Here is a 121,896-nt window from a genome sequence, read left to right as displayed (position 1 = left end):
CTTTAATTTCTGAGGAATTCTACAGTAAATCTGGCTGAAACCTGGCACACAGGTACAGTAGGTGTCCCAGAGGGGGGATGTGTTGAAAGTTGGACATCAACTACTCAGGATGATTTTTAATGAATTTTTGAAAATTGACATAATTCTATTGTATTGACTGTATTGAATTGAATATAAGTTTCCTTTAATTTCTGAGGAATTCTACAGTAAATCTGGATGAAAATTGGCACACAGGTACAGTAGGTGTCCCAGAGGAGGGATGTGTTGAAAGTTGTACATCAACTACTCAGGATGATTTTTAATGAATTTTGGAAAATTGACATAATTCTATTGTATTGGTCGACTGCATTGGATACAAGTACCCTTTAATTTCTGAGGAATTCTACAGTAAATCTGGCTGAAACCTGGCACACAGGTACAGTAGGTGTCCCAGAGGGGGGATGTGTTGAAAGTTGGACATCAACTACTCAGGATGATTTTTAATGAATTTTTGAAAATTGACATAATTCTATTGTATTGACTGTATTGAATTGAATATAAGTTTCCTTTAATTTCTGAGGAATTCTACAGTAAATCTGGATGAAAATTGGCACACAGGTACAGTAGGTGTCCCAGAGGAGGGATGTGTTGAAAGTTGTACATCAACTACTCAGGATGATTTTTAATGAATTTCTGAAAATTGACATAATTCTATTGTATTGGCCGACTGCATTGGATACAAGTACCCTTTAATTTCTGAGGAATTCTACAGTAAATCTGGCTGAAACCTGGCACACAGGTACAGTAGGTGTCCCAGAGGGGGGATGTGTTGAAAGTTGTACATCAACTACTCAGGATGATTTTTCATGAATTTTTGAAAATTGACATAATTCTACTGTATTGGCCGACTGCATTGGATACAAGTACCCATTAATTTCTGAGGAATTCTACAGTAAATCTGGCTGAAACCTGGCACACAGGTACAGTAGGTGTCCCAGAGGGGGGATGTGTTGAAAGTTGTACATCAACTACTCAGGATGATTTTTAATGAATTTTTGAAAATTGACATAATTCTATTGTATTGACTGTATTGAATTGAATATAAGTTTCCTTTAATTTCTGAGGAATTCTACAGTAAATCTGGATGAAAATTGGCACACAGGTACAGTAGGTGTCCCAGAGGAGGGATGTGTTGAAAGTTGTACATCAACTACTCAGGATGATTTTTAATGAATTTCTGAAAATTGACATAATTCTACTGTATTGGCCGACTGCATTGGATACAAGTACCCTTTAATTTCTGAGGAATTCTACAGTAAATCTGGCTGAAACCTGGCACACAGGTACAGTAGGTGTCCCAGAGGGGGGATGTGTTGAAAGTTGTACATCAACTACTCAGGATGATTTTTAATGAATTTTGGAAAATTGACATAATTCTATTGTATTGACTGTATTGAATTGAATATAAGTTTCCTTTAATTTCTGAGGAATTCTACAGTAAATCTGGATGAAAATTGGCACACAGGTACAGTAGGTGTCCCAGAGGAGGGATGTGTTGAAAGTTGTACATCAACTACTCAGGATGATTTTTAATGAATTTTGGAAAATTGACATAATTCTATTGTATTGACTGTATTGAATTGAATATAAGTTTCCTTTAATTTCTGAGGAATTCTACAGTAAATCTGGATGAAAATTGGCACACAGGTACAGTAGGTGTCCCAGAGGAGGGATGTGTTGAAAGTTGTACATCAACTACTCAGGATGATTTTTAATGAATTTTGGAAAATTGACATAATTCTATTGTATTGACTGTATTGAATTGAATATAAGTTTCCTTTAATTTCTGAGGAATTCTACAGTAAATCTGGATGAAAATTGGCACACAGGTACAGTAGGTGTCCCAGAGGAGGGATGTGTTGAAAGTTGTACATCAACTACTCAGGATGATTTTTAATGAATTTCTGAAAATTGACATAATTCTATTGTATTGGCCGACTGCATTGGATACAAGTACCCTTTAATTTCTGAGGAATTCTACAGTAAATCTGGCTGAAACCTGGCACACAGGTACAGTAGGTGTCCTAGAGGAGGGATGTGTTGAAAGTTGTACATCAACTACTCAGGATGATTTTTAATGAATTTTGGAAAATTGACATAATTCTATTGTATTGACTGTATTGAATTGAATATAAGTTTCCTTTAATTTCTGAGGAATTCTACAGTAAATCTGGATGAAAATTGGCACACAGGTACAGTAGGTGTCCCAGAGGAGGGATGTGTTGAAAGTTGTACATCAACTACTCAGGATGATTTTTAATGAATTTCTGAAAATTGACATAATTCTACTGTATTGGCCGACTGCATTGGATACAAGTACCCTTTAATTTCTGAGGAATTCTACAGTAAATCTGGCTGAAACCTGGCACACAGGTACAGTAGGTGTCCCAGAGGAGGGATGTGTTGAAAGTTGTACATCAACTACTCAGGATGATTTTTAATGAATTTTGGAAAATTGACACAATTGTAGTGCATTGGCTGTATTAGATTGAATATAAGTTTCCTTTAATTTCTGAGGAATTCTACAGTAAATCTGGATGAAACTTGGCACACAGGTACAGTAGGTGTCCCAGAGGGGGGATGTGTTGAAAGTTGTACATCAACTACTCAGGATGATTTTTAATGAATTTTGGAAAATTGACATAATTCTATTGTATTGACTGTATTGAATTGAATATAAGTTTCCTTTAATTTCTGAGGAATTCTACAGTAAATCTGGATGAAAATTGGCACACAGGTACAGTAGGTGTCCCAGAGGAGGGATGTGTTGAAAGTTGTACATCAACTATTCAGGATGACTTTTAATGAATTTTTGAAATAAACATAATTGTAGTGCATTGACTGTATTGCACTGAATATGAGTTTACTGTGATTTCTGAGTAATATTACAGTAAATCTGGGTAAAAACTGGCCCAGAGGTAAAGTAGGTGTCCGAGAAGAGGATTGTGTTGAAAGCTTGGCATCAACTTTTAAGAATGATTTTTAATGAATTTTTGAATATGCAACCAGACTGTCACGATGGCTGTATTGGGCTGTTCCATTGTAATTTGTGTGCGCGCGTGCGTGTGACTGTTCACGCGCGTGCATGTGTGCGCGAGTCTAGGCTTTCAATCAGGATATAAAGCGAAAAGGCGCTACCGTAAAGACTGGTGTAAAAGCGCAAGGAAATTTATGCGGCGGATAGGAGGCGGCTGGCTTGACCGCGGCTCACAAATGACGGCTCACTTTACCGCAGTCGGTAGTTTCAGGCTATAATGAAATTTTATTCAAACTGCATTCACGCCTACGAAACGGGCGTTTACGCAACAGTGTTTGACGGTAATTTCCCACAAATAAATATAGGAGTGTGTTTTATATAGCCACGGGTAAGGAAGAGTAAGGAAGCAGACGTGTTTCCACCCCCAACATCCTTTAAAGGAAAACGGAAAACCGGGGCTTTGGCTCAACTCCACATTAACCTTGTTTGTATAGGTTGTGAATTATGAATGTGTTTGACTAATTTATCTTCACCAGAGCTTTATATGTATATGAATAATATTTGTTCCTCTGCGTTTGCGCAGGTTACAAACAGCGTCCTGTAGGTTCACTTGCTGACGTTTATGATAATGTCAAAGTCCACAGTTGTTGGTAGGAGGCTGGTACACGGGCATCGGGTTTGCTGTTTCACAAACAAAGAGGCATTATTTCACCGCTCTCTCTCTCTCTCTCTCACACACACACACACATAGACATATACAGGCACAGGCACCGGGGCTGATTCACTTGTTTAGCCTCCTGTCACGGCACAAAGAAGGGACCGATAAGACGCACTGCATGGTTAAAATGCTCGGGAGATCTCTGATGAACGTCGGACTGCGCGTGAAGTGTCAGCAGCTTAAAGGGATCCAGAGAGTGACAGCGGGACTAAACCCTGCCAACTATGGGGACACCCTCCGCCGCGAGGCAGCCTCCACCAGCACCGTCATGGGTGTCAACAAAATGAAAACTATGGATGATTTAGGCGGACCGAGTTTCATGACTACCTTGTATTGGCTTTTTATAAAGGGATATTTCCAAACGACGCAACAAATGCAAGTAAGTTGGAAAAGAAGGTGAAAACAGAGTTTTCCTTCTGGACTAAGGGTTCAGTCCGCGCCCTTGAACTACAGTGCACCATCCCCTGGAGCTGCTAGAGCGATCAGTGTATCCTGATGACCCCACTGTGGTATTTATTCACGCACAGTTTGGGGTTTAGAATTGAATCTTGGTTTAATAAGCGCTTAATAACAACGATTAAAATCATCTTTAACAAATCCTGTAATACAAATAAACGAATAAAAAGAAATCTATATTAGTTTTCCTTTGAGAGACAGTCACAGTCTTAGGAGAGTTTTCCACAGTAGAGGATAAGTAAGAGATATTTTTTTTATAATGAGGATACTCTAAGCAAAGATAAGTATGCACTGATATGTCATGATATTTTCTAATTCCAACAGGAAACTGTTGGTCTCCTTAAACATCATTTACCTCCTGATAACTCTGAACATGCAACTAACCTATTAACTCCCATTATTTGCTCAAAGATCGAGCACAGCAAGATATACGGCCCCCTGTGGAAGTCCAAATACGGCCCTTTGGTCGTGGTGAATGTGGCCAGTGCCGACCTGATAGAACAGGTGCTGAGGCAGGAGGGTAAACACCCAATCCGGACAGACATGCCCCACTGGAGGAACTACAGAGAGCTCAGGAACCAGGCCCATGGACCCCTGACTGAGTGAGTGAAACCATCACAGATCCACCACATCTGTGTCCTGAATCCACACTGCACTGTAACTCTGAGCAGGCTGACAGCATGTTGTTTGTTTTGTTTCCGCTGATGAAATCTGTCTGATTAAGCTGCAATAACATGTGATGTAGCAACTGCAGATCATTTCTTTTCTACAAACAAACAAACACGATACATTGATTTTTTTGTTGTGTCAGTTGCTATGCGAAAAAACTTTGTCCAGTGCCAAACTTTGCTAGGTGTTCAGGTTCTTTAAGATGGGAGCAAATACGTGGACTTTGAATGCAATGTTATGAACAAAAAAGAAAAAAAATCCATAATATAATCCAGTCAATATAAAATATGTAGGTATATATATATATATAGATATATATATATATAGATGTAGATAGATAGATATAGGTGTATATAGGAGTGCAATGCCTTTAAAAGTATGGATTGACAATTTTTGATATGTGACCTAAGACAGAGGTTACTGTTACTGTTCTTCCTCTTCATAGAGGTTGTGGTTGTTGATTACGCACCTCTCTCCTCTTGATTTTGCCTTGAAACAGTTCTAACAAATTGGAAACTAGAGAAAAACAAGTAATTTCCCCATGGGGATCAATAAAAGTATCCATTATTATGAAACTATAATTTAACATAATTTAATCTCACCTCATTTCAGTTCATACCTTCTGTATGAAATAACTTTGTGGTTAGTATTTGTGATGCATACTTGTTGCTGACAGGGAACATTGGCAGCGTGCAGGGATTCAGTCCAGGCCTGCAGCTCAGGTTTTTTTTTTTTTTTTTTTTTAGTGTTAGAGACTGAGACCAATATAGACGTCGTCAGTTTCATATAAAATCTAAAGTATTGAAAGGAAGGGCCTGTGGACCACAATGTTCTTGCAGAATAACATACACTTTCTCAGCTCCTCATTTATTCTTGTCCGACTTGTTTTAGCAGCACTTATCAGTGTTGAAAGTTAAGACCCTGGAGCAGTACTAACAGGCTTTCAGACACTATTAGACAACCCGGAACTACTCAGGGTACACTCGTTCATGTGCATTTGGATATGTTTAAAGATCTCAAACACCCACTTGTGTTTCCAGAGATTTGCCCATCTGCTATGGATATTTCATTTTGAACAGTTTGAAGCACTTTGGAAACAATAACACTTGTTATTAGTATTAATTCCTTGTTGACTTTGGTCTTTGGATGGGATTTGTTGATAAAGAAGGGAAATATGTAGACTCTTACTAGCCTTGCCTGTAAAGTGAGTCCATTTAAATGTAAGCAAGAATAAGCCAAATACAAATCTATACTTATAGATTGATATTATCATAAAATTATTTTTCAAAGAAGTAATTTTCAATGACTTGCTCTCTGGAGCCTGATTCCCTTGTTTTTATATTGGTTTTTAGGATGGGGGCCAAATGGCAGCGGATTCGCAGCATCTTGAATCCACGAATGCTGAAACCCAAGCACGTCTCCTCCTATGCCAACACCATCAATGAGGTGGTGACAGATTTTATCTGCAGAGTGAACTGGCTGAGGGAGACCAGTGGACAGGGAGTCGTGGTCAATGACCTGACTGCAGAGCTCTACAAATTTGCTTTTGAAGGTTAGCAGAAAACAAAACAAATAAATGAAATGTTGTTAATTAATCAGCTTTAGAAACTCATGCAGTCCATCTCATTTAGATGCTTGGAAACAAGAAGAAAACAGAGGAATATGCTGTGTAATTGTTCTTGTCCTTGATTTTTTCAAACCTGCAGACCTCATTTTCTGTGTGTCATTCAGTAAGCCAACAGCTGCTTTTTCTTTTGGCCTTGACCGCTGATTAGACACGATAATGTGGTCATATAATGCGACACGGTCACTTTGACTGCGATTGTTTTTAAGTGTTACAGTCCGGTCTCAATCATAAATCTAAAATCCGACAGCAGCACCGTCCAAATGAAATCCATCTTCCAAGATGACACGTTCCTGCTTAGAATGTTGGTGGTGTTAAATTTATCTTATGCTAGCAGATCTTTACACTAAGGTACACTGGCTGCTGGCTGTAGCCTCATAAACAGAATGTGATTTCTTCCATTTCACAGCACATTACATTTAAAGGTGCGCTATGTGAAGCTTGCGTCACATGAACTGACCACATATAAAAGATCGCAGTAGCATCTCGGTGACAAAAGCGAAGGGTGGTTTCCCTCAGATGTCTCGTCTGTGACCTCAGTAAACAATGAGGTCACAGGTCGTTGGCTCCGTGTCAGGTCTAGTGAAGTGGAAAAATTCAACCGGAGTCCAAGAATAAACACAGGGAAATACTAGAGATGCATCACAAGCTCTAAACAAAATGACTTAAGGATAACATACATAAGGAACAAAGACAACCTGAGGGAATAAATACAACAGAGGTGAAAACACAATCAGCAAACTAAGAATCAAGTGGCAGGTCCAAGAAATGAGCGCTCACACTCAGTTTTACTGAATACAGCCGAGTTTAATTATGCTTGCCATCAGAGTCAGAAAGGAGGCTAAAGCAGGGTTTGCTTTGCTGAGTGACTGACGAGTGGCTAATGGTCAATGGGCCTCATTCACAAATATTAGCGTGGAAACATTTTTAATTGGTGCAAAAAATGAGTTTTGCATGCAAATTTACTGTAGCATTTATAAAATACGAGTATCAGTCTATTTTGTTCTCACCACCGTGCATATGCTAGTAAATCAGAATCATTCGGGACCAGCTCACAATATCCATACACGGAGATGATTTATCTGAATTTCAGCAGTGGGATAACATCTCCACACCCCTTCTGGTTGTCTGTCTATACATGACCACCCCCGGCACTACAAGTTGTTTGTACCTGTTTTCGTGCCCCACCCTCCCTCCCTTTTAAATCCATTCACCATTCATTAGTACGTGGGGATCTGCCCGGCCCAGGAGCCTCGGCCAGTCCCCTCTGAGACCTTCCCCACACTGCAGCCTCAATTCATACTCAAGCCATCTGCCATTATCTGCTAGAAATGCAGTCAAACCTAAAATGAGGATGTGGTCCAAGCTAGTGAATTGCATTTTATCAGTGCCTCCAGTAATCTATATAAAGAAACACATTTGCTGCCAGGTGAAGTAGAAAACGTGGTGACTGAGATGAGGTGGAAGCCAGATAAGGTGCAGCTTTCTAAAGTGTTTCCACAGGAGTGACCATCTTTCAGTCATTTCAGCTGAGACAAGAAAAATGTGGAATCAAAGTTGATATGAAAAGATTGGCAAACAACAAGAAAGGAAGGAAGAAAACAGGTGGAGGACAAGGATCATGTGACCTGTCAGCCCCAGATGAGAGAACAATAAAAGCCAGATTATCCAGCATTCATGGGATAGTGCCAAAAACCTATTCAGCAATGACAGAAGTCATTTGTAATGAAAGATAAGAACATTTAAGATACAATAAGATGAGATAAGGGACAGTGGAATATGTTTAAATGGAAAAAGGTTAAATATATAAATGTTTTCTTTATATTTATTTATTTTTATTGCATTTCTGAGCGTTTACCATATTGTGAAAACTGTAAATAATGACCAAAATTTGATAGCAGAATAATATTAATAATTAGTAGCAGCAGCAGCAGCAGTAGTAGCAGTAGTAGTGTTAATTGTAAATACTTGTGTTTATATTCCTAAGTAAGACAGGCTGTCGTTTCATGGTCAGAGGGACTGTACAGAAAAATTCAGGTATGAAATATGAACAAATCTGTGTGCGAAACATTTATACACACAATTAATGTGCAGACATGCGCGTATGCATCAGGAAATGAGGCTCAAATAAGTTCATCAGTCTATCAGGTTTATCATGTTTTTTCTTTTAACTAAATAAAAAGCTGGTGAAAAGTATGTGTAAGAAAACAAATAGAAAAACCACAAACAAAACAAAATTTTTTCCAAGGAAAGCAAATAATGAATGACAAGATGCCGAGATCAGCAGCTCCAAAGGTCACAGAACAGGGATCAGCGAGAGCGACCCTGGACACATTTCAGTGGTCTGTGCTGTTTGCAGGAAGGTTTTTCTATTGTATGCATGTGCTGTCAAATTGATGTTGTTTTGTCAAGTTGCACTGAGCTCTTTTGACAAACTATCGTTTTGTTTTTAAACACAGGAATATGCTCAGTGCTTTTTGAAACCCGTATGGGCTGCATGAGTGAGGTGATCCCCGAGAAAACCCAAAAGTTCATTGTCTCCGTGGGGGAAATGTTCCATCTCTCCCAAGTCGTCATCCTCTTCCCACAGTTCCTCTGGCCCTACCTGCAGTCCTGGAAAAGGTTTGTCGCAGCCTGGGATCATCTCTTCAAAGTTGGTGAGCAACATTAATTTTTAACGAGTAAATAAAAGTGTGGTGTGTTGGTAAATTCACTGCTGAATATTTATCCGCTTTCTGCCATTATGTGATTTCTAAAACCACTTTGAAACATGTTTTCTGTTTTAGTGCAAAAAAACCAAACACCTTTCAGGCTTTTCGTTAAATATTCACGATTTAAAATTGAAAAGACTTTTCTAGTTGTCAGAAATCTGTAGGATTTAATTCATGGAAACATTACCTACTCCCGATTCCATACTGGTTGTGGATCACCAAGGTTAGTTCAGTTCAGGGTTCATGGACATTTTCAAGTAGCACTATCAGCTAATTTCAAGGTCAGCACACACAACACACACAAAGAGACAAAGTCCACCCTACATGTGGCTTTTCACACAATCAGTGTGCTAACAAGATCCCTAACTGTGTCTCTCTTTCCCCATCTAGTGGGCAAACATGTCTTCTCACAGTCTTTTTCTTTTAATTTCACATGAGATAAGATGATGTTGTCTCTCGTAGCTGAAGAACTGGTGAATAAGAAAATTGAGGAGATCCAGGAGAATGTCCACCTGGACAAAGACGTGGAGGGAGCGTATCTCACACACCTCCTGCTCAGTGAACAGATGAACAGCACAGAGATCCTGGGCAGCATCACTGAACTCCTCCTGGCAGGAGTAGACACAGTGAGTACTAACTACACCGCTCCGTCATTCCCAATTCCCAAAATAAATTTGTTTGCATTAAAGTGTCTCCCATTATTCGTTTAGGCTTCCAGGTTTCCATCTTCCCAGAGCCACTTAATAAGAAACAAAAAAAAATGTTAGTTTTCCTTTATATAAAAACAACCCACTGCCACTCACCCTAGATAGAGACGCAGTTATTGGGAAACAGTTTTACTTCTTCTATTCTACTTCTAATTTCTGTTTCTACTATTGCTGACAGTGGAGCTGCTAACATGTTGGTTAATTTAAGTTTCTTTTTCTCTCTTTTCAGTTCCACCTTTTTTCTTTTTGCTTTTGTTTGTTCCTCTTTATTAAACACTTCTTTCACATTAACTCTGTTCTACAAGGTGCACGAGTGCACAGGGAAGGTAGGGGAGGGGCCAGCGATGTGACCAGAATTGATTGGGCATTGTATTGTCAGTAATGAAAATGAACAAATAGGCTGCTGTGCACAATGCACGGTGCACAGCAGCCCTTCAAGCCAGCCTGTATAGTTATATTGACAAAGAAAAAGAAAACTATACTGACCTAATTGTGGCGGCCCATCAGGCAGATTACCAGTCCAACTTTGGAGTATAGCTCTCAGCTACAAGTTAAGAGATAATTTTTGAACATATTAAAAGTCTTCTTAAAGTCAAAGAATGCATATAAAAACAAGAAGTTGAAGTTGACTTAGAAAACCAGTTGTGCTTTTCCACACGGAGGCTGATTTTCTCTAAATAGACTCTACTATATAGAATGATGCCTTAATTCAGCATACAGTTTATAGACTACTCACTGGGCTGATTCCTCTGTAACTACTGGTTTTGCCACACACTGTGCAATGCTGTCATGTCAATCTGTCTTGTCTACGGATTTACTCAAAGCAGCATTTCATCCACTTAAATATGAAATAGCTTTGTCCTGGATTGGAAATCTTCAGTAATATAAATGAGGTGTTCTTGTCTCAGATGCTGCAGATGAGTAATCGTCATGTAAAAACATGAAAGGTATGCCATTCCTTAATCAATGCAGTGAAGTTTTCTGGAAGATATTTCTCAACCCAAAGATCAACCTCCCTGAAAGTCAAACACAAATGGAACATGTCGAAACATTACATAAAACAGAACATTACACTCTGTGTTTCTCTGATTTGCAGACCTCCAACACTATCTCCTGGTCTCTGTACCATTTGGCGAGGGAGCCCGAGATCCAAGAACAGCTGTACCAGGAAGTGATAAGCGTTTGCCCTGGGGACAAGGTGCCAAACAGTGATGACATAGCTCAGATGCCGTACCTGAAGGCCATCATCAGAGAGACACTGCGGTAGGAGGGGAATCTTTTTATTAATAAGATAATAACCAAGGTGAAATGAAACACTTATCTGCTCCTAAACATGGAAGTTAAAGAAATAAAACCACTTAAAAGAATACTTCACCATTTATAGACTTACATGTTTGTAAGGGGTGAGATAGCAAAGAGTTGCATTTACTGAACAAATGGAAACTGTGTTGATGCCTTTCTGCGTTTTGTGGTCGCCAGCCTGTATCCAGTTGTGCCAGGAAACGCCCGCGTCACTGTTGAAAATGAGATTGTGGTGGGGAATCATCTCTTCCCAAAAAAGGTAAGATGCACGTTAAGCACACCTGGCCTCTTACTAGTAAATAAATGCAGTCTTGTCTATACAGCGCCATCTGAAATCAGTTGGGGTTGTTGGGGTTCAGTCATAGCACAATAGCAAACGTCATGGGTTTCCTCTCTTAGACGCTGTTCCACCTGTGCCACTACGCCGTGTCCTATGATGAGAATATTTTCCCCAACCCTCACACCTTCCTGCCGGAGCGCTGGCTCCGAGGAGGGGAGGATAAGTCCAAGCAGCACCCGTTCGGGTCAGTACCATTTGGTTTTGGGATCCGGGCATGTCTAGGTCGGCGGGTGGCTGAACTTGAGATGTATCTCCTCCTCTCCAGGGTAAGAACATCTGTTCCTAATGCTAATGATGCTCCGTGCTTGCTTATAAAGAAGCAACTTTTGCCAACACAGCAGTGTACTTTGGCTTTGAGTTGAGCATGCAAAGCTACTGTGTCAAGTCTTGCCCAGGCAGCAGAGTGGATAGTGATAAAAGCTACTAGATTATACATCTAATCCAAAAACAGTTTGCATGTTTTGACAAACTGTAACTTGCACTTTAAGTTCTTAAAATATAACTTTAAGTGCAAAATTGGAAAAGGTAATGGATAAGGTTTGGAAGGAGTGCTGTGAATTAATACTTTGCTTTATGTGAGTTGCTGAACAAGTTATTATAAAAACTCAACAGTAGCTTGATGCTTACAACTTTAAAGACTTAGAAGCTAAGGTCAGGTTATTATTCCACTGCATATTATGTTAAAGGATCCATACAACTTTATAACTCTAAGACTGCAAGACTGAAATATGCAAACAAACAGGGTCAAAACATTGTGCCGTTGCTTTTTTAAATTTCCTGGAAATCGGTTGTTCTTCAGCTTCATTCAGGGAGCAGTATTAACCTAAAGTAACTTCTCGGCCCATTCAAAGCTGTTTACTCTTTTGTCGGCCTGGGCATGCACATGAATACAAACCACTCATCAGGCTCTTTGACCTGAGTCATCCAAAATACACAGTAGTCAATTGGCAAGCAGCTGGTAATCAGTGAGTTTAAAATTTCTGCTCACATAAATAAATGTCAATTCCATGTTTTTCTTTTTAAAGAGTACTCTTTCTTTTTTGTGTGTTTGAAGTTGATAAAGCACTATGAGGTGAAGCCTGATCCTGCTGGAAAACCAGTGAAGCCAATCACCAGAACTCTGCTTTGCCCTGCTACACCAATCAACCTACAGTTTCTGGGCAGACAAGTTAAGCAGGCGGAGCCAAGAGCAAAGTTAGCGGGTTCTCCGTGAGCTGTTTTTCTATTCAAAGTCTTCATTTCACTAACCACTTGTTTATGTGGAGTTTTATTTCATGAAAACTGGATTTATGTTGTACAGTATATAATGGAGACACACATACATCTTCCTCCACTGCTTACCAATTTAACAAGATAAACTGGATCACATTCAAACATACCTGCCTGGCCACCCTCTACATTGACATCTTCACCCTTCTGCACTCCTTCATGACTGAAGAATTGTAAAATATTACTATTAGTATTACTATAGTTAGATAAATATCTACTATATTATAAAAAAAACGATATACTATTGGCTGAAAATGACAAGCAGTGGAGGAATTTTTCAAACCATTTCATTGGGAAAAGGAAGCAATAAAACACTATGGAAACACCTTATTAAAGAAAAAACTGTATTAGTGGAAAATTGTGCATAAAGTATAAAAACTGTGATAATTATTCTGAAGAAAATTATTTCTCATCAACGTTAAATTGATTAAAATTACTGCTATATATGTTTAAGGGTGACCTAATTTTAAATGCTTTATATTGTGTTTAATGTCCAGCTCCATTCACAAAATATCTTAATTATGAGTTTGTAGTAGCTGTCCAGTGAGGAAGCTGTTCATGACCACAGAAACAAAAGTCTACGTCTTTATTTTGCACATTTAGCATTCAGCAAAAGCAGAATTAAAAGGATTGAGCAACGTGTGACATGGTTAACTGTCAATATCTATAGGGTGATTTCAAATATGAATGAAAAAAGAATGTGGAGTGTTGGCAAAACAGCTGGTTAAACATTTAGACATTCTCATAGATGCTAATCTGAAAGTGCTGGCTGACCCTGCACCTGGTCAACTTGCCTGTTTTTATTAGACTGGACATGTTCAGAGAAATCGTCACAGCTTTCCTTGTTAATGTACTAAAGAAGTTATTAAAAGCTTTTTCATGCTCTTCTTTACATCACATATGTTAACCAAGGGTGTTTAGCAAGAGGGAACTTCTCTGTTATGATGCTAAATCTCTGAAGCTGGTTTGCTTGGTAATGCAGACCATAACTGATCTCAGAGCAGTAAAAGCTGAGCTAGCGGCAGCTTGCCTGTCACGCTAGTCTGCCATCGGTTTACTGGCAGACCAGTGGTTTGTCCACAATGCACATGTGCAAACCACAAGAAAAAAGGTTTCTGGCCTCTCAGCTTGCCCAGCTTTAGTCATTGGTAACAGGAGATGGACACACCCTCAGGGACTGACAAAGCTGTGGTCTCCTAGGAGACTGAAATAAGCACATCTTTCAGTGACAATGTTACCAGTGGTCACAAGATGGCAGTAACGTAAAGCCACACATCAAGTGAAAGAGAAGGAGCTTTATAGCAGTGCTGTCTGAGGTGAAAGGAGACAAATCACTTTACTTTGGTGTGTTTTACTTTTTGTGTATGTTCAGACTTGACAACACACTCACAAATACACACACACACAAGCAGTATGTAATCTTGCTTTAATTAAGGAACATGTCTGTCAATGCAAGTGAAGGACTTTGAATGCACATGCAGTACTTGTGTGTGGATGTGGAGGTTTGGTGTGAGTTCATTTATGTAGAAATTGGGGACCTATATCAGCTCACACACCAGTTGATTTGGGACTACTGTCCCCAGTTAGATTTGAGGCACATAAAATATTTGTATTTAGGGTGGGGTTTTTCTGTGTTGCATTGTGTATGTGTGTGTGGTAGTTCTGAATGTTAATGTGCATGGTTATCTGTCTCTCTGTGTTAGCCAGAGTTGCATAAACGGAAGGAAATTAATAGGTGGATATCCCATCAATGATCATGTCTGAAAATAGATCTATACTGCACAGGTTTTTAAAGGCATTTTAACATAAAGTAAACTTTCTTCAGGAAATCTATCATTTTAAGTTTAAATTTTGGTTTTATTGCTGATTGTTGGAAAGTTTTAATGTTTACTATTAGTAGTATATACTGTCGTAGACCAATGCTGCCCTCTTGTGGTCTGTTTTGTCCTTGAAAACATTTTTCATTCACGCCTTACTCATTTTCTTTCTTTGCAGAGACAATAGATTTTTTTTAAGCTTCTTTAATGTGTCACTGTCCAGACATAGCTTTTATAGTCACAATAAAATGATCAGGTGGCCAGTGAGCAAGAAAATGTTTAGCTGTGTTCTGGTGACTTGTTTGAACAGCCATGTGATTGTTATTACCACTTCTATTAGCTGTTCGAAAAATGTTAATCCTACACTTACAAGTCATGACCCTCAAAGTGATTAATAAATCCCTACATGTCAAAAGGTTGTGATTGTTTGGATTCTTTTATAATCTGTTTAATGCTGTATGTTCAACTAGAAAAAAGTCTCTTTTCCCCAGAGAGCTTTGTGGGCCATAACACCTGTAAGGTGCTCAGATCCTGTGGGCTGCAAGCCCAAGAAGAAGAAAAAGAAGAAGACAAATCCTTTTATTGTTAATATGTGCGTAACGAAATTTTGTTCGGTAGCTATTGGCACAGAAGAGAACTCCCTTTTACATACATAAATATACTGTTCATACATATGCAGATACACTATAAGACAAGTGAAACCACACTATCCATGTGTGCAGGTGTGCAGAAATAATATGTGCAAAAAGTCACAGAATTGGATTGCACAGCTCTGGGGAATGAAGCTGTCTCTCAGGCTGGTGGTACGTTTTCATGTTCCTATACAACTTTCCTGAAGGAAGCACGTCTGGCCCTGTTTTTGGGATCTGTCTAGCGTACACCGAGTCCAGATGTGGAAGTGGATTTCCCACAATCCCTTGTGGTGTTTTCATCACCCAGGCCAAGGGTCATACTAAGACAGATGATACTTTCTTTTGTGGCTCTGTAGAAGTTCATGAGCAGCTGAGAAGAGAGTTTGTTCCGTTTTAGCTTCCTGAGGAAGAAGAGCCTTTGCTGGGCACATCACACCCAGAAACTTGATGTTGTCCACACGCTCTACTGCCTCTCCGTGTATGAGGAGAGGACCGTGTTTTGTCTTGCCGGACCGCCTGCAATCCACAATGACCTCCTTGGTGTTGCTGCTGTTAAGCACAAGGTTGTTGTCTAAGCACCACTGTGTCAGTTATTGGACACTCCTCCACTTTGGTCTGAATTGTGCAAAGGACATTGTTTGCACAAATCAGAAATCTTTTGGTTCGTTCAGATTCAGCTTTGGAAAAAGAAGCCATGTTGCCATGTCCTTTTTAAAGAGAAAAGGCTTTCTTCTGGCAACCCAACGAAACAACACCATTCTTTTTAAGACGATATTTCAGTTAGAAAAAACACTGTTTTACAACAGTTATTTTTTTGCCCGAATCTTGGCACCGGTAACTTGTTACCTTAGATACTTCTAAACTTCTGGCTACTACACTGGTTGTCATTAAGCCAGGCTGACAAAAAGTCAGAGCTCTTTTGAGCCAACAATCCCTTTAACGTTAACTAGTAATGACTTCATGAACTTCTTCACAAATAAAATTTTTATCATTAGAGAAAAAATTACCAAAAATCATCCCACAGATGTAATATTATCTACAGCTACTCTTAGTACCATTGATGTTAAGTTAGACTCTTTTTCTCCAATTGATCTTTCTGAGTTAACTTCAATAATTACTTCCTCCAAACCATCAACGTGTCTTTTAGACCCCATTCCTACAAAACTGCTCAAAGAAGTCCTGGCATTAATTAATTCTTCGATCTTAAATATGATCAACCTATCTCTAATGATCGGCTATGTACCACAGGCTTGAAGGCCTAGCTGTAGTTAAACCTTTACTCAAAAAGCATCTCTAGACCCAGCAGTCTTAGCTAATTATAGGCCAATCTCCAACCTTCCTTTCATATCAAAAATCCTTGAAAGAGTAGTTGTCAAACAGCTAACAGATCATCTGCAGAGGAATGGTTTATTTGAAGAGTTTCAGTCAGGTTTCAGAGCTCATCACAGCACAGAAACAGCTTTAGTGAAGGTTACAAATGATCTTCTTATGGCCTCTGACAGTGGACTCATCTCTGTGCTTGTCCTGCTAGACCTTAGTGCAGCATTCGATACTGTCGACCATAATATCCTATTAGAGCGATTAGAGCATGCTGTAGGTATTACAGGTACTGCACTGCAGTGGTTTGTATCATATCTATCTAATAGACTCCAATTTGTTCATGTAAATGGAGAGTCCTCTTCACACACTGAGGTTAATTATGGAGTTCCACAGGGTTCAGTGCTAGGACCAATTCTGTTTACATTATACATGCTTCCCTTAGGCAGTATCATTAGAAGACATAGCATACATTTTCACTGCTATGCAGATGACACCCAGCTCTATCTGTCCATGAAGCCAGATAACACACACCAATTAGTTAAACTACAGGAATGTCTTAAAGACATAAAGACCTGGAAGGCCGCTAACTTTCTGCTTCTTAATTCAGATAAAACTGAGGTTATTGTACTCGGCCCTGAAAAGCTTAGAAATATGGTATCTAACCAGATTCTTACTCTGGATGGCATTACCTTGGCCTCCAGTAACGCTGTGAGGAACCTTGGAGTCATTTTTGACCAGGACATGTCCTTCAATGCACATATTAAACAAATATGTAAGACTGCGTTCTTCCATTTGCGCAACATCTCTAAAATTAGAAATATCCTGTCTCAGAGTGACGCTGAAAAACTAGTTCATGCATTTATTACTTCCAGGCTGGACGACTGTAATTCATTATTATCAGGATGTCCAAAAAACTCACTGAAAAGCCTTCAGCTAATCCAAAATGCTGCAGCAAGAGTACTGACAGGGACTAGAAAGAGAGAGCAGATTTCTCCTGTTTTGGCTTCCCTTCATTGGCTTCCTGTTAAATCCAGAATTGAATTCAAAATCCTGCTCCTCACATACAAGGTCTTAAATAATCAGGCCCCATCTTATCTTAACCCTTGTATGGTGTTCGGGTCTGTGACACCCGTTTTCAGTTTCTTTCAAAAGAAAAATTAAACAATTAATTATTTTTTCAACCTGAAATTCATTGGCTTTGGCTTATTTTCTGTGAAGAACATAAATCTGAACTAATTTTCAATGACCTCATACTGTACCTCCCCCCACGCATTTACATTACATACAAGGTGTTCGGGTCCACTGGACCCAGGTCTAATAAAAGTGTTGAAAGTGTAGGTCCTGTGTTCCCACACTCTGTCCTCCTCCTTTCTGGTGCTGCTGATAGTGTTTTCTTCCCCTCCTGCTCCCACACAAAGTTGCAACATTGTTGAAAATTCAACTATCAACACCGTCTGCTCTGACATCTCACACATTTTACCCTCTTTCTTGAGGGATCCAAATTTTATTTTCTCATACCCTGTCCCACCTGCAAATTAGGGGCATAATACTACAAATAAGACTTTGCCAGTGTGGTTCTTTATCACAACTGATCAAGATGGCAAAATATTATCTGCTGCGAGGGCCATCCAATTGATTTTGGAAGAGAGAGGAGCTTCAGATGATGATGTTGACAAAGAGGTTTCAGAATATTTCACATTTCTGAAAATTCAGAGTCTGACAGTGACTTTAAAGAAGAGGATGAGGTTGAGCACCATTTAGTAACAAAACGAAGACGAGTACCCCATCTGCAGCCAGCTCCAGGACCAGAACAAGCCCACCAGACAGCAAGTGAAGAAATAAGGATGTCAATAACTGGTGAAATCGAATGGTCTTCTTGCCCAAGAAATGAGCCACCCTGCAGAGCTGTTACTGTGATAAGCCAGGGCCAACACGGCTGACAGGTACTCATGTGCAGGACATCAAGTCTTCATTTGAGCTTTTCATCCCAGATTCCATCCAGAAAATTATTCTGGATTGCAGTAATCTAGAAGGAAGGTGTGTTTTTGGAGAGAGGTGGAAGGAGATGGACCAAATTTATCTAACAACCCCAAAGGCCTACTTTGGGGTTTTTATCCTTGCAGGAGTTTTCAGGTCCAAAGGGGAATCCACAGAATCCCTGTGGGATGCAGAAACCTTTCCGTGCATCAGTGTCTCTGGAAAACTTCAACAAAATTTCCAGGATTATCCGTTTTGATAACCGAGACGACAGACCAGCTCGACGGCAGAGAGACAAGCTAGCTGCCATCAGGACAGTGTGGGATAAGTGTGTGCACCGCCTCCCCCTGTTTTACAACCCTGGGCCTAATGTCACCATTGATGAGCAGCTGATCCCATTTAGTTGTGAAACATGTTGCTTCACGTGTAAATGTGTTGTGTCTTTACACTCACTCCACTTGATTATAACGTATTTATGTTTTTTATAACATTTTATAAAAAAAAATAAATAAATAAAAAAAAACGAGAAGCACATTGATTCATAAATGTGAGCTAATAAAGGTAAAGGGAAAAAATTAACCATGTTTGCTGTTCATATGGCTTGTAATTGGGATGAAGTGAACATCTGTTGAGTAATTTAACATAAAATTGTTTGATAGTGTTAATTTGGAAAGCCAAAAGTCTAGCGGGTCCACCAGACCCATGAACACTGGCTGAGTAACAAAAATATGAACACCACACAAGGGTTAATGACCTTGTAGTACCATATCACCCTATTAGAGCACTTCGCTCTCGCTCTGCAGGCCTACTTGTTGTTCCTAGAGTATTTAAAAGTAGAATGGGAGGCAGAGCCTTCAGTTTTCAGGCCCCTCTTCTGTGGAACCAGCTTCCAGTTTGGATTCGGGAGACAGACACTATCTCTACTTTTAAGATTAGGCTTCAAACTTTCCTTTTTGCTAAAGCATATAGTTAGGGCTGGACCAGGTGACCCTGAATCCTCCCTTAGTTATGCTGCAATAGACGTAGGCTGCCGGGGGATTCCCATGATGCATTGAGTTTTTCCTTTCCAGTCACCTTTCTCACTCACTATGTATTAACAGACCTCTCTGCATTGAATCATATCTGTTATTAACCTCTGTCTCTCTTCCACAGCATGTCTTTTATCCTGTCTTCCTTCTCTCTCCCCAACCGGTCGCAGCAGATGGCCCCGCCCCTCCCTGAGCCTGGTTCTGCCGGAGGTTTCTTCCTGTTAAAAGGGAGTTTTTCCTTCCCACTGTCGCCAAAGTGCTTGCTCATAGGGGGTCATATGATTGTTGGGTTTTTCTCTGTATCTATGAAGCGCCTTGAGGCGACTTATGTTGTGATTTGGCGCTATATAAATAAAATTGAATTGAATTGAATTGAATTAATGCCAGCACAGTGTTGGCCAGTGGTGGTTTTGGACTGATGTTCAAACAGCCGGAGATGACATCTACTGTTTCCTTAAGTCTCATCTCTCAAGGTTTGGCATGTTGCATGGGATGTTATACCAGTGGTTCTCAAACCTCTTCTGGTATGCTCCATTTCAGAAGAATATTAATAGAAAATATTAATAGAAAATCCAAATAAACATTTGTTTAAAGTAAGTATATAATACATATATGGCATCATAAAGCTCTTATTCATTTATTTCCTCCCTCTCCGAAAAATAATTCTGGTCAACTTTATGTTTTATGGTTTTTCTCCTGGTTATCTGTGCCCCACCCATGATTTCAGGCTAATTTGTCTGTTATGTTGTTTGCAGTTTTTGACCAGTGTTATAAATGGTGGATCCAGGCAAAGTAATGTAAAAATAATAATTTTTAAAAAAGAAGAAAAAAACTTTTGGAATGAGTAAAGCATATCCTACTTGAAAGTAATCGAAATTGGCTTTGTATGTAACACACTTTCAGTAATTTCGAACAATGGCACTGCAAAGATTTTAACAGTTATTTCTGTATCTGTGAGTTTTAAAATCATGTGTGTTTTCTAAAAGTCCAAGCACATTTTTTAAGTATTAATTTCTATGTAGATCTATGTACATTTCCAATGTAGAGGCCCTAAATGGGCATTCTTAAAGTCAGCAAAGAGGCACAGAAAAGAAGACCAGACACCAGCGAGAGAGGATAAGAAAGACAGACGCAACAACATTGTCATCCCCTATGTAGCCGGTGTATCAGAAAAACTCAGGAGTTTTCTCCAAGCATGACATCCCGGTGTATTTCAGACCCAGCAACACGCTCATACACAAACTGGTTCACCCGAAAGACAAAACGCCAAAACACAGACTTAACAATGTGGTGTATGCTGTACAGTGCAGCGAGGAATGCCCAGACCTCTACATTGGAGAGACCAAACAGCCACTTCACAAGCGCATGGCACAACACAGAAGAGCCACCTCCACAGGACAAGACTCAGCAGTCCATCTGCATCTTAAGGATAAAGGTCACACTTTCGAGGATGCCAGTGTTCACATTTTGGACAGAGAGGACAGATGGTTTGAAAGAGGAGTGAAAGAAGCATCTATGTCCACTGTGAGCGACCATCTTTGAACAGAGGCGGGGGTTTACGACACCAACTCTCTGCCATCTATAATCCAGTTTTGAGATCCCTTCCCAGACGCCTTAACGCCCACTCACATCCTGGGCCATCTGACCTCAGGAATTCGCATGATAAGGTGGGGCCAGGTTTCACAATGAACACACCCGAAACTCTGGCTGATTGGGACCCACGCCCAGTTTCCCACCTTGGCTCAGGCGATTAGAGGATCATCAGGGGGTCCTTTTGTCCCTCTGTGGGGGGAAACTCCCACTAGGTTTATATCTGGGACTCTCCACCATTTGACCTTAGAACTGAAGAAGCTTCTTGGATGAGAGATGAAACGTCTTCAAGTAACTTAAAGAAGTCCAGACGCTTTTCTTTGCAAGCTCCTTTGACTATATATGTGTAAACGACGCATGTCCCCACAATATGAGTTATTCAAGTACACACACACACACACACACACACACACACACACACACACACCTTTGTGGGGATATGATCGTGGATGAAACAACAACTGTAATTCCTTTGACATCATGCATTCTCTAGACTTATAGGTTTACCTTTACTATGATTGAATGTCTAAGCCTAACCCTAAAACCCATCCCTCAAACAGCAACCAACTAACACGTGTACTTGGGACACACGTCCACCACCACCGCTGATATTACTCAGGGTGAATAAAAAAGAAATAAATGATGCACTCGAAGTCATCCAACCAGAGATATGCGCTTTGACCCGCACATCCATCCCACAGTCAGGTCTGCGGCTGAGTGCAACAACGACTCTATTGTACCAGTAGATCCCGCTTGCGGACCTCCCCCCCCCCCCCCCCCCCCCCAAAAAAAAAAAAAAAATCGAGTGAAAGGCGTTGTAAATATACGCATATATAAACACTCATCTGCTACCTCCTTTTTAATATTTCACAAAAGACCGAAGTACGGAGGCTCGCTGCTTTTCCTGAGGTGACAAGTCCAGTGTTCTGTGGTGGAATATTAACTTTGAGTGTGCTTTAAGAGTGTAAGTGTTTTTGCATCTGTGCCTTCAGAGAGCGGAACGGAGTGGGACGGACTTGGATGACAGTGCTGCCGTAAAGATCCCAAACTCTCTCATCTAAAACGACAACATGGGAAAGGTAAACGTGCTGTTTTGTGATGTTTTGCGGATCATGCGCTGAGTTGCTCGGTTAGTTTTGTTGTGCATCTCTGATTTTTACCACGCAAAGATGCGTAGTAAAAGAAAAGAAAACAAAAAAAGAAAAACAAGAAAAGTTGTACGCGGGTTGGAACGCGTGCAAATTCCACGTCTGTGGAAATAAAACACGCAAAGATGTGTTGTTGACGTGTATGCGAAGCATGCAGAAGTGGGCTAAGGAGACAGAGGGAAGTCTGCTTTGAGACCAAGCTCTCACTGAAGCTCTATGCTAAATTATTATTGGTAAGATGATGCAACAGGCACCCCCTCCCCTCTAAAAGTAAACCCACACTAACTGCTGCTTGGAGAAAGCTGGTGCCACATGTGGCCTGAGCGATTATGTTTTTGGAGGTAGCAAATCCAATAAAGGATCATTTTTAATATGCTTACTGTACAGATTTGTTTAATCTCCAGGGGTATCATGCAGAAAATGGACAATATCTACCACGCTTTGATTTTCCTCAGTTGTAGAAAACTGTTGATACAGCGAGGTAAAATTATATATCAGAGGCAAATTGAATGGACATGTTTTCATGCTTTGATTAATTGAAATTAAATGACACCAAAACTGACATGGGGATGGGAGTAAATGTGTTCGCTGAACATTTGGTAAACAAACCCTTAAATTAAGTCTTAGCAATTAAAAAAAAAGAAACATTACCAAGTAGGGAGGCACAAGTCTAACTACTCCTAGTAAGTGTTTATCTGCTTGTATACACTGGAGTGACTGTGACTCACTGACTGCCTAAAGCTCACTGAATGAGGCCATGGACCTATGATGATGATGATGTTGATGATGATTAAAACACTGACCTCATATTAATTACATCCAGCTCCAGATCAGTGAGCACATCATTACCAGTAAAATTCTACAGAAGCCTCCATTTTTAGCAGCCGGTTGTGCAAAGTGTTTTACTGCTTGTAGACAGTTTGTATAGAGCTGTAAGTACATGAATCATATACCTTTACATACCAGGGCTACAGCTGATGTGAATGATACGACCTGACAGATGGCATAAATTGTCAAAGTGCACTAAAGCAACAGCATAAAGTTGCAGATCATTGTTAATCAAAACATCCCACGCGGTGTTTAGTTGAATACTAAACATCCACTCCACAAAAATCCACTCAGAACTCAAGCGATGGATATTTTTCTTCATTTTAACTGAGCCTGGTCTCATTAAAGCTTTAAACCTATAAAACTTCTATTTCTGCGTAATGATTAACTTCAGTATCTTGTGAGATTGACTAACAGGAAGAATCTATCAGCTACATTCCTCTCTTTTCATGTCAGAGTATTCTCTGTCAGAGAATAAAACTATTCACTGAACCTGCCAGTTATTGTTTATATTTGACGAAGGTGGGGGAAAAAGATTAGATAGTGGATTCTGGATGTGCTTTACTTCAGTGTGATTGTTTGGAGAAAATGTGTACTCTTTAAAAAGTGCTGAACTTTGTTCTGTTAATACATTTTGCTTCTTTTAGAAATTTTTTGGGACCAATTACCCAGTCAGCATCTGCTTCATAGTGGTGAATGAATTCTGCGAACGCTTCTCCTACTATGGCATGAAAGGTATGCAAATAAATGCCTGGGCAATGTTACAGTGCAAATCTATATAAAGCCTAAATAAAAGCAAGGTTTTCTAGATTCACAGAGTACTTTTAGCTTGCTACATTACAGATTATGAGTATTATTGGGGCAATATAATAGAGAGGCAACAAATAAGATCTCTCTTGTTCCCTCACACGACCTCACTTATCTCCACAAGTGACAGATTTACTCCAGCCGGATCACACACAAACACACATGTAAATACACCACGCAATTTCCTGCAGTTTTAAGCTGATGCACTGTGTCCACAGTTTCAGCTACTGAAATTTCTCCTCAATCCGAGTGAACTTAAGACTCGGGGGTTTTATTTAATTATACTGTCTCGAAAATGTGAGAGAATATTAAAAAAATAGACCCCAAATATCGTATTTATTTCAGTCATTAGTAAAAATACCAACGGTATTAATTTTACTAATGAATAAAAGAAGAGAGATCGCATCAGAGAGGTAAGTGGTTTGAAAATAATGGATTACTGATATTCTGTAACCATCAGAATAACCAAGTTGTTTTGGATTTATTCTGGTGGCCTCTACAGTAATTTAAGAGCTACAAGCTAGCACAACTGCAGTCTGACTGGAAATGCCATCTGCTGACGGAGATCAAGAGATGTAGTTGAGTGCTCGGGAAAAGCTAGGACGTCTGTTTTGAATGAAGATGTTGCTTAGTTAACAGTGTGAGTTTTGCAGCACACAAGGTTCATCTTGAACTTTCCCAAGCGACTCTCGTGTCTGTTATGGCTTATTTATTAGGAAAATGTCCCACAGCTTTTTGGTTTTAGGTTAAAATGCCTTAGCTTACCTGAATGACAAACTCAAACCCAGAATGTTTACTTGTGGATCGTCTAAGCTTAAATGTAAGCACAGTGGGTGTCACCGATTACATTATTTAATGTGATGGTTTAACCAGCTTAAAAAAAAATCTTATAACGGAATATAATCGTGTGGTATTGTTGAATTCATGAACTGCGGAGGATTCGCTGAAAGGATTCTGAGTGCAATAATACTTTTAGAATATGACAGTTCATGTTGAAGGCTTACGATGTATTGTGGTGTTTAGGTGTGGGCTTGGGCTTCTCCATCCTGTGAGCTGATTCACAGCTTATGCTTGCTCGTGTGTGTGTGTGTGTGATCACAGCATTGCTGACACTCTATTTCCTCACCTACCTGAAATGGGACAAGGACCTCTCCACTGCTGTCTACCATGCTTTCAGCGGCCTCTGCTACTTCACACCCATACTGGGAGCTTTCATTGCTGACTCCTGGCTCGGAAAATACAAGTGAGTCTCTCAGCTGTAAATGCACTAAAGTGTGGATTCAAGCAAATAACAAAAATACATTGTGCAAACTGTGTTCATGTTATGTGGATACTTTCTAAGCTTCTGCCACTGGAAAAAACAAACATTTGTTGCCATCGATAAGTCAAAGATTTGGGTTTTTATCTCAAAACGTCTCACTTCATAGCTCGAAATCTTGACTTATAGCTAGCAAAAAATGTATTTTTCAGTGGTGGAAACAGGCACATTTTATGCGTGTGCAGTATTTCATCATCTCCTTTTGAGCTGCTAGCTTTGCCTGACGTTGCCTGCTACTGGAGATGAATCATTCTGAGCACACATAGAGATTTTGAAGAAGGCCTGAATGCCCTGTACATAATCACAGCTTGCTCCCCACAGGACCATCATCTACCTGTCCATTGTATATGTGATCGGCCATGTGGTCAAGTCGGTTGGAGCCATTCCCACCGTGGGAAGCACCGAATTGCACATGTGAGTTGTCATGAGCTAATTCTGTCACTCTGCACAATCACAGCCCAGCACTGTTAGAAGAGGATGAGGTAAGGAGGTGTAATAATTAATAATCCTTATTGCACTGAAGGAATTTGAGCATTGATTTCAAAAGTTTTGAATCAGGATAAAATTATTTTTTTGGTCCATGAACGTCATGTCATTGATAAACTGATGCCCATCACAGTTCCCAATGCCATACAGTTTCCCATAATTTTCACTCAGCGATTCTTTGAGTGCCATTCATCCAATCTCTTCTTTCTTTTCAGCACTGTACTGTCATTAATATACACTGTGTTGTAGTTTGAATCAGCAGTTTGTTTGTGTTTTGTGTCCGTGTGTCCTACAGTGCTCTGTCCATGTCAGGTCTGATACTCATAGCTTTGGGCACCGGAGGGATCAAACCCTGCGTGGCGGCGTTCGGAGGTGACCAGTTTGACGAGGAACATGTAAGCCTTCTTTAGTTTGTGGAAGTATTTGTATTATTTTTATTGGTACACCAAGGAAACAAGGTTATCAGAAACCAATCCCAGCTATCTGATAACTTTTATATAATGCCTTTTTTTGAGGCGCGGCTTAGTGATAACTACCTGCCCATCATCAAACATTAGGTACTGAGCCACACATACTTCTCAGAAGTTATCTGTGGCATGTAGGAATTGGCAGTTGCTCGCTAACTGCTTTGTTACTGTGTAAAAATAATACTTTAAACTGCAGTGCTAGATTTACTCGGTGTTATTGGTGTCCAAACAGTGTTTAGGACATATCCGAAAACTCCTCTGAGGGCTTATATACTCTTTAACACAACAGTGGTCATGTGGAGTTGTTGTAGCAATGTTAAACTCAGTAAGTGATTATGTTTTTGATCCCTTCTAGACCACAGAGAGGCAGAAGTTCTTCTCTATTTTCTACATGTCAATCAATGCTGGCAGCTTCCTGTCGACTATTATTACACCCATATTGAGAGGTGAGCACATAGTCGTAGTTTTACATGTTACATTATATCCAGTGAGGTCCACTGTGTTAATAACACACACCACTCCTGCAGGTGACGTGAAGTGTTTTGGTGGAGACTGTTATGCTTTGGCCTTTGGGGTTCCTGCAGCCCTGATGGTTGTGGCTTTAGGTGAGTTTCCACCTCAACATTTACAGAGTTTTCTCCAAGTGCTTTTCAAATAGAGCAAGGGATTTTTCAACATAGCATTTCTAACTTGACAGTTTTCTTTGGGAAGCATACATTATTTCTGTTGGTGCACAATAACAGAATTATTTCAGGGAAAAAAAATACAAAACACGGTCAGCTCCCTGAAAAACGGACCTTTTTATTTGAGCCATAGCACAAACCTCTGCTGTGGCAAGAAAATCTTGTAAAATCAAGTCCCTACATTGTCCACAGTTTTTTTTTAGCCCTTTCTGCTGTTTTTGAAATGCTTTAATCAACTTTTTCAACTCAGTATTTAGGCATGAAAATAGTGCCACTAATAGGGACTGAACTCACATGTTGTCCTTCTTCGATTAGAATCTTCAGTTCCATGTTTTTAGCAACATGTTGCTAAATGCAGTAAGTGTGCTTATGATATCCGATGCTGCAAACGTTGACCTATTTTCAAACCTGCCAGTCGCATTTCGAGATCTGAGCTTTATTCCAGGCTGTGATCAGCATGCTGAGCTTGCGTTTTCACGAGCCGGCCTTACACTTGATCAAGACCCATCCACATTTGTCCTGACAGTCAGTTGTCTCTGCCTCTCGGTCCCCGTCACCCCTGATCCTTATGGGATTCATGCTTAACTGAACCCTCGCTTTGAAAACAAACTGTGATTTAATTCTTGAGAGGTCACAGACAGATCGCAGTGAGGGTGAAGCAGAGGAGGAGCTTTAGTGCTAAAAGCCTGAAGCACGTTTACAACATGGTAGGTTTTATTACCCCAAAGCCTTCATTAGCAGCTGTGAGAGGACAAACCATCCTTAAATAGGTACTCAGTATTATTTTGGTTGTTCTGACATCAAGGCAATCACTCGCTGTGATCTTCACTCAAACAAGTCCAGTCTGACTCTTCATTTATCGCACACAGTTGTCTTCATTGCTGGCAGCAGTCTGTACAAGAGAACTCCTCCCCAGGGAAACGTCCTTTGGGAAGTCTGCAATTGCATCGGGGTGAGTAATCCCATACTTCTCCCTCGATTTATCTGAGAGCTGAAGTGCAAGCACATTGATTTACTGCTTTTTACTGCCAAGAATCATTAAGAAAGATATGAATTTCACACTTCGGGGTTTCTGTCTCTGTTGTGCACACTCCATTTTCATTCCAATTATTTACCTTTGGCCTACAGTTTGCACTTAAAAATCGTTGGAACAAATCAAAACATGACCCACCGAAAAAGCACTGGTTGGACTGGGCTGAGGAGAAGTACTCGGTAACGTCAGCGAACTCCTTCTATTAATTCAGTGATGCTTAGAAGTTTTTTAAAAGTCATCTAACCAGTGTGTGTTTGTTTGCGCGCGCGTGTGTTTTATTTTACAGATGCGTCTGATTCAGGAGATAAAGATGGTTTTGCGAGTTCTGGTGCTCTACATCCCCCTCCCAATGTTCTGGGCTCTCTTTGATCAGCAGGTAAGACAAAATAATAAATAATAATAAACTTAACTTGTAAAACAGAGTTACTTTTACATAATGCAATAACAAGTCATAATCCAAAATCAAAAAGACAACTACACACAAATAAAATAACCGAAAACAGAAGACATTAAACCTTAACAGTGTGAATATTATGACAGGTAAGATAAATAAATACATTTATAAGAATGAATGAATTTATTTACCGATTTAAAAGTAGTTGCTGGAGAAATCCACAGCTCTAACACAAACTGTCCTTCTGTAATGAGCATGCAGGAACAGATAAAATGTGTCTGAGGTGCGAGTAAATCTGTGATGTAGGTGTTGTGAACCACTTTTGCGGCCCCGAATGCAAGACTCAGGACACAGGAAATAAAGTCAAAAATCATCTTTTAATGCTGCAAGTTCAATGAAATAAACAGAATCCAAAATATTACAGAATAGGACAATAAAATCTAAATGCCAGATATGTGAACAATGCAATTAAGGACAAGAGGAGTCTGAGACAACATATAAACAAGACAGTAAGGGGAGAGGGAACAGGTGGGGAAATAGCCAAAACTTTCAAAGTGAAGTAAAACTAAATACATGTTTCTGTGCCTGTGAAGGCAACTGTTGGTACCTACAATAATATAGATGAAACCCCAACAACCAGACGAACAAAGCACTTGGCAACAGTGGGAAGGAAAAACTCCCTTTTAACAGGAAGAGACCTCCGGCTGAATCAGTTTCAGAGAGGCGCAGGCGTGTGGAGCTGAGGGGAGTGAGACACAAGGCTAGACACAGAGTATTGAAATAAAAAAAGGAAGTCACTAAACAAGTAACCACTATCAAGACAGGCTTATCAAGACACAAAAGGATACGTCGAAGGCTAGATTACGCAAGAGATCAGAATATAAAACAGTACTACATACCAACACACCTTCAATGACATTACTAAAAGCTTAAAAACTACAGTCCAAAAATGCAAAACCTTGGGTTTAAAACCCAGAACCATGACAGTAGGTAGCAGCAAGACCATGGAAGACTTTAAAACAGGGGTGGAGAACTCCACGTCTCAAGTGCCGGTGTCCTGCAGGTTTTAGATCTCACCCTGGGTCAACACACCGGAATCACATGATTAGTTCATTACCAGGCCTCTGGAGAACATCAAGACATGTTGATGTCATTTAGGCATTTAAATCAGCTGTGATGAATCAGGTAGCCAGTGAATCGTAGTGAGGCTGGCAGTGATGCAGTGTTTTGTTTTTGATTTTGTTAGTCTGAACTCATGTGTTTTGAATGAGATTGAGAGGGAAGAGTGACTTTTGGTTGGGAAAAAGACATATGAACCTTCACAATGAGCTGCTCTCCATTATGTATCCAAACCCCATACTTTATACACCATGCACTAAAGTTAAATGCCCAATGAAAATAAGCTCTAGGAATGTGATTAGCACATCAGTTCAATTCGGTTTTATTTATATATCGACGAATCACAACAACAGTCGCCTGCATTGTAAGGTAAAGACCCTACAATAATAAAAAGAAACCTCCCACCAATAAGACGACTCCCTGTGAAGGAGCACTTGGTGACAGTGGGAAGGAAAAACTCCCTGTTAACAGGAAGAACCCTCTGGCTCAGGGAGACTATCTACCGTGACCGGTTGGGGATGAGGGGAAGAAGACAGGACAAAAAAACACACTGTGGAAGAGAGCCAATCATTAATAATAACTTATGATTAAATATTCTTAAGTATTATTTAAATTGTGTTCCACTGTTGTACTCAGGCCTTTATTTCCAGTTTAAGCAACATTTACAGTCACAGCTTTTACTTACTTTTTAATCAAAAAGAAAAACTTGCCTCAGTTCCCTTCCTACTTGGACAGACTGCATTCTGTGTCAGCACAAGATCAAGGTCTTGTGGCGAAACTTTCTTGCAAAATCCCATAAGTGTCTGTTATGTTCTCCTCTGACCAACAGTCAACACAACCATCTGATTATAGAAAAACCTCAAAGCCACATTCAACATTCCTGTTTCTCCTTCCTCCTGTATCCGTTTCTTCCTGTAATTCGACTGATTTAAAACTGATTTCTTAGAGGACATGTCAGAAATACACTATCCCTTTATTATTATTATTATTGTCCCTTCCAGGGAAAATGAGGAAATCCCATCTGCTGTGCCTTAAACAAATTTGACAGTAACAGATGTCTTTTCTTTATTGCAGGGTTCCCGCTGGACACTTCAAGCCACGAGGATGAACCTGGCTTTTGTAAGACCTTACTTACGTGAAGTAATGGTGTCAAGATGTTAAAAAGCTGATGCTGTATTTTCACATTGTTATCAGTGGGCTGGTTTAGATTAGCATCTGATATCACAAACAGTCTTTAGAAGAGAGCTTTTCTTTGTTAGGGTGTTGCTGCAATTTATCATTTTATTCTAGTAAATAACATTGTTTATGGCTTGTTATCAAGTCAAAAAATCATCAACTCATCAAGTTTAGATTTATAAAGATAAAGTTTAAGTGTCTCTCCTGTCTTTGTCTTCTTTTATTATAGGGAAACTCCTTCGCTATTAAGCCTGACCAAATGCAGGTATGTGCAGCTTATTTGGCTCTTGCTGGGATGCAAATTGTGCGCAGTCTCTGCTAATCTAAAAAAGCAATAATGAACGGCAGAAAGTCCAGAGAAAAGCAGAAAATGATTGTGATGGATGCAGATTTCTTAGCATATACTTGTAACAGTACTGATATATGTGTATGTATATGACCCAAAGTAGTTTTCCAGTGGTTTAGCAAGCGAACACACTGTGTTTCAATGCTAATTTTTACCTTTGGAAATGGGTTAAGTTAAATTTACTGTATATTGCAAGGATTCAGTATTTTATTTATCACTGGGTAAATTGTAAACTGCTGACAACTGAAAAACATGCTTTTCTGGCTGATCAGCATATTTGAATTTCAGTAAGAATGATAGATATTTTAATGTATTGTGGCTTTTTAAAAACATTTCATGGTGCTCTATGCAGTCCCCTGAAAAACTAAGTACACCCTTACAGTTTCTATAGATATTAAGAGGGTAAACAGCAGCCAGGTGCTGCTAATCAAATGCACTTAATTCATCATGAACAAGTGTGAACACTTCTATGGAAGCAGAGGTGTTGGCAGTTTGCTGCTCTGGAGCTCTGTTAACACAATACCACAGCCTTCCCAGGAGTGGAAAATTCAAGAGCTACATTTCCGACTCTGTTTGCATGGAGTCTGTTAGCATGCTAGTTAGCATGCTAGATGCTAAAGTTCATCACAGTGCTGGCTTGTTTGTAAGGGTGGCCAGGAAAATGGCAACATGACTTAGGTTTGCAAAGTTGCATCTGGAGAAAACTCAAGAACAATGGAGCAATGTCCTTTGGATAGTGGAAGTAATGCATAGCTCCATGTTTGGTGAAGATTTAAAAAAGGGACAAACACTTCATTCGAACTATGTTGATGGTGGGGTGATGATTTTGGCTTGTTTTCCAGCCACAGGACTTGGACACCTTGCAGTCACTGAGTCAGCCATGAACTCCTGTGTATACCAAAGTATTCCAGAGTGAAATATGAGGCCATCACCCTAACAGCTAAAGCTTTGCCCAAAATGGCCCATGTAACAGCACAATGACCCCAAGCACAGCAGAATGACTGAAAAAGAAAAGAATCAATGTGTTGAAATGGTCCCGTCAACCCGATTGAAATGACTGTGGTGGAACCTTAAATGAGAGTTGTGCAAAAAATAATGCCCACACAAACCTCAATAAATGGAAACAACACTGTAAAGAAGAGTCCTCCAAAATTCACCCACAATGTTGTGTTAATGATGAGAGGCTGATAAAGTACAGAAAACCATTACTAAAGGTGGTTCTGCATACTACTGAATCATGGGGTGGACTTAGCTTTTCTCAGGACTTCATAGAGAGCTGTAAAAACTTTATTTTCACATGAATGTATGTGATTAGTGTCTCCTCCTCTTTTTTGTTTGTGGCAGTTTATCATGTCATAGTTACAGTCACAGTTTTTTCCTGCTAAGAAAAGCAGTAAAAGATGGTGACATGTTAATCTGCACTTGACCATTGGTCATGGCCTTCATTGCAGCCTTTATGGTCACTGGATAAATGCCAGACTCAATTTTTTTCTATTTATTTATTTAAAAGGGACAACACCGTTTGACATATTTCCAATACAGAGCACGAAATTGATGTGCTGCATTTAGAGTTTATAGCTCGTCCCTTATCCACTGAACTGGATTTCTATCCATTAGTTTCAGAATTTGGTTGTATAAAGGTGTCAGATGCTTAAATATAGTCGGTGGTGCTTAGGCAATATGAAAAATTAGAAAATATCATCGAATGGATAAATAAACGAGCTGCTGAAATGAGCGTGTGGTGTTGAAGTTCATAGTCAAAATTTATGGTTGAAAGTGATTGTAGTTTTCATTGCTAAAACATTAGTAGTTTAAACTACAAACTAGTTGCAGCCACACTGTCATTACAGTCAAAAATAAACCAAAGCCATCAGGAAAAATTAAAATGTTTCTTTTTATCTCCAGTGTCAGCAGGCACTGTGGATGTCATGAGTGAGGCTTACCATGTGAGCCTTGCATTGCAGCTTCACTTATGCCAGTAAAGAGCATTACACAACTTGACTATAAAGTGTTAATGGTTACCGTGTTTTTAAGCTTTACGATTTAAAGACTAAGCATAAAAAAGAGCTTCATGATGTTCTGATATAAACAACCCGAGACTCTCTCCCTCGTAGTCTCTGTTAGGTTTCAAAGCCAGTGTGCTTGAATACAGCACCATAATTGATGGAGTGTCCTGCACAGCTGTTATATATTTCTAATGCAGAACCTACCAGCTAATCTAAGGCACAGATTTTAAACATCCAGTGAAAAGAAGCATCTCTCAAGTCCCCTCACTAATGAAGACCAATGTTTGACTAGGCTGTGATGAGGCTATTTTCATGAAAACACTTTTATGGTTCTTCTTCACTGCCATCTCTTTACAAGCAATACCGAATCAGGATCTCTCTCTTTATTGACGCAACATTTATGATTTTATGGACTCTACAGAGCTTTTATAGAGTCGTTAAAAGACTAATTTTCCTCCCCCTTGTTGTCTAGATGTTGAATGCTCTGCTGATTCTTGTCTTTGTGCCTATCTTTGACCTCATCATATATCCGCTCGTTAGACTCTGCGGACTCAAGATCACGTGAGTAGTGGATTTATTTGGCTTTGTTTTGTACTGCCACCTTTATTTCATTCAGGATCATCTTGTAATCTCGTAAAATGGAAAAAATGAAGCATGTGATTCCACATATATTTCCCAGGATTATGCCTTATAAAAGAAAGTTAACGATTGAGGGAAGTGTCTGTAAACACAAAGCTGGTATTCATTTACAAATGAATGTTTAATGAATGTTAAACATTTACTTTTAAACCCGACTCCAAAGTACTTCTCACAGTATAAATATGAATTTCCATACTTGTTTCTCAGGTAGGGAAATTCACAGGGTCCAGAGAGTGTTAGTCAAAGCCATCTTTATTCATTCGACACGCATCACACCACAACTTCTCGACCCTCTCCAAACCCTGATTCCTCGTGTTTTAACATGGGGAATTGAGGATGCCACGCAGGTGCATCCGCCCTCCCTGCACGGCACCGCACACCACGCCCCACCACATTACGTTTTTGGTCGCATTAGCATGCATGTGTGTAATCATTCTACTTGTGTGCACGATAGCTCATAAAGTTCTGAATGATTTCTGATAAATCTTTGTAAGCGTATAGAGTGAGGTCATATTAACAATTCATTAAAATTTGACTTATATCGACCAACGTCTTCAAGGTCAACTATTAGTTAAAAACTGACATAAAACCTTATAACCTGTAAGTATAAAGAGACGGTGGTTCTAGTGAAATGTGTAATGTCGACATATAGAAAGTACTGCAAAAGGATTTAAAATATCAAGTAACATTTGACCTCTGGCCTCTCCTTCAAGATTATTAGGTTGATTTGAAAAAAACATAATAACGCTGTATAGAGCAATTTAAAACTGTGTTTCTTACTGCCATCCAGCCTATCCAAGCTGCCATAGGCCATCGTTTGTACTAACAACATATAGGCATATATATAACTGTTCCCACAAAGTTGGCAGCATTAAACTGTCCAAAATGTCTCAGTATGCTGAGGCATTAAGAGTTCCCTTTACTGGAACTAAGGGGTGAAGCCAAGCTGCTGAAAAACAACCCCACACCATAGTCCTCCCTCCTTGGAGTCAGACAAGCACTGTTCTCCTGGTAAGAGCCAAACTCAGAGTCGTCCATCGGATTGCCAGACGGAGAAGTGTGATTCGTGATTCGAGATCACGTCTCCACTGCTCCAAAGTCCAGTGGCGGCATGCTTTACACCAATGCATCCAATCCGATATTTTTTTGTCGTGCAAAGCTGAGAAAGAAATTCAAGCTCACACATCAGTAAAAGCATTTTGCATGATCCATATACAGACACAAGAAAATAGAAATGCTTGGCAAAAACAGGATAATGTGAACATTTTAGGCTTCCCAAAGTTTCCCAAATCATATTCTTAGTGGACCAATTTTCTTTTTAGGAGATCCTGACTTTCTGGAGTTTGCACCCAAGTGACGTAACGCTTCTGAGAGTATCCCAACAATCAGATGATCCCCAATGAGCAAGGAGTTGGTGACAATAGGAAACAAGAACTCCCTTTTAACATTAGGACCAGACTTAGGGATGCACAGCCATAACAAGGAAATAATGCGACAGAAAGTTTGTCAGGGAGGACACTGGTGTGGAAATAACCCTTCTGATAAAATGATAAAGCCACGCTTTCAGAATATTTTAAAAAGCAGTGAAAAACAGGTAAAGGTATTAACTGTTGGGCACCAACTCTCTCTGTTTTCAGACCTCTGAGGAAAATGGCCATGGGAATGGTGTTTGCAGCCCTGGCCTTCGGAGCAGCCACTCTGGTGGAGGTGAACGTTGTGGTACGTATGAGCAGCAATCATAGTGATTGCATCTTGCTACAGAAAAGCACTCACACTCGGCAAAACCCTTACTGCTCATGTTTCCAGGAAAACCTGAATGTGTACAGTTCAGATGTATAATCATAATGGTAGCTTGCAGTTTTAAAGTTTGGATGCCAAAACTTAACAGTATCTTTTTGCTGATATTAAGTACATTTGCTGTTTCTAGCATGCCCACCTGAATCTTATACTTTAACTGTTTTGTTGTTGATTTTATCTCATAGTGATTGTCTGACTGGTCAAAAAGTGTTTTTGCTGATATTTTTCCATCACTGTGCTCTGATTTGCTTTTCTCTCTAATAGAAAACTGTGGTGAATCCTGCACCTGCAGGGAAGTGTCTCTTGCAGGTTGTCAACCTTGCTAAAGATGATGTCAGTCTGAAGGCTCCTGGCACCGATCTGTTTCTACAGTCAATCAAGTACCTTGAGGTAAGAAGAGTGCAGGTGGCTAAACTTTTCATAATTTTCACTGTGGCTCAAGGCGAATAGAATTAAAAACCACATTTCCCTGTCGTTCACATGTACATGTACGAAACAATAAATAAACAGAATTCAACTAGTAATACATGTAAGAAGAGAGAGATAAGACAAAACTAAAACTCAGTGTGCCGTTAACAGTGAAAATGCTATTTTAACTTTGATTGAGCTGTTCTACAGAAACAAGAGATTTCATAACTTCCATCCATCCATCCATCTTCATCCGCTTTATCCGGGGCCGGGTCGCGGGGGCAGCAGCCTAAGCAAAGAGGCCCAGACCTCCCTCTCCCCAGCCACCTCCTCCAGCTTATCCGGGGGAATACCAAGGCGTTCCCAGGCCAGCCGAGAGATATAATCTCTCCAGCGTGTCCTGGGTCTGCCCCGGGGCCTCCTCCCGGTGGGACATGCCTGGAACACCTCACCCAGGAGGCGCCCAGGGGGCATCCTTGTCAGATGCCCGAACCACCTCAGCTGGCTCCTTTCGATGTGGAGCAGCAGCTGCTCTACTCTGAGCCCCTCCCGGATGGCCGAACTTCTCACCCTATCTCTAAGGGAGAGGCCAGCCACCCTTCGGAGGAAGCTCATTTCTGCCGCTTGTATCCGCGATCTCGTTCTTTCGGTCACTACCCACAGCTCGTGGCCATAGGTGAGGGTAGGGACGTAGATCGACCGGTAAATTGAGAGCCTCGCTTTTACACTCAGCTCCCTCTTCACCACGACGGACCGGTGCAGCGTCCGCATTACTGCAGCTGCAGCCCCAATCCGTCTGTCGATCTCCGGCTCCCTTCTCCCATCACTCGCGAACAAGACCCCGAGATACCCCCAGATTTCATAACTTCATTCTGGCAAATGAGTAAGTTTATAATTCAATTTTCTAAAAACATTAACTCTCTGGCTTCTCTCAGGACCCTCCTGGTTATGAGACTGTTCCACTGTCCAACGGGGAGCTGAATCTTGAAGTCACTGTAGTCAATGGAGGAAACTTTTCGGCTACCCAGAAGGTTGAAGAGAAAAAGGCCTACAGTGTCATCATTTACCCCGACGCTACTGGAATCACCTACACATTAGTGAGTGTTCCTACGAGCTGTTACCACATCTTCACTTTTTTTCCCAACACTGTTGACTATTGAGAATTAAATAAGCAATGAGTACAGTTTGGTTTTAAAAGTATTTTTAAAAATCGACATGAGGTCAGCGCTCTGATCCAGAAAGCAGGTTCAACAAACTCTGAGTGTGATCATAAACTCTGTGTTGGGAAACCGAGTTTCCTGTTCCAGTTAAATCAACTCAACTGTGAGTCAAGCATGTGCGTGTGTAGCGAGAGAAAGGCGTCATCAACAGAACTCCATGGCAACGGGTATATACAGAGCAGAGCCTACAATTTAACATAGTTGGCCGAGAAATATGAATGAGCGCCACTGTGGACGAGAGAGGAGAAAAGATCCTGTCATCATTTCCCAACTTGAATTTTCTTAACATTTAAATTTTAAATTGAATTATTCGTGTCAACGGCTGGAAGGGCGGTTTGTTTGAGGAGCGGACAGAAAAGCAGAGAGACAGGATGACAGGATTTAACAAAAAGCAAGCGTTTGTTCAGGCTGATAACTAAACACAAAAGCAAAAGGCAGAGGCAAAAACTAAACGTTACGTTGAACTGGAAAAACTAAAACTACGCATGAAAACCATAACATGAACATAAGGATGAGGATGAAGAAAAACCAACACTTGAGAAACATGAAATCCATAGACATGACGGAAAGAAAGCAAACGACCTGACAATGAACAAAGGCAGACAGAGGACTTAAATACACAGCACCCTGCTGTGAGGGAAGCGGAAACACAACTGACACAAATGAACATGACACCACAGGGGAAGCAAAACTAGACACACTGAACATGGAACACAAGACCTTCAAAATAAAACAGGAAACATGACTTAAACACCTGGACCAGACAACATGGAAACAAACGTAAGTAAACATACAGTCAATGCTATAAATGAATTAATACTAAATAATAGAAAACTAAAACATACCAACACAAAGAATTCACAGAAAATCCATAATCTCAAAAATGCTGGGTCATAGACCGAGCCCCCTGACGATTTAGCTATAACGTAAGTGGGACAAGCTGTCATCTGCAGCAGGCAGTTTAATTAAAAATGAATCATGGACCTTTGATAATAGGACAACCTATTTTGATCATTTGCAGTGGAAAAGATGTCGAGGTTCAAATTCAAATTTTTAGACGTTTTAAAAAGTTCATTATCGTTTAATGACTGTATTTCAGCGTGTGCGCACATTTAACATGTTGTCAGAACATGTTCAAGTTCTCTGAAACTCTGTAAACTACTCTTAGTCCCACTGCACAATCTGAAAGCCATTTACGGCTCATCTTTACAATCTTGACATCATCTCCAACACGATGCCAATGTTGCCATACATTTTTCCATCAGTGTGACAGATTACAACACAACAGCAAATGATTCTTCAGTGACGAGTGTTTTTTGTGACTAAACCATCATAGTTTTATTTAAACAGTTATTACCACAGGAATGGACGTGAAATATTTAACTGGACATTTCAGGGAACTGGCGAACACATAGACATTTATGCATTTCCATACGTGCTATAATATCAGCTGTCGGTCAGCTGGTTCAGGTGCAACAGAAGAGGAAGAGTCAGAGAGAAATGATCCATTTAAATGAAATCTCTTTATGGAAGAGAAACCCCAGAGTTGCCATCATCTTGTGGTTGTGGAGTTAGACGTGTCTGCTCGATCACATTAAATAAACACACTAAGCAGACAAGTCCGCTTAGCAGTTTGGTGCACCTGGTTCACACTGAGGTCAGTTAGTAAAGAAAGGCAAAAATACAAATGCAGAAATTCAGATTAAGCTGTTTTATTGTGGGACTCGGTAACAGGAGATTAATACATCGGCACCATAGGTACATCATAACCACAGATCATTCTAAAAACCTACGCAGAACAGAATAAATCTTTATTGTCACTTTTACAAGAACAATGATAGACAGTTAGGCTAGGTAGATTTTTATATTAAAATTCATATTTTATTTATTAAAATTCCATTAGAATAAGTTAAAGAGGTAGTGCAAATTGAGTAAGATGGTTGCATTATAATAAATATGGTTTATAAACACAGTGGAAATGTTAACAGCACAGTTAACCTTCAATTAAGGTGGAGGTAGGGCATCTTTGACAGCCTGTGGGTAGAAACTTTTATTGAGTCTGGGGGGGGGGGGTGAATCTGCATGCCAATAATAATCACATTAATGTCAGAATTAGGAATTATATTATTAATAGCCTAAGTGTAAGGAATCACAGATGTCTGCAAATTCCTGGAGATTGCAAAAACTTGAAATTCTCAAGCGAAAATTTACAAAGAAGTGGAATATGTTCGAATAAAAACAAAAGCAAAAAGAGCGACCCAGGATTTGTTTCCATCATGGCTGCCACAACCACAAGCCAATGAACACATAATGCACCAGCACTCAGTGGGTTAGGTCGTTGGCTCTACAAAGATTCACCACAGAAGTCTAAATCAGCTGTAAGAAGCTGAAGGATTACACAGACTCTCTATGAACGCTAATCTCCATTAATATTTATACAAGTTTCTAAAGAATTTCCTTGAGTCTAAATTGAAAATATGGCATAAATTACAAATAGCAGGTGTTGATGTTTTTTAATCTTTCAGGTAGAAGATCACATAACAAAAAACGAAGAAGGGAATCCATTATTGAGGTAAAACCTTTTTTACCTCGAGGCTGTTGCTAAGCTTTTGTGCTTAAGCTGTAAAGCATCTGAATCTGCTTGTTCCCCTGCTGCTTTAAAATATAGGTCAACCTGGAATAATGAGGTTTGCTCACGAGTTCTCCTGGTTCATATTTAACAGGTTCCTCAACACACAGCCGGAGGCCTTAAACGTAACGGTGGGAGATAATAATTTCTACATGTCCTCCGGGTACAATGTGACTCATAACAAGACCGTGCAGCGGGGCGAGTAAGTTGGATTTTTGGGAAGTGGTGGTCAAAACTGGAAGGAAAAGCCCTAATGCCAAATATCTGCTAAGCTTTTCCCAACCTCACAAAAAAGCAAAACAAGAGACATCACTTTTTTCATAATTCCATGTCCAAAGAGATCATAATGTTGAAGCTGTGATTTTTTTTGTTTTGTTTAAAGCAACAAACAGTGTTAATATCAACGTATATCTTGTTAGTTAAATCATGCTGTTTGATTTTTTTCCTCTAAATCACGTACCTCTTCTGCCCTCTGGACAGATACACTGATGTCACCTGCATTTCAAACTCAGGAAAGACCTCTAAACTTAACCTGGGCCTGCTGGACTTTGGCGCGTGTTACACTGTCATTCTCACAGAGGTCAGGATGCTTTCTAACAACTTCATTTAGTCATCACAGATCATAGCAGTTTTACAGCCCTTCTGTGTCCCTTCTCAGGAGGCGGGTAAAATTGTGCCTCACAAGATCGAGGATGTGAAAGCCAACAATGTGCACATTGCCTATCAGATCCCACAGTACATCCTCATCACTGCTGGAGAGGTCATGTTCTCCATCACTGGCCTGGAGTTCTCCTACTCACAGGTGAAGTGATACACGCTACCTATCAGGATTACCTGTACTCGTTCCACTGAAAATCTTTGTTTGGAATATTAAACACTGAAAGCTTTTTGGCTTCAAAGAAAAAGGTTTTCAAGGACAGTAGCTTCCAACCAGGAAAATTCTCCAAACTGGAATACATCTGGTTGGTAAAAAGGGAAAATTGTCTTACAACACTTTTGTCCATATTAGCAAACACAGGAAGCTTTATACTTATACTTAGCTTTAAACTGTAGCACTTAGATGTATTAGCCCAGTACTGGTCCGTGAGTCGTTTGGTACCGGGCCATGAGAGTTGAGGTTCGGGTGTGAAATGTATGGTTTTCAGGGTTTTTATCGGTTTTTAGCGTTATTTTGTTATCGTTTTTGTCGTTTGCTTGGTTTTTCTGTTTTATTTTTTATTTTTAAAAAATAATTTTTTATGTTTCTGTAAGGGTTAATCCACCAGTATACACAGACTTCAAATTTACTGCTGACTTCTCTGTGTGCCAGCTCAGTTTTAGGGTATAAAAATGTGAATTCAGTTGAAAAAGGTTTTTTAAACCAATGTTTTTGACCGATTATGGAAATATTTGTGGTTTCATGACAGGTGGGCTGATAAAATTTGTTAAGCAATTTGAATAGAAATTCTTACTGAAGCAGAGTATGATGATGTAAAGCATTTAGCTACCTTTTTATTCCAATGTAATGGCCATAAAGCTGACATCCACTAGCTCGCTGTGTCAGAGGAATGCTGCGTTTCAGAGCAACCTGTGACATTAAAGACTGATAAACAAGACACAGGTTTTTAGAAGAGCTGTTTATTAAAGATCCCATGAAATTGGAATTTTCTGTAGAAATACTTAGAAAACGGTGCGTTTACTATTAAAATTTTAATCCACTGAACGTTGCCCAAGGAAGTGATTTCCCCTCCAGATCTGTTTCTGTCATATTATTAAGATGTCAAATTCCTACTTCACGAATCAATGAAATATGTCCCAGGGCTGCCAGCTGTCTTTATTTCTTTAACCCTGCATCTGTCTTACCCCCAGGCTCCAGCCAACATGAAGTCAGTGCTGCAGGCTGGCTGGCTGCTCACGGTGGCATTTGGCAATGTGATAGTGCTGATTGTGGCAGAAGGGGCAGGACTGGAACAGGTATGACTCTTGAAGGGCATTGTGGGAAACATTTAAACTCTTACACAAAAAAGAAAGAAAGGCTTTTAATCACCGGCCACTTCATTTGGTTCAACTACTCAGCAATCGAGCATCTAATCAGCTAATTGTAGCAACTCAGCTGCAACTGGCAACATGCACCTAATAAAGTGGCCGGAGAGTGTATAAACCCTAACTACTGAAAATTACATCTTAACGTGTTAATAACTGGTAAGGATCGTTATTGTAATTCAGTGAGTCACATAGAACAAAATTTGTTGTGTCTGTTGAATGAAAGAAAGCTGCATCGCACACCGGCCTAATAGATGATGTCATAAGATAAGATAAGATAAGATAGAACTTTATTAATCCCTCGGGTGGGTTCCTCTGGGAAATTCGTAAAGCAATATACTTAAGAGATAAAAACACTGAAACGCTTTAAAGTAACAGAAATATAATAAAAGCCATAAAAACAGACTCTAATGGACAAAAAGAAAGATTAGAAGTGCTTTGTACAAAAGTTTCATTATTGCAATGTATCATAAAGTAGAAATAAACCAAAGCTACCTGTGCACTGTAACAAGGTTTAATGGAGAGATAAGGATGAACTTGGGGTATCTTATAATCCACTGGAGCGTGTTTCTCACCTCTTTTATCCCACAATGTGTGTACCAAAAATCGCCAGCTTAAATAAAACGTACTTCAGCAACTAAACGGTTCTGTGTCTTGGTGAGCAACAAATGAACTGAATCGGTCGCGAGCGCGTGCAGCAAACACTAAACTGTCTCTGTTATCTCAGTGGATAGAGTTCTTGCTGTTTGCCTGCCTGCTGTTGGGCGTCTGCATCATCTTCTCCGTCATGGCCCACTTCTACACCTACGTTGACCCCGAAGAAATGGAGAAGCTTTACCTGGAAAACTCAGTGAGGGAGGAAGACGACAGTGACTTCAAGAAGAAAAACAACGAGATAGAACTGAACAAAACGGGGAAGAGCACCAAAATGTAATACCGCGACATTAGTCACACCTCATTATACGTTTGGCTGCTTTGTGCTTTATAAAGGTATTATTTTAGTGAAAATGAAACTCTAAGATGTGATTGTTGGAGATTTCTTGTGGTTTTAAAGTGTAGGACTCGTGACATCATTTAACATATGTTGTGAAAAACTCCCGTTTTAAACTTTATAACCTTACAAGGAAAGGACTTCCTGAATCAAACTTAAAATATGAAATAATATTCGAGGAAGACAAAATAGTCATTTCTGCAAAATGATCAATAGTGTTATTAAAGCATGTTAATACTACACTGTATATATTTGTTGCATATTAACCCCATGTCAGAATGCTGTTCATGATAATCACAAGCTGTGCAAATATTGGACAGAAAGCATTCAGTTCGCTTTGTGTGCCTTTATCACAATGTTTGATTTCCAGAAAACAAAGCTCATCATTACTAAACGTCTGATGTGATATGATCTCTAATTACAAGGGTTTTTCTGCCTGTTTGTACCTGAACAACTAAACAAAACGGAGTTTCTCAAACAGGTTTCAAGGGTCTGCATGTAGTGCAGCCAGTGTCTGAAACAATCTTTCAGTAGTCGTGGATACAAGTACACAAATTTACAAGTTTGTCCCTCTAGAGCTGTGTTTTGTTTTTTTTTTGAACGGCACGGTGGTTAGCACTGTTGCCGCACAGCAAGAAGGTCCTGAGTTCAATTCCAACATCAGGCCGGGGTCTTTCTGTGTGGAGTTTGCATGTTCTCCCCGTGTTTGCGTGGGTTCCCTCCGGGTACTCCGGCTTCCTCCCACCGTCCAAAGACATGCAACTTGTGGGGATAGGTTAATTGGATAATCCAAATTGTCACTAGGTTTGAATGTGCGAATGAATGTGAGTGCGAATGGCTGTCTGTCCCTGTGTGTTGGCCCTGCGACAGACTGGCGACCTGTCCAGGGTGTACCCTGCCTCTCGCCCCATGACAGCTGGGATAGGCTCCAGCGCCCCCCGCAACCCTGAAAAGGATAAGTGGAAGCGAATGGATGGATGGATGGACAAAAAAAGTCACATTAGCCACTTGAATTTTAAAAAAGTTCCAGTCTGGTTGTTTGGATCTTAGAAAGCAGCTGTTTCATTACAGAACCTCGACCACTGGATAGATTTCAGTCCTGATTTATCAGCTTTTGACTGTAACTCAAAACTGCTTCAGAAGTCTATACAACGGAAAATAGAAGGATTGTATTGACACGTGTCACATGTAGCGCTAATGGTTTTCCCCTTTTACTCACACATAGTTAGGTTTAGACTTTTAACATTGATTAAATGACTTTCACATATTCGATGCTTGAATCCTCTTTTGTTCTTGGATTGGCTCCTTTGCAACCACAGACACAGTTTTAACGTACACATGTAAGCCTAGACGGATTCATCAGGGGTACCTGGGGTTCAGCATCTCGCCCACAGGCACGTCAACAGCTGCAGGAGCTGGGGAGCGAACAAGTAACCTTCTAAATAGGAGACAATCTAAGCAGCTGTGAAAGGAAAGCTTTCTGAGGGCCTGGGTCAGAAAGCAGTGAGGAGCGTAAGGGATCCATACAGGAGCTGAACAAGTAATCTATTGAAAAAGTCCACTTTTATTCATTCAAAAAGTCTTATTTATGTCACCTGAAAAAAAAGAAGCAGCCTTTTTTGCATTCATTTGTACCAATTGTAGTCCTTGTATCCACCTGTGAATGATTTCCCTGTAAAGGTTTCTGCTTTGCTGACGTTGAAGTTTAAAATTGTGGAGAAACATCCAGCTTTGTTTTTGCAGACATAATGATTTCTTTTACTGTTTATAGGCAGAAAAATCACAGATATGAAAAAAAGTAAAAATTATGAAAGAATTTCTTGCTACTGTTCATGCTGCTCATTGGGACACGTCATCATCACAGAGCCATCTTTGCAAATCAACAAGTGTGCTGTTAAAAAACAAAAAGAAGTATGATGCAAAGTGCTGTGTGTGTGATTTTTTCAAACCTGCAGAAACTGATGTTTTTTGCCTGTGGTTTGTTTTTTGACAATATGTGATGTTTTTTATTCAGGGAAAAATATAACTTTGATTTTTCCTCCAAAGTTCTGTAAATAAACTTGTTTTGTGATGTTTGAAGTTTTAATGCAGATTAAAACTTGTATTCTTGTCAATCGTTTACTCACGTTTATCATAACTGCAACAATTTTGCACCAAAATCTGACAAAAACTCTTTGACCAAGTTTAGATGTGTAAAATGTCCCCACCAAGGACAAACCAACTACAGGGAATTCAATTAGGCAAAGTGGGTATATTACATTTATTATCCGCACACATACAGCAGACTATTCAAACAGTTCATTTATCACTTCTTACACAGCTTTCATCAATCACAAAACAATTACAAGGAGTCCTTTGTGGCTGCTCAATGATGATTCCCCCCTTACTAACTGACATTGTGATACATTGTTTTCTGCACAATGTTTGTATCCCTGGAATATTATCTTGAATTATTTGGTTGTTTAACATACTAAATTGATTCCAGTGGCCATTTTTCCTAGTTTGGAAGAACCAAAAAGGATGAACATGTGCAGGAAAACAAAACAAGGATATGTTAGACTGTCACTTGCAGCACTAGAATGACTTTTGGCTGCGATTTCCTGCATCTGTGGTTCACGCCAAGAAGGTCAAGAGTGACAAATGAGAGAAGAAATAAAAGTCGGGCCTCTTACTTAATGATGCCAAAACATGACTCGTAGTTTGGAGGGCCAATTTCTGGGTAAAAAAAACTTAATAAATAATCGTGGCTCACAAACCCCATGTTCATGTTGCATCTGATAAGTGAATATCAAAACTAGGATGATCAGGTGGTCGTGTCACTTCCTGTATGCTTTTCTAGAAGCAGCTCAGTGACACGGGTGATGATGTCTGGATGCACCAGGCAGTCTAACAAGTCGTTAGTGGTTATTGTTGTATGCGTTGATGCCTTATAATCCTCTGACAGGTTCTTTGATGTCCCATCTGCACAGTCACATTCTCTACACCGAGTTGAACCAGCGTTACATCCATGTGTTCTCTGATCGAGTCTGACAGCAGCTGCAAACTTGGTTGTCTGTGCTGGATCGAAGCTGACAGCGCAGTCCTCTTGAGATCTGACTGCACTGTTGCTGGAAGAGTTGACCTCTACATCTTCGGGGGTCGTCCTCCTCAGTTCTTGCTGACAGCGTACAGAGATGAGATGTGGTCCGTAGGGAATACTGAAGGGTGCACAATTCCTAACCCGATCACTATTTTTCTTGATTTGCCCACCCGAGTCCCGCTTGACTCGACAGGTGTCTCGCAACTCTGGGCTCAGTTTGCTGTGGCAGGAACTCCTTTGTTTCTGAGCCCAAGCTCTCGCCGCCAGGTTCAGATACTGCATATTTTCATTATGGGATGTTACTTCTTCCTATAAAAACAAAACAAAAACGGAGAGAAAGCTGGAGACAGCTGCCAAGAGATAAACAGTGTGTACAGCCTTTAAGATTACAAAATGAACTGCCTGAATTTTAATTGAGCGCAATCTGCTAAACAGATTCAGGCAAAGCAATAAAGAAAAAAGAATTAAATCAATGCATGCCTGGAATGACACTTAGATGGTCTAATAAAAGTGCATTATAAATCCCTTTAATGCTTACAAGGTTCTCCAAACAAGAACTGCCATTAGAATCATTTACAAGAAGCTGTACTTGAATTAATATTCAACTCACAGAGGCTTTAGAGTTTGTTTAATATGTTTAATACGTTGTATATTTCCAGAAAAAGCCCATCTTGCAGAGGCGGTTAATTTGCTTATACATTTTGGGGAAACCTTTGTACATAGATTTTTATTAATGTGCTGGGAAGTAATTGTGTTGTTTTTCGGTGCCGTTTGTTTGCAACTCAGCAAGATTATACAAAATCTACCAGGCAGAACCTAGAGAGCAGTCTTCCCACTACATTTCTCAGAGTGCACTTCTACTTCTTTACTTCTGTAGGAACAAACCAGCCACACTGGACATGCAACCAACACAAACAAAGAGGAGACAACTGACTCCAGGATGCCTTTGATCAATCAGGCAGAGTGCCACACATCAGCTCTCCTTCAAGACAAAGGGTCAGGGAAGTGTGAGGCCAAGGAGGCCTGCAGCTCACACCAAAGCCATTTCTGCAAGATTAGACCAACTAAATGGCAGCAACTGACTGGAACCCCATGGCCCACTACATCCACTGTAATCTCCATATCTACAAAGGAATTAGCATTTATCATTTAAAGCCTTATGAAGAAGAATCTGTATAATTTTCACTAAACCTGCCTCCAGGAATTCTACCTGGCCTAAAGCATTAAAAGAACATTAACAGGCAATTAACCCCCTTTCCTGGAAATCAGATGCAACACAAATGTGGTGGGAGCTCCTCAAAGAACCATGACTTTTCCCACACAAGAGGCATTTCTTCACCTAGGTCTTCCTTTTTTTAGTCTAAATTTGTGCACATTAATATATAATACACCACAGTTTCTGGAAAATGGAAATATAGGTTTAAACTGGCGCAGTGAAGGCATCTGTGACTCTCCTTGTAGGTGGGAGACTATATCCTTTCTTGGCTAATCAATATGCAAAAAACGCTTTTTAAAAAAGGTTACCTGAAGCTCTACTTTTGTTGCCACAAGAAAGACTTCAGCTGAACTGCTCTACCTGACTTCAAGCACAAGTACTCAGAATCAATCCATCACAGCATCGTAATTATCCCCCGTACAGATCACTGCTACCCCGCTGTTTGTTTTTAATCCTTCAAAGTCAGTTTCAAAGTCCATGAAAGGTCATCAGGGAGAATGTTATCATAGTCTATTTTGATAACGATATGAAACTAACTGGGTGTGCAAACAGTTGAACTAGACTAAAAATACTGCGTAATTGGTCCTGAAGTTATGTAAGCATAACTACCTTATGTGTTTAAAGTAGAGACGTCCTTCACAACTATTATTACAACTTTTATAGCCGTCTCTAAAAGGACAACTGTGAAAAAAAGACTTTTAGAATATCACAATAAATCATTTCATAGCAGCTCTGAGAAGCTACTTTAACAGGGGTTTAAGTTCAATGCCTATGAACTTATGCAACTGAGGCTTTCAGCTCTCCTTGCATTATGACACTGCAGCTCATACTGTGTCTGCATAGAAAATGACACACAGTAAGTGACATAAATATAGTCTGTAAGTGGGACAAGCTGCCTGGCTGAACCTACTGATAAGCAGAGAAATAAGAAGGTGTGGGGGGGACAAGTGGTTAGTAATCTAACAAAGTCAAACCAGTGTCTCAGCAAGTTCGTGGAGGCCTGGATACACTCATGCAGAAGTCACTTACACTTCAAATCACTAATGCAATACAAAGAAGGACTTCTCGTACTTCACCAAAGATAAACACACGGTCTCCAGGGTGCTTTACTTAATCAAGGACTAGAAGAACTTCATCTGTAATCATTTGCTATTCAATAAATGTTCTGAGACAAAGTGTAAATGTCCTTTGTTTGAGAAGTCTGGCATCCCTCTCACGTCTGTACCACATAAAGCTATAAGTCAGCAAAAGCTTAGCTTAGCAGAGGATTGAACCCTGGGAAACAGCTAACTTGCCTCCGTCTGAATTCAAAAATGAAAATCTTTGATTTTCCAGGTTTTGTGCGCAGCTATAGCTTCACTATATGCTTGACTCTCTACAGGTTCTGACAACGTCATCATCACAACACTGGCCAGGATACAGTCATGGTAAAAACAAAGTACACCTAATTCTATGGTCTTACATATCAGGGCATAATAAAACATTAACTAGTTATTATCAGATCAGAAAATTAGGTAAATACAACCTCAGATGAACAGCAATACACAACAGTGTGTCATTATACAAATTTATGCAAAAACTATGCAAAAGCAGTGCATAAAATACTGAGAACACTCCAGGATGCAGTAGCTTCTACACCCACTTTTAGCAGCAATAGTTTGAAGTAATCATTTTCTGTATGACTTTTTTGGTCTCTCTCTCACCAAAAGTCAAAACAGAAAAATGGAGGAATTTGAGGAATCTTGGCCCACTCCTCTTTACAATGTTGCTCCAGTTCATTGAGGACTGTGGGCATTTTTTTCTATGCATAGCTCTCTAAAGGTCCCACCGCAGCATTTCAATTGGGTTGAGGTCTGGACTTTGACTCGATCGTGATTCTTTTCTTTTGCAGATGGAGAGAAGAGTCTTCCTTCTGGCAACACTCTCAAAAAAGCCGTACCGTCAGGAACTTTAACATTTAACTTGCTAACTGAGGCCCGTGTAGTCTGAGATGGAGCTCCTGGGCTTATTGCTGTTTCTGAGAATTGCACAATATGACCTTCGGGTGAATTTGCTGGGACGTCCACTCCTGGACAGACTGGCAGCTGTCTTAAATGTTTTCTACTTGTAGATAATCTGTCAGTGCAGAGTGGACTTCACAGTGTGTGGAAATTACCTTATAATCCTTCCCGGACTGATGGAAAGTCAGTCAACAGTTACGTCTCATCTCACTCTCAGATCCTGTCATTCATCCTCGGCATTGTGTTAATACACACCTAACACCCCAGACCAGCAAACTTCCAAAATGATGATCAGTTAATCCAGTGCATTTGATTAGCAGTACCTGGCTGCTACTTCCAATAGAAGCAGTAATGGTGTCCTTAGTTTTTTGGCTTAGTTTTGGTTAAAAACAGTGTAATATGTCATTTTATTTATCTAAGCCTTGTTAAGAAGCAGATGATTTTTATTATTTTCTCATACATAAAACCTTAAAATTGACAGAGGCTGTACTTTCGATTTGCCACAGCTGATTATCATCAGACCATCTGTGTGAAGCCGTGGGAATGAGAATCAGCACCTCCAAATCTGAGGCCATGGTTCTCAGCCAGAAAAGGGTGGAGTGCCCACTCCGGGTCAGGGACGAGTTCTTGCCCCAAGTGGGGGAGTTAAAGTACTTGTTCACAAGTGACGGGACAAGGGAGTGGGAGATCGACAGACGCATTGGTGCTGCGGCTGCAGTGATGCGGATGCTGTATCAGTCTGTTGGGGTGAAGAGAGGGCTGAGTATAAAAGCTAAACTCTCAATTTATCGGTTTTCCTACGCCCCTACCCTCACCTATGGTCACGAGCTGTGGGTAGTGACCGAAAGAACGAGATCGCGAATACAAGCAGCAGAGGTGAGCTTCGAAGAGTGGCTGGCCTCTCCCTTAGAGATAGGGTGAGAAGTTCAGCCATCCGGGAGGGGCTCAGAGTAGAGAGCTGCTCCTCTACATCGAAAGGAGTCAGCTGAGGTGGTTCAGGTATCTGACAAGGATGCCTCCTGGGTGAGGTGTTCCGGTCATGTCCCACTGGGAGGAGGCCCCGGGGCAGACCCAGGACACACTGGAGAAATTATATCTCTTGGGTGGTCTGGGAACGCCTTGGTGCTCCCCCGGACAAGCTGGAGGAGGTGGTTGTGGAGAGCGAGGTCTGGGCTTCTCTACTTAGGCTGCTGCCCCCGCGACCCGGCCCCAGATAAGCGGAAGAAGATGGACACATATATGGATGAGTGGAAAATTAAATAAAGCCATGAAATGCCTTAATAAGAACTTCAAGGCAAGTATGTGAGACTCTACTCGAAGGCTGTAAGGTAGATATTCTGTCATCTGGTTATTTGATGGAGGGTGCTATTCCAAAAAATCTCATTGGCTTTCAACTAGGTTGAGATGTGTTGAATCAGCCTGGTTATCATTTAATTCTGATCAAATTTCATATTCAAACTATTAATCTGGCTTTTGTTCCCTTTAACTGCATACAGTGTCATCCTGGAAGAAACTAGTGCCCTCAGAATGATAGCATTTTATCACAGGATGAAGATCATTACTGAGAGTGATTCTATATTGATTTGCAGTGACCCTTCCTTCTAAGGGGGCAATTGGAAACAAAGCAGGTCAGCAAACCCCCACCCCCAAAGCTAAAGAGAGATAAGAGAACATCTCACTGTGGAAGACAAAGGCTCAGGTTTTATCATCATCTGCCTGTAGTTCAATTGAAGGTCAACAGCTATAAAATCATCGCGGATAAAAGGGACCCACTGAGGCGCACCCAAATTTGGATTCCTATTTTGCCCTTTGACACACAGTATCGCTCTCTAAATAACTCCCTACACAGCAACAAAGAACAGTGAATGAAGCAGTGAAGCGTTTCATTTTGTGAAAAAGCAACAAAAACCTGCATTTCTTTGCACTAGATCAGAATATGATCCTGACAGACACAAGCAAGAAGTAGGTGTAAGAAGACGGCTTTTAAACTGACACAGTAATTGATATCAAAGAGTAATTACTCGTTACCTCAGTGGGGTTGAGCCAGCTGTCAGTGTTGTCATCGCTTCGAGCACTTTTAATGGCGCAGACAACCGTCTTAGTCACAGCCTCACCAACTCTGGCGACGTCATCCACTTCCTGTGTAGAAGCAGAGAGCCGAGAAAGAACACACATGATCAAGATGGTTACCATCAATGATAAGAAGAAATAGTTTGTGGTGTCTGTGACCTTGGCAGAAAACAACTAGAGTGGGGCAAACCTCCGAATAAACATTTGTCTTGCACCAGGGAGCCTTTTTTCATGCCCCTTCATATACATACACTCATCATAATGACAGGAAACACTTTACTGCTGGTCCTGTTCATTACTCAAGAAGGAGAGGAGCCTTAATCTCAGAGGACTTAATACAACATGAATCAACATGTTCGGGATAATAACTTGCCATCTACTCTGAAATGTTTGGAATATTTTGGGGCGTTTTTGGTGAGCTCAGGATGAAAGAGACATGATGCTGCTTACCAGCTCAATCCAGGAGTTGACACTGACGGTGATAGGATCCACTGACTCTACATAATGCCACCAGTGCCTGGGGACATAGAGCACCTGTGCAAAGAAGATAAAGTCTTCACAAACTTATCAGTAATGGCAAGGTCAATGACAGCTCCCACTCTTTTTCTTTCATCTTCCTAAATACTAGGAAATACACGACTGCACATATCCGCTAGATGGCAGCATAAACCTTCCCCCCTCTGCTGTTAATCGTTCATCCATTCATACAACGGGTGTGTTAAAGAAAAAGAAAGAATGCTTATTGATTCCCCGGCCTCCACAGCAGTCTTGATTCGTCTGTGGCCTGCTGCCTGACAGGAGAAGAGAAATGAGCCGTCTTTTAATCTGATTTGCAGAGGTGGGGCCATCTTTGAGGAGACTGTGGTAGATACTCAAAGTATTCATTCTGTCTCAACAGTTGAAGCATTTCTAGGTTTTCTTTGAAGCATAAACTCAGAGCTGTCAGCTGTATATAAAAGGTCAGGCCAAAGCTTGCTGCAACACTGACTGGAAGAGGTCAAGGTTATTAAAGTATCCCAGCTGTCATAGGGCGAGAGGCGGGGTACACCCTGGACAGGTCGTCCGTCCATCGCAGGGCTAACACAGTGGGCAATTTAGAATCGATTAAAACTGTCTTTGGACTGTGGGAGGAAGCCGGAGTACCAAGACCACGCAAACATGGGGAGAACATGCAAACTGCACACAGAAACGTGGTGGAGTTGACCTCAGGACTTTCTTGCCACGAAGCAACAGTGTTATCCACCACGCCACCGTGCCGCACTGTTGCAATTTATTTCACTATTAAACAATAAAACACAAGGGTGAGCTCTGACCCTGACCTATAAATCAAATCACAACTAACGGACTGTTGGTTAGCCGACAGCTTGTTTTTTTGTAGGAGGGTATTTAATAAGCTGTGTGAGCTCCAGAACAAACAGATAGTGAAAGCAGACAACTGGATAATTGCTCTGTGTCCATAGTGACCGTTTCTTTTTCTGAAACAAGGTGAAAAAGGATGACCTTCATGCAGGAGCACCTTCACAATTATTTATGATCAAAGGAGGACAAGTGTTAAAATTACCATCATGAAAACCAAATCTGGATTCCACAAAACCTCGGTCGTATCTTTGGCTGAGCACATGACATAAACCTGACCGATTTATCAGGCCTGGACTTGACCCAGTTAGATCAAGAGCGATAGCGCTGCTTAACCTTCGCTTTCATCACTATAGGAACAACAGTGTGTTGAAGGTGATCCAGTGTAACTGTAGATGCCTGACTTTAATTGGGACGCAAGTCACGACTGTCGCCTTGCTTCAAGTTTTTATGAAGGACACCAAGACAAATAAATCTCACTGTTCAGTCTACTTTCACATGTTCACTGCTTAAGGGCCAATAAAGTTATATTTTATGGTTACTGCTTCTGTGTCACGAGCACTTCATCATATAAATGTAAAGCCACAGCATTGCATAACTTCAGGCTTTACTAAATCACTGTGGTTTTTCTATAGTCTGAAGAAAATGCAACTGATTTAATCCAAACAAAGAGGTGTCAGCTCACCGTTAGGTATAAATTATAGAGACTAGGGCTAAACAGTACTTTTGTATTCTTCTTATTAATTTCTTATGAATTTTGTTTATAAGCATCTGGAAAGCTCTCTCAGGGCTAACACTGATGATTATTGCTCATTTACTTTATTGATTACTTTACAAAAAAAGAAAATATAGAAAAATATTGGTCTGAGATCTCTGTAGACATGATGTCATCAGAATTCCTGACCTGTCCTGGCTGTAGAGTGACGATGTGTTCACTGGCACCGTGGAAGGCAGGGAATCTCCTCAGGTCAGGATGAAGAACAGCCACCTGGCTGAAGACACTTGACTCTTCGTAGGGGATTCTAGTTGGGTAAAGCTTAGCTGTATCCTCCGGGGGAAAGAGGTGCCAGCGCTTCCTGCATATAGGACACATCAACAGAAAAGCTAAATATGACTTTAGATTAAAAGATTAATGCTAGAAATTAACTCTTTTGTCTGGTGACTCATGCGGTGTTAATCAATGACCTTTTAAGCTGTAAATCGAGCTTGCAAATAAAACACTGATAAAAAATTACCAATATTAAAAAGTGCTAACAGATATTAACATTGATATACTGTAAATTTAGCACAAAAAATGCTAATCATTAAAAGAGGAAGAAATACTTCATATCGTTTACTTTGCGCTACAGTGAACAATAATAAAAAAATAAAACGATATTGCTGTAAAGATCCAGATATCCAATATCTGTTAATTAAAGAAAGCTTTAAAACCCGTCTTATTCTGGGAGACAACAAAAGCTGACACGACCAGCTACAAATCCATCGCTGTGAAACAACTCTATTTTCTCTAACATGAACATTAAACTACATTCGTTTTTTTAAAGTACTCCACTCCCATGATTGTTTTCCGGTACTATGACCCACCATTCACACAAATGTCATGAAATCAATCAACACTATTTTATTTTTGAAAGATCAGCGGTGTCAAAGGACTGCTCGAGCTGGATTTCACTCCATTAGAGATCAATACCAAATAAAAGAACTCAAGACCCAATTACAAGTGGTGAGATATAGCCGTTGCTCTCTGGAAGAACAGTGCAGCGAGATAAGGAAGACCTGCTCCCTTATATTTCGTGACTCACAGAACCCCATAAAGCGTCTCACCCTCTGTCTTCATTCCCACCCTCTCTAGCAAGCTGTGTGACAAATCAACTCTTTTTCAGAGGGCAGAGGACAACTCGCACTCCGTGTCAGCATTTATAGTACTCTGCACCTCCAGTGTTGCAGAAGACCTAAGTGCTTAACAGGCAGAAAACTTCCACAACCACCAGAGGGGTGAAACACAGACGTGGTTTTATGAAATCCTGAAACTTCTCACCGCTCAGCTGCAGCTTCTCCCCATTAAGTGCACAGGTATGACAGGACAGTGTCACTTTTTATTTCACACCTGACAGTGAGTGCTTCTCACTGCAAACTTTTTCTGTCACCCAATTAGAAAATGAACGTGCTCGTCTCTTTGTAACGAGAAATGTGTCGATAAAATAAATGTTTGACTGGTGTTAAACTCGACTATAGACCCAGACAGTGTGTCTATCTCGCATTGCAACACTTTTTGGGCTAGCATCACAGTAAAGAATACCAAACTATTTGCATGACTCACAGTTACTCATACTTACACCCTAGTTTTACCCAACCTGTTCTGTTTTGCAACATAATCAAACCCTTGGATGCAAGTTGAAGCAACGCTGTCAAACGTAAGAGACAATGAAACAATGACAAACAGGAGTTTCATTTCACACAGGCCCATTAGAAAATAGATCCACATTTTTAAATGTAGGATTTTTAAACACAAAAAAAGGGGACTTTCATCAATTAGACTAAAAAACTGCACTCTTTGCGGAGAACTCGATCAAGTTTCACTGCATATGTGTAATTTGTGTTATTAAAATTGAAGAATTATTATTAGAATATATAAATCTTGAGAGTTGTAAGCACTGGAACACAAATATGTATGTATATAACCACAGTTATGTAAATATGTAACCTAGCAGCTGAAAAACCAAAACGCTTGTTTTTTTTGTCTGTATGGGACGTTGGAGGCACGGCCACTCTGACTGAAAGATTTGTTCACCTCTGCCAATTCCTGTCAATAAACAATTCCTGGGACCACTCAGCCATTTAGTGCTGCTGATGCCTGCTTTACTTAGCAGTAATGAGCAGGTCTCTGTGCACATAACGATCATTGGGTTTATGAACGCAGCTTGAGCCTGTTAGCTGATAACAAGGTACTTCAGGCTATCACGGCATCAAAAGAAAAGCATTCAAGTACCATTTAAACCACTTCATATAACCCAATTTTGTTTTTCCAGTCTCATGTCGTACGTATGTTTGCATTTATCTTATCGTCTGGTTACTGAGGAGCACATGAAGCATCAACACAGGTAGCGATTCATCTTACCGTCCTTGCACCTGCAGTACAAGGTTACAGCCGTAAGAGTCCAGGTGGCATGGCGTGTTGGCTCCCTCTGTGCCGATCCATAAGGTGCTCTCTCTCCCATTACGCCCCTCAAAGCCAAACTCGGACCATTTTACATGCTGCAACACACACACACACACACATTCGAATGCCATGTATCAATCCAAAATGCCGTGTGCATAAACGACTGTTTACGATTTTCAGATTATGGTTTTGGTGCCTTCTTTAATAACGTGACATGGAAACGAGAACTGTCACCACTCTTCTATAGGCTCACAGATGTAACCCAGCCTCATCAGCTACAATGACAGGGCCTATTACAAGTGACCAATGGAGGTCCCCGAGTAGAGAAACCAAGCAACAGCATTTGTCATCTTTCAAGGAAAACTAGTCTGTCAATCATGTGCCGTCAGGACACAAAGGTGTAGCAATCACACCGGCATCCTGAATAATGAAGTCATTACCACACATGCAGGCAGCTGTAAGCTTTGACAGTCTGGTCAATCGAGCCTTCAGGCAGCCTTTTTGCCAGCACCATTTATCCTGCAAAAAGCCCATGTCTGTCTGTCTCAAAGGCATGAATGTCAGGAGGTAATAATTGGAGTTGGATGCCCAATAAAAATTTATCACAGAGATAAAAATGAAATAAATTTGCGGCAGTGGCTCAAGAAAGGATGGCACTTTTATGTCTTTACCGGCCAGATGATGAGAACAGCTAGTATAAAGCTGCCATCACAAAAGCTTGACATTTTAATTGAAAATGTCAAAACAATATAAGAATAGAATGAAAAAGTTATTTTGACTCGCTTATTTGAATCGCTTGTTAATTTCAGTTTCTTACAAAAGGCATAAGAAGCTTATAGTATGAAACATTTTAAATTAAACCTTTATTATTATTGTAAATAAAACGCATAATGCTTAGACTGTATATGATGTCAAACATTTGGTCATGCAATCTTCGACATGTGCTTCTCTTGTTCAATACATAACATTTGGTCAGTGTGTCTGTACTGTTTGAGAAGGAATGGAAGGAATGGACCGAAGGTGTGTCCTAAGGAAGAAAACTTTTTGTGAATGTGTGTAGTGTGTCCCTACATGCCCACTTCACACTAAGTGGCTTGTCTGAACACACAGCCCATCCACCACCATTGGGATAAATTAGAACGCAAGCTCTGAGTCAGACTAATAAAAAAATTATGCTGTGACTTCCTGGGAGCAACTCCTGGTTCTCTTAATGTTCTGGTAGCCAGATACATGGGGTCAAATGTTGTGTTTTCAATATTTGAGCAGCCTACATGCTTAGAAAAAATTATTTAACTAAAAAACTCCAACACTTAAAATAAGGAATTTTTTGAAGTGCAATCAATATAGTGAAAAATGGATCCCTGCGATATGTTTTCAAGCACTAAATCCTCAAATTTTAGGTAAGTTTAATTAGCTTTTATCTCGCTTTCTTGGATATTTAACCTGATAAAATAACCTGACCAAAAGTCTTTGTCACTGCCCTTTAGTTTCAATGGCAATTAAATATCTCAGATATCATTAAGATTAGCAGTAAACTTGTAAACTTGTGCAAACACTGATGCCAGATTTCAGCTGGACTGTTTAACTTATGTTACATGTCAACATGCATGCAGCAGGATGGTTACCTCAAACATGAAAGGCTGATCTTGAAACATCATGGCAATATATTTGTAGTCAGCATAAGCCCAATACTCTGAGCAGGAGTACTCAGAAAAAGGCCCCACGTCTGTTCCAGACTGACCCTGAGTCCAGCTGAGAAACTGAGCTACACTGGCCTCCACGTAGGAACACTGGGTCTCAAAAAGAGGAGCCGGAGCTGAGAAAATAACAATAAACACAGACAAGACAATAATTAGTTAAAGGTTTTATACAGTTTTAGTGAAACAGTTCAGCTGATCTAAACTACCAGTGACCAACTTTGGTTTAAGTAGATATGTAGCCACAGAACAGCAGCTTAACTGATGATTATCGAGTGTAATCACCTCCATAAAGTAGGATTTTTGACAGGCTGCTGGTCTGGAACATTCAGGTGTGTGTTAACGCAATGCCGCAATCTTCCCAGGAGTGAATGTCCTGACAAATTTCCCACAAGGTAAGACTGCAAAAACTGCCCACATACTGACAGCTGTCAGCGGTATCCCCAAGCTCTCAGTAATCCTCCTGCACCTATTGTATCAATTTTTAAATCCTAGGTGACGTTTCCTCGGGTTATCGCAAACAAAAGATTAAAAAAAATACAGAAAAGAAAAAAAAAAAGAAACTTGACCACCAAGATTCAAAGTTGTCAGAGATTTTTAGTGGATTTATGGTATCAATTTGAAAATCCTACGTCCCCTCAGTCTCGAGTTATTGTGTTTACAAAGTTGCATGTCACCACCACCCACTCAATACCCAATCAGCCTTTTACGCCTGATGGGTAAAAAAACCCAAAAAAACCCAAGAGTCACATCCCAGACAGGCCTCAGTCAGCATGCTAAATGTTAAAGTTCAGTACAATTAGAAACACGTGGAACAAATATGGATTGTTGGGAAGATTTTCTAGAAGAAAGCCTCTTCTCTGCTGATATATCCAGCAGGACAATGATCACAGGCTGAAAAACAAAACAAGATACTGTAATAGTCCAAAGTCCAGACCTCAACTCAACTGAAATGCTGTGGTGGGACCTTAAGAGAGCTGTGCATAAACAAATGTCAAATGTAAAGAAGAGTGGGATAAAACTGCTCCACAATAACAATCATACAGAAAACAATTACTTTAGGTCGTTGATGCTGAATGTGGTTATACAAGCTACTAAATTTGGAGTGGACTTAGTTTTTCACAGGACTGCATGAGTCTTAATTAAACTTGTTTTCACAAGACTGTGTGTTAAGAGAACTGTTTCATTTACCAGAACCACAGCACTTTTCAGACATGATTTTTTTTAACCCACTTCAAAGGAAAAATTAATCAGTTGTAATGATTTATTATTTCTTTTTTTTTTTTTTCATAAACGAGGTGTGTCTGTGGTTGAGTGATGACATTTAGAATGCATGATGAGAAATGCCCAACCTGTAAGCTGTTGCAGCTATTAAAAAAGATGATTTAGAAATCTAATTAGCCAGCTTTTATCAGAGGGCATACTCTCTGTCATTTATCAGAGAAAGAATCATTACGGGAGCCATTTCAGAGCCACACTGAGGGCAAAATACAGCAGATGCTCAAAAACAAAGACCCTCAGTGTGTTTTTCATCTGTGAGACATTATAAATCACATCGTTAAACAGCCGGCTAACCTTCATTAGATTATGTCAATATATAAATTTTCATTCATTGGAAATTGTTTGAAATGCTATACAAGTTTCCATAAGCTCACACAATACTAGGAACTAAAACAAACCTCAGTTTATTGTGATCAGTTATTGCTCAATAGAAATAGATCATCACTATCTTGTATTTTAACAGGTCTTGTATTTTTATTTTGTCTTCTTTCATTTTGTGTTCAAAAACTGAATTTTAGTTACAGCATCTGAAATCATTAGAAAGGAAAAAAATGACACAGCCCCAGATTTGTAACAGCTAAATGCAGCAACAGCTGAGTTTTCCTTTAAAAAAAATGTTTTTATTATAGCTTAATAAATATGCAATATCTAATAAAACAGCTTAAGCCCGATAGGAGTGCTTGTGGGAACTGAATTTATCTTTTTGGTCACATAAATTTCATTGTGAATGTTTAATCCAGGTGAGTAATTACAGATAAATTCATTCAATACATTGAATTACTTACCTTGTGTCTTCTCTTTTCTCCCAAGTCGGAATCGGATGAGTCTGTCACCAAGACAGCTTGACAGATGCACTGCTGTCCAGTGGAGAACAGGCCAGTCGCAGGTCATGTTCAGGAAAACTGCGGGCTGCTGCAAATGATGCACAATCCTCCGGGTCTCCTCTGGGCTGAAGGGTTTATTAATCTCGGTGGTGTCAGCCATAGCCTTTGGTACACACTGACAGTAGGATGAAACACACGAGGAACATAAAGCTGATTAAAAACGATGATGTTTTATTATTAGTCAGTGCCTACAAGCCATGTTCCTCATCTTCTATGTTAAATTAGTGAATAAAACTACAAAGCTTTTAATGTGTGCTGAAAGAAAACTCAATAAAAGAAAAGAAAACTCAATAGTGTGAATGCATCACAGCATTCACATAATAATAGAACAGAATAGTCCTTTATTGTCATTGTACACGTACAACGAAATTGTGGATGCTTCAACTGTGCCGGAATAAAACATGATATAATATAATATAATAATAAGCCATTACCATATCAGCAAGTCAGTGTATGTAGAGACAATCAAAACAACCTGCTGATGTTCAAACCGAGAAGCAGAACTATAATGAGGCTATGATGTGCTTGGGCTCACCAAAATTGGACAACAAAACACTGGAAATATGTTGCCTGGTCTAATGTGTTTTGATTTCTGCTGAGACATTCAGATGGTGGGGTCAAGATTTGCCATAAACAGCATGGATCCATTCTGCCTTGTACCAACTGTTCAGACTGATGGTGGTATAAAGGTGTAGGAGCTATTTTTACGGCACACTTTGGACCTCTTAATACTAGCAGAGAACTGCTTAAATGCAACAGCCTAACCGATTATTGTTGCTGATCATGTCCATTTCTTTGTGATCACAGTGTGTGAATGTTCTGATGGCTGTTTCCAGGATAACACACTATACCACAAAGTTCAAAGTGGTTTATTTAACATGGCAGTGATTTGAAATAGCTTCCACAGTCACCAGGTTTAAATCCAGCTGCGCGCCTTTGGGATCTGATGGAACAGGGAATTCAAATAATTGACGCGCGGCTGATATATCTGCAGCAAACGTGTGATTTTATGTCAACATGGACCAAAATCTCCAAGAAAGGTTCCCAGGCTATGGTTGAATATATACCTTTAGGAATTAAGGCAATTCTGAGGGGAAAGGGGGGTTCAAACCCAGTACTGGCAACGTGTAAATGATGACGTGACCTTGGAGTGCATGTACATTTTATGGCGGAAAAACAGCAATAAAATATTATTTGTTAGCAAATCAAGAAGTTTTATTACCTTTCAGATCAGATGGCATTTATCTACCACAGGACAGTGGGGATTTCCTATTTAGAATTTAACTGGTAATCGGATATCAGTGAAACTTTGATTCTCGCTCTTTGTAACCAACTTCTTAAACAACTTGGATCCAGATTGGTACCGTTTTCTACTTCCGGATACTCTTAGGTATATTCTTCCACTTATAATTGGTCAAATAATTATAATAAGACTTGGTATCACTGATATTTCCCACTTGACAAAATGTCGCTAACTAGCGTTACACGACAGAAATGAGCAACTTCCTGAAGAACTATCAAACAACTCCGAGGAAAGAATTAACGCCTAGGCTCAAAAGGCGCTTTATAAAGGGACAGACAGCGCTCAGGTGGCGTTTGATTCAACAAGTACAAGCGTGAAATGTATAATTAATTACAGGAGAGCTGGAAAAGACCAAGGCCATTATTAATGTTATTAGGAACACCTGGGATTTCCCCAGACAACTTAAAACGTCTGGTGTGAAGTAATGAGATAGCTAGGCTAGCTATGTTTCGTCTTTGTGAACATATTTTCTCTATTTACACTGTAGAAAGATGCTAAGAAACTAGCTTAGAAGAAATACCAGGATCCTTGGAAAAAAACACCAGGACTCACCTTTCACTACACGTGTAGACAAGGTTCGGGCGGAAGTAAACAAAGATCACATGACAGCGTACGCGTTCCAATTACGTCTATAACACATCGCTGTGAATCTGCACCATTTGGACTCTTGTGATACTACAAAAAACCCGCTTACGCTAATTCACCAGACGAGCCGAAATGGCAGCTACATAGGAACAGTTTCCGAAACCCGCAACTATTTCCGGTTTGACATGCGCAGTTAAAGCAAACATTAGACGCTATCGGCTGTTTTTGTTTGTGTGGCCGAGGTAGTTTGTCGTTGCTGTACCGTCGTTAAAACCGGAATTTTTAACTAGCCTGACAAACGGGAGGTTAATATGGGTGCCGGTTCGAGCACCGAGGCCGAGAGGGAGCCGCTTCTTGTTCCTTCTTATGTGGAGACGAACACTAATCCGGTAAACAGCAGAGTGTATGGGAGAAGATGGCTGGTTCTGACCCTGTTTTCCCTGCTGGCACTGATGCAGGGAATGGTGTGGAACTTCTGGGGTCCCATACAGAACTCAGCCGCTCACGCTTACGGTTTTACCAAGTCTGACATCGCGATTTTGGTGCTGTGGGGCCCGGCTGGCTTCCTCCCTTGGTTGCTGTTTATGTGGTTAATGGATAAAAAAGGTGAGTTCTTTTAATTTAGCACACTGTGTCATACCTCAACGATGATTGTGCCTGACCTGGTGATTTTTCAAGCAAGTCTTAATTTACTTTTTAAAAAATCTTTATTTTCAGGTTCAAAAGCAGTATTTCTTGGAAAGAATGAAAGTAGCCCTCTTGCGTGTGCTTTACCAAACCAGTTCCTCTGCATCACCTGACTGTAGAAGTTTGTAATGACCACGCTGGTTGTCAGATGACAAAAACAGTAACAAGGCACTAACAACACCAGACTGCTGGTCCATGCACAATCTTGCCAAGAAGTTGCATAACTCACCTTAACAATTAGGTGTTTTTGTTGCCTAATTTATTTGTAGGCAACTCGATAATGGTATCTGCTTCTTTCAGTAACTTGTTGTAAATTCTTCCTGGTGTAGATTCCACTCAGACCTTACAAAAAACCTTGTGGTCATGTCTGCATCTGAGTTAAGAAGTGTCAACCATGGTGTGCCCTTGCAAAAAGACTTCTATGACTTGCAAAGGTTGTGATATGCTTAGATCTAATTCAGCTCGACTGTGGGGAAAGTACTTGGTTTCCCTTTGGGAAAACTGGGCACCAGTGGCAGACCTGCCTGTTTTCCTCTCATTTAAAGTGAGCATGGTTTTGTTCTGTGAGCACAGAAAGCAACCTGGACCCTCATGATACTCATATGGAGTCTGATTTTGAGGGTTTGGTTAGAAACACGCACATGAGTAATCCCATCGGTGGTCATGTTGTAGAGCTCTGGGAATGCTCTTCCAGTTCCTTTTTGCACAAACTTGCACATACACTATTGCTGTTGTGTCAAAGCCTTAAATGGGCCTGTCCAACTGCCACTATGTACCAGCCCTCCCCTGGTATCTCCTCACTCATGAGACAGTGCCAAGAGACAGGTAGCTGGACTACCTGTGTAAATTGAATGGGCTGCATATACCATCTCATGGTGCCAGTTGTGACAAGGACATAAAATGAATATCTAAATATATGGAAGTAACTATAGCTTTTCGGCTGCAGTTGTAGTGATCATTAACTTGCCCTTCATGTCAACAAACTGTCTCTTGAGCACGTAGATGCATACTGTGCATTGAAGTATGCAGCTGTAAACTTGCAGGTCTCATTTACGGTAGATGGCCTCCAGCATTTCTCTAAAATATGTTGCTGGCTTTTTCTTTCATTTACTGGAAATGTGGTCACAGTTGTGCATGCATTCATTTAGAGAGCTGCTCAGTACAGCTAAAGCCTTCTCAAGACAAACATTATGAATGTTTTGTTTTTCACTCATAAGTACTGATGAACAATTGAGGAGCATGAATAATAAATGACAAAAACATAAAAATTGCATATTGGGAAAAGCTGGAAGTGGCAAATATTTGCCTTTTTTTGTTTGCGCTTTGGTAGAAACAATTTAGCAAATATTAAGATAATAATTTTTGGATTACCTGCTGCAACTAGTTCTAGTTGGCAAACCTTGCAAAGGTGGCTATTTCTATGTAACCTTAATGCAGAACTACAACTGCTTCTCGGCCTCTGTGTCTATGAAGGTGCCATAGACATAGGAAGTCAATATAGCATCAGCTTATATGATATGAAGTGGGGAAGCTTTCCAGTTTATTGGAATACGTTCAAGCTTCTCTTTTTCTTCCGTTGATACTGCTCAGAATGGTTTTATGAGGTTGTATATTATAAACTTGTCCAACTCATGGCAGTGAAGCTCTTGTACGTGAGTTGCATACAGTCTTGCTGTTATTTCGCTTTCATGCTCAAAACTTGCACAGTCCTCATTTTTCTAAAAAGAAAGTGGATCAAGGGTCAATAACGGAATTGATAAATAATCTAACTGAGGAGCAGAATTCATAACTGCACTGGTATCAATAAAGTCTGCATTCTGCTCATCAGTTAGACCCAGCCCTACAGGATGTTGTTAATATGTTGATCCTCTTTCCACAGCGGTCATTTAGTTGAACCTGTCAATCAAACATTCAGAAATGGTAGTTCACATGCAGAAAAGAATGGGGAAGTGCACATAATTCTCTAAATGGCTGTCATGTGGATGAAACTGAGAAATGAGACTTGAGTTAATGGTGAAAGAAACAGTTCTCATACTTTTGCTGTTACACAAGTGATATTTAAGAAGGAATTTTCTGTTTTAAGATTTTTGTTGTTGCTTGGTTAGTGATGCTGGCCAATCCCTTTCAGTTATTGGTTAAAACTGTATTTATGTAGACTGTAATCATTAATTTAGATCACTTGTGAATAATTGGCCATGTTTAACTAGAGCTTATTGTATAATAATTGCACTACAGTATATTTCTAACTAACCAGGCAGCTCAGTCTTTCTCTTGGCAATACTTTCGTTAAAGCTGTAACAGATTTTTGGGTCAAGTTGTCAACTCAAAAGGCAGATGAGAAATGTAACGTTGTAATGTTGGCTGCAAATTATAATAATGTGTATTTTTAGAATCCCCATTAGGGCAGGGCAATATGGCCAAAAATATTTATCATGATATATATTTGGAAAATTTGCGACAACGATATAACTGACGATATAAGTGGCGCGAGACAAAATACTTTACAACTCCACAACTTTATTAGTGCAAAAAACCCCATCAATGTATTTTCACTTAAACAAGCAGCTGTTTTTTTTTTTTTTTTTTATGTGCATGCGCTTGCATGCTCTACCAAAAAATGTGCTTTGGTGTGTATCTGAGGGAAGAAAGTCAAACCAGTTCCACACCACTGAAGTTGCAGCATTTTTACAAACCAATTCTGGTTCATCTGTTTCATTCGACGATCCGCTTTCGCCCTTCTCCATCGCCGCCATGCTTTTTCTGCCATGTGTAAACTAAGGCACTGCGCATGCGCATTTTACCCATTTTCTATCGCGATATTTCATTTTCTTATCATTGCCTAACATTATACCGGTATTAACGTGAACGGTATGATATGACCCAGCCCTAATCCCCATAATTCTTAAATGCTCCTCATACAAACAAAGGCAGTAAGAAACATGGTTTTAAGTAGCATTATTATCACTTTGATCTTGAAGGAGAGGTCAGAGGTCAGCAGTGACAGGATGTTTTAATCTTCATGCAGTACTTCCTGACCCCCCTCTACACCCCTTCAGAGTTTTATCAGCATTCATTCATAACTTTTCGTGCTCTCAGACTGACATCAACACTACCAAAAACATAATCTCCTTGGTCAAGGTAATTATGTAAAATATTTGTTCCAGATTTTAAAATGTGTTAATTTGCTGCTTTCCTCTGTTATCATTCTTTGCTTATTATCTATTTATTTATTTTATAGTCTCTTATAGCTCCAGGAAACTGGATTTTGTTTTTACTTTTCTCTTTTTATTGTTAGATAACTAATTCAATAAGAACAGAAATAATCCTTTGTCGTAGCAAAAATTGAGAAATCCCTACCATGTTCACTGCTGTCTCTTTACTTTTTCTTACACGTCGGTGTTGATGCAGTGTGTTGTGTATTCCAGGTTTGCGAGCATCCCTCCTCCTCTCTACCCTCTTCATGGTGCTAGGAGCAGCTCTAAGAAGTATCCCACTGACAGGCCAGCCTTTGAGACGATGGTAAGAAGCCCGTGTAAATATTAAGGTAGCAGATGGCGGCACGATGCAAGTGTGATGATGATCATTTGAAAGATTTTGGAAAGGCGGTGCAAAGTGACTCATGAGCTGCACTGCAGTTATACAGGTTCTATAGTCTCCATAACTCAGTTTAGGCAAATTTTCTGAGTGAGTGCCGTAATCATTTTAGGACCAGCTTTGCACCGCGTTTCATTGAAAATGAAATGAGCTACTGGCCAAAGTTACTTAGGACCATGGAAAAGTTACCCTTGTGTGATGTTTGCCAATGCGTGCAATGCGTTTGACAAGATTACACAAATTGGGATTTGGCAGTACGTGAAAAACTAAACTTTTTTTCATATAATTGTTTCCATTCAGTTTTTTTAAAAGAAGAAATATGAATCATTTAATCAGTAACAGTTAATCAAGATGGCATGCACAGATGTCAGAGGTCCATAATTTTCTGTTGTCATGTCAATTTTGTGCTTTCTAAATGTTCCAAGATGGTCACCAGCAAAAGTATTGGACAGAATAATAAAGTAATTACATTTCAAATTGCACTGAAGGGACAAAAGGTCACATATCGCAACACAACAAACAGTAATTATCAACCTCTTGATATCACTACAGGAAAAATCAGAGAGTTACTAAAGTCAATAAATCATGAATGTCTGCACAAAAGTGGCCTCTTAGGGTCTTGTACTGTATGCATTTGTACTGAAGCTGAGGTCGTGCTTCTTTTTCATTCTTGATATGCAGATTTGTAACTGCATAGAGACAATGAGACTATTTATGTGGCAGAGGATGTGATTGTGAAGGACAGATCAACACTGTGTGGACGCTTTGCTTCTTTTGGTGTCTTTGCTGGCAGTTTTCTCACTTATCAGACAGCATTTTGACAGGCTGTTGCTGGAAACCAGTTTCCCACTTTCATTCTCATTTTCACTTGAGTTCAGTGTTCTCATTTTTAGAAAGGGTAAGAGCTCAGAGAAGGTCATTTCAATTATACAGTGCCTTAAAAAATCTAATTTCCTTGAATATTTTTGGTGGTAATCTGTGTAATGATTCCTGTTGGGCTTCACAATGAGGCAGTATGTTATAATGAATAAAGAGAATCATATTTCCATGGAATAAGTCACATATCACTTTCACTTTATGCAGTTGGAGCTTTTTAAAATAGGTTTTGGCTTTCAAAGAGCAGATAAATTAATTTGTTTCTCTTTTTCTGTCTCGTGAGGCTGCACTAAGAAAACCTAGCTGCTAATATAGTGATACGGCCTAAAGAAAGAAATAAGGCAGGAAAAGCTCCTGGCAGTGTACAAGGAGAATAACTGATATAACCACGATCTCCAGGCGATAGTCTGTCCCAAAAAAGTATTTACAGTTTGGAGTGAAATATCAAGCTTTGCAACTTTAATTTATGATTATAAAATTGAGTTTTTGTATTTTTGTCAGCCTGTTTGTAATAACCCTAAAGCTTTAAATCAGGAGTAGCCTAAGTCCTCTTAAAAGAAAGATGCAATACATTTGGGCCATGTGCAGATGTGGGCAGATGTCTTATCTGGGAAACTGACCTTTGATAGATTACAGTGTGACCTAAAAGCTTAATATTATTAATGTGTTTTCATTGGCAAATTACTCTCGCTGAGACAGGGATGTTCCCATTTGGAACTACCTGTTATGTAAAAGGGACAAATACCAAAGCAAAGGAGTTTCTTGTCAGGAAATCTGTCTTCATGCAGTAAAAGCTGAGCTTCATCAAAGCTACCATATGGCCTTAAAAAAAAGTCTCCAATAAAGAGCGACAGTGACCTAAATCTGGCCTGCAAACAGAGCTATGGAATCTTTTTTTCTTGTTGTTGTTGTTCGAGAGACTGTAGAGAGCTGAAGTTTTTATTTTAGCACTAAATTTAAAGACATAACTTCAGAATAATGAAGAGCACTCCAGTGTCTTTACACTACTAAAGTGTTGGTGGATTTAAATTATTTAGAAACAGATTCAGAAGAGACTGCATCCTATATCCTGACTTTCAGTTCTTAGAGGGCAGCAATACTGGATTCTACACTTCCATATTTCTTATTTATCATTTTTATTAGTCTCTGCCTGGTAATGGTCAGTGTCTCTCCTCTTTTTCAGTTTGAAAATGCAGTTGCAAATTCATATACCTCCAGCAGTGACATGTAAACTCAGCTTCAATCGTTAAACTTTAACAACAGCATGCGCATCGTTGAGTGTTGGTCTGTGAAGCTGAAGTGGTTTTTAGCCTAATCACATCTTGTAAGCTGAAGGTAAAAATATCATCTCCACAAAGCATAACTTTGACTTGACATAAATTATTTAAAAAAATAAATCCCAATGCACGTGCATGCACACATATTTCGACCACGCTAATGTTGCAAAAGGCTTTTACTGTAAAGAGGAAATGGAATAAAATACCAAGCTCTTCCTCTTCTTTTTGGACGCGCTCGAGGGCAGTATTGTTAGAAGTTTTCAACTTGCCTCTCGCTGTTGCTCGAGTGTCACTTCAGTCCAAAAGCCAGTCACACAAGCAAGCTTTCAATTTCACCTCTGCTGAATCCAGCCATGACATATCAAGTTTTTATGTCCGCTCAGGTCGAGCTAAGAGTTTTTAACGCTGCCCGCTGTGCACCCGTACCACGATGAGAGTTATGCTGCTCTGCTGCGACCTTCAGCTCTTTAGATACGGCATTCAAAGTGGAAAACAAGATAGGATGGCGAAAGCAAAGAGGACATGAATCACACGGCAAATGTTAGTGTGTCACAGTTCAGTTTAATTTGCATATTAAATGTTATAGGTCATAGATCTTAAGGCGATGAACGGCATACTGGATTATTATAGAACTGTAGAGACTCAAAGCTTAATGTAGCTGGATCACCAGTAGAGGTCACTCTTTGCTTTGCAGTAGTGATCAAAATGCAAGGGCTTTGTTTACTGACGGGTGTCGCTGATGAATGTGCTGCCTGTCATGCAGAGGATACTTATCAGATGGATGATGATGTAGATTACCTTAGAGAGGGAATCGCGACATAATGGAGCAGTTAAGTTTTTCAGATTCCTGAAGTTTGGATATGGTGTTCAAGGACATTGCAGGCGGGATCAAACAATAGTTTGAGGAGACGTCTATCCAGGTTTAGAAACCGTGACATTCCTTCAGTAACCCCCTGCAGATCTGTTTGCTCCAGATTCCTTTTCATGTTTAAAAAGGCGATTACCTCTTTGTTTTTATGATAACCTCTTGAGGAAGTAAGGCGTCTCTTTGTTTTGAGGTTTTAAGATCCATTTTTGAAAATCAAAGGGAGCTGTGAATGTTTGAACACTGAAAAGTGGAACTTTCTCTCTTTTTTTTTTTTTTCTTTCTTTCTTTTTTTTTTTAAATGAGATCTTCTGTGAAGCCACATTTAAAAAGTGTTTGTTTTGTGAGGTTCAGTCAAGGAGATAAAAGGTGCTGTTAAATTGGCAGTCACTGATTAGACCTTGCTGTGATTAGTTCTGCTCTCAAATCAAAGGTTATTTTTCTTTTTTCAAACCCTTCTCATTTCCCTGGCTTTTCATGCGTCTACTAGTTTCTGTTGCTATTTCAATCTCCGTCTGTGTTATGAATTCGAATACAGACCAGCTGTGTGATTAGCGTCTATCAGTTACATCTCAGACTCACTCCGACAATGTCTGATTGGCCATCAGAAAAAAAAAAAATTGTGGATCCCATCGTATTACTCCAACAATTGCGATGGTGCCATTTTCAAGGCGGAATTGGTTTGGCCTTTTTGTGATGGCTGAATTTTGGTCTGTCAGCTCAGGCAGAGCAGAAGCAGTCAAATGACTTCGCTGTAGTGCAGGTTTCTTTGTCTCATTCTCAATCAGATTCAGTCTGACAGGGTTCATAAATAGTGATTAATCATCTCTTCTTGAAAAAGCTGCTCTATTCCCTCTCTTTGCTTCGCCAGCCACAGTGCAGTCTCATGTGACCGCTCATCCTCGTGTTAGTCACCATCCGTCCTCATCACCTGTCATATTAAAGGCACTTTTTTTTAGTCTCATCTGTTCTCTAATCTAATACAGCGAGGCTGGTTACTGACCAAACTTTGTCAAACTTTTTAAAAGGTGTGAAGTGCTGAAAGCCACCGTCGACTGTTCAGGTTATTAGTTGATTCCATAAGTTTTAATTTGGTTTGTATTGTGCATGAAATGCAATTTAAAAACAAAACAGTTGAGCTGCTTCGATTGTTGGTGAGATTCAAAATGAGATCACTGTAGGTCACAGTTACTGTTGTAAATTATGCTGCGTATCTTTGTCTCTTTAAATGTCGGTTTTGTTTTTGTTTTTCTGGAGAAAGTTGATTAGAGTGCCGGGTTTGGAATAATCATCATCTAATGAAAATGTCTAGTACAGCAGGTGGACAGGACCACTCTGTCTGCACCCTTTTGAGTCCTGAATAAGACCGTAATCAGTGCGCCCAAAAACCTGATTGGGACTGTTGTGCTAGTTGGCTCCGGGTAGCTCTCGATTTCAATTCAACAGACACAATGACAGACAGCCAGCTTGACTCAAAGGCTCGGTGTGGTAGGTAAAAAAATGTCATATGTATCAAGAACATATTATAAATCATGTCGTTGTTACCATAAAATACAAATTAAATGTTAGCTTTTGCTCACATCGTGCTGCCTAATTCATAGACCTGCTTGCTTCGTGCTACCTGCATTGCCATCTTTGCACACTGACCCATCCAAATGGAGGACGGCCACAATAAGATGCCAACTATTGCAGCTGTAGATTTTGTTTTTGCCAGTACACACAAGTCTTAATCATACAGAGATTATACCAGTGGCTCCATAGTGTAGTGGTTTACACATTTACACAAGCAGAGGATCCCTGCTTAGATCCCGGGGAGATTGAAAATCAAAAAATCTGCCAAATCAAAGATGCAGAGCTACCAAAGTAGTCTCTGTTGCTGCAAATCATTTTCTGAATGTTTCAAGAGGTTTTTATGCAGTAGGGTAGATAGAAAAGCACATTTGGTGCTTGAGAGCATGAAGACCACTTATTTTTGGTTCTGGCTGCTCTGTCAACACCTCGTTTGCTGAATCTGGTGTTTATGTTTAGTTAAGAAGTAATGATGGGGAGACTCTTTGATAGAAATCATGTAGAAATCATGAAAACATAATGACAAGTGATGTAATGATAACCTACATGCTTAAGTGAAAATGACAGTGTGACGCCAATAATGAGGATAAATTTTTACTGCTTGTTGCTCACACTTCCCCTCTCACATAATTAGATGAAGAAAATGACAGCTGTAAATACAGCAGTGTCCTGGCACTGGGTTCATCTGCATCCTGTCGAGTTAACTCACTCGGTACAGAAATGACACACGTTGGATGCGGAGGAGTCAAAGACATGTCTGCACCAACGCAAATGACCAGATCAGAGAAGCTCGATGATGTCAGAATCGTGTAAACGGGGACTCGGATAACCAGGTTATTCAGTGTCAGTGTTGAAAACATACCCAGTTAGCGATAAAGACTGAGAAACAAGGAAAGAAGAGGTGGGATGAATAAAAAGTATGAGGCACAGAGTATTTTAGGAGGTGTTGGTGTGTAGGAGGGGATGTTAGCAGGTCTGAGATGTGGGAAGAAGATAGAGGGTGAACAAGTTATTCTCCAATCAGCCTGTCACTGACCACAGCACTTTGTATTCTGCTGTGACACATTTATCTGTGAACCCCAGAGGCAGTGGACTCCAAAGTTAGAACGAGTTAGAGGGCAGAGACATGTCAGCACAGTGGAGACTGAACAAACTAGTTTATGCCTGCTTTAGACATAAAGCAGGCATAAACTATATTGTTTCGACAGGGCTCAGTATTAGAATTAAAGGTTTTGTCAAACAAAATGCCATTCAAGGAATTTTTTTATATTAAGTGTTAGTGTAAAATCTAATAATTTTGATACTGATAATATTTTTTCAGTCAATATTATAGAAGATTTTTAAATGGCATAAGCTCAGAATTAACCCAACATCTTCACGTGTCCCCCTCTCCTCTCTCGTTCTCTTCTCTCCCTGCTGAGCCAGGGAGTCTTTACTGAGCGTACAGACAATCAATCAGCCGTGAGCCGTCTCCAGCGGCTGGCTGTCTCGGTCAGACAGTTCTGGAGGGGGCCGTGGGGTGGTGGGGGTGCTGGTGGAATCCGGGGACATCTCAGAATACATCTGTCTCACACAATTCAGTCTGAAGGTGCAGAAGTTAGAAAGAAACTTCAGGGGCAGGTGGTTACTTGACTCCTCTGGGATAATTATGCCTTTATTTTTATTCCCTCGCCTGTTATTCGTCCTTTAGATGCTCAAAAGAAATGCCTCATTACTTTATGTCCTTATTTAGTTTATTTTGAACTTAATAGGGATACTGAGGGTGATGCTCTGCTGCTGCCGTTTTGTTTGTTTCAATGGGATATCAGAGAAGTGTTTTCCTGGCACATCTTGATATGAGGCATGTATGTCTTCTAAATAAGAACGTTTTTTTTTTTTTTCTTTTACAGGTTGATACACGGAGGTCAGTTGCTTAATGGTTTAGCCGGCCCCACCATGATGAGCGCCGGCCCCTATCTGTCCACCACATGGTTTGCCCCTGATCAGAGAGCCACAGCAACAGCCGTGGCCTCACTCTTCTCCTACCTTGGAGGCGCCGCTTCATTCATAGTGGGACCTCTGATAGTTCCAGCTCCCAATGACACTCAGGCACTAACCACGATCTCGGCAGCGGTTTCCGACATCTTCATCCGGGACAGGATCCAGCTAGTAATGTATGCAGGTACTAAGAAAAAGCAAGAGCCTCTGAGGGCAAGTTGGATCGATATCGCATCATTTCGACATCATGTCAGCCCCGTCAAGGGACAGAAATACAATCAGGCGAAAGGATCCAAGAATATTGCACAAACACCAAAAACACCAATTATAATCTTCATAACTGCGTCTCTGAATAATGGCTTTTTAGGGCTGATATGCTTAACTGATTCAGAAAATTAAAAGCATGCTGAAAAGAGAAACAGGCATGCTGTAATAGATTGAGGCAGCGGCTTTTGTTTAACCTAAGGTAGTATTGTTATTAATTTCTTAAGGGCAAAGCGGATACATTTTTGTGAATCAAAAGTTTTGCAGGTTTTCAGAAGTAAAAAGGAGTCACATAAGAAGTAAGCTGATATTGTATCACTTATCATATGATGGAATGAAAGCGACCCACTAATGTGGCTACAATGGAGCTTTTTAGTAAATGCATTGCTTTTTTTAAGAGACGAGTTGTGATATCAGCTGATGCTATGTCAGATTGCATCGTTTTGTTAGATGCATTTATTCTACAGTCTTGTCTAGTGGGCTGTTATGTTCATCACGGGGATGGCTTCAGAGGACTTCTAGATGTCACGGTGACCTTTTTTTAAAATGTCAAACTGGACTGACTGTCTCATCTTTGAAAATAACATGTATGTCTCTTTTCCTCTACGTCGCTGTGCTCCGGCAGAGTTGGCTGCTATTGCTGTGCTTTTTGGAGCAGTCCTGCTCTATTTCCCTGCACGCCCACCAATGCCTCCCAGCGTGGCTGCTGCAAGCCAGAGACTCAGTTACAGGAGCAGCATCTGCAGACTTCTTAGGTAAAGTCCAATGCACACATAGATGATGTCTTCTGGTAGTCCAAAATCATGTGAAAGATGATGTTGAGACCATTCTTTCAAAACCTTATTCAAGAGGCCTAATTTAATATGTCCTTGATTTTAAATAGATTACAAAAGATGTGTATTTGGACTTTGCTTCGTGCGGTGCTATTTTGTATGAAAGCGGTCTCTAAGAGAGCAGTTGTTAGCCTGTTTGAAGCATTTATTCTGCTCTGCGGATACATTCAGTCTATTTTGGTGATGCAAAGTATGCTTCTTGTCTCAGAAAGTGACAGAATCTTATGTTACAGTTGGCACTCACCATCTGCCTGGCCTGTTATCAAAGAAACTCCAGCCTTCGCTCTAGATTTGTCACTAAGCTCTGGCCACTGTTGAAAAAAGACATCACCCTGCATCTACACTGTGAGGGTTAGTTACTTACAATAACTCTCAAGAGACACAGCTGATGCATGTAGCTGGAGAAGAAGAGAGATGTTCTGTTATGTTGAGGATCTGACTCTCTGTGGGCTTTTTCTTCCCCCACCCTGGGAAAGGGTACAGGCGAGGTCTACACGGCAATCTAGAAACGATGATTAAATAACACTTTATTATAAACCTTGCAGCCCCATATCCCTATATGTCTTCAAACTTTCCACCATGGGGATAGTAATCCTCTGGGCCACGAGGAAACAGCATTGCCCCAGAATCAGTGCCCTGGCTTGTAAAGAAATGAGGCCTGTGGCAGTGGCCATAGTTTGGATTAAGGCTGGGGAAGGGTGAAGAGAAGGGAAAAAGCTGGATGATGGCAGCCAGGAAGTTGGCCCAGCTTGGTTGGCTACTCTCGGTCCCCTGAAGTAAGAAATGGCTTCACTACAGGGCCAGACTTTCCACAGGCCTCTGACCAGCACAGACAGGTTTAACTCATTAAAGAGTTCAGAAACTTATGCGATCAGGCTGATATCGATCTAATACGTGTTTTTTGACACATTTTATTCATGCGCACATGCTCATCCGTGCAGAGGTTTCTGGCCAACTTAACTAGGCCATCCAGCTGTGAGGGTTTCTGTTCCACTTGTGATAGGCAGGCTTCCAGTGACCTGTTTGGGCAACATGTTGTATCTCAGTCCAGCAACATCAAGCCGTACAGTTGTCCTGCAGGGACTGGGCATGTAGCAGGAAAAGTGACTTGAGTCTTTGTGGCCTTGTGCACTCATAGAGCAGTTAGACAAAACGATTGCCTTAGTTTGAGAACTTTAAAGCTTTACTTAGTGAAATTTTAACTTCTTATAATGACTCTAATTGTAATTTATTAACCACACTGCAGCTTTCCATGAAACGTATCCAGATGTTTTAGGTTTCACTGTTTACTATTGTGTTCAGTAGTGTTTCTCACCCTGATTACAGGCGGATCAAAGAATTTGGCTGTTTGAACTTATTTTACCTCACTGTGTAACATCATTTTGCATCACTTTTAGGTATCTTCAAGCCGGGGTTTGCTGTGAGTAGCTGATAATCCACCATGTGGAATAATTGGTAGTTGGACTGATAGAGACAGGGAATTGGTCCTGTATGGACAGGATCTGTTTGGTATTGGGCCCGATACCAAGATGGCAGATTTGAATAGTGCACCTCGCGCAGCATTTTGTAGCCTTCACAGTGATGGCAGGTACCCGCTAACTTGCCATTAAGCTTGATGCTTATCTATTGATGTATCTGTTCATCCATTTATCTGTCAGGGTCCGAGCACTGGTTAACGATCTTCAGCTTGATGAGTGCTTCCAGCTGTTCACATCTGCTGCCACAGCAGCAGTCTAATTAGAAACCTGGATGTCTCCACACATGGTGCAAAGTTATCATTGTATTCTCATCACCCGGTGTGGTGATACTAAACAGGCCGAAGCTTGACTATTAATGACCCCTTCCTCCCACCCCCAGTCATACTCACTTTGAAAGTTGTCATTTTGATGCATTGCGCTCCAGCCGGTTCTGCCAAGGACACTTAGCTGATGACACCGGCAGCTTTGAGACTCCTTTGGAAATATTTCATCCCCAGCAGGAAGTGGAGAGGAGAAAAAACTTACCAATAGATGGTGTCTGCCTGCTTGCATTTGGTTATCTAAGTAAGCTCATCTTTAGAGGGGAAAAAAATGCATGGATATGGATTTCCTGTTGTTGTGGCAAGGTTAATGAAAAGGGTGCTAATAGGAAAAGCAGGGGGAGTACTTTGTCACAGGGCTTTTATGACTGTCCCTACGTACTCTGTCCAAGGCCAAACCGCTTCATACTGCTTAAGATGAGACAAGCCGTCTGCAGCTGAGAGACTGGCGGCGTTTGTTTTTTCATGTATAATCAAAGCATTCTTCCAATAAAGCGATTCATTGTGTGAGGTTCACCGGTGTCAGGAAAGGGAAGGGCTGTGGATTTGTTTACAGCAACACTACTTTGGCCGTACAGGTAGTTTGTCCTGGGAAGTTCTCTCTCTGTAGTTTGTGTGTATTCGTGAACTTTGTCTGCATTTGGAGCATATGGGCGATGCCGGCCTCAAAGTGTTATCCAGATGTCCCTGCTTGATACCGTTCAGGATGCTGGCTGCATTATAATAAAGCAGGGGCAGAATAAATGTAAGAGTTACCGGTGTCCATAGGAGGAGAAGAAAACAATCTGTGAATCTGCTTCCAGCCCTGCCTCATTTGTCAGACACTGAGTGATTCTAATCACATTGTTTGGGTTGAGGATGTGGCTCTGATTTTTAAATCACCATGTCACCTCACTGGGTGAAGGTGATTAGTGTGGGTGTTTGTGCTCCAAGTGATTGTATTTGACTTTCATGTGATTGGAGAGGTGTTATATATTCTAAATGGATCAACTTTGAGTGTATATTGGGCACACATACATAAATGCACATACACTTTATTAATTTTCTCCCTTTTTGCAAACAGTTCACTGTGAGCTAAACTGCTTGTGTCAGCCTCATGTCTGCTGTAGCATTTAGATTCCTGCTGCTGCAGTTTGATTCCAGTGAACTGATGAACGGTTATTATCTACAAATGGATTTACCTCAAATCAAAGATGCATTTATAGCTTTTAATTTTGAGCAATTGTTACAGTTTTTTTTTTTTTTGTTTTTTTTAAACAATTAAACATGGTTTTGCAGCTAATGAAACAATAAATGCACATACTAGTGGCTCACGTGCACTTAACTATAACCTCAAACCCCGTCACATTTGTGATTAATTGCAAACGAGTGGCTGTCTTTGAGGAGTTTACAATTAAAAGCAATCCATTTTTCTTTTTCTTTTAAACCACATTGTTATGCAGTGACAGACATAACAGTATCAAAGATCTGACTTTCATTAGAGAGTGGAGTAATAACAATAGATGGTTTAACAGCAACTGTGTAAAAATGTGTTTACACTGTTTTCTCATGAGAGTACCTGAAATGTAAGATGGCAAACGCAGGAAGGCTCTTATAGGTTTGCTATTGAAACAGGTTCATGTGATAGAAAGTGTTCCAGCTATAACAGCAGTCACTGGTTGCAGTCATTATTTTTATTGCCTTATGGACAATTTATAATTGAGTCATTGAACGAGTACATGTCACACACTGTACAATGCAGAGTATTCTGAGTGATCATTCAAATTCCTAATTCTGAGTTTTTGGTCCTTATTTTAGATCCTTTAGCTTAATGTTGGCAGCTTCCCACCAGTGTTCATGTTGCTTCTTATCTCTCTGTCTCTGTGCTCTGAACAGGGATGGGTTTTCTGTTGTGACAGGCACAGGGAGATGAGCCAAAGTGGTGTGCCTGTGTGTGCTGTGTATTATCCATGTTGTGAGGACAAAATCTGTTTGCGTAATCACATTGTGGGGGGTGCGGGGCGCGCTCACAACTGTTTAGTGGAATAGGAGCAAGTTGCAGTAATGTTGGTCAGTAAATCTGTGAGTGAAGATTGAGTAAGGTTGGCAAGTAGCAGGAGTAGTTTGTGCTAGTTGTCACTGTCTGGCACAATTTCAATGAACCGCTGGGTGTTTACAGTTGGGGCTAGCATTAAGTTTAGTCTGGGACAAGTGTTGGAGGCAAGTATATAATGTTAGACACAGGATTTACAGAATGCATTAATGTCAGTGAGTACCCTGACAAAGATAGAAGCACTTGAGTGCGTGTGGCTGTGCGTGTCAGGTGGGATGACAGCTGATGGCAGACCTCCAGACATCAATGAACAGGACAGGAAAGACACACCACGTTATGCTGCTTTCATTGTTTCATCTCGGGCCGCTGCTGCTGGGATGTAGGCTGTAATTGGAGGCGGCATTATGCATTCATGCAATTAGTAACATTTAGTGCTTGGATTATAATTATGAACCCCTCAGTGATTCTGCAGAGGATATCCTTTCAATTAAATCAAGTGACCAAGCTCTCACATTTATATGCAGAAGTCTTTAGAGGTACACGAATAAATATCAGATAATCATCTGTTTTTGCTAAAGTAAGAGCGGAGGTAGGAGTAATACACCAATACGCAATTAATATACTATTTATTTTAGGACTGAAATAAACCCAGATGCTTTCAAGGTATGAAAGATCTGGATAACTGCATGTTAAATTGTAGCATTCAGTGAGATACTATCTCTCATTAATTAGTACATACTGTAAACACTTTTGGTCTCAAATCTTTTTCTTTTTCCCAAGATTACATTGATAGATTCTACAAATGTGCTGAAATTTCTGTCTGGAGGCTGGATGATGTATAGTATAATATAGTTTGTTTTCTTGTGATTGACATGTTTAATGTCTCTTTCAGCAATCTGCGGTTCCTGATGATAGCACTGGCCTATGCAGTCCCCACAGGAGTGATTGCTGGCTGGTCGGGCGTCCTCGACATGGTTCTTACACCAGCCAAAGTCAGCCAGGTATGGCACAAATGCGCACACACAGGATAACATACTGCCTTTGCACCAGCTTCAGTAAAGTGAAGTACCTCAAAGCATTCAGTAAGAGGCTGTTTCTTCAGATTTCATTTTTTTTCCAGTGCCCTTTTGAAAGAACAGGTCAGTACTGGTGTTTTGACTGCCTTTTGAGGAAAGTGTGGAGACGAGGTCGGCATTTTTCCTGCATAACAGACTAGTTTTCATCTGGGTTACCCTTTAGGTGGGTGAACTGCAAAAAAATATGTATGAATATTTGTATTTCTCTTATTTGACTAGGTAAGTAGTCAGTTTTCATCCACCTGTGTCTATAATTTGAAAAGCTTTTCACACATGCGGCCCACTGAGTGGAACAATGGGGCGAACAGCTGGGGTCCTTTCTCTTGTTCTCATTGTTGCATCTTGAAATATATCTCAGATGTTCTTCCTGCCAGTAAACTGTAAAGTCTGTTATTATCAAGATGATGCACTGAAATGACATTACACACATATACTGAACAAAAATATAAACGCAACACTTTTGTTTTTGCTCCCATTCCCCATGGGATGGACGTAGAGACCTAAAATTCATTCCAGATACACAATATAACCATCCCTCCTAAACAGTGGTCACAAATCAGTCCAAATGTGTGGTAGTGGGCACATCTGCTATATTGAGATAATCCATCCCACCTCACAGGTGTGCCACATCAGGATGCTGATCTGACATCATGAGTAGTGCACAGGTGTACCTCAGACTGCCCACAACAAAAGGCCACCCTGGAATGTGCAGGTTTTTGCACTATTGGGGGTCTGGGGACCCAGAACCGGTCAGTATCTGGTGTGACCACCATTTGCCTCATGCAGTGCAACACATCGTCGCATGGAGTCTATCAGATTGTCAATTGTGGCCTGTGGAATGTTGGTCCACTCCACTTCAATGGCTGTGCGAGGTTGTTGGATATTCGTGGGAACTGGTACACGCTGTCGTATACGCCGGTCAAGCACATCCCGAACATGCTCAATGGGTGACATGTCCGGTGAGTATGCTGGCCATGCAAGAACTGGGACATTCTCAGCTGCCATCTGCCCTGAACAATGTGAACCATGATTCATCCGTGAAGCGCACACCTCTCCAACGTGCCAGACGCCATCGAATGTGAGCATTTGCCCACACAAGTCTGTTACGGCGACGAGCTGGAGTCAGGTCAAGACCCCGATGAGGACGACGGGCATGCAGTTGAGCGTCCCTGAGACTGTTTCTGACAGTTTGTGCAGAAATTGTTTGGTTGTGCAAACCAATTGTTCCAGCAGCTGTCTGGGTGGCTGGTCTCAGACGATCTTGGAGGTGAACCTGCTGGATGTGGAGGTCCTGGGCTGGTGTGGTTACACGAGGTCTGCGGTTGTGAGGCCGGTTGGATGTGCTGCCATATTCTCTGAAACGCCTGTGGAGACGGCTTATGGTTGAGAAATGAACATTCAATGCACGGGCGACAGATCTGGTTGACATTCCTGCTGTCAGCATGCCAATTGCACGCTCCCTCATTGCTTGTGGCATCTGTGGCATTTTGCTGTGAGACAAAACTGCACATTCCAGGGTGGCCTTTTGTTGTGGGCAGTCTGAGGTACACCTGTGCACTACTCATGATGTCAGATCAGCATCCTGATGTGGCACACCTGTGAGGTGGGATGGATTATCTCAATATAGCAGATGTGCCCACTACCACACATTTGGACTGATTTGTGACCACTGTTTGGGAGGGATGGTTATATTGTGTATCTGGGATGAATTTTAGGTCTCTACGTCCATCCCATGGGGAATGGGAGCAGTAACAAAGGTGTTGCGTTTATATTTTTGTTCAGTGTAGAACACATGATGATATTCAAGACTGAGAAGTATATTTTGATGTGGAAGGAATTCTGACGTTTGAATTCTAAAGAACCCGTTTGCAAGCCTGTATTAATCCACTCTTGTGCAGGAATAAATACACACTGTCACTCCCCATGTGAAACCTAAAAATAACCAAATATGATCACATATTTTGATTTGGTGCTGTCTTTTTCTGTTTTGCACTTATTGAGCCTACACATAGCTGCATCTTTTGTGAAGGGCACAATCGATTGCAAATCGCTATCCGCATGCCTGCCAGCCATCTTCCATTTGAGACAGAAAAACAGAGTAATTTTGAGTGGTGCAGCTTGGAGGAAGGAAAAAAGCTCTGGATGGTTTGCATCTTCCAGGTCTCAACACAGCAGCATGTCAAAAGGCAAAGGAAGCATCTTTTCAAGGTTATCGCCAGACAGGTGCTGCTGGAGAGGAGATCACACGCAGCAGAGCGGGGGATGAAACACTTCTTGTCACACCCTCTACATTATACCTCTGTCAAGAGGAAGCAGGGCGCATACCAAATTGTTCTTAGATTTCATTTGTTCTAAAAAGATTTTTTTTTTCTCTCAAATTCTTTTTATCCATGACATTTGAAAACACAAAAAGTATGTTGCAGTGAGATGAGCTATCCCTTGGGTATAAAAGTTGAGCTTAAAAATAAATGAAACGATGTGCGTGGTGCAGTACGAATGCAACTGAAGCTTTGTTCTTTGGGTGTGGAGACATTGAAGTCAAGTTGAACTAAGGAAAAGCAAATACTGCATTTTATTTTGTTTTAGCTTAAGATGCACCCACAGATCCCAATCCCAGCTCTAGCTTATCTTGTTTTTCTGTCTGTTTTAAACTTTGTTGACTGTCACATCCAGAGACGGTGCAGACAGACGCTGTGCTGGGAGTAAAATAGGCATTATATAAATGCAAGCTCTCATCTAATTAGATCTTTTTCTTCTTTCCCCAAGCACCAATGCATTTGCACTGGAATTTTTGTTTAAGTGCAAACTTTTCCCTTTGCATTTGCCTTCAGCTCTTACTGACATTTTAAAATGAACAAAGCATTAATAGCAAAAGAGAAATTTCCTGTTAATTTCTTCTTGCTTTGCAATGATTTGCTCATGTTGGTGCAGGTTTACTCACGAACACATGTTTACACCTTTGCTTTACTGCGGAATCATTTTCTGAATCCACGTCTGGTTGAAATTGGATGTAATGGCTCATCAAACAAATGTTAATATTAGACAAAGATGACCAGATGAGATGCAAAATGCATCATTCAGTTGATGATTTAATTTGAGTGAAAAAAGGTTATCACAAACCGATGTGGAAGTAATTGCCACCTAAACCTAGTAACTGGGTGTGCCAGCCTTGGCTGCAGAACAGCATTCAGTCATTTGCATTGCTGTGGAGGAAATTTTGCTCAGTCTTCTTTGCAGAATTCTTTTTATTCATCCACGCTGGAGGGGTTTCCAGCATAATATTTGTTTTTTAGCGGTTTCTCTAGATCAGGGGTGCCCAATCCCGGTCCTCGAGAGCTACTATCCTGCAGCTTTTAGATGCATCCCTACTCCAACACAGCTGAATCAAATGGTTTGATCTCTTCAGCATGCTATCATGTTTGGCAAAGGCCTGATAACAAGCCATTCATTTGATTCAGGTGTGTGGGAACAAGGATGCATCTAAAAGCTGCAGGACGGTAGCTCTCGAGGACCGGGATTGGGCACCCCTGCTCTAGATCATTGCTTGATGTGTTGCTTTTTAAATTTTTAATCGTTTGGCCTACTTCACTTTGTCAGTTTGACAGATTCTATTTGATGGATGTCTTGATTCAGCAGGTGTGATATTAATCATGCCTGGGTGTGGCTGGTGAAATTTATTCAGTTAAGTCAGATGATTTATCGTAGGTTTGGATAGCTCCCCCCCCCTCCATTAATACATGAAATCCTCGTTCAAAACTACATTAAAAAAATTATTTTTGTCTAAAATAAAATGTATTTGATCTTTAATGTGTGACAAATGTGCGTAAATGAAATCAGGAAGGGGCAAATCCTTTTTTCACTGCACCGTTTTTCAAATTCTATTTTCACTTCTTTTTCTTTTCTAGTGCACACATTTGGTAACTCAGTTCTGCTGCTGATTCATGCAGTCATTTATCCTTGGTGTGTTTCAAGACCTAACCTCATCTCTCCTCCTCCTCCCTCTCTCTGTCAGCATTTTTCTTACACATGCTTCTTCGGGGTCCTTTTCTGGAATAAAGATGCTTCTGTCATCTGTTTCCGCAGCTAGCCACCCAGCCTGAGTGAGAGGTGACCATGAGTGCCGTGAGGCAGTAAGAGCAATCAGTTGTCACTGGATTAGACAAATGTTGATGTCTCTTTTCTTTTTTTCCCCTCTCCCCCAGAGTCTATTGGAAATACAAACATGTTCTTGTCCCACAGCAGAGTGTCTGAAAAACTAATAAAGAAATAAAACATGAAGGCGAACGAAACATGCTCTGCAAGTGACAAAGACTGTTACAGCACCTAGCCAGCTCTCTGGTCTCAGTCGTCATGCTGTTTTTTTTTTTATGACTTCATGAAATACGACCTAGAAGTGATGTTTAACGACTTACAAGGATTGATTGAGTAAATGACTGGAAGAGGGGCAGAGGCACACGGGGATCTGTTGGCAGGGAAATGACACAGCATGTGGTGATTTGACTGGAGCCCGACTAGGAAACTCACGTTTTCATGTTTGTTTGGTTTATATGCGAGTCTTAAAAATATGCGTGAAATTACTGACGCTCTTAGAACATAGTGTGCACATACAATCACCCCAGGAGGGAAGAAAATGACAAACTCCACCGAGGCCTTGTATCTTCCAGCGAGCAAATACAAGTCAGCAAGTCATGCCTCCAATATATTTCCATACTGACACGGTGTGTGCTGTGTGGCCACCCAGAAAAGAGATTGAGACAACAAAATTTGTGTTGTTTTTTATCTTTTGTAAAAAACTCATGTCAGTGGTTGAATTGCCATTCTTTTCAATTTTGTACCTGCAAATGGGCGCTCTCTTCAAATGCAATCACGCCGCAGTTTCTGTGCCTCTCCACTGTGATTGTTTGTGGTAGGAAATGGGAGTTGGGGTGATACTAGGACAAGAGCCATCGAAACGCAAAAGGATGAGAAAAGTAAAAATGGTCACCTATTCTATTATAACAAGGGTGTGTATTTCTGGAATTTGGATACTAGATGCACAGGGGAAGCGCCAAACGTCCGATGCTAAGGATGCCATTTGAGCTCTAGAGGGGAAATGTGCTAAACCTGCAGATACAAGTATCATCACAATCCGTAGGTCTCGGGAAGTGGGTGCTTTAGTGCTTCAGCTCATCAGTTTTTAATGGAGACCCATTTAGAATGCATAGAATTTGAATGCAGATTGCGTCCTGCTTCTTTTAGTAAGATTAGTTTTTCTTTTTCTTTTTTTTTTTTTAATACCAATACACAACCACTGGGAGTTTTGAAGCACTTTTTAACATGTTCTGCCTTCACATAAAACACTTCTCAGCATTAAACACTGCTTTGTGGATTTTTAGGATTATACGAAGAGATTCAGCATTAGCACAACATGCCACTTCTTCTCAGAGGATCAGGTTTATGACAAGCGATCAAGAGAGAAAACAGAAACAAACACATTAACATGATATGGCTTTCTCCATCCTAACTGCAGTCGTCGCCAGCTTATTGACACAGTCACAAAATAGCAGACATGATTAAGCTTCAGGCTTGGCCTTTTAAAGGATCCAAGCACTGAGAATGCTGCAGTTAATTAACTCTCCACCCACACATGAAACATAGTAATTTGTATCTTTTGAATTGAAATGGCTTGGCATGCAATTTGTGTTTAGCTCCCTGAATTGGCGCACAAACTGATGTGACATACACCATAGAAAATCCTAGCATCAGTGCTGCACGGCCTACATGGAAGATAAACAGCAATTATAGGTGCTACAGGGTTGTGGGTGTTTTGATTTATAATATATATTTTTAGATCTTTTTTATTTACTTGGGGAGTACAGTTCACCTCTCTGTGCTGCTTCAGGCTATGCAAACATGAGATGAGTGCCTTTCCATTGATCTTCACTGCTTCACAGAAGGCTGGCCCACACAAAACTCTGATCAAATATAATGGCATTTTGGCATGCATCACTTGTAAGCTAGAATCGGTCTACATTTAATAACTTTGATAGTCCACTTTTCTTCATCGTGAACTTTCTTGACAGATTGGTGCAGAGTGTGATTAAGCAGAAAGCATCAGGTCCTGCTTTAGATTCAGCTTCCTCGCTGAATGATCTACCATCTGAATTTGACTTAATGAAAGTTATTGTCAATAGAAGACTTATGAGAACCAAACGCATTTATTGGCACTTTGACTTTTCCTGTGAGTGTGTGAGAGAGAGAAAGGGAGGCGTGCTGTATTTTACCTCTTATTGATTCTGTGGCAGTCCCTTGGTCAAAGTGTCCTTTCTTCTGACTTTGTGTGTGTGTGTGTGTGTGTGTGTGTGTGTGTGTGTGTGTGTGTGTTTTGACTTTCATCCTGGAAAATTAAAAAAAGGACAGCAAGCTTTGCGCACGCGCACACACACTCATGCAACATTGCCAACCCTGGCAATTTACCGGACACGGTGATTGGCAGGCCTTCACAGTCTTCAGGCACTTAGAGCCTGCTCTCTGTCTAGCTCTGTCCTCAGTCATGGACTGCATGTTGAACAGGGTGTATGCTTTTCTGTTTCTGTTCTTTTCTCTTGGCTTCTCTCCCAAACCACCACCTCATTTTCCTTTGTTTTCTTTCTTTCTCTCTGTCTTTTTAAACACAGGTGGATGCAGGCTGGATTGGTTTCTGGTCGACCGTTGGTGGATGTGTGTTCGGAGTGGCAATGGCCCGGTGAGTTATGCCATCCTTTTTGTGTGTGTCTGTGCCACTCTGACTACTGAATGTGGATTAAAAGTGAAGCTGTACTTTAACACTGCATTGACATTATGAGTGAAAATATTACAAGTCTGCTACACTGTCAAAAAGACCTGCCATGAAGTGTTGGTGTAAATGTGCTGTGCATGTGTGTATGCATGCAAGGATGAAAGAATGATGGTGGATGCTTCACTCCATCACTTAAGTGCTGAAAAACTGTTGAGAGCAGTGCAACTTTGACTATTTATTTTTTTTATTGTCAAGCCCATCATGAGAGCGACAGTTGGTAGCTTCATATTACTGGCTTTCATTGGAAATGACTCGTAACCATTGACTGATCACTGCGTAAGACTTCACACGTTCAGACTGTAATGACCTGTCCATGTTTAGACCAATTCCATTTTATTTATATAGCGCCAAATCACAACAAAAGGCGCCTCAAGGCGCTTCATAGATACAGAGGAAAAACCCAACAATCATATGACCCCCTATGAGCAAGCACTTTGGCGACAGTGGGAAGGAAAAACTCCCTTTTAACAGGAAGAAACCTCCGGCAGAACCAGGCTCAGGGAGGGGCGGGGCCATCTGCTGTGATTGGTTGGGGTGAGAGAAGGAAGATGGGATAAAGACATGCTGTGGAAGAGAGACAGAGGTTAATAACAGATATGATTCAATGCAGAGAGGTCTGTTAACACATAGTGAGTGAGAAAGGTGACTGGAAAGGAAAAACTCAATGCATCATGGGAATCCCCCGGCAGCCTACGTCTATTGCAGCATAACTAAGGGAGGATTCAGGGTCACCTGGTCCAGCCCTAACTATATGCTTTAGCAAAAAGGAAAGTTTGAAGCCTAATCTTAAAAGTAGAGATGGTGTCTGTCTCCTGAATCCAAACTGGAAGCTGGTTCCACAGAAGAGGGGCCTGAAAACTGAAGGCTCTGCCTCCCATTCTATTTTTAAATACTCTAGGAACAACAAGTAGGCCTGCAGAGCGAGAGCAAAGTGCTCTAATAGGGTGATATGGTACTACAAGGTCATTAAGATAAGATGGGGCCTGATTATTTAAGACCTTGTATGTGAGGATTTTGAATTAAATTCTGGATTTAACAGGAAGCCAAAACGGGAGAAATATGCTCTCTCTTTCTAGTCCCTGTCAGGACTCTTGCTGCAGCATTTTGGATTAGCTGAAGGCTTTTCAGGGAGTTTTTTGGACATCCTGACCACTGATGTGTAACACATGTCCCTGCTGCACCTTCTAATAAACCTCTCAAATAACCAAACTACATGGACCAAGCAACAATCTCACCCATGTTATGTCACTTTTGCATTGTGTAATAACTTAATTAACTTAAAGTGTGAGTCTGCTGATTCCAGAGCTGAACTAGTTTTAGCGTTTCTGATTTTAAATGGCATTCAGTCTGTTTATCAAATTAAAACTCAATAGAATCAGTGAGGCGTCAAATTAGAAAATAAACATTTACTGTGACCCCTCATTTTACATTTGCACGCCTTCTTCACAGCTGAATCTGACACATTCATACATCTGAATACAGAGTTGCAGATAGATGGATAGAGACACTCAGTCATTCCTAATCTGGGCGTCAGGTCCACCAAAGCAGAATAAGTTGTGGCATCAGGAGATGATCGGTGAATTTAAAAAAACCCACACACATTTCTGTCTTGCAAATTTCCTTCCTTAAACATAAAATTGAACATAAAGCTATACACACCTCACAGATTCATGGAGTTTATGATGATTTGATCTCAAGAGAAAAGACAATGCTGTGTTTGCCAAAAGCCAAAGAGTAGGGAACGATTTATATGGTGATGAAGGTTAAGCAGATACACTGAACCCCACTTGAACATTATTTGCATATTTAAAAGAAATGGTAAAATGGAGCCTGGATAAAGTGCACGTGTATTTTTACTTATTTGTTTAATGTAGTTCAATACTAGCTGGAGAGTTGGCAAATGGAATAACATAATGCAAAAAGATTTTGTGAACAAAGTGTTTCTTTATTCAGGAAGCAATGAAATAATCAAGTGTTCTTCGTGAGAACTTTAGTTGCACCTATTCTATATAAAAGGCATATTTAAAAAGTGTTGCCTGTGAATGTTTTTCATTGTGTTAATCACTCTGTTCACTTGGTCTTTGCGTACATATTATATGTTGATGTGTACACCTGCCACTTGCAAGGCTGTATTGTTTCTAACAATGTTAATAATTAATAAATATCATAAAGAACAGTGAAGGTTGATTTGAGGTAAAAATAGGAGCCGCTCTTGCTCCTCTCTCATCTGCTCCCTTTTAATATATGATCTGAGTGCAGCGATGCTGCAATAGAGCGAGGGAAATTGATGCTAATGCAGCTACCACTTCACCTCCAGTGTTGGCCACGCTATGAAGACAAAGTGTGGACTCTGCAAAAGGAAGGGACTCATTCGTGTCTGATAGATGTATATTTGTCGTAGGCTGAGGTGCAATCAGCACTACCAAGCAGATCCAGTGTTTTCTTTAAGTTGTAATCAAATTCAAATTCAAATTTTTATTTGTCACGTACACAGTCATACACAGTACGATATGTAGTGAAATGCTTGGACAACTGCTCGTGACCTAAAGAAAACAAAAAAGGAAAAGGCTATGAATAAGATAGGAAATAAATATGAAAAATTAAAAAGGGTAAATTTAACTAGGAAGGAATAAAATATAAATTAAGGTTAAAAATGAAATAACTGTACAACACAAATTAGAATGAAGGGTAAATTTAACTGGGAAGAATAAGATAAAATATATAAATTAAAGTTGAAAATAAAATAACTGTACAACAAAATACACAATATAGAACTATATAAGAATGTATGAAGAAATCTAAATATAAATAAATATATACACAATAACAGCAGCTGTACAAGTATTAACCGGAAATGAAGAATATAGTGACCAGTGTTGTGCAAAAACAATGTCCAGAAAGTCCAGTGTGTGTGTAAGAACTGTATGTGTGGGTCAGTACTGTGTGGTGGTGTGATTGAGAGACCGTATCGCCTGCGGGAAGAAGCTCCTCCTCAGTCTCTCTGTGTTGGTCTTCAGGGAGCGGAATCGCTTTCCTGACCTCAGCAGAGAGAACAGTCTGTTGTTGGGATGGCTGAGGTCCTTCACGATCTTCCTGGCCTTGGTCCAGCACCGCCTGCTGTAGATTGAGTGCAGGTCAGGGAGCTCGGAGCGGATGGTGCGCTCAGCTGACCGCACAACCCTCTCAGGGAAATGAGCCTATAACTCCCGCTGTTAATCAATGAAGCTGTTTGCTGCATTAGGTGAAAGTATATGTAAACAGAACTGTTGAGTTATTGGTGTTGATTGCAATAGTCTTGGAGTCAGTGGATGCATAATTAGTCTTTCTTTGATGCAACAGTTGATGGGTAAATGAAATTCCTCCAACCGCTCCTGTGTCATTTGGGTTGGGTTGTCTTGGGGCTTGATCATGTGAAAGTGACTGAATATAACTTAAGTTCATCCACTGAACGACGGTCTTGTGGTTGGTTGTGGTGAACACTGGATATCCGTTCATCCATCCAAAGTTTATTCATCTGTAGTTGGTAATGATTAATCTACCTGTTGAACTGCTGCTGTAAATCCAGAAAGATTCACATTGAAAACAGAAGAAACGCAGCAATTCTTTTGTAGCTTTGTTTTGTCTGTGCAAGTGCTGGAGTGAGGTAAGTGGAGAGATAATTTTGTAGTCGCTGACAGATTATTAGAAAAGGTCTCAATTTTTATTGGAAAGGTCTGAAACAATCAAGCCTGGAGAATGAGTGGAGTCTTTTGGTGAGCTCGGTGAGCTACTGTACTTTTTATCTGAATGGAAAGATGATATGAATATTTGTCTGCAGCACATAAATGATCCTGGTTGGAGGACAGCTTTAGAACTGGGAAGATAATAGGACCTGTACAAATGTGCAGTTGCCCTTGTTTGAAGTATGAAGTAAAAGCAGGAGACGATTGTTTAACTTGAGTGTCCTAAAGTTTCATTTCTACAACAAAGAAACTTCATCTAACAAAAAACAGCACAGCAGTGCCCTTCAGTGCTGCGGAAACCCAGAAAATATGTTAGATCTCGCTTTGTTTACCAGATATGAGAAGGAAAACCAAGTCCTTTTAAAAATGTTATGGCTTCCTGTGTTACCAGTAAAATAATGGCCCATTCTTTTGACTTAAAGTGAGTCAGACGAATGATATTGCACCTTCAAGCTTTGATGATGATGCCAAGAATGGTATGCATGCTGGTATGTTTTATTAAGAGGAATTATTGATGAATCATCCTCATGCGTGAATGATACATTATAGCCATAATTCTACATGTGCGCCATAATGATGAAGAAAAGTGTATTCTTTTTAGACTCCCCTGCAGTGTGCACCATGGTGTTGCATGACAGGAAGCTGGTATTCGCATGCAATACTTCCAGTCAACAGGCTCACAGGCCTTTGGGATTTTAGCTCCTAGATACCATCTAGGAGCTAAAATCCATTCTTTGATTGGAAAAATGTTTCTCCAGAAGAAGAAATTACTTTTAAATGTATTAAATTCTTTTTCCATTTCCCCAAAACTCTCTATTCCCCCTTTCTGTTTTTACTTTTTTTTTTCATCAACTTGCTGCATCACAGCATCATTAGATAAATTCCCAGGAAAGATTGTGCTAATGAACAGAACAATCTCTGTCCCTTGTCTCACCCGCTAGCAGCCCTTAAGTTGTTAATGTCAAGTTGTAGCTTATTATACGCCACCAGCCGTCCCTCTCCCTTTAGTCAGCACTCTGCGTGCCAGTCGCGAGCACAGTTTGCCGCAGGGAGCAGGTGTTGCAGTTTCACATTTAAAGTGCTACTGCTGCTTAGCTAAATTTCTTTGGGTGTCAGCACAAGCCCTTTGCCAAAAAATAAATGAATAAATAAAAATCATACACAGGCTCGTGCAAACATTGCGCTCCCTGTGTCTTGGCTCAGTGGATGTTTGAATGGCAGGGACCTCGATCCAGCAGGTTCAATTAGCGGTGGTAGCTGCTCCGAGGTGTGGCCCCCGTCATGAAAACATTTGACAAACAATCTGGCATCTGTCTAATTGTCTGGCCCAGACAGATGCTGATTGGACGACAGCACCACGACACTGCACACTATTTTTATTTATTTATTTTCCTCCAGATTGAGGAGAGTGGAAAGAATAACTAACAAGCTTCACTCATTATCTCCCCATTACAAGCTCTGGGGGAAAAAGGGGGGGCGAGGGGTGAATACGAAGGAGGTGGCAGAAAACAGAACCAGGTTATTCTCCTTCACATCACGGAGGTCTGAGCTGGAAAATACTCCAATAGAGCAAACGCAAATGAGTATCAGCTGCGGCCTAATTTGTTTTCCCTTCAAACGAGAACAATCTGTGATTGCGTGTTGGTCATCATATCATATCGTTCTTTTCTTTTTTCTTTTGCAGGATGTCTGCTCCTCACTAAAAACGTAGACGGGCCTAAATTATACTAATGATGATATTTCATCATTCCCTGCAGGCACCGGGGAGCAGAAAATGGAATCTGATTCTACATGACTTAAATGATGCTATCTTTATGGCCAATAAATCCTGTTAGGGGAGTGTAAAAGATAGGCTTTTAATTCTGACTTTACCTCATGAGATGACATGACCCTCTTTACTCTGTGAGTAGTGCAACAGTTATATCTTAATCTTATTTAACAAATCCAATGGAAGTGGCTCTTTCATGCGTCATATGTGACAACCTCGTTCCCATGAATGTGACGTATAGTTCCACTTATACAAGAAGTTGTAGTGATTTATTTATTTATTTTTGTTAATTTTAATTGAATTAAATTTTTAAATGCAGTTGTATATTTTTGGTTTTTAACAGCACGCTAAAATATTAGCAAAATGTTAATGTGTGCGGGTTCAACTCAAAATATCTTTCAAGTTCTTTTGACTTCAAGAACGCAGTGTAATGTTTACTATTTGTATTTGATTTTTGCATGATAATGGAGTTCTGTGACGAAGATCAATAAATTACTGTATATAGGTTTTAAACACAATTTTATCTGCTTGTAATTTTTGAAGAGTAAAGGAAGGAACAGCTCAGTGTTACTGGTCTTACTTCTAAACGAGGACCTCCTTATCTGTCAATACCCCAAAAAATAACAGAAAGAGAGCAGCAAACTAACAACAACAAAAAAAACCCACAAATATAAAAATGAAATGTATAAGGGACTCAGTGTACAGTTAACTATGATAGTGATATAGAGATCTGGTATCAGGTCTTGATAAGCTGGTCATTTTAAATGTTTCCATGTACATTAGAAATGGCTGCCATGCCTTAAGAAATTTGGTGGTTGAACCTGATAGTATATATTTCATCATTTCATCAAGCCACTGTTCATGTGTGGGAGGAGCTTCCTGCTTCTTAAGTATAAGGCGCCTTGCAGTGAGTGAAGCAAAGGACATAGAATTCGAATTTTTTATTTTTGAGAGATTGACGTTTCGAGGTGTCTCTCCAAAGATAGCTGTTAGAGCAGAAGGATCAAATTTAACGTTATATATCTCTGAAAAGGTATTAAATCTAATTTTGAATGAATGAATGAATCCCTGTGTGCTAAAACGTCAGACTGCTCTAAATAATAAATCGTGCAATGCTACTGTAGTGGAGTCCAAAAAATGCAAATTTGATCGACTTTTAAAAAGAAAAACATGGTTTATGATGGGATATTTTTTTATTACTGGTGGCTAACTGTGCACCTCAGTTAGCGACATTTAAACTGACATTCGTGAGTTCAAATTTAAAACGTGTCACTCGCACCATATTGTGCCAATGAGTAACCAAGCTCTTTATCTAGTGGAGTGGGGATCCAGAGGTGTAGTATAGGAAATAAGCTACTTATGGCATTTTAGTCTGAAGGATCAGATTGGATGTAGTACAGGGGAACAGTCTGTGATCCCCTCTGCAAAGAGATGAGCTCTTGGCTGGTTGCAGACTAAGGATTTCGTCCCTCTCTGGTAGCAGGAGTGGTTGAAGGGTTGTGGATGTGAGCCAGTCAGTGGCAGATGGGTGATGGAGATTTCAGGGGTGTAGCTATGGGTAGAGAATTGTGATCCCCGTGTAGCACCAAGCGCTTGGCCCTCTCGTCTAGCCTGCCGTTGCTATCAGCTCATTCTTGTAAGCAGAAATATGAACCATTTAGTTGGATTTTTTTTTTTTTCTGAAAAGGCCAACAGAAGGAACCAGGTGTGCATCTTAGCCTCACACAGTGATTTAAAAGACCAAAGGTAAAAATCCAGAGTACAGCTGATTTTCTGTGAATATGGAGATGATATGTAGAGACGATGAGTGACGGCTCATAAAATCCAAAGAGACCATAATTTCATCTAAAAATGCCACCCCGGAACATTCTGAGTAGAGAGCTTCTCATTATCCTTCCAAAGGATGTTTTCCCGCGTCCCCTGGCCCTCGGCAGACTGACAGAACTTCAAAACCTAGTTGAACTAATCAACCATTTTCCAACATGGGTTTTTTATTCTTGCGTTAAGTTCATTGTCAATTTCCGCCCTCCTTCTCTTTCAGCATCTTGTCTGTGAGCAACAAAACAAAAGTAATTAGTGTCTGTCATCGCTAAAGGCTTCTGTAGCTTCATCTAATCTTTCCCATGCATACATATGCATACCCAGAGGAGAAGAGAGGAACCTAATGAACTATGTGGGTTTAGAAAGGGCTACAAAGAGAAACCGCAGAGCTCGAGAGTTTGGGAATGGCCCGATGGCTTGTCTTCCACAATGTAATACAATGTGCATCTCAAGTCTGCCTGCTTAGCTGGTGAGACAAATTGAATCTACTCTTGCAGTAGTGTCTCCTTGTGTAGTGACAAGTGCAACTGATGCACTCAGAAACAAGTGGGAGAAGGAAATGATCTAGCTCTTCTGTGAAACAATGCATGCCTCCAGTAATAGATTATGACACAAGTCGCCGAAGAAACAGACATTGAAAAATTGCATAGATGCTCGTTGTGTTTATGAAGGATGCTCCTTGTTTCTCAAGCAGCTGTCTGTACTCACTTCAGTAGTCTTGAGTGTTTTTTGTCCTTGACATGTTTTACTCTGCTTTTATGTATTTATAGTCCGCCTTTCCCTCCTTTTCCCAATGCATGCGCTCAGATTTGCAGACTCTATCCGCGGGATGCTGAAGCTGATCCTGGTGCTGATGCTGGCAGGAGCCTCACTGGCCTCTACGTGGTTCACACTCACCTGTCTGAGCAGCTATACCCACCTCCCTTCCACTTCAGGTGAGTCCACAGCTGCATAAAATCTATGTATACCTGTGTCACTCGATCTTTATCCAGTGTGGATGGAAACGTCTTCAGTACATGCAGGTCACAATAACAGGTCTCACAGGCTGTACTGTATATCTGCTACATATTCATCAAAACCAATCCATTCATTGATATCAGTGTTTGGGCTGCCTTTTCCAAAGCCAAATCAAAAGGCAGAGCAGCATGTCACCCGAAGCCACTAATTTTAGTCATCATCATCCATCATCATTCTCCAAGCCCTGGAACTGCCACTTAGCCCAGACACTGGCAGTCTGCAGCTGCCAGGCTCCATCCACCTGGCATCTCAAAGAGGGTGGTATGACACTGCAACAAAATCTGCCAAAACCAGTTATTATCCTAGTGTGGGACGGTCACTAGCATTTAAACACCCATAAGCGTAATCTTTGGTTTCTGAGAACAAGCGAAGAAGTTTTAGAGGGAAATGAAATCCTCTATCTGATTTATTACCCATGCAACACAAGTCTGTGGGCCAGAAACCCCAAATTCTAGTATAGTCTGTGTCTATATTCTGTGTTCTTGGGTAGTTGTGATCAATCATGTCTCTTTCCTTCAAGGGATCTTCTTAAACCTGTTAGGAGCTGGTGGCATATAGGCTAATCTTATAACGCGAGGCGCGTGTGCAGCGGCTGCAGCATTTGATTTGAGCTCTTTGGTAGCACTGAAGGAAAAGAATCAGGGGGGACAGCTGCCTTTGATGGCTGCGGCGTGGCGGTTAGATTCCCAGTCACAGGCAGGCAAGTGGGTACGCTGGGCCCTCAGAGGCACTGTGATTAAAGGGACGTGCAGGCTAATGGGGAGCTCGTTTGGACCAGTCTGCTGTGATTAGGGAGATTGAGGGTGCCGTGATGCTCCAGGGGTAACTGCTTAATCTCGCCGCACATCCGCTCTAATACACGTGTTTTACTTTAGGGCCAGCTGAGGTCTGCAGCTGGGACGAGAGTACGCAAGTGCCTAACTTACTGAAACATTTCTGATTGGTCTGCAAAGAAGAACACACAAAAACAAACCTGAATTATATTTTCTTTTTCCCCACTTCAGCACATAAATCAGCAGGTGTGTCCAGTGCACACGATTCTCATCATGCACAAAGAGCAAACAAGACGAGCTGTTTATTATATGGACATCTGTGCATTTTGGAAGTAGAAAAAAGAATTTTATTTTTAATGTACTGTTGAATCTGTGAAATGAGTTGCATTTTGATTCAGAATGGGAATGAAGTTTTTTGTTACATACATTTATGGAAATGCAAACCAAGCGCATTAAAAACACCACCCAGGCCTTAGTTTCAAGTACATGTACTATTATATTTGCACCCTCCACTGAGCACCTGCAGCCTTTAAAGCGGTCCTTTCTAAAACTGAGCACATAAAGTGGGAATAGAATAACAACACAGTAAGGCAGAAAAACACATTTCAAATTGCAAAACTGCCACATTAAGCTAATCAGTGTGACACTTCAGACCAGGTATAAGTGATGGTGGGCTTGGGGTAGATGTGACTTGTTGTTTGGGTTACAAACTGGCCATTTTCTGTCAATACACCTCCAGTATATTGCTTTTGTTTGTGTTAAATTGCCACCTGAAGGGCTGGCAAATGAAATGTTGTTTTTAGGATGAGGGTTCGTCATAAATCTCAGTGCTGCTGAAAGCAAATGGTAGAGTACGAAGCTGTGGAAGGTGGAATAAATCACTACCGCTGTTCCATAAAGTTGACCAGTATGGCATCTTTTTTTTTTTTTTTTTTTTTTTTTTTTTTTTTTTTAAATTGCTCATTTGAGATTTGAAACCTTCTTTCATCAAAGCTTCCAATTAAACTGTAGCTTATTCTGCCCCACTCTCTGTTTTCACAGCAATCCTGTACACTTCCTGCATCCTGGTTGGCATTTTTATTAACAGCAGTGTTCCGATATTCTTCGAGCTGTTCATTGAGACGGTGTACCCGGTCCCTGAAGGCATCACCTGTGGAGTCGTCACTTTCCTGGGTAACCTCGTCACGGGCCTGCTCCTCTTCTTCCTCACCTTTTACTGTAAAGGTATGCTCAAAACATAAATGCTCATTCGTTCATTTAATGCGCTCATTTTCACCCCTATTCTGCCCTCGTTTAGTGTCATGGGGTAAGAACAACACCAGTTAAAGCACTAATTCGTGTACTTTACGAGGCTCTACGAGCAAAAGTGTAATATAGTAGTCATAACAAACAGTTCTCATCTCTGAGAAAACAATACTGTGTTACTGCTCAACAATCCCCTTATGCTTACTTTGAAAGTCCAGTCGTTGCTACACAGCTAGCCCTGCCTCCGTCTTGTTGACTGGGTGAGCTTGTTGTTGTTGTTGTTGTTGTTGTGGCAGTCCTTGACATCAGCTGCCTCTTTAGTATGTTGTTCTGACAGAATGACTTCAACTCCACCATCTTGGACTGCATGTGGCAACACCAGCCTTTGTTCTGTTCTGGAGCTCCACTGTGATCTCAAGGGTCGGCCTTAGGAGGTGGTAAACACTGGTTTCTGAGGAGAACAAGTACTTCTGTCATCAGCTGCAGGCCAATGCCGAGGAGTTGGAGTTCATTCAGCAGCCCGGATGCTCACTGGAGAGGCATCGGATTACACTGATTGCCTATTTGCTTATAATATATATATATGTTACAAAATGATTAAGATATTTGCTCGAGACAACTTTATGAACTCCTTAAACTTATTAGGAAATCACAAAGTGTGTGTGTGCGTGTGCCCCAGTGTGCATGCACATGCTCTTGCCCAGCATGAATAGCATGAAAATCTGATAATTATATCTTCATTAGTGTAGTGGCTTTCAAATGGTGGGGCATGAAGCCTCTGCAGGTGGGGTGCAGACAACCAGGTAAGAAAATGTGAAGCGAAATTAGTTTGCATTTTATTTTTAATATGTGGGGGGTATAAAAACAGAGAAGCGCTGCTGCTGCTGCACCGACCTTTATTCTATTTTGATTCAATTAAGATGAAGTTGAATCCTTTTTTTAAATTATTATTATTATTATTATTATTATTATTATTATTATTATTATTGATATTTGATGGAAAAACTCTGTAGAGAACCTTTTCAGCTTTTGAACAGGGGCACGCCAGAAAGTGTGAAAACTACTGCATTGGTGTACCATCACTAAGAGCAGTTGTAATTTCTCATAATTAGATGACAAGTTGGGTTCTTCTTTCTGTTTTGTTTTTGCTTGCTTTGCCCAGTTTCTACAGTAGCCGAACATTAGCTCCCGAGACGGCGTCATTTTTGACAGCGCGGGGCGAAGGACGGTTTTCTGTTCCTGTAAAGGTTTCTCGCACTTCCCAAAATCTGGAGTTTTCCTTGTTTACTAAAATCCATTATAGCCCTATAGACGCAGCAGATAAAAGAGGGAGGGGGGGCAGCAGGAAAATTAGGTTTCTGTGGTGCGATTGACATGTTTAGAACAAAGAGAGAAACTTCCTGCTGAAATTTAGCCAAAGCCTCATCTTTTCGTTGCAGCGTGACAGAGTTTGATATAATAACCTGCGTCTCTTCAACCTTTGTGGTTTTCACAGGAGGAAGTGAAAGTAAAACAAACCCAAAAGTGTGTCTGTGTGTGCTTGTGTGTGTGCGCACATGCATGTATAGGTGCGTGTATTTACAACCACGTGAATGTGTGTGTTGGTGTGTACACGGGACCATGTTTTTCCCTGTGGTCTTTGCCCACCTGCCTTCAGTTTCTCTGTAAGTTTTGTTGTTCAAAGCTCCAATTATCTGCTGTTACACATCCATCACAGACAGGCACTTCTTTCACCCTGTTTGTTTGAATGAATACGATATTTTCAGAAGCCTATAAATATTTATGGGCTTCATTTTCAAAGTCCTTGTGATTGCTCCAAGGCTACTGACAGCGGCTGCCTGAAAACTGCATCTCAATCCTGCCTTCTGGGTTGTTTTGCCAGTGCAGAGGGAATACCAATGTTTGACCAGAGGCCCTCGGGATCCACTAACAAGTACAACAACCAGATCATGAAACCTGCTTGCCTTGCTGGGAGGGGAGGGAAAAAAGGCTGTAGCGTGATACAGATGGCATTATGGGACAATTTCAAGACTTCAGCTAACAGTTTTCATCCCGGGTTAATCTGTAGGTCATATTTGAAAATGGTGAAATGTTGCTGAGGTGAAGTTCACAGCATTTTTTTTGTTTTACTTCTCTTTTCACATTTCCCAAGTGTCAGTAATTTGTTGTGGATTCTTGCTGTGCGGCTGTCATTTTAGGATATTCTTGTTACTTTATGAGCTGAGATGGCCTCCAGCAATTTAAAATGTGTAACTGAAGCACTGCAGTACACTTTCACTGACGTGCAAGTTCCTAGTCCATGTTTGAGCACCTCCTGTCTTCTGAGAAATGATTTTGTCAGTTTTAGTTTACAGAACTAAACGTACCTGCTGCTGTCACAACTTTCTTACCCAGATAGATTAAAAAAAAACTCTGAGCTCAGATTGTTTTACTTCCAAGATTACAGCAGCAAAGTAGACATTTGGGACTTCAGTCATCTGATAGAGATGGTTGGATTTTAAATAAAATTTTACAATTCCAATTTATTTGCTATTAGAAGCAGGTTTTCAGTTGCACCAGTAAGTCAGATGAAGTCTTTTCATAGAAGAAAATATGAATCTGTTAGGTTTTTTTTTTGTTGTTGTTGTTGTTTTTTAAATTAGGATAACTGGTGGAGTGCCTCCCTATATAATCCAGTGATGAAGCGATGACCTGTCCAGTGTGTACTTTATCCACCCTGTGTCAGCTGTTATAGTCTTCAACCACTCTGCAACACTGAGTTGGATAACCAGTTAAAAAAAAAAAAGATGGATGGAACCGGAAACGTGTCAGTACAGTAGTAAATCATAGATCACACAGAATTGCTTTGGGTAGAGCAGCCGCACACATGGACACACACACTAATCACAAGAGTAGGACTTATAAAGAATACATGCTGTACCCTCTGCTCCACACCCGTCTGCAGCACCTGCTGATGGACTGCTTTGTCTGTGTGTGTGGTCCATTCTTTGCATGTTATTGTGCACTTAATACATTGCTGCATGTCTATGTGTATGCACACATGTGTCTTTGAGGGAAGGTGTGTGTAGGTGGGTGGGTGAGCTAAAGGGTTTCTGTTGTGCTGAGATGAGTCCTGACAGCTTCCTGTGACAGCTGGGGAGAAGATCAAGCTGAGATGATGGAGGCCTTTGCTGCTCTTTTTCTTCACTTCTCACCCCGAAGTTGGGAAGGATGTATCGGAGTTCTCTTGTCAGTTCTCACTGCTGCAGGCATTTTAATTTAATTTGCAGAATCTGTGCCGATTGCCACCTACAGTCTGTTTTACCTGCCAAATTCGCATGACATCAACCATTGTCTGAGGTCAGATATCATTAGTAAGATAAATTAGCGTATTGTGCATATAATGATATAAATGGTGTAATTTGGAAAGTTGTCTGTATAGACGAAGTGAAATATGAGCCTGTGGCCCAGCAATGAGGGGATCTGATGACTGTTAAGTCTGAGATACTTAGCTGGCATTGTTTGGGGTTGTCTCCTTTGGGTGACATGTTCACTTGAAATCAATGCATAGTTGTTCTTGGCGATTAGGGTTTATCTACAGAAACATTTCCTGATTGCAGTGGGGTCTTCCATATGAAAATTATGTTCTTAAACTAAAAGAACACCTATATGAATTTTAAACCAATGTGAAGCACTATACACCATCCTCACCATGTCAAATGATGGAGTACCCTTTCCTATCCATTTGCTTCCGTACTTCCAGCAGTTTCAGAGACTTATCGGCTCAACTTCAAGGCACAGTGACATCAGTTTCAGCTTACCACAGATAGATGGGTATCTGTCTGTCTCATCTGACCTAATTACCACATCAGTGCAGAACTGTTCTTTAAAAAAGAAAAGAAAAGTAATCCTCGCATACAGTACTGTGTCAAAGTCTTGAGGTACTCCTAATTTCTTTATATTTTATTAGGTATATTTGTGCAGTGAGTTATTGGTAAAACACAACATGCATGAAGTTACAGCACAGCCTGAACTCTTTGGCAGCTTTCTTGTCATTTCTTTAAGCAGTCTTCAGGAATAGTTCTCCAGGCTTCTTGAAGGACATTCAAAGCTCTTCTTTGGAATTTGGCTGCTTTTTGTTGCATTTTGTGTCATATGGATCCCACATTGCTTCAGTAATGAGATCCAGGATCCTGGGAGCCCAGTTCAATGCTGATAATGTCCCTTCGAATGTTTTAAAATTCATATGAGTTTGCTGGCAGCACGCTGAGATATGTTTTTGGCTAATACTACTTTGGGAATCACCTTGTTGGTGCAAAAAAGCATTTTCATCTTTCCTATTTCACACAACGCGCTCTGTTTAGACCCAGAGCAAACAATATTGTTTGACTGATGGCCCTTAATATAAAGACTTTGGACTTTACGTTTCCCAATTTTTGCTTTAGGTTATTTTGTTATTTACATAATAATGTAGATAACCTAATAATTATCCTTGTTGCTGTTTTAGAGGAGCGGTGCTTCAAAGGATAGCTGCAGATTTCTGTCAGAATCTGCAGAGACAAATAAAATGTTCACGTTTCTCCAACGTTGTCTTCCCAACAGTTTCACTGACATCTACGCTGGATGTCCAGGAAGCGTTCGCGATGTCTTCTCGGGAGATGATAATTGGCGTCTGTCTTGTGTCAGTGACGTAAAAGACAGATTTAATGCGACTTGACCATCAAACAGCAGTCGCCTTCTAAAACATCAGATATGTATCGGATTCAGTACCACATACGAAAGTGACCCAGATCGGATTTGAAAATATTGGATTTGTGCCGTTCACACTGTCACACCATGATCGGATATGGGTCGCATAGGGTCAAAAAAATCGGATTTGATGCGCTTTCGCCTGCAGTGTGAACGTAGCCTAAGTTCACTATTTGAGTGAAAATGATCAGGTATAAAGCAGCCAAGAAAAGTCCAAAAGAAAACTTTGAAAGTCTTTCATCGGTGTAACTCTACTGTGGGAGAAGTGTCCGATTTGAGTGTGGATATTAAACTGTGACTGTAACCATTGATCTTTAAAAAAAAACAAAAGGCAGGTGGGCGTGTCCTTCCTGGTCTATAAATTGGCAGCACTCTGTTCTGTTGAGCAGATCACTCCTGCAAGAATAAATTTAGATTACTGTGTAAATTCCCTTTAGTGGGCTGGCTAATTGCTCTAATGTCCTTTCTTTACTCTCATATTGTATTTAGCAAGTAATGTGCAAACTTCAACCCCCCTTCATCTTCTGATATTCATGAATATGGCAACTTTCGCCTTTAAAGATGTCCACCTATTCCCAGTTTATTGTTCATTTTAGGGTTTTCCTTTTGGCTGCCCACTGCCTCGTTATGCATTCTGAATTATAGCTCCTTCTCCCTGAGAGCGAGGGGGCGTTTATGAATTTACCCTCTTGTCCGTTTTAATATCTGTGAGGAGCTGGTCTTGGATCAGTGAGCTCTAACTGGCCTCTTGACTGTCATGTTTTAAAAAATTCCCAAGTCTCTAAACCATGTGACTCAGAAACGTGAACGGAGCCTCTGGGCCGTATATCTGTACTTGTCCCTCTTTTCCGATTTCATCTGCTGCGCATTTGTGTCATTTTGTAGCGAGCATGGAGGGGAATGCAAATCAGCAGAGGGGTATTGTGGAGGAAGAAGAGCGCTAGGAGGTGGAGGATGAGTGGAACTTCAGTTGCATAGGAGAAAAACACAAATTATTCACTATTGAGAAATAATTGGCACAGTTCTAAGGTCCCAGGGCTTCTTTTCTTTTTCTTTTGGCTAAACTTTATAGTCTCTGAAGTGAAAACGCCTTCTCTGCCTTTTTCAAGCCCCTATAAAGATGGCGGAGAAGTTAAAAAGAAAGAAAGAAAAGGCAAACAACCTTTCTTTGTGTAGGACTCCTGAGAGAATAAAAGTTTCATTTGCTGCTTTTCATTTTTGCAACAGTGCCACACACACCTTTGCACTCATTCTCAGTGATCTCCTGAAGTAAGTGTTCTCACCAACCTGTACGCAGACAGTTGTCATTTTGTGATGGATGGTCTTTACACCAAGCTGAGGTCGCTATCTTCATGCGTGACCCCAATCCTCTCAAACAAAGGCGACGGCCGTAAAGGAGAAGCGAGCTTCATTAATTATACCGCTGCATTGACCTCAATTAAGACTGATTAAGGCCATAAGATGCTTGTCGGCACACGTCTCAGTCTTCATCTGTAGCACCTTTCTGCTGACCTGGCAGCCATAGTAATAGGCTGTTATTATGATTAACTGTCCAGTGTTCACAGCGGTGTCCTCTGACTGTGATCATACAGTCACAGTGAACCCAGTGTAGTTCATGACATCAGCGATCAGTCGGATTGCCATTTGTGGCTGATGTCCTGTTAGAATCAGGAGACTGATGATGGTCAAGAATGCCATCTTACATCTGTGCTCGAATCAAAACAATCTGAATAGGTAAGTATTAAAACTTTAGCAGAGTTGAATAACAAGAACGTGAGTGTGACCTGGTTTTTTATTTTGATCCCTCCACAATTCACAAGAATCTCCTCTCATGCTTCAGTGCTTAATCAACTTCCAATGAAATCAAAGCCATGTGTATCATTTTCCATTCCAACAAGAACTGTTATTCACACGAGCGCTGAGCTCGACTGTAATATTCATAGTGTCTGCGTGTGCCCCTCTGCTGCCCGTGCAGAGATGCTGTCGTTAGGATCATTTATGGAATAGTAATATCTTAATCTGGGTTAGGTCTGGTCAAGAACAAGGTCTTTGGCAGTATTAACACAACTTAGCAAAATAGCAGATGAGCCAGTGGCTTGAAATACAACTTTGCCACCTGTTGCATGCTGCTTGTATCCTTGTATACAGTGATCGTGATCTTATTGGCATGATTTTATGTAGACATGTTGAGACGTGCACTTTTTTTCTATATTATTTCTAATATAATTCAGACTTCAGATCAAAGTGGGCTGTACGTGGCCCACGATGCAAAATTAGCTTGTAGTTAAAGTCTTGGGGATGATTGATTCACAGAGCAGACGGGAACATTAGGCAGGAGTAGATTTTGATGTTAGATTGATAGTGTTTGATAGCACAGTACAATGAAAGTCAGCCAGTCAGTCTTTCACTTTTATTTCCCCCCTTTGCGCCGGAAAACACAAGTCTGTTATAGATAAATGACTCATCTATTTTTTTATTTTTTTTTTATTTTTTTTTAAAGACTTTCAGGGCAGAACATCTAAAGATCAATCTTGGCCACTGACATGGTAAATGGTAAATGGCCTGTATTTATATAGCGCTTTACTAGTCCCTAAGGACCCCAAAGCGCTTTACACATCCAGTCATCCACCCATTCACACTCACATTCACACACTGGTGATGGCAGCTACATTGTAGCCACAGCCACCCTGGGGCGCACTGACAGAGGCGAGGCTGCCGGACACTGGCGCCACCGGGCCCTCTGACCATGGATAAATGTCACGTTTTTTGGCGACGGCCAGCACGGCCATGATAATAAACACCCTCTGGATGTGATCTGAGTTTTTCCTGTTCACAGATCTCTGCAAGCCGACACAGTGATGCAGTCGTATGACAGAAAATGTATTTATTTTCAACTGATCACCACAATGATGCAACATGATTATTACTGCAGGTGCTGTGATGCTTCTCATCTATTCATTGGTTCTGAGACTACAAAGATCCGACCAAATGTTTACTCTGCGATGTCATGTAAACTGTCAGACGATGACACGGTATGTCAGTGTGTCCTAATGAGCAGGCTGCATGCTCTGTGAACAGAGGGGCAGACGATGTCATGCTGCACATTTAGTTTTGCTCTGTCGTTGCAGTTACATTCCACCATAGCAGCTGGAATAAACCAGACAGGGTTTGGAAATTAAAAATAAACCCACTGCATTAAGTTTTACGCGTGTGTTTTTAAACTTGGAGCAGTTCATTCATCCTCATAATGCCATAGCAGCACTGACAGGGACAATTAGTAGGGACTGGTAGAGATACGAGGACAAAGGATGAGAGAGAAAAACTTCTTTACAGAAATGGGTTTTACCAGCTCCTCAGCTTCTATTTCATAAAACATTCCCCGTCATCACCACCTTCCTCTTAGACAACCTGTTTATCAGTAACTTAAAAGCCCCACAAAATGCTTCAGTGCTGAGTATAAAAGCCTAATAATCAAATATGTAACAGCATGAGGAAAAGCATAAGAGGGAATTTATAAAAAAAAAAAAAAAAATCCAAAATACTGTAGAAAAATGATGAAAATGGGTTTGAAACACTTTTTTTTTTCTCTCTCTCCAAGCTTTTTAAGTGTTTCAAAACCAATAGTCCAGCAAGTGCTCAGCCTTGAGTTTACGACAGAAATCAGCTGCTCGCTACGTTGAAGGAAAGTGCAGGAATGCAACGCATCTCGAACCAGAGGAAGCGTTAAGATATTATAATGGTCATTAAAGCAAACAGGTGATCGGATGAGCTTCAAAGACTTGGAGCTACTTTCACTTCTTTCTTTGCTGCTTCCTTTTATTCAATTTTAATCTTCTCCCTTCCTCCTCTGCTCCTGAGTTCCCGTTTGCTCACTCAGACTTGAACTCCCTTTCCTCCATACTTGGCTTCACGTTCGTCTTTAGAAATCAGAGAGGAGTAATTGGCCGTTTTCACCACATCACTTGGTTGAATTACTCTGATTGCTAAACTCCACATTAGCATTCATTTAGGGCCGTGGGCTCAGACCCACACGCTCGCACACTTTGTCTCTAACTTTAAATGGACACGTCTTTGTTGTGGGAACGTGTAAGATAGAGAGACAGTTAGACAGAGACTGCAGGTCAGATAAACACAACTCCATTAACCTGCCTCCTTGCCAGGTCTCCTGCTGTCCGGCTCGCACGGTTCTGATTAATGAGGCTGATTCAGGAGTCTTGACTTCTCTCTGCAAACACCCTTATCCAATCCCTCACCTCCCTCTCCCCTCAAGCCCCTTCACCACCTTCTTTTTGCCCCAGTTTATCCTTTACTTTCATCTTCGCACTTCTGGCCGCACATTATTCCTCCTCACGAAAGCGGTGACGCATCAATCATGTGGATTTGTGTCGTACGGCCAGGACTCATAATTTACCACAAAGAGGCTGTGCTGTGCAGTCCGAGCAGCGAGCTCTTCAAGCATCGATCTGGTCAGCTGATTAATGACTTTATGAAAAGGATGCCGACTGGACACGGAGTTGAGCCGGTGTGAGTTGTGACACATTGTCCTGGCATGTATTCATGGATTCTGCTGCCTGTTATAACCTGATTTTCTCTATATTTACTCTGTCAGCTTCCTGCTTCCACTGCAGCCTGTATCCTGGCTGAGATATTGGCCTTCACCAAGCAGGAAAGATTCAGCCTAACATCTTTGTCAGGACAGAGTCTCAAACACCTGCAACTCGCAGCCCTCGCTGCGAGACGAGCAGCTTCCCAGCGAGGGCTGCTTAATGCACGTGAAAGGAAGAGTTTATCGATTTGCGTTTTGTCCAGGCTTTAGACCCGCGTTTACACGTGCACGCACGTGCAAGCGTGCATGATGACAATCTGTGGCACGCATCACGGAGGCTGAACAAGCAGAGGTTATGTGTGCTGGTGAGTTAAGATGCCGGCGGTTCAGCGCTGGTGTGAGGCTCCCATCTGCCCTCCAGATTCAGCATTATTGCAGACAGCCAGAGCACCTCTCCTGTGGTTAATGGAGCTTGAACAGAGCATAGAAAATAGAACACCTCATTCTGCACCATGTTTAGGTTCAAGTGTAGGTCAATGATAATAGGGAACACTGCCAATATCATTGAATTATTGAGAGTGATTATGAAAGACGGCACAGGCTGCTTCTGTTTTGTGTGGCATGTCAGAAATTCCTGTTGATTAGCCATTAAGGCTGTTAATGCTAATTAATCATTCAGTGTCATTTCATGTGAACATCTCCTTTAGGTTTCTGTATATATGTGGAGTCATATTATTATAAAGGAGCACAGTGTCATATGTAGGGGTTTGCTGCTGTGTACCAGGAACTCTGGTCGTGTCCTTTTCAGATCCTTTTTATTTTTTGACGTGACCACCAATACCACAGTCATTTAACCATGATGATAGTGTTAATTGGCCATGATGAGAGCCTAACCAAGATTTTGCTACAGTTCAGATCAGCTGATATCAAAGCTGACCCTCAGTTTGATGCTCCTTTTGCACATTTAAAAAATACAAGTACAGCGATGCTTTTTAGGTTGCTTCTTACTCTGGCCAGCTTATGCTTTCCAGATATGTGCACAGAGGTGAATTGTGGGATCTCTTTTAAATATAGTGGTACTGACTGAAAGTTATCAGGAAGCCAAGAAGGAAAAGGTTGAAGAGGCAAATGAGAAATGCACAGTTGTCCATCACAATCAGAGTGTGGCTGTCTCCCAAACCATTTCGATAGGGGTCTGGTTTAATTAGGCCAAAATGACTGTTTGGTACCAAGATGGCTGCTAAGTAGGGAAAACTTGCTTAAAGCTCTTTGGTGATTGAACAGAAATCTAACTCGTGCTTGTTCCCTTTCTTGTCTTCATCTAGATGTGTCGTGGCTGAACTGGTGTCTAACTGGCTCCTGTCTCTTCAGCCTCGTCCTCATCCTCTTCTTCAGGGAGTCCTACGATCGCCTCTACCTGGACGTCTTTGTCTCTGTGTGACACTATGAGGATGCAAATGTGCAACCGAATAATAAAGGACTAAATGATAACTCTTGCACAACGAAGATGAGAAAAGGGAGATGAAGGGCAAGTGAACCACCTGCGCTCTTTTAACATGTAATGTTTTAGGAATAAGCGTGATCTCAATGTTTACTCTTTATAGGTGATCGACTCAACGCCATATGACTGTTTAACTCGTTATTACCTCCTTTTGTCTCAGTGTTTGTATGTAAACGAGCTTTTGTGACGGCTTGAGTTTTCTTTACCGGGTACAGCATGACGGACGGTTGTTTATTAACTGATGATGTAACATTTAAAGCTGTAATCAGTGTGCCCCCCCCTCTTCCCGCCTTCCTGCCATGCGGCTGTTTGCATCCCTCCTCCTGATCATCATCCCTGCAGAAACTGGACACGCTCAAAATTACTGCACATCACGTTTACTACAGATCGGCATCAGAGGTGTGCCCCTAACGAGGGTGGAAAGGAAATGTTTCCTCAGCCAATCAGCAGGCCTGGCTGTACTGGATCTCCTGGTGTTGTTGGCTGTTGCAGATGTGCTCGTGGTGAGTTTGCCTGTAATATTGCCTGTCAGTGAGAGGCAGGGACTCGCTCCCTGTTTTATCAGCCTCTCGAGACGAATCTCATGGAAAAAAATCTCCCAGATTTCGAGACATGGGCCGGGATCAGACACACCTGGAGTCTTCTACCAATCTGCTGCACATGTGGAAGAAATAAAATGCTCTCTGTGTTCTGCCTGTTTATAGATAACTGTATCAATTTCTGGGAGGTTTGCTTTTTAATTTGACATTCGTTTGGGGGTTTTTTTTGTTTTGTTTTTGTTTTTTCTTGATCGTTTTTATTCATTTGTTTCCTCAGAAATCTGCCAGTATTTACTGGAAACATCTCAACACTAACAAAGCTAAAGAGTTAAAAAAGAAAAATCATAACAGGATGAAAATTTCAACCCCTGCTAAGATCCACAAAGATGAGACAGGTTGTTTTATTATACAGACTGGATTACGCAACATTTGAATTGCCAAGCTGCTGGTCTCCAAAGCACCAGCGGGTGTTTTGCACCAAACATCTGTCACTTACATTTGTAACTTGTTCATGTTTGTGTCTTTGCCTTGCACATCACTTATGACAGAAGTGTTTGTGTTTTCCTTTAGGTCCTCTAAACGGTTTCCTGGTGCTTTTTTGTCTTTTTCTTTCTTTCATACTTTTTTTTTTTTTCTTGTACGGAGGGAAAAAGAAGGGACGTGTTGCCTTAATATCCCAGTGCAGTGCGTTCAGCCTCCCTCTCCTCTACACTGTGACTATTTTATGTGTAAATTTTGTAAAAGGTCATGTTCTGTTTTGTGGCACACGCTCTGGTCACACTGTGGTGTCCCAGGTTTTGGTGATAAATGTTCTGTGGAAAAGAACAAACATGACTGTCAGATATTTCCAGCACCTTATTAAAGAGCATTTTACAAATAATACTGCTGCTGTTCTCCTATTGTTATGCTAATAAAGGTTATTGAAAACGTACCTCTGGATAACTTGTAGCCACCTGACATCAATTTGTGCTTCCCAGAGTTAATCTTTGATTTTAGTTTCTTTGGCCACTGACCTGTTCATTTGTTGCTTTTTTCTTCTTTCACATCACAGTCGTTCTCTGACCTTTCCCCAGAGGACACTTGCCTTTGTTCAGAAGCAGACGTTTCCTGTGCTGTGCGCTCACACAGCTTTTTCAAACACTGTGTCCCTCTCACTTTAACGCACCCTGTTTAGGCTTTACATACATTGCACTGTGATCCTTAGTCAAAATGCAGTCTTCAACATTTTGGATCATCACTTGTGCTCCATGCACATGCTAGTATGTATACAAAACACGGACCATCGCTCATTGAAGTCTGTTTTGAAATCTCGATTTTTTTTATTTTTTTTTATTTATTTTTTTTTAGCATGTTCTTGGGTTGTTTACAACCGTTCTATCAGTTCACAAGAACTGATAGTAGTAGTTATCAACCCACTTTAGCAAGTATATTTGGCAAGGTGCAATTATCAATTGTATAAGCTGAGTCACAAAGATGCAGACCAGCTAGTTATTGTAAGAAACATGCAGGTAAAATGCAAAACTAAAGCTCACACTATGAAGTTGTTTATAGAAAGTAAGTCATGTTATTTTAAAATAACTGTATTAAACAGCTCTTCTCTGAATGCAGAATTTATTATAGCTTGAAGCAGATTTCAGTTAAATTCGATTGAATTTTATTTATACACCACTAATTCACAACAGCAGTCACCTCAATCGCTTCGGTTGCTTAAAATTTTAAAATAAAGGCCTTACAGTAACAAAAATCTCCAACAATCTAACAGTTCCCTATGACCAAGCATTTGGCAGCAGCAGGAAGGAAAATCTCCCCTTTAACAGGGCATATTACTGCGACATTTGGATGGTAAACAACATGAAAGCATGGATCCTGCTCTGCATCAACAGCCAGTAGTGCTGGTTGTGTGAGGGTATCGGGCAACTTTTCTTGCAACACTTTGGGCCTCTTAGCACTAACCGAGCATCATAAAGAGCCACAGCCTGCCTGAATATTGTTGCTGCCCATGCTCATTACTTGTGAGTACAGTGTTCCCATCTTCTGGTGTCTGCTTCTGATAGGATAGCGCACAACGTCAATTAATGCTTTTTATAACATCAATCACAAATACTTGACTTACACAGCTTGTCACACTGGAAAACATAAGATTGTGTTACAAATAAATATTTACTAACATAATAAAACATAAGTTTTCACGTCTTGAGTTGCAGAACTTTATGTGTTCACACTTGTATTGGCGATTGGGCCTTTAAGAAGCAGGTTGCATCACACTCTGGTGGGACCTGGACTTGTTTTCTGTTATTCTGGCAGCACAGCAACCTCCATGCACATCATCCTGAGGCAGGAGGAGAGGAAGCTCCCAGGAGGACACCTGCATTCTAGGAAATCTTTCAGTTTTCCTGCTTTTGTCTCTCTTTGGATAAAAATCAGGAAGAAGATGCTTCACCCATTACCTCACTCTTTTTAGAGCCTTGCATTACATCCATCCTGCCTGCACGGTCCCCTCCCTCTGGTGGACCAGCTGGGGATGAGCTCATGCTCTGTTGCTGGCGAGAAAAGGTCTCTGGGGCGAGTGTGTATGCTACAGTCATCAGTCTGGTTCCAATTACTATGAGTGGCTCTTCGTGCGAACTAAAAGATGCTGCGATTTATCGAACCCTCTGTACAATATTATTCTGTTGCGAACTTAAAGCTTTGAGCTATTGCCATTGAGACTGGCAGGAGTTGTGACCTGCATGGGCCAAGACCTTTATCAGGGGTCAGATTCACAAAGAGACATAAAAAATAAGTCAAATCAGATTTGATGGTTTTAGGTTGGGTGTGCCGTAAAAAATTATTGCACGGCATTTGAAGCAAGCCTCCAGGGACATAAAATGAGTCCACTTTACGTCCCTGCTGATCCATGATGATCTGTTTGGTTTTGAAGACACTACCACAGTTAAAATAAATGTGCCTTCTTATGCCTTTTTTTTTTTTTTTTTTTTGCTTTATTGGAAGTTTATTAACAAAGGTTCAGTTTTTTCCTCCTATCTTCCATCCTGTTTGTCCCCTGTGATTGGGCAAAAATTGGACATGACATAACACCGAGATTTTTTTTTTCAAATTAATCAACAATGCAGATTAAGAAAACTCTGAGGTTATTAATTGATACATTTTTTTGCCGTGGGTGTGTTTGTTTGTTTATTTGCAGTATCAAAGTCCAAGAAATGGTTCCAAGGGAAGGTCGATTACTCGTTACAAGTGGTTGTCAAGCCAAACTCCCGGAGCTGTTTATATAAAAGCAGCTGTTGTTCAGTAAAACTTTATCATGAAACTGGAATGGTGTCCAAGCAGCCATTGTTGATGGTGGAGCTGGAGGATTTTAACTTCATAAACACAAGAACACAGAATCGATGTGCACATTGGGGACTTAATGATTCAGTCCCATGCAGAACTTGTGAGTTTGCTCACTTACAAAGATATCAACAGTCTCTGATTTTGTTAGTTTCATTTTCATGGAGACGGAATATCAACCAAAAATCTCAGAAGCTTGGTGGGAAGATGAAAACTGTTTGGAAAATAACCTTCTAGGACCTGGCGTCCACATATGAGGACATCACATTTTGGGTTATTTAGACCAAAATACAGAATTTTGCTCTATTAGGGCCTGATATCCACTTACCAGGACATTATACTGCCACTGAAATTTAAAACTAATGTCCTCATATGCGGATTTTTGTTTTCTCAGAAACAAAAATCAGATAAAAAAAAAAATCAGGTAATTCTTTGTTTTTACATTCATCAGGTCCCAATCAGTCCAAATATAGCAAAGAGAAATTAAAAATGCATGGCATGAAAGAGTTTGGATCTTAGGAGGTTAACGACATATAATGACCATAAGTCGCCATCAGTCTGCAGCTCCATGCCTAACATCACCTCATAGGGTGAGGACGATCATGAGAAAGGTGCTGGATCAGCCCAAAACTACACATGAGCAGCTGACTAAGGCAGTTGGGGCCAGAGCCACCAAGAACTCCATGCTGTGCTCGACTGAAATCTAGCAGTTTCATAAAACCTGAGGTGGAAAAATATCTTGTGTGAAAACAAAAAAGAATCAGATCTCCAATGAGTTCAAGCAAATCTTAACTTAGTGAAGTTTAAAATTCAAGTCAGATTCAAAGAGAAGCTCCTGCAGGCAGAACACCACTGTTGAATACTTTTATTAAATCGGGTTTTAGCTAATGCAGAAATGACTAGCAAAGGGAGCAGATGTTTTATTCACACAGAGGGATGTTATTAAGGAGAAACCACTTTTGTCTTTTACAGTAAGGCCCGGGTTTTAGCTAACTCCTCTAACAAACACCGGGGGGAAAAAGCAGTGGCTGTGTTTTCTTGTCAGGGAGAGATTAGGTAATGATGCTTACATTTCACACTGTTCGCAAATGCAACACTAACTGTTTATTAACAGCCTTTCAGCAGCCGTTCAATTCCAATTTCTCCCCCTGGCTCGCTGTCAGTGTGGGACGTGGTGTCATGGCTCTGGGTCCTCTGGGAGCAGATGGGGGCCACACAAAGTGTAACAATAGTCGTCTTTTACCCACAAGCAATTTGGATATTTTGGCTTTTGTTGCTCAGCCTGTCAAAGGCTATGAAAGCAGCTGGCTGGCTGACAAAAACTGGTGTCACTGTTGCTGCGTCTGACATTTTTATACCCTGTCCTTTGTTTTCTCCTCTCAGACACTGCTGCTGGTTACATTTCCCTGTTGTCTCTCCACTGAGACTCTGCTTGTTTTTCTCTCTCTTGTGACTCAAAATCACTGGTGTCTTTTCCTATCGTCGCACCTCAATGTCTCCTTGGGCCTCCCCGAGCTTCAAAAGTCCCTTAATTGACTTCTCCAGTATTATGAAAAATGAGCCACACTTTCAAATGGCTCATTTAGCACAATTGCTATCACAGTGCTACTTTATCTTCAACATATTTAAAAAGGAGCTAGGTGCTCTTGATTAGGAGCGATGGGCTGCAAAAGCCAGCGCTACCAGCGTTTGACAGCTGGCCACTAATTTCCCAATTCATCACAGGTGAATTTGAGGTATTTGGTTGCTCCTGTGGGGAAAACACAGCATACATTAAGTTATAAATATGACACAGGTATTTGTGAAAACCCTGAGACAGACTTGTAGGAGTTATAAAAGGCGCACGTGCCTCCAAGTGCACATGTAGCAGGTTGATTTTTAGAGCTTGCAGGGCGTTTTGTTCGCAGGTTTATGAGCTCCAACAGCTGCTGTGTGACAGCCATGTGTCCTGTGCAACATGTCAGACTCACACAGGCTTATTTCATTTCAGCGTACTGAACGAAAGCATCAGTTAAGTGCAAGCACTCAATACAGCCTCCCATACATGACAACAGGTGTGAACTCATTTCAGTCCAAAGGATAAAATCTGTCAACGCAGACTTCATTTAATACGAAGCTTTAACAGAGGATATTTTCCTTTTTTGGACAAAATACTCTCTTTTGTGTACTTTTGCATAAAAGAGAGCCACTTTCAAACCTGATGTTTTTTTTTAAAATGAAAACATCCATACAAATTGAATCGAATAATTCACTAAAGATAAAATATATAAAAAAATAACTGAATTAAAGGAGCATTTTAATCAGAGTATAGCATTAGTCAGTTAAACTTGTGGGATATTGTGGTCAGTTAAGTACCAGAGGGGGTTGTTAATCAGTTTCAGCTGCTTTGGTAGGCGCACTAGAGGGACAACAGTAACACAACCTCCAAAACAGGAATGATTTTACAGGCCTCTCACATTTGATCCCTCCTTAACTTTTCTGACTGTTTCTTTACTATTTTTGCATTTGGCTTGGGCCAGTGTCACTGCTTACAGCATGAGGTGATACCCTGTCCCTACAGAAGTTGCACTGATAGTCCAACTCCTCCAAGATGGCACATAAATTTGTGCTATTGGCAAGAGGTTTGCTGTGTCTCCCAGCACACTCTTAGCATGGAGGAGATTCCAGGAGACAGGCAGTTACTGCAGGAGAGTTGGACAGGACCGTAGAAGGTCCTTAATCCATCAGCAGGACTGGTATCTGCTCTGGTCTTGCTGATGGGCAAGGACGAATAGGATGGACACTGTCAGAGCTTCAAAATGACCTCCAGCAGGCGACTGGTGTGAATGTCTCTGACCAAACAGTCAGAAATGGTTTTATGAAGGTGGCCTTTGGACCCCACATCCTTAGTGGGCTCTGTGTTCACTACCTGACACTGTGGAACCCGACTGGGGGGTACCAGAATCGGCTGGTCCACTGCCTGTGCCCTATGCCTTCCACAGATGAGAGCAGGTTCACTTTGAGCACATGTAACAGACGTGAAAGGTTCTGGAGAAGCTGTGCTGCAACATCGTTCAGCATAACTGGTTTGGGTCTGTGATGGTGTGGTGAGGCATATCGATGGAGGGATACACAGACCTCTACAGGTTCGCCAACATTACCCTGACTGCCATTAGGCATCATGATGAAATCCTTTGGACCCATTATCAGATCCTATGTTGGTGCAGTGGGTCTTGAGTTCCTCCTGGTGCACAGCAACACCCGGCCTCATCTGGCGAGAGTATGCAGGCAGTTCTAGGAGGATGAATGAGCTGACACCATTGCAGCTCCTGAACACGATGTTTCGACCCATCCTGCACCAGCAGGTTGCACCTCAGACTGTCCAGATCTGGGAGGAGACCTCCCAGGATCATAAGTCATCTCATTATGCATACCCTAATGTTGTCAGGCACGCATGTACATTGGGGTCATGCAAACTACCAAGTACCATTTTGAGTTGCTCCAATGAAATTCATCCTGACACATAGTTTTTTTCTCTTTGGTTTTCAGGGTGTCTTTGAACTCAGCCCTCTGTAGGTTGATCGTTTTCATTTCCATTAAAACAGCGTGGCATCGTTTCCTAACACATCAGCCAGTACATTTCAGCATAGATACATTTTATAGGCACATTTTGCTTTGTATTGTAGCTTCCTAACTACCACGAGTCAAGCTGGCCAGAGCCAGGTGTTCTTCTTTTCACAAGTTTTGAACTTTTAAGTCTGCGGAGAGCAACTTGTATATTCAACAGAGTTTCGGAGGTGTTCTGAGAAAAAGGAGAAAAAGTATCTACCTGCACAGCCAGGTTCTGCTTGGCTGAGGCTCCTCAGCTCTAATGCAGGAGGACGTGGCCCTGACGGAAGCAGCATGTCCTCTGAGCAAGAGCAATTATGATAACCATGCAAGCGGAAAGGCTGTAGCCGGAAGAACAGGTAGGCAGGCTTTGATCCGGCAGGCTGTCTATTTAAATCACAGCTCACCTTTGCTACAGATGCAGTCCTCAGCTAATGTAGATGGGGTTGGTGAAAAAAAGAAGCTGTCTGCAGGATCCGTGAGCTCCTGTGTCATGATCCACAGCTGTTTCACCCCACGAAACATCACATGTTTCACTTGCCCTCGCTCCTTGTTAAAGATGAGTGAAGGTGGGAGCGACAGACTTGGAACAGGCTGCTCCTCTGGTAGTGCAGGCAAAGGCTTTGAGGGAAGAAAACACTGTACTGTTACACTGATTGTTGATAAGTTGGTCATTAAAGCTGCTTTAAAGTTACATCCCACATGCAGCTCATGAAATCTGCAATGTTAGACTTTAATTATGTACCAGCAGTTAGTGTAAAAGCGTTTAAATACCAAAAATATTGTGCGCTTTAAAAATCTTTTTTGGACTCAGCTATTCTTAATGCAGCTGTTCACACCAACTGCATAATTCTGCTGGACGACTTTGCGGCATTTATTTATTTTTAACCAAGCTCAAGTTTTCAGATTTTTTGGACGTGAATAAACGGATCTGACCAATCAGACTGCTGCATTGGCAAGCAAGGCACTCTTAGCTCAAGACACGCAGAATATCCAAATAGAAAACGAATACTATTGTACTCAGACACACAGTTAGACACTGCTATGGCTCAGTCAGCTGTCTGAAATCATCCCTTCTCTGCCTCAGATGTGGTCCCAACTCTGGCAACAAGAGCTCATCCTGCCCCACTGACATCCTGAAATATGTACGAAAGCGGTCGTGATTCAGCTTCAACTCCTGGATCAAACCATGAAATTCTCCCTGCTGCTGCCTTCTTGTGAGAATTGGACCCAGAATCTCTGCTTCTTGTTTAGAAATCAGGACAAGCTCATCATTACTTGATGATGATGTCATTTTTTTTCACAGTGCATCTTTTTCAGGAGGAATTTTACACAATGTCTCAATTAGTGGAAATTCTTTAAAGACAAATAAGAACTGGTCCTTATGGAAAGAACTTATGGAGCAGCTACGAAGCTTTTAATGCACAATAGCACAAAAACATGCGTTAATGTAGGGATGGGCACAGTGGTACAGTGATTAGAGACGTCACCTCAAAGCAATGCGGTTATATGCTCAAACCACAGCTGGGGGCCCTCCATATGGAGCCTCCATGTTGATTATAAGTTGGTTGTAGCTCAGAATGAGAGCAGTGAATGGTCATGTGTCTCTCTGTGTTGTCCATGTGATAGACTGGTGACCTGTCCAGAGTGTACCCCACCTCCTGCCCCATGACTGCAGGGATGGGCTCATCCCTCCCTTTTATACTTTACAGAAACTGAACACACATACATCTACATGCAAACTGTGTTAAAGAGGCGTATATCACAGCTTTCAAACACTTTCTTAGGAGGGACTTTCTTAATCTGACCTTTTTCTGTGAGCAGAAAATCTAGAAAGACGGTGTTTTAAACGTGCGCGCTGTTAAAAAAGCAGCATACACTATGATGTATCTGTCATTTAGGGTTCGCAAGCAGAAATAAACATTTTATGTCACTATTGAACATATTGATTTTTACAAAATTACTTTGGTGGTTAAAAGAGGAAAGTGCTGCATGAGCAGTTCCAGTGTAATAGTGGCTGTTAATGAAGTTGTTGTTGTTGGCGAGCGGGTAAACAGCTATCAATATAAACAGCTCTCTACTCTCAGTTTAAATGCACAGTATGCTTAAAATGCACATCTGCAAAATGTGCTTTATTAATTAAAAAAAGCTATTTTCTTGTACCCATGAAGTTAAGAATGCAGCCACAAACAATAAAAATACATAAATAAAGCTGAACAGGACCAAAGCTCATTATGCCAGCTGATAAAATAATCGGGACGTCACTGCAACTGTTTTTTGCAAGAAAATATTGGCTTAGTGAGGCACTGTTTACTCTCCGAGGTAATCTGCTGCTGCTGCTGCCAGGAAATGTGCAATGTTTAGTTTTTGTTTAGAAGAAAAGAAGACTGCAGATGAAATACATTCTGAAGGCTGTTGGAAGCACGCTTAATTTTGAGGTTTGTTTTTTTTAAAAGCAAGTTGGCGTGTTGACCTTTTCGCCCTGCACTGAAAGCACCCCTGTGGACAGTGTTTTGAAGTGAGCTGATTGGTTAAGTGTTCAGCCGAGTTGTTTTGTCGATCCCCCCACTGTGTTCGTTTGCATACAGTCACTCACAGTTATATTTAAAAGTGGAGCTCAGACTTTTGTTTGAGATCTTTTTCCTTTGACCTTATATTTGCTTTTCCCTTCACAACGTTTTAAAAATTAAATTACATGTTAAAATATTATTTGCACTTTGCTGGACATCTGGGTATTTCTACATATTGAATCAAAACAGTGCCAGAAAATAGTGAATGAAGAAAGAATTTTGGAGAAGCTGGTGTTAAATTTTAAACTTAACAGCATTTTATATGTTAACCAAGTAAAGCTTGAACCAGATAATAATTAAATATAATTTTGCATACATGAGTCTGAATTTGTATTATGTTTGCTATATGTTGCATTTTTGAGCAATGAATCGCTTTAATGTTTATTGTGCAATTTATTCAGATTTATTAAGCAAAAAAGAAAAATCACACTGATTATGCAGAGGTCTCAAAAACTCATGTATCAAATATAATACACTTGGTGTTACATCATTACTTCCTGTAAGAAATGGTTTGAAAATCCTGCACCTATATCAGTACAAGTATTGCTTCTAAGCCCTGACAAAATGTAATTTTCACTCTGTGTACACTACATGGTTGTCATCATGCTCTCATTCTTGTGAGGATCAATACTTGGCCCATGTGTGAGCTCACCGAGAGAATTAATATTCCCTGTCTGTGCCCAAAGGAAAATCACATCACACACAAAAGTCACAACAGTGCACCGTAGGACTCTTTGTGGTTCTCTTAAAAACTTGTGGGTTTTGCCTTTGGGATCCTATTGGGCAGAAAATTAGAGGTGCAAGTGTCTGGGCTGGGTCAGCGGTTTCATTAACCCGTCGCTGTTCCTGCAGTGAGGAGAAAGAGCAGCAGATTTCACAGTTTGACTTAATTTTGAGGTCAAAGAGCTGCAGGAGGGTGCCATGCAGTCACCTGAGACAGAGCCACTGGATGTGTCGGGCGTTGGTGAGAAAAAAACGTGTGAATGCAGGAAATTAAGTTTCAATTCAGAGCCAAAGTGATTCACAGAGAAACACTGTGCAGTTGTTCCTTTGGTGTCAACACTGAAAGACGGATTCCACTGCACACCGTATGCTCCGTCAAAATAAAGACGAGTGATCAAAACACTCAGAAAATACCTAAAGCATCATTAGATGTTAGATAACTGGCTTCCCTGTGCCTCTCTGTGGGGTCGTAGAACCACACGGATTTCTCCCATCGAGTCAGCAAACATCAATCTACATGACAGTGACATAGGTGCATCTGACCAATCAGCAGTTGCCTCGAGTATTTCAAACTTCAGCATTCTTCCAGAATTTGGGAAATATGTATTGTTGCTCCTACTTCTCTTATTGGATGATGTGAGCATGTATAAGTATATATGTATATATACATATATACATATGATTGTATGATAAAGTTGGCTTGACTTGACTACTATGGTCATAATACTGAAAATAAAAGTGGTAAGTTGATGAAATTCACACATTATGTGCTTGAAAAGTTGCTCTAAATGTTGAGATACGTGTTGATTGCATAGGATTTCTAAATATTATTGAAATTGGACTCAGACTGACACAAGTGATGCAGTTTCATTTTTAGACATAGACCAGATGCATCTAGTAGGCCATAGTCAGGGTATTATATTATTATTTTCATTATTATTTATAATGTAGAACATTGACAGACAGTAATAATCTGGATCTTGTGACAGGTTTGAGTAACATATTTGGTTTCAAGCTGTAAATAGTCAAATATGTCTGATTTTGCTCCTTTTATGAATTTCTAAAAAGACATTTTTATTCTACTTACATTGTATATATTGGTGTTTACGTTTCCTGTGAGTCTACTGTCCTATAAGGGGTTAATGATCCGCTTTAACTTGACGTTGATGTCTCTAATCATGCACGTTGTTTCTTATTATAATTCCTCATGTATATGTTCACTTTAAAAAAGAAGGGTTTAATTAAAACAACATCACAACCAGAGTGGTAGACTTGATACTTGACCTGCACTTGACTTAAGCTTCCAGTGAGCACCGACTGACTATTTGCCCGAGGACATTCAAAGAAACAATATTTTTCATAGTCTTTCCTTTTGAATCTTTGCCGCTCTGTCTTACATAACACTGAGATGTGTGCAAAGTTCCCATAATCTATGTAGTCCTCCATGTTTCCCCTTTTACAACCCTGATTTTCTGTGTTTATTTAATCTATTTAGAGGTCATTTTCACTGTGTTGCTGATTGACCACGAGAGAAGAAGAAGAGAAAAACCCTCAATAAAACATCGAATACTTGACTTTGTCTAAAAGACTTTACGCTGGTCTGGCTAAAGTGTTTCGGCTGCTAAAATTACATTGCATCGTCCTCTAAGACTAAGAACATTATTATGTGGACAAATTCACTGTTTCCATGCAGTGTCTGCATTATTTAGCACTTCCCTGTAGCAAGCGCCGATTCAATATAATGATCTCATACTCTGTTTACCTTTTCAATGAAGGCATTTAGAGTTAACAACAATTCAATATGTTGAGCTACAGGATCAATTTCACGTTGATGTAAAACACAACCCGCCGTGCACAGACAACTGTACCGAGTCCTCACTTCTATAAAATATTATATAAATTAACCGGACACAAAACAAATATGGAAATATTTCAATGAGTCATTATTCGCAAAAAAAAAAGAATGATGCAATATGTTTTGATACATGATCACAACTGTACATCTAGGGAGCAGACAAACTGAAAACTGTCTGGAAGTGTTTTAACGACACTTTATCACTTTGTCAGATTAGTAATATAAACTTGATTAAAAGCATAATCCTCAAATTGAGCCTTAAGCCTCAAAAAGCTTTGCTGAACTAGTTGCAACTGGAAGGAATGTCCTCCTGTTTCAAAACCGCAGCGTAGAAAATATAAGAGGCCATGTTAAAGTGCCAAAATCTGCAGGTGACCACACGGTAACACTGCCGTACGTCTACCTGTGGATTTTTACACTTTTCTGCATCTTTTAATTGGTTCAAACTGAGAAAAGGAGCTGGTCTTTCCACTTATGTTCACATTACAGTGCCATCAAAGTGTGTGAACCATAATTTGGTGCTATGTGTTATTTTGTCTTCATGCTAGAAGTGGAAATTAAACTCTCCTGATGTCTCTTTTTTCTCATCAGCAGCATGAAAGTAGTGAGTACTGCACCTGTGCTGTTACACCGATCTGTCTCCGCCTCACAGGATGCAGTATAGCAGGTGGATAGTGCTACACCCACCCACTGCTCAGGCACGTCCCAGACCTTCCAGTCCTGTCCCTCTTTATTTTCATCCCCGGTGCAGTGATTTCGCCACAGTGCTCAGCCTGTTCCTGTGAAGTTGCTGATCTTACTTACTGATCTCCTCTCCAACAGGCAATAACAGAGGAACAGAAACACGGCAAGAGACCTTGAACCTGTTTGTCGTGTTTGGGGTAAATACACTAGAGCCCCAGTTTGTCTCTACTGCGAGCACCACAGGCTCAGGGAGGGCTTTACCTGGGATGGAAACTGGGGGTAGGGGAGCAGAGATGAAAGTTGTAGCCAAATCTTCCTGTTCATGCTCAAAGCCCAAAAGCTATTTTCTGGATTGACTGATTTCACTACTGGGTTGCAGAGCAAAACTGTGCATAGCCAGACTGTAATTCTACACATTCCTGGCTTCGGCGCCCACACACGGCTCTGATCTCACAGGAGCGCTCATGAGCAAAAGGAAAAAGGATTTTTTTTTCTTTTTACACCTAAAACAGGCCCAATTTGCACTGCTGGAGGTACAGAGATGCGCCATGAATCATTTCTGCTGATTACTCTACAAAACATTTGAGCGATTGGTTTGGAGACGCAGTGGAAGAGTGAAGCTAAATTAGTAAAGCAAGTAATAATGGCCGCAGGGTTGAAAGAAAGGGTTAAGTGGAAGAACGACCTAGTAGTCCATTCATTACACATTGTATTCCTGCAGCGGTGTTTAGCATTGAAACAATCCACGAGGGGTGAAAACAAGTGCGGCTTTTGGTATAAACACATTGCTATGAATGAAATGCTTAATTCCTTTATGCCCTTTCAGACCAACGTATCTGTTATTGTGCAGTCTGAGTTTTGAGGGCAAGAGAGGGGAGAAAACTTTCCTAACCTTCATGTGGCAGCTTTCATTTGAGATAAATTGTCACTTAATGGAACACAGCGCTTTTGATGCACACGCATGTGGGCTTGTGTTTTAAATGACATTGGAGGAAATGGCATCAAACAAGCACAAGGACAGGGAAATTGCTTAAAAGCCTGTCGCAGCACGTGGTGAATGCCGAGCCCTAAAACCGATTTGCAATTATTTTGTCAACTTTTTTGTTTTTTACCCCCCCTAAACTATAATACCTATGTTCCTCTTTTTGTTGTTTAAGCACTTTTAAATTGTCAAGCTTCAGGTGAAAGCTCGTCTGCTGGCATAAACACAAACTACTGAAAAAAACCCCATCAAATTCTGGGCTGTACAAATGATTCATGCTAAACAACCTGTTACTGCCTAAGAGCTGCGAAGCAAAGGAGTGTGTGTGTGTATGTGTGTGTGTGTGTGTGTGTGTGTGTGTGTGTGTGAGTGAATGGCTGTGATTCTTTCATGCATTAACGCAGTCAAGGAAAGTGGGGGCTGATGTCCCTGCTGCTAACGCTAATCTGCCATTGTAGTGGGCCCAGTATAAATCATAGAACAGCTACCATACCATAGTTTGTCATGTCAAATGATGTAAAGTGAGCTCTAAGCCTTGTCAGCATATATGACAAGGCTGCAGGCCTACTTGTTGTTCCTAGAGTATTTAAAAGTAGAATGGGAGGCAGAGCCTTCAGTTTTCAGGCCCCTCTTCTGTGGAACCAGCTTCCACTTTGGATTTGGGAGACAGACACTATCTCTGCTTTTAAGATTGGGTTTAAAACTTTACTTTTTGCTAAAGCGTATAGTTAGGGCTGGACCAGGTGACCCTGAATCCTCCCTTAATTATGCTGCAGTAGGTGGAGGCTGCTGGGGGATTCCCATGATGCACTGGGTATTTCTTCTTCAGTCACCTTTCTCACTCATTATGTGTTAATAGACCTCTCTGAACCGAATCATACTTGTTATTAATCTCTGGCTCTTTTCCACAGCTGGTCTTTTATCCCATCTTCCTTCTCTCACCCCAACAGATGGCCCCGCCCCTCCCTGAGCCTGGTTCTGCCTGAGGTTTCTTCCTGTTTTTCCCTATGCTTGCTCATAGGGGGTCGTGTGCTTGTTGGGTTTTTCTCTGTATGTATTATTTTAGGGTCTATCTACAACAGGAGTGTCAAACTCAAATACACAGTGGGCCATAATTCAAGACTGGAACAAAGTCGCGGGCTACCATTAATATTTATTGAAAAAAAAAACTTCCTCCAGATATAAGAATGAATCTTTTCTTATGGACTCAAATAGGTTTTGCTGGAAAACTGAATATGGAACAAGCAAAGCTTAATACTAAACAATATATATATTAGTTGTATAATACCAGTAGGCCAGCTCTAATAATAATTTGGTATGGCTTCGCGGGCCAAATGTAATTAGGCTGCGGGCCAAATTTGGCCCGCGGGCCAGAGTTTGACACCTATGATCTACAATATAAAGGGCTTTGAGTTATTGTGATTTGGTGCTGTATAAATAAAACTGAAATGAACTGAATATGAGCAAGCACAGTGTAAATTTAATGAACTGGTCTAAAGATAAAGGGAAGGCAGTCTA

At 40.7% G+C, this 121,896-nt stretch overlaps 4 protein-coding genes across 5 annotated transcripts; 3 read left to right on the top strand and 1 right to left on the bottom strand.

The window, feature by feature from the left end:
• Positions 1–3,292: 3,292 nt before the first annotated feature.
• On the top strand, positions 3,293–15,026 carry cyp27a3 (cytochrome P450 family 27 subfamily A member 3). Its single transcript, XM_080902806.1, has 10 exons — positions 3,293–3,357; positions 3,768–4,113; positions 4,602–4,792; positions 6,212–6,411; positions 8,943–9,140; positions 9,657–9,820; positions 10,998–11,164; positions 11,381–11,462; positions 11,603–11,809; positions 12,598–15,026. The coding sequence occupies exons 2-10, from the start codon at positions 3,853–3,855 to the stop codon at positions 12,754–12,756; spliced, it is 1,629 nt and encodes a 542-aa protein (XP_080758932.1). The 5' UTR covers positions 3,293–3,357; positions 3,768–3,852; the 3' UTR covers positions 12,757–15,026.
• Positions 15,027–21,961: 6,935 nt separating this feature from the next.
• On the top strand, positions 21,962–44,748 carry slc15a2 (solute carrier family 15 member 2). 2 transcript variants are annotated; one of them, XM_080902408.1, is made up of 23 exons: positions 21,962–22,085; positions 22,169–22,255; positions 23,800–23,887; positions 25,061–25,202; positions 25,599–25,691; positions 26,059–26,158; positions 26,586–26,676; positions 26,758–26,835; positions 27,783–27,865; positions 28,042–28,125; positions 28,233–28,322; positions 30,534–30,578; positions 30,865–30,900; positions 33,460–33,548; positions 35,264–35,345; positions 35,688–35,813; positions 36,767–36,928; positions 39,577–39,623; positions 39,775–39,882; positions 40,161–40,260; positions 40,339–40,482; positions 41,529–41,633; positions 42,430–44,742. In XM_080902408.1, exons 2-23 carry the CDS (start codon positions 22,247–22,249, stop codon positions 42,634–42,636), a joined length of 2,109 nt encoding a protein of 702 aa, XP_080758534.1. In that variant the 5' UTR covers positions 21,962–22,085; positions 22,169–22,246; the 3' UTR covers positions 42,637–44,742. The 2 variants fall into 2 exon arrangements, with proteins under 2 accessions (XP_080758534.1, XP_080758533.1); XM_080902407.1 differs by having other exon boundaries at positions 26,586–26,835; positions 42,430–44,748.
• A 202-nt stretch (positions 44,749–44,950) lies between these two features.
• On the bottom strand, positions 44,951–61,449 carry hspbap1 (hspb associated protein 1). Its single transcript, XM_080902409.1, has 8 exons — positions 61,292–61,449; positions 59,338–59,551; positions 57,200–57,390; positions 55,533–55,669; positions 53,319–53,490; positions 51,509–51,592; positions 51,017–51,127; positions 44,951–46,081 (listed from the first exon to the last, which is right to left on the bottom strand). Exons 2-8 carry the CDS (start codon positions 59,534–59,536, stop codon positions 45,497–45,499), a joined length of 1,479 nt encoding a protein of 492 aa, XP_080758535.1. The 5' UTR covers positions 59,537–59,551; positions 61,292–61,449; the 3' UTR covers positions 44,951–45,496.
• A 47-nt stretch (positions 61,450–61,496) lies between these two features.
• slc49a4 (solute carrier family 49 member 4) lies at positions 61,497–106,837 on the top strand. Its single transcript, XM_080902410.1, has 9 exons — positions 61,497–61,930; positions 65,437–65,530; positions 72,082–72,353; positions 73,059–73,188; positions 77,989–78,097; positions 84,829–84,896; positions 93,108–93,235; positions 95,132–95,314; positions 105,935–106,837. The coding sequence occupies exons 1-9, from the start codon at positions 61,636–61,638 to the stop codon at positions 106,048–106,050; spliced, it is 1,395 nt and encodes a 464-aa protein (XP_080758536.1). The 5' UTR covers positions 61,497–61,635; the 3' UTR covers positions 106,051–106,837.
• Positions 106,838–121,896: the final 15,059 nt, after the last annotated feature.

The sequence above is a fragment of the Rhamphochromis sp. 'chilingali' genome (assembly GCF_963969265.1).
Source record: "Rhamphochromis sp. 'chilingali' genome assembly, chromosome: 14".
NCBI lineage: Eukaryota > Metazoa > Chordata > Actinopteri > Cichliformes > Cichlidae > Rhamphochromis > Rhamphochromis sp. 'chilingali'.
The sequence above is the reverse complement of the archived record's forward strand: the minus strand, read 5'-3'. Positions and strand labels throughout refer to the sequence as shown.

Bases quoted from the DNA above. Each gene is read 5' to 3' on its own strand.
- cyp27a3 (XM_080902806.1), top strand. From the start codon at position 3,853: ATGGTTAAAATGCTCGGGAGATCTCTGATGAACGTCGGACTGCGCGTG. The intron at 9,821-10,997 runs GTGAGTACTAAC...TCTGATTTGCAG, and splicing joins TCCTGGCAGGAGTAGACACA to ACCTCCAACACTATCTCCTG. The intron at 11,463-11,602 runs GTAAGATGCACG...TTCCTCTCTTAG, and splicing joins ATCATCTCTTCCCAAAAAAG to ACGCTGTTCCACCTGTGCCA.
- slc15a2 (XM_080902407.1), top strand. The intron at 23,888-25,060 runs GTATGCAAATAA...GTGTGATCACAG, and splicing joins CTCCTACTATGGCATGAAAG to CATTGCTGACACTCTATTTC. The intron at 30,579-30,864 runs GTAAGACCTTAC...CTTTTATTATAG, and splicing joins CGAGGATGAACCTGGCTTTT to GGAAACTCCTTCGCTATTAA.
- hspbap1 (XM_080902409.1), bottom strand. From the start codon at position 59,536: ATGGCTGACACCACCGAGATTAATAAACCCTTCAGCCCAGAGGAGACC. The intron at 57,391-59,337 runs GTAAGTAATTCA...TTATTTTCTCAG, and splicing joins GAGAAAAGAGAAGACACAAG to CTCCGGCTCCTCTTTTTGAG. The intron at 53,491-55,532 runs GTAAGATGAATC...TCCTATATGCAG, and splicing joins GTACTGCAGGTGCAAGGACG to GAAGCGCTGGCACCTCTTTC.
- slc49a4 (XM_080902410.1), top strand. From the start codon at position 61,636: ATGGGTGCCGGTTCGAGCACCGAGGCCGAGAGGGAGCCGCTTCTTGTT. The intron at 73,189-77,988 runs GTAAAGTCCAAT...TGTCTCTTTCAG, and splicing joins AGCATCTGCAGACTTCTTAG to CAATCTGCGGTTCCTGATGA. The intron at 84,897-93,107 runs GTGAGTTATGCC...GCATGCGCTCAG, and splicing joins TTCGGAGTGGCAATGGCCCG to ATTTGCAGACTCTATCCGCG.